At 49.7% G+C, this 143241-nt stretch overlaps 1 protein-coding gene and 1 long non-coding RNA gene across 4 annotated transcripts; one reads left to right on the top strand and one right to left on the bottom strand.

The window, feature by feature from the left end:
* Positions 1 to 45227: 45227 nt before the first annotated feature.
* On the bottom strand, positions 45228 to 56991 carry NPTX2 (neuronal pentraxin 2). Its single transcript, XM_021086095.2, has 5 exons — positions 56381 to 56991; positions 54582 to 54798; positions 49685 to 49929; positions 47807 to 47986; positions 45228 to 46689 (listed from the first exon to the last, which is right to left on the bottom strand). The coding sequence occupies exons 1-5, from the start codon at positions 56804 to 56806 to the stop codon at positions 46462 to 46464; spliced, it is 1296 nt and encodes a 431-aa protein (XP_020941754.1). The 5' UTR covers positions 56807 to 56991; the 3' UTR covers positions 45228 to 46461.
* A 159-nt stretch (positions 56992 to 57150) lies between these two features.
* Positions 57151 to 141676, top strand: LOC146404351 (uncharacterized). 3 transcript variants are annotated; one of them, XR_014840097.1, is made up of 5 exons: positions 58281 to 58419; positions 73761 to 73871; positions 76430 to 76491; positions 133195 to 133249; positions 141601 to 141676. It is a non-coding gene; the product is annotated as an uncharacterized LOC146404351 (long non-coding RNA). The 3 variants fall into 3 exon arrangements; XR_014840095.1 differs by lacking the exons at positions 76430 to 76491; positions 133195 to 133249; positions 141601 to 141676 and adding exons at positions 69608 to 69705; positions 71206 to 71645 and having other exon boundaries at positions 57151 to 58419; XR_014840096.1 differs by lacking the exons at positions 133195 to 133249; positions 141601 to 141676 and adding an exon at positions 99013 to 103624.
* Positions 141677 to 143241: the final 1565 nt, after the last annotated feature.

Below are 143241 nucleotides of genomic sequence, written 5' to 3'. Positions count from 1 at the left end.
ACCTACACCACAGCTGTGGCCATGCCCGGCCGGGGATGGAACCTGTGCCTCTACAGTGACCTGAGCTCTGGCAGTCTTATTCTTCACTCACTGCGCCACAGTAGGAACTCCTCACGGAAACTTTTCTTATGGTGTCTCCTTTTAATAGACGGGCATGTGTCTCAGTCCATTTCCGACTCATCCTGTCTTGAATAAACACGAAGCTACATGCTTCATTGTCTATTGCTACTCAACAAACCACGGCAAGCTTAGGGGCACAAGACACCATCATTTGAGGAAGCCCATGGCTTCCATGGGCCTGGAATTTAGGTAGGGACAGGCTTCGTTCCACGTGTCTGGAAACTTACCTGGCAACACTGGGATGGCAGGAGGTGACTGGGATCGTTGGAGGCTTTTCTAGTCACACATCTGCTGTCTGGGCTGGGACAGTTGCCTAGAACCCCTCCACGTGGGCTCTCTTCCCGGCTTGGGCTTCCTCACAGCCTGATGGCCAATTAAGGCGAGGGCAGGTCCCAAGAGGGACCCTCTGGGGAGGCAGCATCTCAAGAGTCTCAAGGTCAGGCAGCAGCCCTTTCTTCCCCATCCCACTGGTTAAGAGCGAGTCAGAAGATCGGCCGGGTTCAAGGGCAGGAAAGTGGCAAGGTCGCCCTGCAGGAGCGCTCGTGGCACAGGAGACAACGCTGCAGCCATCTTTAGAACATACAGTCCGCCTCCCTGGAAGAGAATTTGGGGCCACGCACACTTTCTCTAAATGTCAGGTCCTCTGTCTCCGTCTCTCTCCCTAAGGCTGAGGCGGAGAGCTGGTCACGTGGTGAGGCTCCCTTCCCTGCTCCTCCTGGTAAGGATGCCAAGCTGACGTCCAGCCACTCTCCAGTCTGCGGTGTCTGGCAGGGTCCTCGCAAGGCTCCAGCCTCCTTGCGCCTTAGGGGCCCGTGCGGCAGAATGTAAGCAGAGTAGAGGGCGAGGGGTTGCCTGAGGCTGTGAGACAACTTCAGGTCCTCTTTCTGCCCTAGCAAAACTTATTCTGCAACAAAGACGAGACCGCGTGGGAGCCTAAGAGAGGAGCTGCAGGACCCCATCTGGATCGAGGGAGCAATTACTGCAGGAGGGCAGGTGGGGGTATCTGGGCTGAGAATGTGCTGGAGTGACCCCGTGGGGCCACCTGTGCAAGGATGAAACTTGTCCTTGCTCCCCACCACAGGGTGTGGAGATCTGGGTCCCCCGGCTTGCCAGGTCTTGAGCTTACCTGGGTGTTTGGGGACAGGCCAAAGTGGAGGAAGCCCAGAGCTCTCGTGACAGTTTAGCCAAAAGGAAGAGACTCACGACACAGGGAAGGAAGAAAGAGCCTCATTTGTCATGGATAGTAAATCTCTTAAGAGATGACAAAAAACACACAGCTGGTCAGAAGACACGGCTAGAGGGGTTGCATTCCCCCCACTCACCCCAGAAGAAGTGAGGAATGGAAAGACCCCGAGCCATTGAAAGGTGACCTTTGGCCCCTCATTGGAATCTAGAAATTGTTGCTGATGTTTGAAGAAAAGCAGTGGTAGCTGGAAAGAGGTGTACTGAGAAGTGAATGAAATTCAAGCTTCAGCACCCTCTTTGCAAGGGTGCATCCCAACACCAGATCCCAATTTATCAGAGTATTTTTTCTTCTCTTTTCAAAGAGAGACCCCTCCCCCCAGACCATATAACGCTTCAGATCTGGCAAAACCTGAACCCACTCTGGGAAGTGGCATTCCACAGGGTACCCAAGGCCAGGTGCCAAGTGCACGGTCTATCACTTCGAAACTTCCAGCAATTCCCAGAGGACCAATCCTGGAGAACCCTGCAGCTGCATTTTCGGTTAGTGAGCCTTTGTGTGCTTGTTCTTATTTTGTCAGGAGCACAAAGGTTAGTGAAAGGAGAGAAGTTAGGAAATAGAAAAGGTATTTGCATGCTATCAGATTATTAAAAATAAATGCTGATGATACTGTACTGATTTCCCCAATCCAAATGCAAATGAGGGCAGAGATCCAGGCCTTGGAATACAGCCCTCTTTAAAAAAGGCAATTATAAGATTTCATTTTCAACAGTGTCTTTTATTGCCGAGCCCTTTGGCAAAGAAGCTGAAAGCAAGCCAAGCCTGCAATGGCCGCAGGGATAGGCGGCATATGCTAATCTATTGGTTCTACTGTGGACTGAGAAAGTCACCATCTTGGGCCTTCCCAGTACACCAGGAATTCTGCAGGTTCAGTTCTCCCCTGGGATTCACTCACAGCCCAACCTACCATGCTTGAGGCTGTGCAGGAATAAAAATGGACTTGGGGAGTTCCCATCATGGCGCAGTGGTTAACGAATCCGACTAGGAACCATGAGGTTGCGGGTTCGATCCCTGCCCTCGCTTAGTGAGTTAAGGATCCGGCGTTGCCGTGAGCTGTGGTGTAGGTTGCAGACATGACTTGGATCCCGTGTTGCTGTGGCTCTGGAGTAGGCTGGTGGCTACAGCTCCAATTAGACCCCTAACCAGAGAACCTCCATATGTTGCGGGAGTGGCCCAAGAAATGGCAAAAAGACAAAAAAAAAAAAAAAAAAAAAAAAAAGAATGGACTTGGAAGATGTGGCTGAGGCAAGAGCCAAAGGAGGTTAGGTGGTTCCAGGATCATAGGTGGGATGGGCAGAGGTTGTTCAGAGTCCCCCAAAGGCCTGGCTTGGTGAGGCCCCTGCTGCTAGACCCTCCAACGATGGGCCTTCACTTCCATGTTTGACGCAGGTCCCTGGCCTCTGGGTGTGGCCACTGGTACTAGGGCAGCTCCTGTTGCCACTGGTGCAAAAATGGACTCTACTGGCCTCACTTGTTCCAACCATCAGCTCCCAATGTTCAGATGGGGCTGGGTAGGTCCTATTGTTCAAGCCTAGACCACATGACTAGGGGTTAGTTGCAGCAGAAGCTGGGAAAGTGAGTACCAGGTTTTTCTGGTTTATGTGAGAGGTAGGTTTCGAAAGCATTATGAGTAGACAAAAGATTTGAACAGACCTTTTACAAAAGCAGATGCCAGGAAGGGCTAATAAGCCCATGAAGCGATGGTGACCATCATTCGCCACCAGGGAACTGCAAAGTGAAACCACCATGAGACGCTACCATAGTCCCTGGAGTGGCTCATGTTTAAGACTGACAATGACGAAGGTAGACAAGGAGCTGGATCAACCAGAATTCTCACATGTGGTTGATTAGGGTATGAAATGGTACAGCCACTTTGGAAAACCGTTGAGCAGTCTGTCCTATAAACATACACGTATCACACAACTCAGTGATTTCACTCCTAGGAGAAGGGAAAATTTATGTCCACACCAAGACCTATGCATGAATGTTCATGAAACCTTTATTAATAATGCCCCAAATGACAGTTCAAATGTCTTCAACAAGCGAACAGACAAAAGAAGACGTGGTAATATATACCACGGAATATTACTCAGCCATGAAAATGAAATAATGCCATTTGCAGCAACATGGTTGGATCTAGAAATTATCATACCTAAGTGAGGTGCGTCAGACGGAAAAAGACAAATATATGAGGTCACAAATATGTGGACTCTAATAAAAACGATACAAAGGGACTTACAAAACAGAAACAGAGTCAAAGATTTTGAAACCAAATTTATCATTACCAAAGGGCAAATGTGGGGTATCAGGAATAAATTAGGGGGTTGGGATTGACATATACACCCTACTATGCATACCAGAGATAGGTAACAAGGACCTACTGTATAGCACATAGTGATCTACCCAATACGGTGCAAAAACCTATATGGGAAAAGAATCTGAAAAGGAAAAGATACACATATAACTGGTTTACTTTGCTGTACACCTGAAACTAACACAACTTTCTAAGTCAACTAAACTCCAATAACATTTATTTTAAAAACAAACCAAGCGCACAGATAAAGAAGTTACAAATTGTGATGTCTCCATGAAAATTGAAGACTATGCTATCTTAAAAAGCCATGCAACCAGAGAGATGGATCTAAAAATATTGAGGTGAGTAAAAGAAGCAAGTCTCTTAGGAGGACCTACTGGATGAGTCTTTTTTTTTTTTAAAGAAACTCTAGGAAAGAGAAATCTCCATTCTGATAGAAAGCAGATCAATGGTTGCCTGCAGCCTGGAGTGAGGAGTGTTTTTAGGCAGGGAAGGTATTCAGCAAGGGAACTTTTGCAGAACCTTTAAGATGTGTTCTGTATCCTGATTGTGGTAGTGGCTATATGTGTATATACGGTCAAAACTCATTAAACAAAAGCATGCGCATTTTACTGTATATAAATTGCATCTCATTAAAACTAACTTTAAAGAAGCATTAGGAGTAGTTCCCGTCGTGGCGCAGTGGTTAATGAATCCGACTAGGAACCATGAGGTTGCGGGTTTGATCCCTGCCCTTGCTCAGTGGGTTAATGGTCCGGCGTTGCCGTGAGCTGTGGTGTAGGTTGCAGACAAGGCTGGGATCCCGCGTTGCTGTGGCTCTGGCGTAGGCCGGAGACTACAGCTCCAATTGGACCCCTAGCCTGGGAACCTCCATATGCCGCGGGAGCAGCCCAAGAAATAGCAAAAAGACAAAAAAAAAAAAAAAAAAAAAAGCATTAGGAGAACACGGGGCCAGCTTTCAGATAACTTACTTTTTTAGGAGAGTCAAGGGGAACATACATTATCGAGCCCCTATGATGCGTCTTATATATACATTACATGTGTGATCTCATATCATTTAATCCTTCATGATAACCCCCAAGAGATATTTTGTCCATTTTCTCAATGAGGAAATTGAGACTAGAAAAAATGTCACCCACAACTAATAAAAGATTAGATTATTCATTCATTCATTCATTTGCCAATAATGATTTAGGTGCTCAACCAACAATTAGGGAGTGCCTACTATATACCAGGCAGTGTACCAAGGCTCCGAGCTCCCACCTCCAGGAACTCCCAAGCTGGTGGGTAGGAGACACAGCGGACAGCAGTAAGCCAGTGAGTGGGGGACATGCGTGTATGGAAATAGGGCCACCCAGATCAGGGAGACTCCTTGAGTCTTGAAGCGTGAGCAAGAGGGATTTATGGACTGGGGAAGTTGGCAATGTGAGGGGGTCCTCTCAGCGGTCCAGAACTGCCCAGATGGGTCTGAGCATAGCTTCCCCAAGGATGAGGGTGGTGTGGACAGATGGAGGAACTCAGTCACACAGGCTTGGAATTGTCATGACAGGACATAGGGAGTCATAGCAGGTGTTTGGGCAACACAGTGCTGTGATCAAGTGCATATAAATATCTTCCTTAGAGTGGCGTGAGCCTGGGAAACTTCTCATCCATCTGGGCCCAGCCCAGATGCCGCCTCTTTGGAGAAACCCTCAAAACCATTCACAGTGCACAGCCACAGGTACCACAGCATCCTCAGGGTTTAGGAACCATGTATCCCACTGTATCACAATGTGAACGTATTACAATGTATCACAGTCAAAAGCAGTAAGTGTATTTACTGATCACTTACTACACAAGGGACATTTTATGTATATTACCCGCCTTGATGCTCCTGGAAATCCTACGGGTTGCATTATCCATCCCTCCTTACGAAGGAAGGAGAAGGGTGTGAAGAGGTTAAGCTCCACTTCACAAGGCTGGTAAATGGCAGGCTCGTGATGGGAAAGCTGATCTGTCCTTATGTGTCAAGGTGCAAATTTTTGATGATGAGAGCAAACTTCTATTGGTCCCGGAGCGCTCACCTATCAGGACCAACAGCCTTGCTGCGGAAGCAAGTCTGATCCCTCGTTCATGGTTTGTCTGGTCCTGCAGGCTCCAGGGAGATGCAGCCAGGAGCCACTGCCACCCCATATCCTGCCAGAGTGTGGGATTCCCTCTCCTGCTCGGCACCTTCTTCCCTGTTCCTCCACGCTGCTCTCTGCCCAGGGCTGCGCTGTGCAACCACAGCTATGGGCTTCTTGCCCTCTGGCTTCTCATTTGGTCCAGGAATAAGGAGCCCGGAAGGTGATGGAGGGAGGGGAGAGAGGTTGTGTATGGCTTCCTCAGCTCTGACAGTCATCACAGCCTGGCTGCTTCCTTGGGCCAGGGCCCTCTTTCCTCATGCCTCTGTGGAATCAGTCTCAGGGACCATGGCTGTCCACTGTCCCTGCAGCTTTGGGGGAACCGTGGAACCCAGGGCACTGCTTCAGCCTCCTGGTTTTCCTAGCCCCTGCTCACACCTTTGACATGTCTCTATTGTTTTGTGTTCCTAAATGTTGTCAGTATCAATACAGCTCTCCTTTCTAATCACACTCAGCATTTCCTTCTCCAGGCACAGTCTCTGGAATTGGTACAGATGTGGGTCAGCTCCCTATGCCCATCAGGCCCCAGCCAGGTCAGTTCAGTCAGAGCACAGCACAGGACCCTTTGACTTTGGCTGTGGGAAGCTGTTGTCTTGCTCACCCTCTGCCGCCATGAAAAGGATGACACCTGCAGCTGCAGGTCTCCTGGCAGCCACTTTGGGACCATGAGGGAAACTGCCATGAGGAATAAGCCAACAAGCAGAGGAAGGAAGATGAGCGAATGGCAGAGAAACTGGGTCGGCGCCTGCTCAGACAGCCTGCTGCAGAATTCTTCTGTTGCATAAGATAACAAAACTTCCTTAGCACAAACTACTTTGTCTTGGATTTTCCACCCTCTGCAAAATATACCCTGAAGAGATTTACGGAGGACAGTCCGGAAACCTCTTTACCTGCCTCATCTTTTTTCCTAATGGGTTCTACTCTGCTTTTCACTCATTTGCATTTCCCTCTTAGATACACAACTGATTATTTCACTTCTAGAATGAAAACCCAGTGCTTATCTTGTTTAAGTAACAACTTTCATTTCAGGCCTTTATCATCAGGTTTATTCTTACCCCAGAGTCTGGCACCATCTTCCATTAACATGTCAGCATCGAGCTCCCAGAAATAAAGTACTGGAGCACAATTGTTGAGCTGGGCTAATTAAAGATGTGTATCATTGGCGGAATTGTCTCTTTGGAACCAAGAAATTAATTATGTTTCTTTGGCCTGGTGACCAGATTTGGAAAACAAACCAACAGATATACATAATTGTTTGCTATCTACAGTTCTCCCACTAAATTATCTCCAGTTCTCATTTGCTTTTTCAGATTCTGTGGGTACCCAAGGATGAATGTCTGATGGGAATCTAAGGAACCTGCCTTCAGACAGGAGCTTCTTGGAAAGGCCCTCTTTCCTCTTGGGACTCGTGACTGGTGAGGGGATGGAGGGAGCTGGGACCAAAGGGTGAGGCTCAGAGGACCAGCTCCAGGGAGGGTCCTTGTGTCTGTGCATCAGAAATGGGTCTGTTTGTGTGCTGGCATCAACCCACAGAGGTGGGAGTTACTGGGATGGGTCCAGAGGGCAGTGACCTGAGCTTCTGGAAAGGAGGAGCTTCTGGAAAGCTTCTGCCCCCCATCAGGACTCCTCCTCATCCTCCCTGAAACGGCCCCAGGGCTCCTCCCCCGTCCTCCTTGGAAAGGAGTCCCAGGGGACTCTTCTCCATGCCTCCCCATGTGCTCCATGGCCAAGTGGTTGATGCGAGCCTTGGGGAGTCCTTCAGGGACCGTTAGGCGAATGGTGTGTAAGACCCCCCTCACTTGAGACACCAATGGTCCCAGGAGCAGCCTCTGGTTCGGTGATTCATTGAAGGACCCAGAGAGCACACCGAGAGCTGTTACATCACGGTCATGGCTTATGACTGCAAAAGATACAGATGAAACTCAGTGAAAGAAAAAGGCTCCCGGGCAGAGTCCTAGAAATTCCAAACATGAGCTTCCAGGGGTCCCCACCCAGCAGAGGTGTGGCCAGTGCTAACCTCTCCCAGTAACGACACGTGACAACGGACCAAAAGGTTCTCGGGTTTCCCACTTGCAAGCCTGTGTCCACATTGCTTTCCTTGTCTCTCTCTCTTTCCTCGCTTCCCTTCCCCTTTCCCTCCTTCTGTCCTTCCTTTCCGGCTGCACCCACAGCATATGGAAGTTCCCAGACCAGGGACTGAATCCAAGCTGCAGCTGCAGCAATGCTATCTGGCACAACCACTGAGACAAACCAGAACATTAACCCACTGCACCGCGGCGGGAACTCCCCCTTATCTCTTTCTATCCTTCCAACCCATCCCACCCAGCTAGTGAGGTTACTGCAGGCTGCCTCCTCCTAGAAGGCCTCAGAGATCTTCCTCAGCCTGGACCCTCCCCAGAGCCTCCTCAGAGGAGAGCTGGCACCGTAGGATCGTGCTTCTGCAAAATCAGCCACAAAGGCACTGGGAAATTTGCAAGGAAGTGTACCCCAAATGCCCCTCCAAAACAGACTCCCCAGTGTTTCAAAGAGTCTACTCGAGTGCCAGGCTGAATCAACCTGACCTGGCAAATGAGTACCAGAGCCTCCCCTGCCCCCCACTCCCTCCCCTCCCCACAAATCATTTGGGTGTGGAGTGGCCAAAATGTCCTGGGGACCTTTCTCAGCCTTTCCACCAAATTCCAGATTCATTCCTACAACGTAGGCCCAAGACAAGCTCCCAAGTCACATCCTAAGGAGTCAACTGGGGTTTTAGAATTTTAGAGGGTCTTACAAAGAGAGACCCTGGACCCAACCCCTTGTTTCCAGATAAAGAAACTGGGCTCAGAGGGGAGAGCGGGCGTCCGGCCAGCCCCTCCCTGTCTGTTTGCCAATAGAACCAGTAGTCCAAGGGTTTTACAATTAATGCAATGAATGTCATTTCGTGGGCCTTCTGCAAAATTGCCAGCTTAGAAAGGCTAAAGGGAGATCTCGTCTGATCACATTTTAAGCTCTGTGATCATCCAACAGCACAGCTTGAAGCCACAAAAAGAACCCAAGAAATGCTTCCAGCCAGCATGGTGCTTTCATGGACCCTGGCAGTTGAGATGTGGGGAGACTGCCAAGAATGGGGTGCTGTCTGACTTTAAGAAGGAAGGGCCAGATTGAGGAGCAACCAAGGAGACCCCAGAAGGTGGCATTCGTGGAAACAGACACCCCATCGTGGCGAGGGTTCATGCACACGTGGGGAGCACCAGACCCCCTTTTCGTGGCTTTGTAATTCTTTTGCGTTTGCTACCAAAACCACTCTTTTGGTATGTATGGATGCCCACGTATAATTACACTGGTATTATATGGCTGCCACAGTGGATTCTCATTAGTTTTCACTTTGGTAAATCACCATCCCAGGTCAACTCACCCAAGAAGCCGTGTCTTCTTTATGTAGCTATAGGTCTGCCCTACGGAGGCTCCCTAATCACGAAACACACTCAAGGGCTCGTTAGGAATGAAATTACATCCTTGTCACCGCGGTAGACGACTTCAGTGGTGTTTGGTTTGGTTTGGTTTGGTTGCCATCACCCCGAAGTGCATGGAGTTCCCAGGCCAGGGATCTGATCTGAGCTGCCGTTTCAGCCTACGCTGCAGCTGCAGCAACACCCAATCCGTGACCCATTGTGCCAGGCTGGGGAGTGAGCCTGCATCCCAGCACTCCAGAGATGCTGCCAATCCTGTTGAGCCACAGCGGGAACTCCTTGTTTTGCAAGGAAGCTCACTGGTTGGCCGAAGGAGATTTGCTATACCCTTTGCTCACTCATTCATCTGCACATCAAATTGGAGACTCCTTCCTCTGCCAGGAAGGTCCTTCCTGGGAATAGCCCACCTCTCCTACTCCTTCCAGACTCAGCTCAGGTATCCACAGGCGCGATGCCTTCCTGATGGAAAGACGACCTCATTCTAAGGTGGAACAGAGCATTTAGGGAAGAGAGACTAACTCACAAGCAACAGTGGCCAGACCGTCTATAAACCACATCTATAAACTTGTCCAAACCACAGCCTGCTTCAATCAGCCCTGGACGGCCGGGACTTTATCCATTGGCAGCTCCCTGGATTTTGTCCCTGCTTCCAATTCAGGACCAGCCAGAGAAAGCCAGATATGCTTCCCACACTCACCACCTAGGATGCCCGCTTCCAGTGAGGGTTCCCCAGTGTCCCCAGGCTGACAGCACCTGGGCACAACTGCACCTTCCCTATGGTCGCCTGTGAAGCTCCTCCTCCCCACCTACCTCTGAGCCTCTGCCAAACACCGATGACAGGGGCCGACTCCCTATAGGAGGCTCTGAATAAGCAGCCTTTACTTGTTCTCCTTCGTCTCCAAGCTGACCAGCTCCCCCCACCCCCGCCGCCACATCCAGCAGCCTTCTCCCCAAGCCTGATGTCTCAGCCCTTCCCCAGCTCATCGCCATCATCTTGGTGGGTCAGAGTTACCCGTTCCGTGTCTGTCTCCCTGGCACGTGGCACAGAGCCTGCCATGGCCGATACTCATCAACAGATGGAATGAACAAACGATGCTAATATTTGCATGCTTGGTGTGACAGTGACACAGTGCCACAAGTCCAAAGTCCTTCCTCTGCACCCACATGGGCATTAGGCCTGTGAAGGTCAAAACTTGTGCTTCCCTGGTGTTCCCGTAGCGGCTCCGCGAGTTAAGAACCCAACATAGGGTCCATGAGGATGTGGGTTCGATCCCTGGCCTCGCTCAGTGGGTTAAGGATCTGGCTTTGGCGTGCACTGCAATGTAGGCTGCAGATGTGGCTCCCATCCAGTTGCTGTGGTATAGGCTGGCAGCTGCAGCTCCTGTTCGACCCCAAGCCTGGGAACTTTCTCATGCCACCATTGTGGCCCTAAAAAGAAAAAAGAAGAAAAAAAAGAAAGAAAGAAAAGAAAAAAGAAAAAAAAACCCACTTGTGCTCTCTTGTGCTTTGGCATGTTGGGCTAGTGCAGGGGCGCTTGAGGGGCTTCTGAATATCCCCCTGGTTCGGGGTGCAGGTGGGGCTCCTCTCCTCCTCTAGGCAGAGCACTTCCGCTTCCGGAGGCAGGGATGTGGCTTTGTTGGTGTTACTTGCCATCTTTATTTGTACCTGGCACGTAGTAGGTGCTTTTAAAAAGTGAGGGAGGGAGAAAGGAATGGAGATGAGCAGGACCTTGGGTCTCCCGGGGGGACCCTTCTCCCCAGCGGCATTTACCATCTTTGTCCCTCCCCCCTGGTTTCTTCAAGCTTCCACAGGCACGCGATAAAGGTCACCCAACACCTCAGGCAGCTTTGAGGGTGCTTGCGTTGTTTCTTTCCTTCTTGACGGCCCTGTGGCATATGGAGTTCCAGGGCCAGGGATCAGATCGGAGCCACAGTTTCGACTTAGCCACATTTGATCCTTTAACCCATTGTGCCAGGCTGGGGATTGAACCTGCGTCCTGAGAGACCGCCACTGATCTCTTTGTGCCGCATCCGAACCTCCGAGGGTTCTGAGCGAAGGCGGGGAGGACCGATGTTTCTGAGCATCTTTAAGTGGGCTTGTCATGCCACCACTGGTCTGAACCCCCAGGGGGCGCCAGCGAATGAGCCCCCGCCCCACTCCTTCCAGGCTGGGTCTGACCCCAGGCCGAGGCCAGCTCGGGGGCCTTCACCCTGCCAAGGCTGGGAGCGTCTGCTGAAAACAAAACCCAATGCCAAGCACTGCCAATTATTCTGTGCATTTCACAGAAACCATAAATATTACATAGCACATCTCTCAGGTCTGCCAGCCCTGGAAGCAGGTGCTACACGCACCCCACACGGTAATTAGGCAGACTGAGCCAGAGACCAGCCTCAGCCATAAAAATAATGCCGCTGGTCCCTCCAGGCCGGTCATTAGGAAAGACCAGCGTGAGAAGGGTCTGGTGTCAGAGAATGGCTGGACTCGAGTTTGGGGTTCTCATAAGAACACTCCAAATTTCATTTTAATTCCTGCGCTATCTGAGGCTAATAACAGCCTCACCAAATCCAAATTAAATACATATTTTAGGGATTTTAATCTAAGCAATCTCAGCAAATGTGCCACTTTGGGGATGAATTATTTATTTGTTTGGGGCTGAGGGGCTGAAGCAGACCAAGGCCTTGGAAGAGAGGCCGTTACGTTAAGAGGGAGCGGCTGGCACAGAGTCTGGTCTGCCACCGGCCTGATGCCCTGCCAACCCGCCTGGCCACCCTCCGGTGTCGCAGAAAGAGAACCAGGAGATGCTTAAAGATGCACTTGTGTCAGGCTTCGCTTTTCCATGTGTTCTTGGAAGAAACTGTCTCTGAAAACCTGGCCTGTTTAGGTTTGGAATCCCTGTCTAGGAAACAAATTCTAGAGGGAAAATCAAACATTTACCTTCTCATTCTGAGCTGGAGAGGGTCAGTGTTTCCTTGCCCAAGCTGCTTGCAGAGTTTTATTTGGGTTTTGTAAAGGAATTAGACATTTCCATGGGGGCGTTTTGAGGCCACGCGCAGTGTGTGCCTTGATCTCGAACTCTTGAAGGGTGAGCTGAGGGTCTGAATCATTGTCCAGAGATCATTCGTCGGTGCCCCAGCCCAAAGCACACGAAGCTCTGGATCAGTTCTGTCCACCAGAACCTCCTGTCCCAGTGGAATCTTCTCTGTCCGCACTGACCAGTACAATAGCCACTGGCCACTTGGGGCTACTGGCCACTTGAAATGTGGATCACGTGAGCAAGGAGCTGAGCTTTCCATTTTTAAGTTTCACTTGTTGTTCGTTCATTTAAATTCTAGCATAGAGGAGTTTCTGCTGTGGCGCAACGGGATCGGTAGCATCTTGGGATCACTGGGACACAGGTTCGATCCCCGGCCCGGCACAGTGGGTTAAGGATCCGGCGTTTCTGCAGAAGTGGCTTAGGTTGCAACTGTGCCTTGGAGCTGATCCCCGGCCTGGGAACTCCATATGCTGCAGGGCAGTCAAAAAAAAAAAAAAAAAAAAAAAAAAAAACTACAATAGATACTTGATGTAGTTGCTGGAAAACTCAAGAATGCTCAGAACAACTTGGGACATTTGAATCTGCTTTTTCAGCTGCAAATTTTATGAAGCTTTTTTTTTAAAAAAATTTTTTTTTGTCTTTTTGTCATTTCTTGAGCCACTCCCATGGCATATGGAGGTTCCCAGGCTAGGGGTCGAATCGGAGCTGTAGCCGCCGGCCTTTGCCACAGCCACAGCAACGTGGGATCCAAGGTTCGTCTGCAACCTACACCACAGCTCACAGCAACGCTGGATCCTTAACCCACTGAGCAAGGCCAGGGATCGAACCCACAACCTCATGGTTCCTAGTTGGATTTGCTCACCACTGCGCCACAAAGGGAACTCCCAAATTTTATGAAGCTTAAATGCAGACCAAGAATTTTCTGATGAGGAGTTCCCATCGTGGCTCAGTGGTTAACGAATCCGACTAAGAACCATGAGGTTTCGGGTTCGATCCCTGGCCTTGCTTAGTGGGTTAAGGATCTGGCATTGCTGTGAGCTGTGGTGTAGGTTGCAGACGCGACTCAGATCCTGAGTTGCTGTGGCTCTGGTGTAGGCCGGTGGCTACAGCTCCGATTCGCCCCCTAGCCTGGGAATATCCATATGCCGCAGGAAGCGGCTCAAGAAATGGCAAAAAAGACCGAAAAAAAAAAAAAAAAAAAAGAATCTTCCGAAGAGAATTTAGGGTTTGAATGAAAATATGTAGTGAGTATAAAATATTTCACTAATAATCCTTACATTAAAAAAATAAATTCCTCTATTGATTATATGCTGGGGCGAGACATGTTTTGGATAGATTGGATTAAAGCAAATGTATTATTAAAATTCATCTGGAGTTCCCCTTGTGGCTCAACAGAAACGAACCTGACTAGTACCCATGAGGACACAGGTTCGATCCCTGGCCTCACTCGGTGGGTTAAGGATCTGGCGTTGCTGTAAGCTATGGCGTAGGTCACAGACACAGCTTGGATCCTGTTGCTGTGGCTGTGGTGTAGGCTGGCAGCTGCAGCTCTGATTCGACCCCTAGCCTGGGAACTTCCATGTGTCACACCTGTGGCCCTAAAAAAAGCAAAAAAAAATTCATCTCCTCTGTTTCATTTTGCTGTTTTCACGTGGCTACTGGAGAATTCCGACCGCCTTGTGGTTCATGCAGTGGTTCTGGTGGCAGTGCTGAGGGCCTGTCCTCAGCTGGGTACAGAGGGGATGAGGTCTCAGCAATCTTGGGGCCCAGGGCTGTCGGGGAGACAGACAATATGCAGGTGAACAAGTGTGAGAACAGCGGGAAGGCAAGAATGTTGTGAAGAAACCCTCCATGTGCAAGGAACCCCCCGTGCCCACGTATCTCCAACCTGAACAACTGTACGTGGCAGACCCACTGGGGGCCCTGAACACTGCTCCCCAAATCAAAGGCAGGGAAGTCACCAGCCAAGGCTCAGGGCAAGTCCTGATACCAAGGGCTCAGGGCCCTCACTTTCAGAGAAAAATCAGGCCCCGAGTCCAAGAGCAAGATTTTCCCATTTGTCGTCTCAGCTCTTCTGGAAACACAGCTCTCCCATGTGAGGGGGCCTGGTGGAGAATACCATCCCCCACCTTCTGACCGGGCCCTGCCCACAGTTGTCACCACAATCGTGGGTTAATGGCCTCTGTTGCAGCAGGAGGTCGCATTCTTTGTAATGGGAGAGCCCCTTGGTAACGTCAGAAAAATCCAGGTTGCCAAGGGTTGGGGTGGTGCTCCAGGCATCTGTGGACTGAGATGCTTGAGGACAAAGGGGATTGTGAATTAATTCAGGTGCATTTTTTAAAATGACTGAAAGATATTTATCATAGCGTCTACATTCATTTGAAAATTAAGCCATGGTGGGGTGACTTTCTCTGTACCGGCTGCAGAGCGGAGTGGCGGATGGGTTTGGGAAGCCTAGTGGTAACTCCTGGCCTCGGGCTGGGAGCAGCCGGGTGGCCTCAGACAAGGGACCAGAGCTGGGAGCAGGAAGGAAGGAGGAAGGGGTTCAGGATGCTCTTGGGGTCCTCAGGTCTTAAGTGCTGACACCTCCGCCTGGATTCTGGAGGTATTTTGTCCGCCCAGGTAAGTTTCCTGGGAGGTATGAGACCTACAGGAGAAAGTGGGCCCAGGGCTCCAAGGGCAGGACAAGCTGTGTCCAGACACGCCCTGTGCAGAGGCCACAGACGGATCAGTGACGCCGAGGCAGAGCCACAGGACGGAGCCTCTGACTTGCTACCTGTGTCTGGGGTTGCGACCTCTAGGAGCCGACTCTGAGACAAGAATTTGAGGACAAGTGGTTTATTGGGAGGGAACGTGATGGGGTGGGCAAGTGAGATGTAAGGATTAATGGGGGGGGCCGCCAGGACCCCATGTGGAACCCCCACCTCATAATGACCCTATCAGAGCCCAGTGCTATCTGGTGGGGTTATTTCTCATTTTTTCTTTTTTCTTTTTCAGGGCCACACGGCAATGCCTGGTCCTTAACCCACAGAATGAGGCCAGGGATTGAACCCGAGTCCTCATGGATACTAGTCAGGTTCATAACCCACTGAGCCACAACAGGAACTCCTGGTGAAGTGCTTATGCATTATATTGGCTACCTACTGCTGCAGGAAAAAAACCATCCCAGCCCTTAATAGCTTAAAACGATAAACATTTACCATCACACTTTCTGTGCTTGGGGAATTCGGGAGCAACACAGCCAGTGTCCTGGCTCAAGGTCTCTTGGAAGGTTGCAGTAAAGATTTCTGCTGGAAGGCTGGGCTGAGACAGGAGGATTTGCTTCTAAGATGCTCCCAGAAGCTGTGAGTTGGTGCCCTGCCACCTGCCCTTTCCGTGCTATGGCTCCAGGGTTATCTCAGCAGGGCCCTGAGGCTCAAAGGAAGTGGCAGACTCTGCCCAGGAATCCAGGGGGTCTTCTCGGAGGAGGCGGCCAGGGAAAGAGGTTTTCCAAGGGTAGAAGGTGTTCCCACCAGGGGGACACAATTCATTGACTGCTTGACTTCGGGAACTGTTGCTTGTGTCGGGCTTGGTTCTGTGGCTCTCTGTGTGCGATCTCATTTAAAGTTTCACACACCCTAAGACAAGCCATATGACTATCACCCCCATTTACAGAAGCGGGAAGTGGGGCACAGGACGGGAAGCGGCTTGCGTTCAAGTTCAAGGGGCTTTTCCTTGGCAGAGGGCAAATCCAGTGCAGAAGCTCTGAGGCGGGAATGACCTTGGGGGTTAATGAGAAGATCAATTGAGTCCAATCTGGTTATGAGTCAGGCTCTGGGGGTGGGTGGGGGCTGGCCGAGGGAGGGATGGGCTGAAGGACAGTTCTTCCAGGAGCCGCGGAGCCCGAGGCCCCCAGAAGGAGGGCCCGCATGTCAGGCAAGCGCCTCTGATTTCCTCCCCGGATCCAGCCCCACGTGGGGAGCCTGACTTCCCAAGAGAAACCAGCGGCTTGATATCTGTTTGGATTCGCCGTTAGGACACTAATGCTTCTAATTTAATTTTTCCTTTGTGTCCCTCTCCAAATGACTAACTCTGAGTCATTTCTAAGAAAAACGTGCCAGAGGGGAGAACGAGCGGATTTTCAATGAAAATTGAGCGCTGCATACAGATGCTTGGGAGTTTCCAGTGCTGAGCTGTCAGGCAGCCTGGCCCCGGGCAGGGCACAGAGTCAGTGCTGAAGGTGTGCTGAGTATGGGTGAATGGCCTCGCCAGTCAGGATGCTCTGCCTGGTGCCTCACAGGCCTTCCTGCTGCAAAGGAGCCCTGGGAGGAGGAAGACCAGGCCTTCGAGGTTGCAGGACAGGGAACACACACCAGAGTGAGTCAGGACAACATCGGGCCGACTCACAGCGGCTGCGTGCACCTCCCACCCCAAGTGAAATTTCTGGAGTACGAGCCGGGTCCCACTCTGAACATGGATTGTGGCTACTGCCTCCGCGTGATCCCAGGACGTGTCCACATTCCTCCCCCAGGACCAGGGCCTGGCCAGGGTCCTAGGAGACGAGTCCCCAGCAGGACGGTCTCGGGTGGCCCAATGGTCGGTCTCACCAGCTCTCCCTCTCTCAGTCCCTTGGGGGCTCTTTGAGGCCATTGGGCCAGATGAGGCAGTGCCAGGGCTCTCCTCTGCAGGGACTCTGTCTGCCAGCTCATTCCATGGTTCCCACACCCACAGGACCACTGGGCACACCCCCTGCCGCAGCCCCCAGCTCCAGAGTGAAGTCACTTCAGCTGCTGCTTCTTGCCCTCTGCATGTGAGCATAAGAGTGCAAATGAGATGCTTTGGTGAGGGGATCAGCAGCCTCCAGCTTTTGTTCGGGTTTCTTTTGTTCAAAAGCAGAACGAACACAAATCCAGTTAGTGGGGGTGGGAGGGTTCCAGCTCCATGTGGGAGCAGGGCGGGCCAGGCATGCATCTGGGTTATTCCAGCTCTGTGATGCTCTCACTCATGTTGGTCCAGCCTCCAGGCCCGCAGGGGCCAGGCAGGCTGCGAACGGTGGCCCTGGGGACTTGCTGGTCACATCCCTCCTCCGCTGAGTCCCTGACAGGCTCCAGAGGAAAACAGGTTAGCAGTTTTTCCCTCCTCAGCCTCAGCCCTCTTCAAGTAAAACCCCAAGATGCCTCTGCAGGGATTTTTGGAATATATTTCTGTGTAATTTGGGATAGTTCAGTAATTTTCCAGAAACACATTAACGAAGCCTGGTGCTTGCCTTTCATGTAAATATTGTTTTCCCCTTTATAATAATTATAATGATATGTATCATATATTAAATACTTAGTGTATTCCAGGCACTGCAGCCCTGGAAGGGAGCTGTGGTTATTGTCCTCATTTTCCAAATGAATAAACAGAAGTTCAAATAAATCCTTTGTGCAAGGTTGTCTTCTAAGCGATGTTGCCCGATCTGCCTGTCTCTGCCTTCTTCTTCTAAAGAAGTGGAAAGCTAAAACACTCATCTCGCCAGACGGACTTTGCAGCTAGAAGTAGCTAAGCGACCAGTTTTGGCCATCAGGATGGAAATGAAGAGGACCAGGCAGACGCTCTTAGAGCAGATTTAGCCATTCAAGTTTCTCCCTTTATTCTGTCTGGAGTGCAGATATGACACCTGGAGGCACAGCAGCCATCTTGTGACAATGAGGTCAAACCCACAGCGCAAGGATGGCAGTGTCGGAAGGTAGAAATAGTTGGGATTTTTGATGGCTTCAGTAGATTGCCTTCCCCAGGATTCTTGTTTCATGAGGCAAATAAACATCTTACTTAATATATCATTTTCTGGGTTTGTGGTTTCTTGCCAGCAACCAAAGTCATACCTGAGACCTGTCCTCCAAAGCCCATGGTGTTACCCAATTTTGAGGCTGCCCATGAAGGGGACTTTGGGCTGGGCCCTGGGACATGGTAATAGAATGAATTGCAATCTGTCAAAAGCCAAGGATTCTGAGCCACAAAATACCACCAGAATGCCCAGACAATTTGAGGGGTGGGCTGAGGATGTCCTTTCTGAGGTCAAAGAATTTGAGGTCTTTGTAGAGGAGCTGTTTCCCACAGGAGAGCTGGGAGGCTCCTGCTCAGAGCACAGTTGGCCCACAGATCCTGTGCTGATCTCAGGTCCTGCCCCCTAGGCTGCTGTCATCACTGTCCCTCTCCCACTCTGGGGAAACTGAAATAGTACCATGCTGTGTCATGCCTGGGCCTTGCAGCAATCAGGCCAATCCTGCCAGCTACTCAGTGTCTCAGGCTGGTAGGGCTGCCATAACAGAACAGCATGGCCTGGGAGGCTTACACAACAAACATTTATTTTTCTTCCAGTCCTGGAGGCTGGAAGTCCAAGATCAAGGAGTTGGCAGGGTTGGTTTCTGGCGAGACCTCTCCTCCCGGCTTTAGACGGCTGCCTTCTCTCTGCGTCCTCACGTGTGTGGCGACCAAGAGAAAGATGTTCTGCTTCTTGGCAGGACACCCATCCTTTTGGATTAAGACTTTGCCCCATGACCTCGATTAACCTCAATCACCTCCTTAAAGTCACCCCGGGAGGTTGGGGCTTCACTGTATAAACCTGGGGAGCAGGGGACCCACAGTTCAGTTCATAACACTCAGTCCAGTCCCAGCTAGCTCTGGGGGGGATCCAAGAAGCTTAGGTCCGCCTCCTTTGTCCCCATCAGGGCGGTTCACCTGGACGGGGGGGCACCACCTGGATGGCTGGGTAGGCCTCGGGAAGTCACTTCAGTTCTCTGAGTCTCATTTTTCCTTGCCTGTAAAATGCAGGTGAAAATGACACTTCCATCGCAAGATTGTGGCGTGAGGATAAAATGAGATAAAGCACGTGAGGAGCTCCGGACAGAAGCTGGATCACAGTAAGCGAGTGTGATGCTGTTTATTATTATTATTATTATTAGTTGTGCAGGGCATTGCTGCTGGTCCTCACTCTCCATCTCTCTTCTCCTTCTGGAGGCGAGGCGCAGATGTGTCATTTGCGTTGGTCAATGAGAAGTGAGCAGATGGTCACATGACCATGTGTGTGATGCTCAAAAGCCAGTGTGTGATGCTCCTGGTCCCTCTTCCCTGGGAAGATTAATGCTCATGGGGAGGTGACAAGAGACCAAAGCAGCTCGCAGTGTTGTGCACGTAGAGAACGGCTGCCTGGAAAGTCACCTGGACCGGCGGTGAAATTTACCTGAACAAGAAATGAACATCAGCGGATGCGGGGGTTGTTCGTTCTTGCCCAGAGCCCAGCCTAGCCTAATACACTCTTCCAGGTCAATGCGTCAATGAACGGGCAATAAGAGCCACCGTCCTGGCGGGGGGTGGCGGGGGGGTGGGGTGGGTGCTACCGTTTCAAATGAAACAGTGTTCTAAGCCTTTGCCACGCAGGCAGAAAAAAATGACCCTTATACCTAAGAGCACTTTGCTCCCCCAGGAGAGAAACAGAGGCAGCTGCCATCCTGGGTTTGTGGCAGCTGCATGAAACCATTGGCAGGTATGAGAGGCCGTGTGGCAAAAAAGCCTGCAAGATTTTTTGAGGGGCTGCGTGACAGGGGTACGCGGCCCAGCTGCCACCTGCTCCTCCCTTGAGATCCCCAAAGAGCACGATGGGACAGAAAGAAGAAGCATCACCCATCAGTCATCGGAAGGTGGGGGACCAGGTGCCGTCCCCACCCGGCTCCCCAGGAAGTGCTCAGCGCCAACAGGTGCCAGCACTGGCTTGGGACCTAATGACACCATGTATCATGTGGCACCACCTCCATTTTACAGATGAGGAGCCACGGGGGCCCAGAGATGCTAGGTCCCAACCAAGTCCCATGACCATTTAGGTGGTCGGAGCAGGGTTTCAAACCCAGGCCCTGTTCTTCCGGCAGACAAGTTAGAGTTGCGCCAGGCTGGCCACCTGGCCAGGAATCCCCCCTCAGCGATCCCGGAGGCGGGCAGCAGTTTGGGGAAAATGATAGTGGCCTCCAATGGGATGTGGGTAAGGGTCTGGACAGTGATTCAGCTGTAAGTCTGAAACCCCAGTGTGGTCCCAGGCCTCCGAGTCTGCCCCAGTCCCGGGAAGCAGAGAGAAACCCGGAATATGGGACGAAGCAGACACCATCTGGGCTTCTGAAACCCTCCCGGCAGGGGACAGATCGGCTGGGGTGTTGGGCTGTCCACCCCCCGGCCCCGCTTCCTGGGCCTGACACTCCTTCCACCGCCGGCCCTCCGAAGGCCTGGCTCTTCCTCTTGGTACCTTTGCATTAACATATTGTCTGCATATGGTAGGAAAATGAATGTCCCTTTTTCTTTTTGGTGTTTTAAAGACTTAATAGGCAACAAAAGGAGAATTCTTCTCCTGGGAGATTCTAACAGATGTTGCTCTTTCAGTCCAGGCTGTGCTTCCCCTTCCAGCTGCCTGTCCTGAATAACACGGATGCAACGCTCTCCGTGTCAGAACACAATGAGGATATGGCCCAGCCCCGCAGTGGGGACTGCTGGATCCAGTTTGGGTTCTTTGGTTAAGGGAAGGGGAATTCAAGTTTCGGTCAGGTGGTGTGGGTTTCTTTCCAAACTGAAATCAACCGGGATGACCGCTCAGAACAGTTGTCTTGGGGTCTCTTTGGCTGGCTGAAGAAAGCCCCAAACAGCCCTCCCGGCTCCCAGCCGGTCCCACCCGCAGCCTTCATCCTGGCTCCTCTCTGTTCACACGGTGGCATTTGCAGTAACATTCCTGAGCTCCCTTCGGGTTGCATTAGCACGTATTCTGCAGCAGAGAGGAAATCTGGTTGCAAAGGGGCTACAAGCAAGGGCTCTGACGTGAGCTGATTTCAAGCTCTGTTCTGAGTGACCTGGGATAAGTTCCCGTAAGCATGTGAGGCAGGCATTCTGACGTCTGGAGCCTTGCTGCCCTTGGGGAGACGGCTCACCCGGGGTTCACCAATGCCTTGAGATGGTAGAGGACTCACCTGCAAGTGCCTCTTCCATAAGTAAACCAGCCAACCCAGAGCTCAAACCCTCCACTCCCTCCTCTCGGGGGCCCTCACCCTCTGGCCCAGGATCTGCCTGCCTTCATCCCCCAGGGGCAGGTGCCAGACCAGGAGGGACAGCCCGCTGAAATCATCCACACGAGCTGATGCTAAGCCTGCCTTCCTATGGAAAGCACAGCAGAGACTTCTGCCTGTGTTCTCCCGCCATCCCCTCTGCTGCCTGGCTGAGCCACTGCTTCCCTGCCTGGCCCTGCATGGCAGGCTGTGCTCCTTCCTCTTGGGGCCTGGGTGACCAACTGTCTCTTCAATGGCAGTCATCTCCCGAGCTGCTGGCCTCATCATATCTGAATAATGTTAAAACCTACATTTTAAAACAATTCCTTAACCAACAGGACCTTAATTTCTTCATCTTTAAGATGGGGATGGGAGTTCCCGCTGTGGCTCAGTGATTAACCAATCCGACTAGGAACCATGAGGTTGCAGATTCAATCCCTGGCCTTGCTTAGTGGGTTAGGGATCTGGCGTTGCCATGAGCTGTGGTGTGGGTCACAGACGCGGCTCGGATCCCGCATTGCGGTGGCTGTGGCATAGGCTGGTGGCTACAGCTTGGATTCGACCCCTAGCCTGGGAACCTCCATATGCCGCGGGAGCGGCCCAAGAAATTGAAAAAAGACAAAATAAATAAATAAAATAAAATAAAATGGGGGTGAAAATTGTATTTGTCTCCTAGAGTTGCAATTCTCTAAATAAAGGCTAAACACCCAGGCCAGCACATAGTAAGTGCTCATTCAATGTTGGTGATGAAGCTTACAACTAATAGTAGGTCTCCTGTAGGACTGCTTTAGAAATGGCTTGATTCTAAGGTCAGGGGTTCAATTTCTGACTCTGAAGCTCCCTAGTGGGGTGACCGCTGTATTCAACCTTTGAGACTTTGGTTTTCTTTTCGGGAAAATGGAGATTAAAACTATCACCTGGAGTTCCCGTCATGGCTCAGCGGACCCAACTGGCATCCATGAGGACTTGGGTTCGATCCCTGGCCTTGCTCAGTGGGTTAAGGATCCGTCGTTGCTGTGAACTGTGGTGTAGGTCGCAGATGCTGCTCAGATCTGGCATTGCTGTGGCTGTGGCGTGGGCTGGCAGCTACAGTTCTGATTGGACCCCTAGCCTGGGAACCTCCATATGCCACAGGTGCAGCCCTAAAAAGACACACACACCCCCAAAAAACAACAAAAAATAAAACCATCAGCTGCACAATATTGGTGAGAGGGTTCAAGCACCTAAAATCTGCTGAATGCTGGCACCGGGACCCACTCATAAAAGCGGTGTGATGGAAACAGAATATGCTTTTGGCAAATACAAAAGAACAGGTTTCAAGTTCGAAATATCGATTGAGAGTTTGTTTTGATCTCAGTCCATCTGGGGAAGTGTTGATCTTTCTTTCATCCCTGGATCTGATTTTTGCCGCTTGGGATTTCAGAAAGCCAGCCTCCTGAGGTATGTGCTAACTCAGATGTCCAGCACCAGGTGGTTAGAGAAAGCTCTCACCTTCCAGAAGAGTGGCTCAGAGCACCTGCTCTACAAGCACAGGCCTGGGTTTCCACCGCCCTGCAGGAGCCACGCGGGGAAAGTGACTTCCTCGCAAGGTGCCTTGGTTTGCTCATCTGTAAAGTGGGCTCTGGGGAGGCTGAGACGGTTTTGCCCCACAAAGGGCTCAGTGCGGCACAGGATCTTGTGAAAAGGGGTCCTACCCGCCTCTGGCCTTCTTGCTGTTCCTCAAGAGCACTGCCTGGGGCCCTCACGATGCTCAGCCTCCCGCACCAGGCCCCAAACTAGGACCTTAATCTCCAAGGGGGCACTTAGCCTAGAAGAGAAAAGGCTCCAACACAAACAAGTGAATGTTTATTCAGCACCTACTATGTGTTTCGTGCTGTTTGGGGCCCTGGGGCTTCAGCAGAGGCACCCCACTCTGCTCTTCTGCTCCCCCAGAGATGCTCTTCTATCAGAGAAGACACACGATAGAGAAACCACAAAAACCCACAAAAACATCCCAGAAGGACAAGAGCTCCGGGGAAAAGAACACTGACTTCGGAGAGAAAGTGACCTGGAGGGGACAATGCGAGGTGGTGAGACCAGGGGGGAGGGTGACCGGTGGCCTGAGCCTGCGACCCCGTCTGACCCACCTGGCAGTCCCAACCTTTATTCTCAGCTTGTCGGTGGGGGTGGGGGGGGAGCACGGCGGGGAGGGGGTGGGGGGTGGGGCTCGGCCGGGCGGGCGGGGGCAGGGAGGCCGGAAGGCCCCAGGAGAGCGGGAGAAGCCCCTCGGAGCTGTTTTAATTGAAAGATGGCTTTTTCCCTGTGTTCTCCGTAGGCAGCGGGGCTTTGCATTAAACATGAGCGGTGATTTATTTATCAAGCCTTTGAAAAAGTCTCTCTCCGACTGTGATGCCGCGGGCTCCTCCAGTTAACCCTTCCCGGCCTCCGACCTGGGGCGGCTGAGCGCACCCACATCAGGTCCCAGCCTAGGGAGCACGGTCCTGGGGGCGGGGAAGGAGGCTGGAGGGGGGCGTCAACCCGCGGCTGCTCCCTTTGATCGCCTCTCGGATCTCCGTCCCTTCCTGGGTTCCAGAGCCCGATTCTGCAGACCCCCACCCTCTGGAGGGCAAATGACTTACCCATTCCCCTGTGGCAGAAATGCACCTCCACACCCTTAGCAGGGCCTGGGGCACCCGCTGCTGACTCTGGGCATGGCCAAGGGGAAGCTCACCCAGGAGGGGCACCAGGTTCCCAACATGCTTGTGCAGCTGGGCCAGTCTTCTCCCACCTGTGCACCTGCCAGGAAGAACACACCTTGGGCAGCTGCCACCCCTCCGCCTGGGCCACGGAAGGAGATATGAGAAATGGGAGCAGAAATGGGAGCAGAGATGCCCAGCTGTGAGAACAAATGATTGTCATTTAAGCCACTGAAGACTGGGATTGTTTGTTACCAGCAGCATCCTGGGAATAGCTGACTAATACACTCAGGTGCCAGTAGAAGGCCCCAGAGGATCAGAGGGCTGGAGGAGATGTCAGGATACCACTGCCCCATCAGCAATGGCCTTGTTCCCTCTCTGCTTTGTTGCAGTTCTGGAAGGTCTCGTTGGGGGAACTCCAAACAATCCCCTGGGCTCTGCTGATACTCTTCCCTGCCCTTGCCCATCGGGCCTGGACTTGGTGATGACTTTGCACTCTTGGGAGTCTCTGGGTGTGTCACCATTCTGGCTTTGGTTGTGTCCTCAGTCCTGCCCCTACCTCTGTAAACAGCCCCTTCATTCAAAAATCCCAGGAAAGAATGCATATGTTCCTTGCAACATTGTGATTTTTTTTCTTTTTTGTCTTTTGTCTTTTTTTGGTTGTTGTTGTTGTTGTTGTTGTTGCTATTTCTTGGGCCGCTCCCGCGGCATCTGGAGGTTCCCAGGCTAGGGGTCGAATCGGAGCTGTAGCCACTGGCCTACACCAGAGCCACAGCAACGCAGGATCCGAGCCGCATCTGCAACCTACACCACAGCTCACGGCAACGCCGGATCGTTAACCCACTGAGCAAGGGCAGGGATCGAACCCGCAACCTCATGGTTCCTAGTCGGATTTGTTAACCACTGCGCCACGACGGGAACTCCCATTGTGATTTTTTTAAAAAAATCTTTTTAGGGCCACACCCATAGCTTATGGAAGTTCCCATGCTAGGGGTCCAATCAGAGCTGCAGCCACCGGCCTACACCACAGCCATGCCAGATCTGAGCCACGTCTGTGACCTACACCACAGCTCACAGCAACGCTGGAACCTTAACCCATGGAGCGAGGCCAGGGATCGAACCTGCGCCCTCATGGATGCTAGTCGGATTCGTTTCCACTAAGCCACGACAGGAACTCCCCTTGCAGCATTGTTCACAATAGCTAAAACATGGAAACAATTCATGTCTGTCCATCGACAGACAAATGGATAAACAAAATGCGGTATATCCAGAAACAACAGATTCTTGTACAACCTGAAAAAGGAAGGAAATTGTGCCATGTGTAGCATGTGAGCGAGTCTTGAAGACATTATGCGAAAAGGAGTAAACCTGTCGTGCACAAAAAACCCAAATACTGTAGGATTCCACTTAGATGAGGTCCCTAGAGCAGTCAAATTCATAAAGACAGAAAGTAGAACAGTGGTTGCCAGGGGCTGGGAGGAGAGAGAATCAGGAATCAGTGTTTAATGGGTATGGAGTTTCCATTCTACACAATGGGTAAAGTTCTGGAGATGGATGGGGGTGATGGCTGTGCGGTGTTACGACTATTTAATACCACTGAACCGTACCCGTGGGAATGGTTAAGATAGTAAATTTTATGGTGTGTGGTATTTTACCACCATTTTAAAAATTGGAAAAAAAAAAAACAGTTGAGGGTATGCCTGTTTCTTGTGAGAGTGTTGAGTGATCTATGGGGCGCACCCTCCCTCATCTCCAATCTCCATCTCCCACCCCACCTGAGGACAGGTGTCAGGGCCAGAAGCTGAAAGGGACCATGAGAGACTCCAGGCTCCAGCAGGGCTCTTTGGGTCTTGGCCACGAGCCGGGGCACCAGCCCCACACATCCTCCCGGGCCATGGTACCCAGCCACCCAGAGAGCTTGGGCTATAGCCAGGGCCCAACCTGGTGGAGCAGCAGGTGACAACTGTCACCTAGTGGTGGATGCCACCCCAAAGAACCCAAGAGCCAGCCCCAGGGCCCCCAGAAGAAAGGTATGAACTTGTCCCTGGGATGTGAGAGGCTCTGGGCATGCCCTTACTGGTGGACGCCTTGGGGTATTCGTGTTCCCATCCCCACAGCTGTCCTCGAGGGCTGCAGGGTCCCATGCTCACCACTGGCCTCGGAGTCACAGACCTGCTGGGTCCCTAGTCAGTGGGACAGTTGAACTGAAGGACTGAATGGGTCAGAGCTCTTTAAGTGGTGATGAACAGAAACCTCGCACTTCCTTAAATAAAAAAGGTCTGTATTAGCTCCCCAAACTGAAGAGTGCTGACGGAGTAGGCTTTTTTTTTTTTTTCTTTTTCTGTCTTTTCTAGGCCTAATCCGTGGCATATGGAGGTTCCCAGGCTAGGAGTCTAATCGGAGCTGTAGCCACCAGCCTATGCCAGAACCACAGCAGCAGGGGATCTGAGCCACATCTGTGACCTACACCACAGCTCACAGCAATGCCGGATCCCCAACCCACTGAGCAAGGCCAGGGATCAAACCTGAAACCTCATGGTTCCTAGTTGGATTCATTAACCACTGAGACACGACAGGAACTCCGAGGGTGGGCTTTGAAGTTGGGCTCAATTCAGCTGTTGGACCACACCAAAGACCCAGATTCTTCTGTCTCTCTGCTCTGCCTTCTTGCCAGGGTTGGCATCACCAAGGCTGCCAACCTTGGTGGCGAGGGGTGGCCAGGGAAACTTGGTGTGCGTTGGAGCAGAATCAGCAGCCTTTGCAGCTCAGAAAAGTGGTTATTCTGCAAGTTCTTGCTTCTGTATTGACCACCTCTCCCTGGCTGGAATCTCAGCCCTGTGAGGACAGGACCCGGTCTGGCTGACTCGCTGCCTGGAGGGGGCGCTGGTGCAGAGCAGGAGCCCAAGAAAGGGAATGGAATAGCAGAAATCTGTGCCTGTGGCTTTAAGGAAATGGAGTGAGAGTTGAGGGGGTGGGGGTTCCTGACTAAAGCGCCCCCCCCAACCCCCGGCTGAATGACAAATTCCCAGGCCCCCGTCCTGTTACCCCGCCCAGCATTGATCAGGAAAGGCCAGATGGCTCCATGGCTGGACAATTTGATTAACTGGCTTAATGAACTCTGAATTCACTCCATTTTTTCCCCATGACAACTGTATTTTCTCCCTAAAATTGTTATTGATTCCTCATATGTGGGGACGCAAATGTAACAGGAAAAAGTGTTGAGCACACGGCTGACATGGAGCCAGGCGGTGGGGGTGGAGGGAGGCAGAAGCAGGTGAGGGGGGCCTTAGCCACACGGCAGGAGGTGGCCTCCTCCTGAGACCTTCGTGGACCCTGTCGCAAAGCCTAGGTGCCAGGAGCAAGTTGAGGGGTGAGCAGGGTTCCTGGATTTAGCAAATAAAAGCACAAAGCACCAGCTTCAGCATGAATTCAGACAAACAACCCAGGTTTTTTTTTAGTGTAAGTACAGCTCATGTGGTCACTCCTGTTCATCAGGTAAGGAAACAAGGCTCTGAGGGGGAAAGCGCCCCCCTGGACCCAGAGGTCCCCTCTAGGGTCGCCCCATGGAAGGTGACCGATGCCCCAGCAGCAGTGGGTTGGGATGGAAGGGGGGCCGAGGGAATGAGGCAGCATGGGTCAGGGTGTCCTCTGGGTGGGGGTGGGGGGACACCCGGGTACCCATCTGTTAGCTTCCTGGGGCTGTAGGATCAAAACTCTGCAACCCCGAGTGGATTAAAACAACAGAAATGTATTCCCTCCCTGTTCTGGAGGCCAGAAGAACCTAAGACGCTTGGCAGGCTGTGCTTCCTATGAAGGCTACGCGGGAGGCTCCTTCCCAGGCCTCTCCTGCTTCCGGTGGCTCCCGTGGCCCTTGGTGGTCCTTGGCTTGTAGATGCATCACTCTCATCTCTGCCTCCATCATCACTTCCCTTCTTCTCTGTGTCTCTCTGTGTCCTTTTTTTTTTTAGGGCTGCACCTGCAGCGTATGGCATATGGAGGTTCCCAGGCTAGGGGTTGACTCAGAGCTGCAGCTGCCGGCCTATGCTTGGACACAGCAACACGAGATCCAAACTGTCTATGTGACCTATACCACAGCTCATGGTAATGCCAGATCCTCAACCCACTGAATGAGGCCAGGGATTGAACCCACATCCTCATGGATGCTAGTCAGGTTCATTTCCGCTTCACCACAGTGGGAACTCCGCCTCTCCTCTTCTTAAAACAATACCAGTCATTGGATGTAGAACCCACTCTGACCCTTCGCGAGCCCATCCTAGCTAATTACACCCACAGAGACCCTATGTCTGAGGGTCCAGGTGGGCGTGAATTTTGGGGAGGGGGGACACTGTCCAACCCCGGACACCGTCTGATCAAGCATTGGTCTCCGTCCTTCCCAAAAGATGCCGAACGTTTTTCTCCAGGACTCTCCCCTCCACGTGTTCTTTCTGTCATCAGCAGGCCCTGCCCCGTTGTTCTGCTCTCCTGATCTTTTTATTTTTGTTGTTTTAGGGCCGCATCCACAGCATATGGAGGTTCCCAGGCTAGGGTTCGAATCGGAGCTGTAGCCGCTGGCCTACGCCACAGCCACAGCAACGCGGGATCCAGGCCACACCTGCCACCTACACCACAGCTCACGGCAACCACGGATCCTTAACCCACTGAGGGAGGCCAGGGGTCGAACCTGCGTCCTCATGGTGACTGGTCAGATTCGTTTCTGCTGCGCCACTATGGGAACCCGTGCTCCCCTGATTTCTAAAGAAGGAGCGTCCAGGACCCAGCCCCCACCTCTGCTCCCTTCAGTGCAAAACCTCCATGCCCGGGCCTCCCGCAGGCCTATCCCCAACTATCGGTCTCCCGAACTCTGGACTCGTGCACACCTCTGCACACACCTGGGCACACCTCCACCTGATGCCTACAGACACCTCCCTCCCCTGTGCCGACACCCGACTACGACACGGCCCCCGAACCCATTCTCCCCAGTGCTCTGCCTCAGCCGATGGCATCAGCGTCCCCCAGCCCTGGACCAATCCTGAGTCAGCCTCACGCCTTCCTCCTCTCGCACCCACAGCCAATCTGCCGGGAAACCCTGTCGGTTCTACTTTCAGACTCAATCCAGAACCCAAGCCCTTCTCACCGCCTCCGCTGCCACCTCCCTGGGCTGAGCCACTGTCATTTCCCTCTGGAGTTGCTAGGACAGCCTCCTCATCCTCCTTGCCTTCTCCCTGGGCCCCTGGGCCCCGTGCCTGCCGCAGCCAGGGCGACCCATTAAAACCTGTCGCATGATACCGTGGTCTCCACCCTCCAGGGTGCTCCATGATACTGACTGGAATCCATAGTCCTTCCTGGGGTGTCAAGGGCCCAGAAGCTTCAGCCCCGCAGACGCAGACATCTCCCAGCTCACGCTTCACTGTTTCCCTTCCTCCTGCCCCCGAGGGGCCGTTGCTACGTTGTGTTACCTTCACTCCTGGTCTCTGCATTTGCGGTTCCCCTGGGTCTCTGCACCTGTGGTTCCCTGGCTTCTATGTATCCTGCTGCTTCTGTTTCTCTAGGGAAGCCTGCCTAGTACAAAGACATTCTATGCGTTTTACTACCTCTATTATGGATAGCTAGATGCATACACACACTCACACACACACACACATAGATGGGTGGGTAGATAGACAGATACATACATACACAGATAAATAGGTAGATAGATAGATACATACATGTATAGATGGATAGATAGATAATTTCTGCGTACATATTACTGTACGTATTTATGAGACTATGAACTCCATGATAGCAGAATTTTCTTTTAATTTTGTTTCTTGTTGCATCCTCAGCATCCGAAATAATGCCTGGTGCACAGCCTCATTCGGAGGCTTCTTGTGCCTTGCAGACAGCTGCCTTCTCGCCATGTCCCCACATGGCAAAGCAAGAGCGCTGTGGTGTCTGCTCTTCTTGTTTTTTATTTTTTAAAATTTTATTGACATGTAGTTGATTTACAATGTTGTATGAATTTCTGTGGTAAAGCGAAGTGAGTCAGGTATACGCAGAGCTGTATCCACTCTTTTTCAGATTCTTTTTCCAAGCAGGCTCTCACGGAATATTGAGTAGAGTCCCCTGTGCTCCATAGCAGGTCCCCATTGACCATCGAGTCTACAGACTTAAAAATTTTTTTTTATTGAAGTATAGCTGATGTACAATGTTTCAGATGCACAGCAAACTGATTCAGGTATAGACAGTTTAGAGAGATGGAGAAGAAAGGGCATTCCCTTGGGACCACAGCCTGAGCAGGACCTGATACCTTGGGCTGTTGATCGGACCTTCCCCCAGGGCGTAGCATACACCAAGGGCTTAATAATCACATAGCTGATCATTGTACCCCCAGTAGCAGGTGGATAGACCAGAAGCCCCTTCATTCTTTCTGCTGAATCCCACTGCTCCCCCAACTTTTATAAGTGATTGCTCACATCCACCTAATAAAACAATCTAGAAACTCAGCTGGGCTCAAAGAAAAGATGTTACAATTTCCATGTTGATGCAGAAAACATGACTTACATTCCAGTTGGGCTGGTGTCTGTCTCCTCTCTCCCTTTGCTTCCTGGCTAATTGGAATTTAATATTTGGTACCCATGGCGTTCATCCGGGGGTGGTGATGAGTCTAGAGTGATCCAGGTTGACGGAGATGGAAATGGGGCAACTTCTCTTGTGAGAAACAGGCAACACGGCCTGGGTCTGAAATCGTAGTTGGAGAAGCTGAGATGGTTCAAGGTGTTCTCAGGGGTCAGGCTGGTCCCACCACCTTGCCCTCATCTCAACAGGTAACAGCCCCTCCACCATGCCTGGCAGGTGCTCTTCCCACCTAGAAAGCATCAACCTCTTCTCTTTTCCACTCCCTTTCTCTACAGATACTTAGGTGAGAACCTACTGGGTGCTGGGCTCAGGGGATGCAGAATGAACGAGACAGACCTGGTCCCTGCTTCTCTGGGAGTTTTCAGCCCTAGTCGGCATAGATAATGAACAATCAATCAATCAATCAAAACCCAGCAACCAATAGGTCATTATATGAAGTAAGGGTGGAGAGCAAGCTGTGCTCTGGAGAAGGCAAAACAAAGTTGAGTTTGGAAAGGAAGGATGGAGCCTTTGAGACGGGGTCCGGGAAAACCTCTCTGGGGCTAGGTCGTTTGAGCAGATTCCTGGGTGACGGGAGGGCGCTGGTGCGTGGAGAGAATCTCATTCGAGGCTCTTTGCATTTTCCAAGTGCTTGGATGATGATCGGATTCATTCCTGGGCCCCAAGGAGGGTGAATGAGGCAGCGGCGGGAACACAGGAGAGTAATGAGGTGCTCAGGGAACCACGGGGAAGGCGACTGCTGCCTGAGCCTTGACATAAACTCAAACCGTGAAGAAACAGAAAGAAACCAGGCAGAGCTGGCTCGGAAGACTTCGCGTGAACATGGGACCAGAGTGAAGGGTAACTTCAGAGAGAATTTTCGAGGGCAAGGGGTCCAGCATGTCCATTCCACCCCAGCTCGCCTTCCTGCTCCACATGGCACCCTCGGGGCTTTGGCTGCCCTCAGGGAAGACGGGGTAAGGGGTCCACCTGGCTTCCTGGCCATAACTGACCCAGGCTGCCCGGTCTGCCTGGAATCTGACTCCTGCGAGTCTGCACCAGCTGGGTCACAGCTCTTGTCCCTTCTCCCCGTGGCACCTGATCTGGTTGCCAGGTCTCTTAGCCTGGCCCAGGGAATGTGCTTCACTTGGGGCCTGGGGGCCCCATGCTGGGCCTGGTCTTTTTCCTGCATTCCTTTCTCCAACCTAAGCCCTTCTACGCTCTGAGTTTGTATCCTGCCTAATGACAGCACCGCCCCCACGTCCTAAGTATTCACTACATGCTGGTACTGGGAGCCCTTTCCTCAGGAGGCAACCTCCAAGACGACCTCTCTGACCTCAGCCTCTATGACCTTGACCTCTGCCTCTGTGACCTCTACTTCCTGTATGCACAGTCTTGAGCAGACCCCTCCCACCTACTGCACCAGGGTTGGTCTGCAGGACCTGCGGAAGGCAGCAGATAAGATGACATGACATTTCCGAGATTAGGTTCCAGAAGATAGACTATGTTCTCCGAATACTCGTGGGAAGCCAGCCACCATGGCCCCAGCAGCCGTTTGGAGAGGCCCATGTGGAGAGGAGCTGAGGCCGCCTGCCCCACAGCCGTGAGAAGGCATCTTCTTGGAAGGGGGTCCTCCTGCCCAGCTGAGCCTTCAGAGACTGCAGCCTGGCCAACATCTCAGTCATGACTTTGCAAAGCATCCTGAGCAAGGACCACCCAGCTAAGCCACTCCTGGATTCCTGACCCATAGAACCCGTGAGATAATAGAGGTTTGTGATCTGCAGGCGCTCAGTTTGGAGTAATTTGTTCGCAGCCAAGGATGAACACGCTCGGCTCAGCTCTTTTAGTCCTCAGAACCACTCTGAGCTGTGTAGGGATTGTTGTCTCCTTATCCAGGCAGGAAACTGCCCCTCGGCTGTGTGAAATCCCGTGCCCCAAGGCACCTAGAGAGGTTGTGTAGACAGGTGTGAACTTGGGCATCTCTATCCATTATAACCGGACCTCTGGATTTCCATCCACTTACAACCCCACGCTCCTACTCAGAAAGCATGTCCTCTGCACAGGGCTTCGCTCCTCAAAATAAGCCCGGGGGGCCCACGCACCCTTATTTTATAGATGAGCGAACTAAGGCTCAAAGAACCATAACTTGCTCAGGATCCACAGCTGGGCTGGCGGGAACCGCATCAGAACTCAGTCCTCTGGGGTCATTGGAAGCTGCCCAGGAGTGGCATCTCTGCAGAGCGGGGATCAACCCTGGGGTAGAAGGGGGTCCGTGTGGCCTCAGGCTCTTCCCCCCAACCCGGGGCTGTGGGGCCCCTCCTCCACCTTCCCCAACCCCTCAGTCAGCAAAAGGCTCGCAGCCTGGAGGGATGGGGACACTGATGTAGGACGGAGGTTTGAAGAAGCAGCTGTTTACTCTAGGTCTTGAATTTTAAAGAGGTTTAAAGTCCAACTTGGACCCTCAGCTCCCAGGATGCCTGTAACCATGGCAGCAGCTCACCAAGCAATAGCAAATATTTGCTGAAGGAGAGAGAGAGAGACAGGTAGGGAGGGACACAAGGACAGGGCTTTGTCCTGAGTGCCTGAAGATGGCCTGGGGGGTGGCCCCAGGGGGCTCTCAGATGCCTCCAGTAATGACTCCTCTATGGGGAGTGGGCACACCTCATCTCCTGTCCATTCCCTGGGTTTCTGCATGAAATGAATTCCCCAGGACAGCATGTCCAGGGCCAGACTCTGGATGGGCCCCCCTCTGTAACTGATAAATCCTTCTCTTTCTTTAGCATCAGTTTCTCCATCTGAGAAATGGGAATAACAGACCTGCCTGCTTTTCAGGGATGTCAGGGAGCTTGAGTAAATTCCAGCTGCCCTGGAGCAACCTCACGAGCAACTGTTTTAAAGACAGCCCCCACTCTCGGGCTGGGCTCTAGGATGAAGGATGTCAAGAGCCCCAGGCCATCTTCCAGATGGCCCAGAGAGGGGAAGGGGCTTGCTCAAGGCCACACAGCAAGAGCAGCTGGGCCCCAAAGCCAGCCACCCAGGCCTGCTGTCATCTCAGGCCAGAAGGCCCTCCCAGACCAGCTGTCACCAGCAGTTGTGAATGGTGACTGCTGTGTGCTTCCTTGTGGACAAGCTTGGGGCTTGGCCACAGCAGAGGGAAGCCTGGGAAGCAGATACTGGGCTGCTGGAAAGGGGTTCGGTGGTCCTCGCAGAAGCCAGAGGAAGGGACCAGGGCTCTCCTCCGAGGCATCTTCATCACCTCTGGTTTCTAGGTTAACTGGCCCACATACACACCTTGAGTTGTAAATAGGCCAAAAGTTGCATGTATTTTCCAATTACCTCTTAGGGAGTAATCAAGATTACACCTCTTATTAAGAGAATGAAGTGTACAGAGCAAGCACACGGAATGCACTCAGGGTCTGGAGTTGAGCCTTGACTTTTTCAGAAGTCTAGGGCCTCAGTTTCCCGACAGGTAACCACGGCCCCCACCTTCTCCCAGCTGGGAGTGAGTCTGAACCTTCTCAGGGGACACTGTTCTGAAAGCCTCCTCCTAGCCCTCCTCACTCTGCATCCTCTCTCTGCTGGAAGCATAAAATATACTTATTTATTCCGTTTTCCTATTTCTTGCCCTGGAAACTCTTAAAATAGAACAGGAGGTGGGACTGTGAGAAAAGGCCCCTGGGGTTTGGAGGCTCCTCTCTGAGGGCCCGCAGGCAACTGGTGCTCTGCTGACCATGGGAGCGGGCAATACCGGAGCTCACCCTCCACACCCAGACCACTCAGACTGGCCCCAGCCTCCAGAAGGATGTGATCCTTCTGGTCACAAATGTTGGCCATGCCACACCTGGATTTTTCTGCTTCGCCAAAGGCCCTGACGTCTAATGGGTGGCTTGGGAACCAGCTAAAGCGCTGCTGTCCTTGGGGAGAAAGAAGGCTGTGTCTGTAGCAACCTAGGGGCCCTGGTCCAGGTAGGACAGGGCCCACAGGGAAGGCGCTGAGTTTTGCCTTGTCTCTAGGGGCGTGGCTGCATCTCCAGGGCTGTGGCCACACCTCCAGGGGCGTGGCCACACCTCCATGGGCGTGGTCAACTCCAGGGGCTCCCCAGACTTAGGCACAAGCTCAAAACATGCTGCAGACTCTGGAGCCTCATGGAGTGTGTGGCCAAAGAAAGGACATTAGCGAGCTCATCCCAGTCACACCTATTGCTCTTTTGGGGACAGATACCTCTCAGTCATTCCACTGTCCCTAGACAGACTGGCATTACTAGTCAGAGATGGTAGAGAGCTCATGCTTCCTCCCCAGACTGAAAGTTACTGAGAGCTTGTGGGACAGGGTTCCTGGCAGCCAGGCTCAGAATTTATTTAGATGTTAAAATAGAGACAAGGACTTTAAAACAATCATTATAACTGTTCAAAAACTGGGTTTTTTTTTTTTTTAAGTTTTTCTTCTTAAATGTACGAAAAGTTAAGGGAGGCACTATGAAATTAAAAAAAATAAAATAAAATAAATGCCACCATATTCTTCTCTGAACCCAGTTGCTGACGCAGACCTCCTAAATCCCTTAGAATGTCCTAGGTGATAGGAGAATCTTTTGTTCTAATAAAGTAGCTCTTTATGGGCTCCTGGATGGGGGCTGGTCACCAGAAAGTCCAAGCCATGATTAGAAGCTTGGAATTTTCAGCCCCAGACTCCCCTCTCAGAGGAGGGAGAGGGGCTGGAAATGGAGTTAATAATTAGTCATGCCTATGTGATGAAGCCTCCGTAAAAATCCCCGAAGTATCAGGTCTGGAGCGCTTCTGAGTTGGTGAACACATTCATGTGTCAGGAGGGTGGTGCACCCCAGCTCCAAGAGGACAGGAACCCCTGAGCTTGGGATTTTTCCAGATGTTTGCTATGTATCTCTTCATTAGGCTGTTCATCTGTATCCCTTTTTATATCGTCTGTAAAAATCCGGTAAATACAAGTGTTTCCATGAGTTCTGTGGCTAGAGCCACTCTAGGAAATTATGGTGCCTAAGGAGGGGTTGTGGGAACCCCAATTTATACAGTTGGTCAGAAGTACAGTTGATAACCTGGGACTGGTGATTAGTGCCTGAAGGGGGGGGGGGGCAGTCTTCTGAGACTGAGCCCTTAACTTGTAGTATATGATCCAGGCAGATAGTGTCAGAACTGAATCGAATTGTAGGACACATCTGGTGTCCCAAGTATTCAGCGTGAGAGCAAAGAAAATCAGTGAGTTTTTCCTAGACAGGAATGCAGATATCAAAACCCCCAAATTAAACTTGCAGAGGTGAAAACCACGTGGGATGACATTAATGACAGATTAAAAACTGTAAAAGAAAATGCTAGTGAACGTGAGGATACAGCAATAGGCAGTATCTTAAATGCAACAGGAAAAAAATCGAAAAGAAAATAAAAAGAGAATCAGTGAGCTGTGGGACATTTTCATGTGATTTAATAAACATGTAATTTTAGAGAGAGAAAGAAAGCAGAAAAAAATTTTTAAGTAATAATGGCTGAAACATTTCCAGATATAAGAAATTAAGAGACTACGCCAGGGTCCACCATTATTGAGTTACCCAAAACCAGTGATATAGAGAAAATATTGGAGTAGCGGAGGAAAAACACATTAGGTATAGAGGAACGAAGCTAAGGATGACATCAGAAACAACACAAGTGAGAGGGCAAGGCAACAACATTCTTTAAATACCACAAGAGAAAGAAAACCATCCATTTAGAATTCTCCACTCCGTAAAAATAACTTCCAAAAATGAAGGTGAAATGAACACACTTTTCCCAGACTTACAAAAGCTGAAAGGATTCCTCACCGGCAGATCTTCATTATAAGAAAGGTTCAAGGAAATCCTTTGGACAGAAGGAAAATGATATGAGCAGTAAATAAAGGAATGCAAATAAAGAAACGAAAAGAACTGGAAATAACTACATTGAGTAAACATACAAGAATTTCCCCCTATTATCTTAACCTCTGTAAAATACAACTGACTATTTTAAGCAAAAAGTAATATGTAGTATAGCATCTATAACACAAGTAAAAGTAAAATATATAACACAACTACCTCAGGGAAAGGTGGGAGGTAGTGTTCTTGAACCATGCGTGAAGTGGTGAAATACTGTTTGAATGGAGACGATGAGTTGAAAATGTATACCATTAACCTAAAGCAACATTTTAATGGTTTGTTTTTTATTTTATTTTATATTTTTATTTTTTATTTTTTGTCTTTTTGCCTTTTCTAGGGCCGCTCCCATGGCATATGGAGGTTCCCAGGCTAGGGGTCTAATTGGAGCTGTAGCCGCCAGCCTACACCACAGCTCACAGCAACGCTGGATCCTTAACCCACTGAGCAAGGCCAGGGATCGAACCCTCAACCTCATGGTTCCTAGTCGGATTTGTTAACCACTGCGCCACGACGGGAACTCCTACTTTTTATTTTATTTTTTGCTTTCCTACTTTACGTATTATTATTATTGTTTAAATTCCTCAATGAATTTTATTACATTTATAGTTGTACAACCATCATCACAACTCCATTGTATAGCATTTCCATCCCAAACCCTCAGGGCATCCCCCCACACCCTGCCCTGGCTCATTTGGAAACCGTAAGTTTTTCAAAGTCTGTGAGTCAGTATCTGTTCCACAAAGAAGTTCACTGCGTCCTTTTTTTAGATTCCACATGTCAGGGAGAGCACTGGATGTTGGTGTCTCCTTGTCTGACTGACTTCACTTAGCATGATAATTAATGGTTTATTTTTAACAAAATAGTTATAACTCAGTCAGCAAAGGAGGTAAAATAGAATCATACAAATTAATCCACAAGAAGGCAGAAAAAGAGAAAAGGGGGAGTGAAAAAGGAGGGGATACATACAAAACAAATAGAGTGCAGATTGAAACCTAAATATAGCGACAGACACAATAAATGGAAATGGCCTAAATTGCCCAAGTTAAAGGCAGAGTTTGTCAGATTGTAGAAAAGAGCAACACTCAGCTGCATTGTCTACAATAAACACACTTTATATATTTAAAAAATCAAACAGGAGTAAAGGGATGGAAAAAGATACCATACAAATACTAATCAAAATAAAGCTGGGAGTTCCCATTGTGGCACAGCGGTAACGAAGCCAACTAGGAACCATGAGGTTGTGGGTTGGATCCCTGGCCTCCCTCAGTGGGTTAAGGATCTCGTGTCGCTGTGAGCTGTGGTGTAGACCACAGATGCGCCTCGAATCTGGCGTGGCTGTGGTGTAGGCCAGAGGTTACAGCTCCAATTAGACCCCCAGCCTGGGATCCTCCATATGCTACATGTGCTGCTCTAAAAAGACAAAAACAAAACAAAACCCAAAAAACACACACACACACACCATAATGCTGGAGTGGTCATATTCGACACATGAGACCAAGTAGATTTCAGAGCAAGCAATATTACCAGAGATGAGAAGCGTATTTCATGATGAGAAAGTGTCGGTTCATCAAGAGGACATAGCAATCCCGAACATATATGCACCTAGTAATGTAGCTTCAAAACACCTGAAACAAAAACTGATAGAACTGCAAGGAGACAAGCTATGGACTGGAGGGAAGTATTTGCAACATATACACCCGCCAAAGGATCCGCTTCTAGAGCCGAAAGGACTCCTGCTAACAAATAAGAAAACGGCAAACAACCTAAGGCAGAAGATATGAACAGCTCTTTCACAGAAGAGGAAACACAAACGTTTCTAAACTCATGAAAAAATACTCAGCTGCATTAGTAAAAAGGGAACAGAATTAAAGGCAAATTCCGTTTTTATTTCCACCAGATGAGCAAAAAATGACAAATCTGAATACATCCAGTGTTGCTGAGGACGTGGAGCAGTAAGAGGGGCTGACAGACGTGCAAATAGGTACGACTTCTTTGGAAAGCAATTTGGAAGGACCCCTTGTATTGGTTATCGAGAGCGGCTGTAACAAAGCACCGCAAACTGGGTGGGTTCAACTACGGAGATCTGTGGGTCTTCAGTTCTGAAGGCCAAAGTCCAAAATCAGGGTGTGGGTAAGATCGGTTCCTTCTGAGGGCTGTGAGGGAGAAGCTGTCCCAGGCCCCTCTCCCAGCTTGTGATAGCCTCAGGTGTTCCTTGGCTCGCAGGTGGTTGAGTATTCTGTCTGTGTCTTCACGTGGATATAAGTCTATCTCTGTATGCAAACGTTCCCTTCGGACACCAGTCACATTCAATTAGAGCGCCTCCTAAGGACCTCATTTCAACCTGATCATCTGCAAAGACCCTATTTCCAGATGAGGCTGCACTCACGGATACTGGGGGTTCGGGCTTCAGAATTTTTTGGAGGGGAAAATAATTCGACCCATAAAGGTTAAAGGTAAAGATGCCCATATCTTTCAGCTCAGCCATTGCACACCTGGGCACTGGCCACAGAGAAAAATCCAAAAGTAAATATATGCCATCAGAAGCACAAAGAGAGAAATGCAGTTATGTGCATTGAAGAAAGACCACATATCAGTGACTATGAATGAACGACAGCCACACACATCTGCCTGGAGACCCTCGTAAGCATAATATTAAGATGAAAAATGCAAGTCAAAGGAGAACCCAACCAGTCTGATTATGCAATACAGATCTATGCGGTCGATTCTGCCACCTCCTTCGAGTCTTTGCTCAAATGTCCTCTTCTCAATGAGGACCCATCCATCACCCTACCTTAGGCTGTAAACCTCAGCCCCTCAAAACCACGCTTCTCTTCCCCTTGTTCTGGTCTCCATTTCCTTTTCCCAGAGCATTTATCCACTTCTGACAAACTAAATAATTGATTTACTTGTTGTGTCTAGTGGTTATTGCCAATCTCTTCCCTCCAGAATGGCAGATCGGCAGCAGTGGAATCTTTACCTTTTTTTCTTTGATGTCAACCAAGCACCTGGAACAGCACCTGTCACAAACTAGTCACTGAACAAACATTTCTTTCTTTCTTTCTTCCTTCTTTTGTCTCTTTAGGGCAGCACACGTGTCATATGGAGGTTCCCAGGCTAGGGGTCAAAGAGGAGCTGTAGCTGCTGGCCTACGCCAGAGCCCCAACAACACCAGATCTGAGCCGCATCTTAGACCTACACCATTGCTCATGGCAATGCTGGATCCTTAACCCACTGAGCGAGGCCAGGGATTGAACCTGCGTCCTCAAGGATGCTAGTCAGATTCATTTCTGCTGCACTACAACGGGAACGCCAACAAACATTTCTTAAATGGAGTGGTTGGTACACAAATTTCATTTATGATTTTTTTTTTTGGTCTTTTTGTTGTTGTTGTTGTTATTGTTGCTATTTCTTGGGCCACTCCCACGGCATATGGAGGTTCCCAGGCTAGGGATCCAGTCGGAGCTGTAGCCACCGGCCTACGCCAGAGCCACAGCAACGCGGGATCTGAGCCGTGTCTGCAACCTACACCATAGCTCACGGCAACGCCGGATCGTTAACCCACTGAGCAAGGGCAGGGACCGAACCCGCAACCTCATGGTTCCTAGTCGGATTCGTTAACCACTGCGCCACGACGGGAACTCCCTCATTTATGATTTTTTTTAAAACAACGTGTATGCATTGCGCTTTATTGTGTGTATGGTATCTTAATGAGAAATCAGCTTCAGAGAAAATAAATGTGTTTTTTCTTGCCAGATTTGAGTCTGGAGCCATGGTACAGATCTATGCTACTCCCGTGAGCACAGAAAACCAGAGTTTTGAGGAATTCCCCTTGTGGCTCAGTGGGGTAAGGACCCGACTAGCGTCCATGAGGATGTGGGTTCAATCCCTGGCCTCGTTCAGTGGGTTAAGGACCCGGCATTGCTCTGGGCTTCGGTGTAGGCCACAGATGCAGCTTGGATCCCATGCTGCTGTGGCTGTGGCATAGGCTGTTAGCTGCAGCTCCAGTTTGACCCTTAGCCTGGGAACTTCCATACGCTGTGGGTGCAGCCCTAAGGAGAAAGCAAGCAAACAAGCCAGGGTTTTGATGGCCTTTCTTTCTCAGGACATGGTCTCTGGTGTATGATGCTGACCGAGAAAGAGATGTCAATCTATCCACAAGGTTCAGTCTTCGGAGTTTATTTCTGCTTGAACAGGGTTTTAAAATGTGCTCATGCATATTTGCACTGACAATGACAGAGAGCAGGACTGCTTTGTAGAGAGAAGTAAAATCCCCCAGTAAATTTGCCTTGCGCTTCCTTGAGAAAACAGTGGGAAGCCAGCAGCCTGTCAAGGCCAAAGTCGCATAACCAAACGCACACGCAGTCCCGGCCTTGACAAGCTGCCTTGTCATATGGAAATGCCCAGGACCAATCAAATCGCTTCTATGTGCCTGCCCAACACCCACCCCAGGCAGAGCCGACTGGCAGCTCTTGGAGCCATCAAAGGTGAGGTCAATGGCTGGGTTTGTTCAGTTTACGGCTGAATGCAGAGCAAGGGATCATTAAAGACGTCCCTGGAAAATACCCATCCCCCAGCCTTGACCACCTCCCATCTTTCTGAGACCATTACTTGCTTGATGAGGTTAACTGTCTCTCCTCACAGACCGCGAGAGGGGTGCACTTCCACTCTCCTGAATGCCTCGCAGGATCTGTACATGCATGTTGAATGAACCGGGCGTATGCGCGGATATGGTTCTACCAGGGGGAAGCCTGTGGTCCGTGTAAGGACAAGCACATCTACGCTGGATGAAGAGGCTGGATAAACACACTGGGAGTACGTAGAGGGCAGGGACCCTGTTTTTCACCCCAATTTTTATCTTCAGCCCTGATTTCTCGAAAAATCCAATTGCCCACCAGACAGTGACCTTCGAACGTGTTCTAGACATTTCAGAGTTACCGATAAAACAAAACCCTTGATTCCACCCACCCCTGCACTTGCTTTTTGCCCTCCTCCACCTCCCCACCTCAGTAAATGGTATCTGTCCTCTGCTCAAGGCCAAAACCTCCCTTTTTCTTTTTTTTTTTTTTTTTTTTTTTAGAATCGAGATGTAATGTTTACGCCATAAAATGCACCCTTAATTTTAAAGCGTAAAACTTGGTGGTTTTTAGAATAGTCACCGACTTTGCCACCATCACCACAATCAATCTGAAGGCATTTTTATCACCCTAGAAAGAAACTCCATGCCCACTAATCATCATTCCTCGTTTCCCTCCAATACAACAGCTACCCCCAGTCCACGGCAACCAACCATCTACTTTCTGTCTTTGTAGATTTGCTTATTCTGGACAGTTCACACAAATGGAACTGTATGCTCTATGGTCCTCTGTGACTGGCTTCTTTCACTAGAAGAATGCTTTCCAGGCTTATCCATGTTATAGCATATATCAGTATTTTATTCCTTTTATTTATTTTTTATTTTATTTTATTTTTTTGTCTTTTTGTCTTTTCTAGGGCTGCACCTGCGGCATATGGAGGTTCCCAGGCTAGGGGTCGAATCGGAGCTGTAGCCACCGGCCTACGCCAGAGCCACAGCAACGCGGGACCCGAGCCGTGTCTGCAACCTACACCACAGCTCATGGCAACGCCGGATCGTTAACCCACTGAGCAAGAGCAGGGACCGAACCCGCAACCTCATGGTTCCTAGTCGGATTCGTTAACCACTGCGCCACGACGGGAACTCCTATTCCTTTTATTGAAATAGTCTATTGTATGGATATACCACAAGCTGTTTATCCATTCATCAGTTGATAGATATTTGGCTGTTATGAATAACACTGCCAAGAAATTCTGTTCACCTTTTCTGTGAATGTATCTATCAGTTCTCATGAGTATATACTTAGGGATGGAATTGTTGGGTCATATGCTGACTCTACGTTAAACTTTTTTTTTTTTGTCCATATCTGCAGGATGCAGAAGTTCCCAGGCCAGGGATCAAACCCTCACCACAGCAGTGACCCAAGATGCTGCAGGGACAACTCAGGATCTTTAACCTGCTGCATCGCAAAGGAATTCCAACAGCTAACAGTTTTTTTATTTGTTTGTTTGTTTGCCTTTCCTAGGGCCATTCTCTCCGCATATGGAGGTTCCCAGGCTAGGGGTCGAATCGGAGCTGTAGCCGCCAGCCTACACCAGAGTCACAGCAACGTGGGATCCGAGCCGCGCCTGTGACCCACACCACAGCCCACGGCAACGCTGGATCCTCAACCCACTGAGCAAGGGCAGGGATCGAACCCGCAACCTCATGGTTCCTAGTCAGATTCGTCAACCACCAAGCCACAAAGGGAACTCCCAACTAACAGTTTTTAAACGTCACCTCCCTCTTCCTCTTGTGCTCCACATCGGGGCAAGTCATACGAAAGCCTAAATTATTTCTCCTTTGGTGCCTGGGGGCAGTCCAAACCACAGCGGGGAGCCACCACACTCGCCCTAGCCCCAACTGCATCTAAAACCGAAGCCAGTCTTCCTGCTCTGCTCTTAAGCCATTTTTAGACCTGATCTCCTTGTAGCAAACCTCCTCTTTTTTTTTGTTTTTTTTTTTGTTTTTTTTGTTTGTTTGTTTTCTTTTTTTAGGCCACACCTGCGTTCCCAGGCTAGGGGTCCAACTGAAGCTACAGCGAGGGGCCTACACCACAGCCATGGCAACTGCGGGATCTGAGCTGTGTCTGCGACCTACCCGACAGCTCACGGCAACCCCGGATCCCTGACCCACAGAGAGAGTCCAGGGATGGAACCTGCGTTCTCATGGATTCTAGTCGGATTTGTTTCCGCGGTGCCATGAAGGGAATGCCCCAGGAAGCCTCATAATAAACCTTTTATACCCTCTAGGCGGTGTGTGTGTAGTGTCATCAGACTCCACATCTGAACCAATTTTTTTTTTCCTGCCGAATCCACGATAGCAACCTTAGCAATATTGGGTCACCTGATCTATGCCCATATTATCTTTCTTTCTTTCTTTCTTTTTTTTTTTTTTTTGAACATAGTTATCTTTCCATTTACCCAGATCTTCTTTCATTTCTTTCAACAGTGTCTTGCAGTTTCCAGGGTACGAATCTTTCATTGCCTTTGTTACGCGTATTTGAACTGTTTGTGGCTGTAGCAAATAGAATTATTTTCTTGCTTTCATTTCAATTGCTCAGTGCTGATGTATCAAGACACAGTTGATTTTCATAAATTGACCTCATATCACGCATCCTCACTGCACTCAGCTATTAGCTGGCAGCGTGTTTCCGTGGCTTCCTGATGGTGTTATGTACAAGAGCAGGTCCCCTGCACATAAAGGTAGTTTTCCTTCTTTGTTACCCATTGCAATTCATTTTATTTCATTTTCTTGCCTAATTTCCTTGGCCAAAACCCAAAGCACCATGGTACATAGACGTGTTAGTGACATTCTCGTATTATTCTTGGTCTTACAGCGAGAGAATTTTTCAACGTGAAGCATGCTGTCAGCTGTGGGTTCAAAGCCCCGGTACAAAGGTTTGCTCTTGGAAGAGGCGGTGCCAGGGACCCAGGTAAGGCAATCTCAGTGCCCTGCATGGGTATGAAATACGGAAACTCTTTGGCACCTTCCAGGGGGAGACCTGGGTGGCTGGTGCTTTTATCATGAAGGAGATTTGAAATAAACTGCTCTCCACCTGATCTCCGTGGATTCCAAAGCCCCCATGCAGGGAATCCGGCCTAATGACAAGCTCTACCCAACACGAGGGATTGAGTTCCTGCCAGTTCATAAGGCACGCCATTGACAGGGGACTGCAGGCATCTCAGTGACCCCCTGATGGTTTTGGTTTTAGAGGTCACGGCTTCCGTCGTAGTCTTCCGCATGGCCTTCCATCGTGTACGTCCATCAAGGACAGCCAGACCACAGCGTTGTCTGGCCCCAAGATTGGACTCTGCTCCCTCGGAACAGAAGCTGAGACATTGCCACTTGGGACAGGGACAGGCTGGGTTACACTCCGCAGCTGCTGAAATGGAGCGAAGGCACAAAAGCAGAAAGTGGTGGTGAGGGAGCCTCTGCACCGTTAGCGGAGGTGGTGGGGCAAATATCGACACACCTGCCAGGGCCAGGTGGACACACAGAGGTGGCACTGGGAGGACACACTGGCACCTGGCCCCCTCAGAGCCCAAGGCCAGACGGCGGGGGTGGATGGAAAGGCCTTCAGAGCCACAGGCTGGCTTGGCTCCCAGCTCTGCCCTTTGTCGGCTGTACGATCCCAAAGTCACGGGTTCATCATTCTACGTTCCCTTGTAAATTGGGATTAACCCTTTCAGGGGGTTGTGAAGAGGATTAAACGAGACGTGTGGCAGAGCACACACACACACAGTGGGTGCTGAACAAGTCATGCCCGGGGCCGGGCAGGGAGCTGAGGGTTCTCTAGCTAAGCTCGATTCCCAGTTGCGATGACAGGGACAGGCTGGGGACAAAGAGGCAGGGCAGAGCCTGTGGGGCAGCCCCGGACCAAGCCTAGCGGTGAGGCGGGAAGGGCACAATCCATCACCACACCCTTTTCCGAGCATCCTCAGCTCTCCGGGAGCTGCCCAGAGGGGCCAGGCCCAGGTGCACCAGAGAGGTCATCCCCCCGCCAGGTGTTGCAAAGCTCCCACCCTTCCTGCCCGCAGCTCCCGACAAGGAGAAAGCAGACACCAAGGCATGTTCCAGTGCACTTTAATCCAAACTCCATCATCAGAAGAGCTCTGGTAGCACACGTGTTACGATGGGCATGTCAGCTTGGTCCTACACATGGGATTCCCACAGATTTGCACTTCCACCATGTATGAAAAATAAAATATATAATATTTATCTTTATAAATTTCCCCACTTGATCGCTTTATCTTTAAAATAAGTTACTACCTCTGTCCCATAAAATAAGCAGCCTGGAGTCACTACGCAGGTATCAGTCACATGACCTCCGTTTCCTGAAAAAGTTCTGGGGGAAATACTGGAGACGGGCAAAGGCTCATAGGAGCCAACATGAACTAAAACTAGCACGTTCCGCACAGTGGACGAGAGACATCCAGAACGGAAGCCTGCTCATGGCTGCTCGTTTCTGTTGGGGAAACCAAACAACAACAAGACCGATTCCCCAAACCGCATCGAATGGTTGTGAAAGCTGCAACTGAACTTTTGGCACCAGTGGAGAAAAGACACCTTTTCAAAGCCATACTCAGCCATGATTCCGCCGAAGCGTGGGTCAGAGGGAGAGGGGACAGAGCGGGAGGGGCAGCTGCCACGGCCCTTCTCCGTTCCGAGTTCCCGTGCACAGCCTCTTCTCTGGGTCGAGGATGCGCCTCCGCCTTGGAGAAGGCAGGGCACCCTGTGGGCCACCTGCCTGCGTTCCTCCGTAGGCTCAAGAGTCCCTAGGACGGGAAGCGTCACAGTATAAAGAACACCAAGAGAAGGGCCCTTGTGGGGTGGGGGTGGGGTTGCCACGTGCTCAGGTGACAGCGGGGCGTACTCAACACACAAGGGACACGGCCACTCCAGCGGGAAGGATGCACAGCCTTTCAAGGGGACGGACGCACACAAGACACCAAGGATCCAAGAGGGCAGGCAGGGCTGCGGTGCGCGAGCATTTACAGGGGTTGCGAACCGGGCCTTAAGGACAGCAGTCCCCCCCTCCCTGCCCCCCGACAGCAGAGGTCCGAAACCTGCCCACCTGCGGCTCAGGGCTTCTCCGCGCCGCAAACCAACCCAATCTTGGTTGGGAACAAATAAGCTGGTGACACATGCTGCCACAGAGCCTCAGTCTCAGAGACGCCCTGGGAAGGGGCTTTGGGGCCCCCCCACCGCCCAGTGTGGCAGGAGGTTTAGACAGTTCCCCTGGGGGCGGGGGGAAGGGGGGGCGGCCCTCCCTTCCGCCTCCTGGACAGAGGTGACGGCAGCTACAAGTCGAGGAGACGCTCCTCGCAGGTCTCCACGGGCCACTTGGAAGCCCCGCCGAACACGTCCACGTTGTTGTCCACCCAGGGAATGATGTTACCGGCCATGTTCGTGGAGCAGTTGGCGATGCCGATGATCTCCTGGGCGCGAAGCACGCGGTCCCAGATGTTGAACTGGCTGAGCTCCCCCACAAAGGCCTGCGTGGCATCGAACCTGCCCCCCACCGTGTCCTGCGGAAGGGAACAGACGGCGTGGGGCAGGCGCAGACGCAGGCGCGTGACCGGCTTCAGGGGAGGACAGGGTACCCGCTCGGGAGGGAGGTGGACCCAGGGGCACGGTCCTGACTCCCCCCCGATCACGGATGCCACACCGGGCCTGGCACACGGCTGTCTCAAACCACCCCCTGCTTTACGGAGGGGACACTGGGCAGAGGATGCTCATCCGAGGCCTGGAAGCCAGGACTGAGCCTCGGGTGCTGACTCCCAGCCCCTCCCCGGGGGGAAGTAATGGGAAAGTGAGGTGGAGAGAAGGCAGAGGGCCCCCACCCAAGGCCCCCCCCAACAGCCTGGGGTCTCTTCCATCCGGCAGCCTCAGACAAAGACTGAAGCAGGAACTCCCATCTGCCCACGAGCAGACAGCTGAGACGTCCTCTCTCCCAGGTGGCTGATCTTGGCTGATCTGTTTTTTGTTTCTTGTTTTTTTTTTTTTTTGCTTTTTTTGCTTTTTAGGGCCGCACCTGGGGCGCATGGAAGTTCCCAGGCTGGGGGTCAAATTGGAGCTACAGCTGCTGGCCTACACCAGAGCCACAGCAATGCGGGGATCTGAGCCGCATCTGCGACCCACACCACAGCTCATGGCAACGCAGGTGGCTGATTCCTGAGGGCAGCCTCTGAGGTCTTGTCCCATCTCGCCCACAGGCCTTGCTCCCCGAGTGCCCTTTGTGGGAATCAGGGGTGCGACCTGAGCTGGCAGCTCCTGGAAGATGCCAACACCAGCCAGTGCCCGGCATCCTGAGTCAATACTGTGGCCAGCAGAGGCCAAACATCCGGAGAGACAGCCCAGGATTTGCTACCTGACCCTGTGACTCCAGGGATATCCCTGCTCACCTGTGAGACAGGCTCCGCTCTAGGATTTTTCCGAACCCACCACACCAACCTGGTCCCTGCCAGGGAGTGCAGGACATGGCCCCAGCCCTGCCCTCATGCGGCAGCAGCCAGGACCAGCAGGCAGGCAACTGGACAGGGCCTGGGGGGACAGCCTGCAGGCCGGACCTCGTGCCTCCTGGATGACCAGCCTCTGCTCCTGACACCCCAGGAGGGCACCCATCTTGCACCTGCCTGCACCCACCTGCTCCTGCCCGAGGATCAGCACGCCCCCCGGCTTGATGGGGTGCCACGGGGCTAGGTTCTCCCCGGTGCCCAGCTTCTCCCCATCCTGGAAGGCCTCCCACATGCCGTCCCGCGTCGTCCAGGTGACACAGATGTGGTGCCACTTGCCATCACTGACAAATAGGGGCAGCTGTGCGACCTGTGGGTGACAGTGGGCAGGTGAAGGCCCCCCTGGGGTTCCCAGAAGTCTGACCTGGGGGGACCAGAGACCTGGGGCCCACTGCCGTTTCCATCATGGGGGGCTCTCTTGACCTTCCCTTCCGCTCTGGGCTCAATCCTACCCAGCCCTCCAGACCCTTGGGCTGGAGAACCCTGTATGTCCCAGCCTCTTAAGAGGCTTTCAACTGGGCACGCTCAGCCCCCGGCGTGGTTGAGGGTCCAGGACACTGTACAGACCGAGCAGGTGTGACGGAGAGCCCCCACACCCCCATGCTCGTCCTCAACGCTCCTGACTAGAGGGCCCGAAAGGAAGTCAGGGCTTCCCGAGGCCAGCTTCTTTGGAAAATAGACCAGGCATCTACACTCCGCTGGCAAGGTCCCAGCTGCCATGGTGGCACGCGGGGATCTGCACGTGTGCATGTCCTCCCGCACAGAGCACCTGCCATTGTGCGTGAGTGGAGGGGGCGCACAGAACTGGGGGAGGCCCTTTCTGACCCCCACCATCTCCCGGCAGCCCTGTGAGTGCTCCATAGACCAGCTCGCCTGCAGAAGCATCGTGTTGTCACTGCTGTGTCCTAGCAACCTGGAGCTTCCTCCCAGGAATTGGCTGTTTACACGACATCTAAACCGAGAGGAAAACAAGGCTCTCAGCCCGGCCTCGTCCAAGGGCGTTATTTGGAACCATTCTTCCCCAGCTCAGGACGTGGTCACTGCTGGAAGGAGCCCAGCAGGTGGATTCCACAGTATTTCCCACTTAAACAAACTCCAGCCAGGGCGGTTCGGTAAAGACAGACAGGAAGGGGGGCCGTGTCCAGTGAGTGCTGCCAGGGCTCGGGCCGCCAGGGGGTGGCTGGTGAGCCATTCAATGCTCAGCTCCACAAGGAGGATGCAAGGACGCATTCTGGGTGACGTGGAGCTGACTTCAGTTTAAGTGAGGCGGCGGGAGGGCCCCACAGATGCCCAGGGGTGATCTTTGAAGGAGGCCACGCTCCTGGAGGTCGAAATAAGCCAGTCTATCCAAAAGGGACATTTCCTCTGGCGAAGACAGAACTGTAGGAACAGGGACTAGGTCGATGGTTGTCACGGGCTGGGGCAGGGGCAGGAGGTGACCCCACGGGGGACTGTAGAAATTTGGGGCGATGATGACACTGCTTTATATTTTAACTGTGGTGGTTACACAACTGTATGCATTTGTCAAAACTGGTCAGACTGCACACCAAAAAGTGTACGTTTTACTGTATGTAAATCTATTTCAATAAGCCCTCCAAAGAGATATGCTTGGGAGAAATATCACACACTCACAGACACAGACACACACACACACACACACACACACACACACCTACCCTCCCCTGATCAGTGCAGCCCCAGGGAACAGCCCTCACTGACTGGCTAAGAGCCAGGGACAATTCAGGCTGGGGGCACACGGAGACCCCAATTCCTTCTGCTCCTTCGGTGGCCTCTGTGCCTGGACCCTCTGCTGCTTCTCAGCTGGACTCACCACTCTGACCTCCACAAATGGCCCTGGCCGGCCCCCTGCCCCCTACCTGCCCAGTCACCTGCCCAGGGTGGGACTGAATCCCCCAAACCATCTCCGGCCGGAGGAGGATGGCCCCGTGGCCAGACAGGGGACTCCCTGCAGCACCCTGACCTTGGTGGCCGTCCTGGCAGGCCTCACCTTGTCGTTGATGAGCAGCTCAATGGGGTTGTTGCCCCACTCTATCAGCACGATCTCGTTGGCCTGCCCGGGCACCGCGTAGGAGAATGGGGTGCCGATGCCCGGCGAGGCGCTGGACCGCAGCCACAGGCAGATGGTGAAGGCGTACAGCTCGGGCAGCGTCTTCTTGATCTTGCCGTACAGGTAGTTCGTGCGGAGGGGGAGGGACACTTTGAACGCATCGGGTGACTTGAAGGCACTGTTGCCTGGGGGGAAAGAGGGACCCATAGCACAGGAGCCCACCTCCCCTCTGCGACCAGTGCCACTCAGGGCAGCAGCTCACCTGGACTCACCCCACCCCCGCCGCCCCAGAAGCTGGTCCCCCAAGCAGCAGAGCACCTGCTCTGACCAGCCGCTGTTCAAACGTGCTGAAACTCCCGTGGGAAACAGAGGTCTGCTTGCTCTGGAAGCCGGGGGAAGAGGGACGGCTAAAACTTAATTTTCTGGTTAAATTCAGCCAGAAAACCCTTCCTCAACCAAGTCCTGTTGTCTCAGCTGTCTCCTTGGACTCTCAGCCCCTTCAGTGACACTGGGCCGGGGGCCTGCTGGACTGGGGCTTAGAGACATGAAGCCTTACGCCTGTCATTTGTCCAGCCAGTAAATGCATGTCACTTCTTCCCCTGAAGAATCACGACAGCCGAGGTGGAGTCAGGAGTCCGTGACTCAACAGAGCCACTTAACTCAGAAGTGGCTTCTGGACTAAATCCCTGATGCGAACTGCTTTTGCTCATGGTGTGCCCTTTCCTTCTCAAGAGAAGATGGAACTTATGGAGAACTTCCTGCAGCTTGGAACCAGTGGGAGACAGCAATGCAGCGGGGTCCCTCCCGACTGGCCAGAGCCTTGACCCCCGGGGTCAGCCCAGGCTGTTGAGAAGCCCCACCAGGCTGTCCCCATGTCAATGGCACTTTCCAAGCCTTTCAAAAACAACTGATACTCTGAAATGGGTCAAAGCAATTTTCAATACAGTTTTGACGTGAGCTCAAAAGTAACAACAGAAACAAACACACAGAAGACAAGCCCCTGTTTGGTTATCACAACTCCCAGGGTTTGCAGGGGACGCTGAGCTGTCATGGCAAAAGCGTCTCTCTCATGTGGGGACCAGACAGTTCTGGGGAAGGAACCCACATGCCCTTTACTCATCCAATAAGCATTTCTTAAGAATCCACGAGGGGCCGATGGTCCCTGTCGCCATCAAAGACAGGCAGGCTCTCCCCACCCAGAACCAAACTGCCGATGTCTCTAGTGGACTAAACCTGCCCCTTCCATGCCCCCTGTAGAAAAGAGGTTAGAATGGATGAAATTTTCTCCATCACGACCCCTGTGCTCATTTTCTGCCCCAGCAAGTAGCACGTGCCATGATTCACAGCGACCCACGGACCTTCCGCAAAGGAAAGCAGCGGGGCCCAGGTCGCCGTCCAGTCTCCCTGCAACGGGCAGCGTAGACGTACCAGCATCTGGGTTTCACAGGTATATTTACTCCTATCTCCCAGCTCTGTGGTCTTGCCCGATCCATCCTGATGTCCCAAGGCTGGGGAGCACCAGGTGAGGCCTGGGAAGACCAAGTCGCCTGGGGAGGCCGAGGGCGGAGCCAGGCCAGGAGTGAGTTAGGCTGAGACAGGCCCCCTCCCTCCCACACACACCATGAGGCTGAAGCAAAGCAGAAAGCGAGAACCAGAAAGCCCCATTCTGCAGGTTGCACAGTGGAGGCACCGAGGCTCAGAGAAGTGCGGCGACTGAGTCCAGGTCACACCGCCAGTGAATGACAGAGCAGGGATAGAAGTCTCTCTTTCCACTACCGGCAGCTGCCAGTGTTTAATCTGCAAATGCCCGTGTTTTCATGCGACATGACTAGCTTAAAAGGAGAAATGGCTTCTCTCCTTGCAGGTGGGCAGGCTTGCTGATTTAATAAGGCTTGGTGTCGGTAACATCGTTAACCCGGTGACAACAGCTAAGTTTCATCAGATCTGGGAGCACAGCGGGGCGGGGGTGACTAAGTGGGGTGGGCGTACCCTGAATGCCAGTATCCTTTGTTTATATAAAACAGCTTGGAGATACAGAGGAAACTTTGTTAAAACCAATTAAGGAATTAAAAGGCTTGACCAATAAATCAAGGACTGCGGGTGGCAGACAAGCTAAGGAGGAGGGCGGCCTGGAGCCAAAGAGACAAGGATTTCAAAGTTTCTTTCAACTTTCTGAGCTTGGCTCTGCCTGGCTGGCAGGCCTGGAGTCTGGAGTCCCCCAACTCCAGATGAGTAGATCTTGCAATAAAGGAAAAAAAGCACCCCCCTGGGACCTGGGTGACGGGTGCATTCACACGCAGGGTTGGAGGCTCACCAGGGGGCTGGAGGAGCTACCTGCCCAGCACGGCTGGACCCCACATGCTGCTCCAGGCTGCAGCCGCCATGACTCTGGTTCTTGGGGGTCACCACTAACCTCAACTCGGGCTCTGCAATCTGCAGCCCACGTGAATGCAGGCATCCCTGACTCTGACTCAGGCCCTAACCTAACTAAATCCTATCTCACTGGGTTGTTGCAGGTGCTAAAGAAGATACAGAGGTAGAACTTACAGCTCAGTGTCTGGAGCAGAACAGGCACTTAAGGGGCAGGGGTTGACACCCCCAGAGGCCAGAGTCCCCTAAGGCCCCCAGTCACATGTGGTTGAGGTCCCTCTTCTCTGGGCTCAGCAGGATGCTTCTACAGAATACAGTGTATTTTCCACTCGGTACATCGCGGGCTGGACGTTTACACAGCCCTTCATGCTTGTCGCATACAGAACAGGCATAAACCCAGAACGGTCCAGAAGACAAGTCAGTCTGTAAATGACCACGTTCCTCGAAGACCCATCCCAGGGCTGGGTGGGGCACCCAGGAGTCTAGCGTTCTCATGGTGGGGGTCAAACGGCAGCAGATGGCAAAAGCTGAGCTGCTGCTCAGTGCCAGAGCCTGTGGGCCCTGCAAGAATGGCCAGCCAGGGGCCTTGACCTTGTGGAGTCCAGCTCTGGGTCAGATACGGACCTGCCCTTCGTGCTGGGCGAGCTCTGAGAAGAGCATGGGGGCAGGAATCAGACTGGCTGGGTGAGGCCTGACTGCTGCTTTCCGGCTGTGAACGGATGGCTAAAGATGGGAGGGAGAGTCACAGAGTGGCAGCTCCGGGAGGCCAAAGCCAGGACAAAGGACCTTAGAGGAAGCCTAGTGAAACTCACAACCGACCTGGAGTCACTGAACAAAATGGGGAGGGGCAGGACTGCGTGACTGCGGCTCACCAGCCAGTGGCCCAGGCCCCACCTCGGTCCCCTCTCCCCAAATGACATGTCTGGCCGAGAACCTCAGGGCACTACTCTGGTCTGTGAAATGGGTATAACACAAGCGCTGTGTCCATGCTCTAAGCTGTGAACCCACCTCCTCATAGCAACTCAGCCGCTGTGCCAAGCGAGGTATAGCAGCCACGGAGGTCTCTGGCAAAGCCCTCCCCTATTCCACAGCCACCTGCCTTCAAGCTACTGCATAAGTGCAGAGTCCCTGCTCCCTCGGCCCGCAGGTGCCAGGTTCCACGGGGGTGAAGGCCACCCTCCCCTGGCCCTTCCTCTCCTCCTGTCCTGTGACAAAGGCTTAAGCTATAGCTGCTCTGCCTTCGGGGAAGGCTCTTGAGACCTGAGGAGCTTCCTGAGGTCACCCGGCTATGGAGGTGAGGCAGAAAGGACTTTTTTTTTTTTTCTTTTTGATACTGAAGAATCCAAGTGTAATAATAAGGGGAAGGAAGGATGGATTTTCTGGAGGAAGAGAACAGGAAAGGGATGAAGAAGACCGTGATGCGGCCATAAAAGCGAATGAATAAAAAGGAACAGAAACACTATCCCCTTGGGTGACTCCACCTGGCCCTGCTGAGCCGCCGTGCCGACAGCACTGGAAGAGAGAGTGGACATTCTGCTATTAGACATTCACTTACCGATTCATAAAACCGAGTCAGAGAAACCGCCTTTGTCAGGTTAGTGCCTCTGAAAAGATTATAATCCTGTACTCACTACCAGCAGGCCTGGAACGCCCTATGCGGTGCCTCTGAACCGTCTAGGGCCCTAGATCCAGAGCAACTTACCCACGAGAACGTGAGCCGAGGAGAGAGACTCTCAGAAACTGCTGCGGTGTCTAGATCAGAGGGACTGGGAGGCCCTCGTGGCAGGAGGTTTCAGAGATTGGGGGCTTTGTCCAAGCTGACCCCGAGGGTGCTGGCTCTGCCATGGACAATGCCCAAGGGGCTGGGGTGGGGCTCTTTCTGGAGATGGCTCTTGTCTGTCACCCTTACTGTTTGCTCAGACAGCAAGGGACTGTCTCCATGTGGTGGCAGCAATCACTGCTGACATCTGGGGCTGAGCACGGGGGCCCCAAACCAGGCAACTCTCAGCAGCCAGCGGCCCCCTCTGTCTCTGAGGTTCTGACAAAGGCCAGGTGGGGAGACAGCTGGGGCGCTGACTCCGTGCACCACAAATGACTCCGGTTGGAAAAGCCACACTTGCTGTGAGAAGTGAGAGGCAGAAGGGAGAGGGGGACCACACTTGGGTGGTGAGGAGGTGGGTGGTTTTTTGCATCTAAGACTGTAGGGCTGGGCGGACAGAAGACCAGCTCAGAGCCAAGCAAACGCGGGAGCAGAGCTGCTGCCAGAGTCAGCAGGCAGGGAGCTGGGACCGACCGCTCCCCCAGGGGCACAAGTGGCCTCATCTGTCAAAGGGAAATTGCTGGCGGCTCTCTGCCAGCGCCCCCTTGCCGGGAGCCCCCGTTTCCCTTCCAGGGCGGCAAGACCCTGGGAGGGGCCGGATGGACGTCAGCCAGGGGGCGACAGAGACACCAGCAGCGAAGCCCTCACCTCGCTCCAGCTCTGTCACTCTCTGCAGCAGGGCGTTCAGGGCGCTCTCGGTCTTCTGCCGGTGAGCCGAGGTCTCGTTGTGGAGCAGGGACTTCTCGTCCTCCAGCTCGGCCACCTTGCTCAGCAGCTGCCTCTCCAGCTCCCCCAGCCGCCGCTGGAGCACCTCCCGAAAGTCGCCGGGCAGCGCCGCCGTGGACACGTTCACTCGGAGCTGGTGCTTTGGGTGGCGGAGGCGGGGACACAAGAGGGAGAAGTATCAAGGCCAGTTAAAAAGACATTGTGAAATGTAGCTCTGATGGTCCCACTGCACCGGGAGTATAAAATTCTGCCAACGGCAGTAAGGGAGCATTTCACTGATGCTTTTTTTTTTTTTTGTATGGAAAGGATTCCAAAGATACAAGAATTACTTTGCTGCAATATTTGAAACTTGGGACTCTCATTTCCCCTCTCAGGAAGCTGTTTTCCTCCTCTTACTAAAAAGTCAAATTTTAACCAATATCTGTCATTCTCAAGTAAAGACCAAAACACATGTAGAATTACCAAAAAAAAAAAAAAAAGAATTAATTAAATGGTCCTCAAAACTGATGAGCTTTCAAGGAAAAATGAAAACAGTCCCCCAGTTCCACTAGGGCACAAAGGGGCATGACTATGGTCACTGGAAAATGAGAACTCTAAAACACAACTATTCTGCATTTTAGGAATCTTCGCTTTTAATGGTGTTTCTAAAGCCTCACTTCCTTTTTTTTTCCTCCTCTACCATTTTGCTGGTTCTGGAGGCAGCCTGCCACTGCCTAGCCACAAATCCTTGGCAAGCTATTTACCCTTCTCTCTAAGTGTTCCAAATTGCAAAATACAGATTATAGGATCTGCCTTGCAAGATTGTTGCGCGAGTTAAAATTAGATAATATGCCTGGCGCATATTTAGTGTTCCAGAAATGTTAGCTGTTATTAATCATAATGAATCGAGGGATATACAGATCCTGGAAATACTGTATTTAGCCATCATGCCACAGGAAACGCTCAAATAATTTGGCAATAATTACCACCTGTAATTGAAACCTAGTTTTGCTCAGAAGTATTTTGGTCACCGTGTCTAATAGAAACATCCACACTTCTTAAACAGGTCGGAAAGTAGAGATGGAAATTAAATGAAGATTTCTCTCTCCAAGTTCCAAACTGCATGTGCGTCCCAAGAGAGAGGGAATAAGGTCCCTTCCCCCAAAGCAATCGAGAAGGGCACCTTAGATCCGCTCAATTCGCGGACAGTGTCTTTGAAGTTAACCGCGTTTCCTCCGGGGCGCGTCTGCGGGGGCCGGGGACCCGCCCGCTCTGGCCTCCCGCAGAGACCCTCTGGCCTCCGCCCGCTCGGGTCCGGCCCAACCTGATTTATAAAAGGAAACATCGGACGCCCTGGGCTGCCGACCTCACGCGGCAGCCTGGCGTCACCCGACACAAGCTCCAGGAGTGCGTCCGGCTAGGGGAGACTCGAGATTTGCAAAGAGATTGAAAGCCATCCCCGCTGCCCGCCCGGACCTCGGGAAACGACTGGCCCCGCCGCTGGCAGTCCCGGCGCCCCGGGGCATTTAACCCTTTCCTTCCCAGCAAGGGGATGGGAAGGAGGGATGACAGCCACTCAAGTAAGTTCCAGTGCAGAACCGAGAACGCCCCTGACCCCAAGCCCAGGTCGCTCTGCGTCTAAGAGCTTCCAGAAGGCAGTGTCCCGAACAGCCTGGCGGGCAAGGCCACGAGCCCCTCCGGGCCTCGGGGGCGTCCCCCCCAGGGCTCCCGCGTCCCGCTACCTCGAGGTTCTCCAGACGGTCCTTGAGGGTCTGCAGAGAGCGGCTGAGCTGCTCCACGACGTGGCCGGGGTCCCGCGGCAGATCGCCCATGGTGTCCTTGCCCGAGGCCGCCCGGCCTGGTGCCTTGCCCCCCGCCAGACCCTCGCAGCGCGCCAGCTTAGCAGTGAGCTCGCTGATGGCCTCGCGCTGGGCGCCCAGCGTCTCCTTCTGCTGTACGACGGTCTCACGCAGCTGTAGCACCGCCGCCCGCAGCTCCTCCTCGGGGCTCAGCGCGCCGCCCTGCATGGGCATCGCTGCCAGCGGGCAGCCGGCTCGCGCCGCCTCTGGGGGCAACGCCGTGCACACGAAGCGGTTGCCCGGCGCCGGGCCGTCCTGGGCCCCGGCGGCCACAGCGAGCGCCACACCGGCAGTCAGCAGCGCCAGCATCCCGCCACTGCCGCGCTCACTCCAGCATCCGCTGGCTGGCGAGCCGGCGCCGTCGGGGCGAACGGCGTGGGCGCCTGCGCGGAGGGCTGCGGCCGAGTGCGCCGCTCGAGGGCAGCGTGAGCGCAGGAGCCCACCGAGCAGTCCGCGGCCCCACAGCCCGCACGCTCTGCCTGGCTCCGCACTCTGGCCCGGCCCGGCCCGCGCGCCCTTTCTTAAGCTCGGGGGGGCGGGGGCTGGCGCGTGGGGCGCGGTGTCGCGAGATCTGATTGGCCCTGCCGGGCGCGCGTCACGCAGGGGGCGGGGCGGGGGCGCCTTCTGGCGTCGCTGCTGCCTGACTGGCGGGCGGGCGCGTGGGCCGGAGCCGGGGGTGAGAGCGCGGGGGCCCGGGTGGAGAGAGGGCTGAGGTAGAAAAAAAGGCCCTGAGTGCCTTCAGGGGGCCCTGTCCGGGCGCCCCGAGGACGGGGACGTCGCAGGCGGAGGAGAAGGCAAGAGCCCCCTGGTGCCCTGCCGCCCCCGGGGCGGCTGCTGGGCTGCAGGCGCGGCGCCAGGCCTTGGTGCTTGGTCGCCGCAGCCCCGGGGCGGGGGCGGCCCCCATTTCACAAAGTGAAGAAAGTGAGGAGGCGCCCCTGGCGGGACTCGAACCGAGCGCTGCCGTCGCCACCCACCCGCAGCCAGCGCGGGCCGCCTCTGCCCGGCCGCGGCCATCTCATCCGGAAGGCGGGAGGGAGATGCACGACGGCCGCCTCCGGGACCCCCTCCGCGGCCGCGTCCCTGTCCCCGTCTCGGAAAGAATTCTCAGATCTGCGGGGACCCGACGCGGGCGCCAGCGCCGACGGACCTCGCGCCCCGTCGCCTCCACCTAGGGGCGTGGACTGGGCCGGGGTCACGAGGCCACTCGCAGAGCTCTCCCGCGCGGGTCCGGCGACAGCCCGCGGGACGGTGACCTGATTCAGCAGGGCCTGGGCTTGGCAGGCCTTGATCCAACCACAGTCACCGCGATGGTGCCACGTAGTGAAACAGTGCCCCACCCTCGTAGACGGCGTGCCCACGGGGTCCAGTTTCCCAATTAGAGACCGCTGTCCTCAGATCCGTGGAGATCCTCAGATACGCACAGAAACCCCCAAAGGCAGAAGCAAATTTGTTTCAGAATCTGGTCTGTGGTTTACAAACAAGTTCAGAGAGCTACAGACGGAGCCGGTTTCCTGCACATTATAAATGGAAATCTTTATTTTTTTTCCCTCTATTTTTAAAAAATCCTGTGGCAAGGTCATTAATCATATTATCCATTATACCAGAAACAAATGGATTTGTCACTTCTGCACAGAAGCTGAGGTTGATTCTGAAAACAAAGTGTATCAAAATAAATGAAATTATTATGATAATATAAAAGAGACCGCAGTGATTAATCTCCAGAAACCAAATTGTGACCTGCTTTGCACTTCAAACAATAGCTTCTGCTATGTAAATAGTTGTGGAGTTTTCAAGGATAAGGTTGCTAAATTACAAGAAAAGTTCCATACGTGAAAAATCTCTTCGTGGATAAACATTAGTGACAGGAAATCTGGTCTACACAACACCCAAGGCACAGGACAGTGGAAGTGATGACGGCTCAGGTAAGAAAATTCATTAGTAGAAAAGCGTGGTAGAAAAAGTATTAGTAGAAAAAAAGTATTAGTTAAAAAAGTGTTAGTAGGAAAGGTATGTTTGGGGTGGGGGCGTGGCGGGGGCAGTTTGTGTATTAAGGGCTCGTAGGAACTTTCAAGAAGCTGAAGAAGGATGAGGAGGAATGAGTCTATCCAAAGTCATACTTAAAATGGTAAAACAGACTTCTCTGAGTGATGCAGATCAACAAATTGCAATTAACAGGGTTGCAAAGCACTTTATAAAATACTACATTTTAGGTTATTCCATGATGCACCAAATTCAGACCTGTTTGGAATTATCCAGATAAGGATTTGGCGTTTCAGTTTTTGCTCAGAGGCCTGGAGTTTTAAAACTCATAGACCTGGGTGGCTCTTAATTGGATGCCACAATCGAGGTGATATGCCTAGATTTTTCCATGCATCCTTTCTTGGCACAGACTGATACACTCGTATTTACAACTCCTTGAAACAGAGCCTCGTTCCTTTAATAATTCAGTAAAATCAAGTGTATTTCCAGAATTCGAATTCCCTCCTGCATTAAAAAAAAAAGAGTGCAAGAAGACGTAACAATAACAAAGCATATATCCCCAAATATTTACTCTTAAATTTCTCAAAAGATTTCCAATATGGGAAGTTGTAATCAGTGGAACTGCCAAAGCCCAGATGGAATGACCCAGGCATTTAAGATATTTTTTTTTTTCCTTTGGAGACCGTATAATTAGAAGGCTTCCTTAACAGGGCATATGCTATTTTAGGGCTTTATTTTGTCTTCCTGGTGCAGTGGAAAGTGCTGGCTTAGGAACAAATCCTCATTCCAACTCCGACACTAGCTAAGTGGTTTGGAGCAAGTCTTTTCTCCTCTCCAACATCAGTTTCCTTATGTATAAGATAAAAGGATTAGACGAGACTCTCCAAAGGCTCTTTTGACTCTGCTTAAGAGCTGGTAGTTTGAGAAAAAGCCCCTATTTGTGGTGATGGATGTTCCAGAGCTTTGTTCTTTGTTTTTGTGTTGTGAACCACCTGTAGCCAAGGGTGAGTCTGGGAAGGCAGGGTATTTGTGGCACAGCAGGTAAACCTCCACACAAGGCGATGCCATAGCTGGGGTTGAAATCTGCCCTCGAGAACATGGTTTACTCACAGCACAGCAGCCTGGTCTACCTGGGGGATCCTGCATATCTGACTCATGCTACCCATGAGGATGGTTACTTGAGTGGCAGGGACCAGGGCCCACAGAATTTCCTTCGCTTGAAAAGTCGTGCAGATCTGCAGCCGTGAATCAGCTCCACCTAATCTCTTAGTGTAACTGATGCTGCAGCATAGTAACCACCCACTCATTCACTATGTCTCCTGGCTCCCAGGTTAGCAGAGAGCCCAGGGTGGACTTGAGCTGAGCGCTGGGAATCCTGATGAGCTCATTCCGCCTCCATCTTATTGCCCCATCTGTTTGGTTCCCTTGTTCTTCTCACATGCATTTTTATCTTGGTCTGTTGGGAGATGTGCTAATTTCCACCATGGTGTCAGAGGATCCCATCTTATACTTTTTTACGTTTCCTCCTCTCTTTCTCAGTGCCACTTGGGAAGTCAAGAATGAGGGTGTGAGCTCGGTGACAGAATCCAAGGACGACTTCCTGCAAACATGACTCAGGAACTGTCCTGGGTTCTGAATTTCCATTGTGGAGGGCGTGTCTGGGTCGGTGGTGGGTTTGTTTGTTTGTTTTCTTTTTCTTTCTGTCTTTTTAAACGTGGGATTCAGTGCAGATACAACAGAATTTGGAGGCTCCAGAGAATCCTAACTAATCCTCTTAATGCTTAAAATGCTAAGACCCTCTCAGGAGTGGATTTTTTCACTAGAGTGAACTGCCTGTTAAGAGTAGGAAGTGCTTGAGCTTTAGAGTCAGACAGCTCTTGTTTCAGTTCTGGTTTTGCAACGTGCTGTTTGACCTTGAGAAGATAACTTAGCCTCTCTGAACCTCAGTTTTCCCATCTCTAACATCAAAGCTAAATCACTACAAAGTATCATCAAACTTGCGTGAGATAATGTATGTGAACATATCTGGCATATAGTAGGGGCACAATAGACCCTAATTGTCCTTTTCTTCCCTCTTTCCCCATTGAATTCAGAGACGGACTGTATGCATTTTTTAAAAATACAAACTTAAGTTTTTTTCTTAATTTTCTATGACATCAAGTTGGAATTAAATAAGGCGAGAAGGGACTCGAGAAAGAGCAGGCTAATCTCTTTGGAGGAGAGGCAGGGGGTGAGCACTTCAGGAAAACTTACCGATATCTCAGCAAGAGAACCTTAGCCTACTTTGGGTGGGCTTTTTAAGATAAAGCATTGTATTTGTGAACTTTAATCAGAGAATTCAGTCGAAACGAACTATTCTATGTCTACACGAACTTAAACAATATCACTTGACTCTGTGCCTGGACCCAGTTAAAAGAAGCATGGTCCTTAACGTTGCAGTGCTTCTGAGTTTGTATTGCTAAGGGGATCCCAGTAGACATAAGACCACTAAAGAAAGCAAATGTTCTTTCTTCAGTGCATCTGGGTTCTTCTCAAATAACATATTTCTGGTTTAATTTTGGGAGTATGTGATATGAGACATTGAGTTTCAGGAAGTGTTCCTATTCAAATGTGGCTGGAAAGACATGGCTTAGGGGATTGACTCTTAATCTTACCCAACTGATATCATCAAACAAAAAAAGGGGGCTTTTCCTGGTATTCTCTGGTTTCAAGCAGTAGAACCAGACACGGGATAAACTGAGGATAATATCTTAGCTCAGTAATTGGAAGCAAAGGATAGGAAACTGGGAATGGGAAGAGCTCATCAATTTGGCTTTCTTGGAGGAAGTGCTCTAAGAATGTAGTCTCAATTTCTCTATATTAGGAAACCCTTAGACAGCACCTCAATTTTACACAAATTACAGGTAGTGAAATTGACGTATATCTAATAAATATCTGCAGCTCAGTCTCTGAGAGTGAGAATTGAAAAAGACTTTCTAGAATTTTGAAGACTAGGACATAGTTTACGAAAGGTGAAAAAGTCGTGCGGCCCCTTAGCAGCCAAGCCAAGCTGGAGTTCAGGTTCTCTAGTTCCTAGTCAAGAGATCTCTTCTCTGCACCACTTCCTAAATTACTCATTAACCCTTCAGAATGCTTGGCTTCTTCAACAGCAGCTTCCTTAAAAATTAGTAATTTGGGAATTGGCCCTTGAAAGGGGTAACGGAAGGCAGAGCAGATAGGAAGGATTGGACATCTGCAGGAACAGGCAAGAGGAGGGAAAGCTGAAACTCGCTGGGAAGAAAACAAGATACACAATTAGTAATCTCTGACTTTTAGTCCTCTGTTCCACATCTGTTCTCTGTTTCCAAGGATACCTTAAGATAAATTTATCTCATTTCCAGGAGACATCACTCACCTAACATCCGTGAGGAAAGACAGGGTCCTTGTTTTGGCCAGGTAACCGGAAGAGCTACATTCAGGAATGAACAAGGTGTGAGTGGTAACAGTGTTTAGTCCTTCACTGAGCAAAGGGAAGTGGCAGCGTGTGTCTGAAATGTCTACACATTCCAGACTTGCTAAAATTCTCCCATCTGGATACCCAGATAGATGGAAACGTCACAGAAAAGGGTGGGGGGAGGATTATCGATTTTTTTCCTCCTGGGGGTTGGTGTGAAACTACAAAAGAATGAAACTCTCTCCCCAGAGGTTCTGAGTCCTCAGGGCAATTGAAGTCAGGAGGTCAGAGACAGCATAAGTTCTCCAATGACGTTTATTCTCAACTCATTAGGTTCGGTGTATCCTTGCACTTTGAGCTAAAATTCTTGTTGGCTCTTTTCATCTCAGCTGAATCAGTTATTCCCCCTAGAAGCCTGATGTTCATAGCTGGGACAGCCTCTCCTTAGCTGAATAAAAGGTGCACAGAGACTGCATATTTTAGGGTGCTAATCAGAGAGGAATTGCACTATTGGCAGCTCCCATCAGGAAAATATGTTCATGAGTGTTCCAGATGTCCCGTTGCCATCTCCACCCAGCCCTGGACCACATGAAGTGAACTAAAGCCTTCATGTACATCCCTGCTTTTGTTGCAGAGATGGCAGCTTATTCCATCCAGACTCTTTCTTCTTTTGCTCTGTGATTCAGTCCAGCTAATGAACAGCCCTTCTAGGTGGAAGGGTATAAAGGACATTTCCCTGAACTTTAAGCAACCTAGATAAATAAATTCTCCAACTGATTTTTTTTTTCCTTGTCAGCAAGAACCAGTTAATCTTTATTTCACTCCCCAACTCAAATGAATCCCAGTTGGGATTTATTAAGAAATGTTTAAAAACCCTTAGGATGGAGGAAAAAATCTTTTGTGGAAAGAGATACTGTGTTGTGATGGGGTTTTAAGTCTAGCTTCCTGAAAACTATATAAGGTAGTAAAAGGGTTCTGAGAACAAAGGTACAATGCTGTATTGCAGCCTTGAGCCTTTGGGTTTGACAGATAAGGTCAATTTAATGCCAGAAAGGAGAAAAAAAAAAAAAAAAACCTTCTTATAGCATATGAAAGCAAAAGAATCTGAGTCAATGTATGGTATTTTAGGTCAAAGCTTAGACTTCATTCTTTTCATTGCATTTCATATTTTTCCTTGCCATTTTGGCACTAAAAAGAATTCTCTCAATTTCCAAACCGCATAGCAAAATAAATATGCATTTAGGATGCTACTTGAAACTGCAGCTAATGTTTTAAGGTTTCATCTTTGTTTTTAAACAAATAAGCAGTATCATGAGTTCTGGTCTGAAAACAGCCTAGGCCTGGAAGTATGAAGAATGGGTGTATGCTGAGGGGTATGGCAGGGGTGGGTGGTGAGGTGGGGAGATTGAAATTTCCTTTGCAATTGAAATCAACATCAATCCTCAAATTATCACTTAAACACAATTCATGAGGCTTCAACTCTTGTTGAAGTTTTTGCCTACAGAGTAAACTGGCAGGGAATAGTCTATCAGTTGATAATGATAAAGGATAAAGACTGTTTTTGCTTCCTTCTGTGTCGCCAGCATGAGTGCCTGGCACATCCTAAGTCCTCAATGAATATTTATGGCACAAGGTGTGTTGTTGTGTAGAAGGGCTGTTGGCCTCACAAAATACCATTTCCATGAATGAGTGGTGTATTAGTTGAACGTAAAAGGCTCCTAACTTCTTGAGACAGAAGGTTACTTAATGGCCCAATTTGCATATGAAAACCACAGGTAAGACTACCATATTGTGCAATTTTAACAGCACAGTGGGAAATTTGGAAGTCCAGGAAAACAGACGCCCTCCTAATTTTGACTGCCTCTTAGGGAATGAGAGAATGGAAGAATGGCCTTGCCCTAGACCATGAAAACCTTGAAAGGGCATCCTTTGGAGAGAAGGATCCAAAACCAGAATGGGCCTGAAAAGGCTTTTCTCCTGGAGTAAGCCTTGGCTGTTCTTGCTACGTCATTGCAGTTAACACTCCTTATGGAACCCCAGCCACCATCTAAGCTACAGAGACACACAGACATCGCAAATGGAATTTAGGAAACACAAAGCAAAAGAATGAGAGCATTCACTGACCTCCAGGAAGTGCTTGTACCCTGGCTGCCATCATTCCAGTGCCATGGTGTTTACTGCGAGCACAACGCTTGGGGAATCTCTGGGGTGACTTTATTTCTGTGACCCTCCTACCCCTGGGAGCCAGTATTGATAGCGAGAAGATGCAAAGGGCTTGTCTGTCCGCTTAGCCCAAATTAAAAGTGACACCCCCCCTCCGTAAAGTTTTGTTGAATCACCAATCATCATTACAAGTACATGACTTTAGAAGGCTGTTTTGATAAATCGAAAACAGAAATGGCTTTGTTAAGAGCTAGCACGTTGACCTGTTCTGTGATCAGTATCTGAGCTGACAGACTGGAAAAGAATGATATTGAAAGTCAATTTCATAACATGCCTTACTGTTGGAAGACATGAAAAGCAGCCAGGAAAGTAAGTGGCAGAATGAGGGGGCGGGCCTGCCCAGCAAAATTCCCCGTCTTTTCTAGGACCTCTAGAAGGACTAGGGAATAGGGTTTAAGCACTTCTGGCTGTGAAATAAAAACTTGGAGGTCATGTCAAGTAGTTTAATGATCTAAGAGCTCAGCTTGAGCCCTCTTACATAATGCCGGGTTTATTCCAGACTGAAATCCTAATCTTTGAACACAACTAATACTAAATAAGGGATTCATTGTGGAAATGGATCCTGTTATGTGGGTCATTATCCCATCAACTGGATAAAGATAAATTATCTCATCAAATTCCCAGTGACTGAACGTTTGTATCTTTAGGGATTTAGGGCAGTAATAAATCAATTCCCTGGGTGGGCAAGTACGGCTTCGGTATTTTCATTTTTCTCTTAGTTTCTGATTTCCCTAGTACTTTCTTACTATCTTATCAGGCTCTTTGATGTTTTGAAGGATTTTTTTAAATTGAAGTATAGTTGGTTTACAGTGTTTTGTTAGATTCTAGTGTACAGCAAAGTGATTCAAATTTATATGTATACATATATATAGTTTTCTAACGCTTTTGAGCTCAAATATATATATATATATATATATATATATATATATTCTTCAGTTTCTTTTCCATTTTGAGTTATTACAAGATATTGAATATAGTTCCCTGTGCTACACAGTAGGTCCTTCTTGTTTATGTTGTAAATAGTAGTATGTAGCTGTTACTCTCAAGCTCCTAATTTATCCCTCCCCCATCCTCAAATGAATTTTTTTCTTTTTTTCCTTTTTTTGGCCATGCCCACGGCATGTGGAAGTTCCTGGGCCGGGGATTGAACTTGCACCACAACAGTGACCCTCGAGCCATAGCAGTGACAGCGAAGGATCCTTAACCCACTACACCACCAGGGAACTCCCTTAAATGGAGCTTTATTTTGTGGGTTTTTTTTTTCAATGTAGGGCCATATCCACCATATATGGAAATTCCCCAGGCGAGGGGTCGAATCAGAGATGCAGCTGTTGGTCTACACCACAGCCACAGCAATGCCAGATCTGAGCCATGTCTGCTACCCACACCACAGCTCATGGTAATGCCAGACCCTTTCACCCACTGAGTGAGGCCAGGAATCAAACCCGTGTCCTCATGGATACTAGTCGGGCTCCCAACCCACTGAGCCACAATGGAAACGCCTAAATGAAGTTCTAAAAACAACTTTTAGTTCTTTTCAGTGAGTGGATTTGTCCAGATAACCTAGTTCTCTCCTCTGAGCTCGAATTGTTGAAACTAGTCGTACTAAGAAGAGAGAAGATGAGTGGCCAGGCACGTGTGAGGATATGAGACTGCAGTCCTTCCTTTGCCTCTCCTCTTACCGGAATTTACTCAGAATCCAAAAAGGTGTAAGTTGGAGTTCCCATTGTGGCTTGGTGAGTTAATAATGTGATGTAGTCTCCATGAAGATGCAGGTTCCAGCCCCAGCCTCACTCAGTGGGTTAAGGATCCAGCATAGGTCACAGGCGTGGCTCGGATCCGGTGTTGGCTGTGGCTGTGATGTAGGCCTGCAGGTGCAGCTCCACTTTGACTCCTAGCCCAGACACTTCCATATGCTGCAGGTATGGCTGTAGAAAGAAAAAAGAAAAAAAAGGTATAAGTTGGAGAGTTGGAAGGTATCTTGGGTGTCATTTAGAACAGCTCCCAGATTTCAGGGTTGATATCCAGAAAGATAAAGGGATTAACCTAAAGCCACAGCGTTAGTTTTGGTGCAGTTTGAGCAGGAATTTCTGACGTTTCCTCCAGCATGTTTCCCATCTTACCTTGATTATTTCTTTCTCCATATCTTCTGCATGGATATATCAAAGACCAGTTGTATTGTATTGCCTCCTCTATGTCTCATCTGTGGGCTTATTTTGGGTAATCTAAAATAAGTCAGTGAGGTCATTGGAGTCCCTGAAGGAGAGGAGAGAGAAAGGGGACCAAAAAAAAAAAAGTTTGAATAAATAATAGCCTAAAAGTTTCCAAACTTGATGAAAACTATCAACTCATAGTTCTAAGAATCCCAGTGACTCCCAGGCACAATAAACACGAATAAAATTATACCAAGACACATCATAATCACATTTCTTAAGACCAGTGAGAAAGAGAAAAACCTTAAAAGCAGCCAGAACATCATTACATTACTGAAAGAAAAATCTGTCAGTTTAGAATTCTATAACCCAATGAAAATATCTTTCAAAAGTTAAAGAAAAATACAGACTTTTTCAGACATTCAGAGCCACAAAATTTATCACCAGCAGATCAACTGTGTAAGAAATACTAAAGAAATCTTGAGGCATAAGAAAAATTATACCAGGTGGATATGTGGGTATAAATGAAGGAATATTGAAAGCCAGAGTGAACATAGATTACATGATTGTCTAGGGAGGAAAATCCTAAGGCATCTACAAAAAAGCTGTTAAAACTAATACGTGAGTTTAGGGCCATTTCAGATTCAAGATCAATATACACACATCTGTGATATTTCTATATAGTAGCAGCAATTAGAAAATTAAAATTTTAAATTTATAAGAGCATCAAAATATGAAATATTTAGAAATATCTATCAAAGGTTGTGCAAGACTAATTCACTAAAAACTACAAAACATTGCTGAGAAAAACCAAGGAATACTTAAGTAAATGGAGAAATACGCCGTGTTTGTGAGTCAGAAGACTCACTGTTGTTAAGATGTCAGTTCTTCCCAGTTTGACGTGTAGATTTAATGCAATCGTAATTAAAATTCTAGAAAGCTATTTTGTAAAAACCAGTAATCTAGTTTGAAAATTCATAATGAAATCCAGAGGGCCTATAACAGCCAAAACACTTTTGAGAAAAAAAAAGAACAAAGTCAGAAGACTTAACACTATCTGATTTCAGCTCCTATTTTAAAGCTTCAAGTAATCAGGATAATGTGGGTTTGGAGTAATGCTTGGTAAATAGAACGATGAAACAGAATAGAGTCTAGAAATAGACCCCCCCCCCCATGTATAGCTAATCCATCTTTGACAAAGGTGCAAAGTCCAATGGAAAAAGGAAAGGTTTTAAATATTTTTACATTTCTTTCTTCTTCTTCTTTTTTTCTTTTTAGGGCCACACCTGTGACATGTGGAAGTTCCCAGGCTAGGGGTTGAGTCAGAGCTTCACCTGCTAGCCACAGCCACAGCCACAGCAACATGGGATCCTAGCCACATCTACAACCTACACCACAGCTCACAGCAATGCCAGATCCTCTACCCACTGAGCAGGGCTAGGGATTGAACCAGCATCCCCATGGATACTAGTTGGGTTCGTTACTGATGAGCCACGATGGGAACTCCTTACTCCTTAAATATTTTTTTCTTGATTCCTATGCAAAAAAAAAAAAAAAAAAAAAAAGAAAGAAAAGAAAAAAGAATTTTGATCCATACCCTACATAATATTAAAAATGAATTATGGATGTAAATATAAAGCCTAGAGCTACAAAAGCTTCTTGAAGAAGCAGCAACTCTTTGTGACCCTGGGTTAAGCAAACATTGCTTAGATACAACACAATCCATGTTTTAAAAGTAATATATTAGATTTCATACAAATTAAGAACTTTTGCTCTTTGAAAGGTGCTGTTAAATGAACTTTTTTAAGGCCGTAGACTTGGAGAAAATATTTTCACATTATAGCTCTGATCAAGCACTTGTATCCAGAATATATAAAGAACTATTAAGACTAAATCATAAGAAACAAACAACTCAATTGACGAGTGGCCCAAGATTTAAACAGGTGCTTCACCAAGGATGTGTAGATAACTAAAATGCATCTGAAAAGATGTACCACATCTGTCAGTCATTGAGGAAATGCTCCCTTAAGCTGTGAGGTACCACCACACACCGACTGGAATGTCTAAGATTAAAAAAAGTCTCACCCCAGCAAGTGTCGGCAAGGAGGTGAACTCTTATACATCGCTGTAGGGGTATAACATGGTACACCCACGATGGAAGAGTTTAACAGTTTCCTAAAGAGATACACACATGCCAAGCATATGATCCAGCCCTTGTGCCTCAAGGTATGTACCAAAGAGAAAGCTATGTTTAAACAGGAACTTGTATGTGAATGCTTACAGCCGCTTAATGTGTAACAGCCAGAAAGTGGAAATGTTCACCAGTCAGTGGCGGATAAATAGGTTGTGGTAAATACTCCGCAGTAGGATGGAATGAGCCGTCAGTGTGTTCAACAATACGGGTGAATCTCAAAATAATTATGCTGACTAAACGGAGCCAGAGAAAGAAGCGTAATACTCATGATTCCGTTTATATGAAATCCTGCAAAGTACAAAATTAAAGCAGATTAGCTGAAGGAACAGGGCACTGGAGAGGGGCTGAGAGGGATGACAGATGGCCAAAAGGAGACTTTTGAGAATGATGGATTATTTCAGTTGTGGCGAATGGGGGTATGCATATGTAAAAACTTAACCAAACTGCACACTTGAAATTCGTGAAGCTTATGCCAGTTATACCTCCATAAAGCATAATAAAAAACAGGGAAAAAAGCATCAGCCAATGATCATGTGTCCGTCTGTTTAACATGAATAAACATGAGATCGTGTGCATGAGATCACACATTTGTGCATACAGGGGTATGCACATCGAAATAATGCAAGCGTATGATAGAACTGTACACATGGGTTAACAGATACACCTGAGAAGCCATTAATGTGGGTTTGAGATAACATATCACAGGATATGACATACCGTAATGGCCTAGCATGAAAATGTAATGTGATTTTAACGGAGGAAGATCCAAGAATAAATTTTCGTCCAATGAGCATTCATTTCCTTCCTCCCTCCTGAACCAGTTGTCCTGGCTCATGACATGAATAACCTGTTTCCTGCTGTGAACTACCTTGTCTTATTACTCACTCCGACCTCAATAAAGAAAACACAATAATCGAGCCTTCCATGGCTCGCAGACCTAAGCTGGCAGCCTGTTCACACAGCACACCATTTGTTCTGGGACACTGCAGGTTAAGCCAAGAGGGTTTCTCTCTGAAACAAAATACGCTCAATAAAGCCACAAAGAAAAAAATACCACCTCTTAGAGAAGCATGTTGAGTAAAGATACAGAGATTTTTTTTAAAAAAATTATTCTTTGCTTTCTGCAGAAGGCCAAGTCCAGATCTTGAGTGAGTACAAATCCACGAGGAAGCAGAGATGAGCAAGGCTCAACAATTCATTTGGACCTTGACTGATTTTTTTCAAGGTTGGTAAAACCGATCCTTAGAGAACCTTCCTGACATACTATAGAAAAAAGGCCATTGCATAAAATTGTGAAAGTAACACAGGTCTTTTATACCATTCACCTTCCCCCCTTCCCTCTCAGCTCACACACACATTCTTTCTGCCTCTCTCTTCCCTCCCTACCCACCCCAAGACAGTAAATCTGCGAAAGAATACCTCTGGGCCACATTCCCTCATCTGTAAAATGAGGAGTTGCTTTATCTCTAAGGCCCAAGATAGAGCATCCAGCTTGGAAGTGCTTTGAGATATACTGTTCACTTGATCCGTAGGGTTCTGGTAGCAAAGGCTGTATTTCAAGGCGCAGACTAAAACCTTTCACGGTAATGTGCTATGTGATGTCAGAGAGTTGAAGAATTTTTAAAATCTAGTAACACAACCTGTTTTGAAGATCTGAGTGACCTCAGAGAGCTGGTGTAACTGTTTTTTCAAATGGATTCAAATCACATCTGCATAAGTGAGTCTCAACCCTGCCTGTACATTGGAATCACCTGGGGATTTAGTTAGTCCAAGAGCAGGGGCAGGGAGGTGTCTTTTCATTGTTTCTGCTGTTCATATTCTTACACACTCCAGGCAAATCTAATGCGTGGTCTGGATTGAGACTCTTGCCTTTATACTCTAACAAACATCAGGATCAAAACGAGCCACAGTGCAAACCTCAGGTACTCAAATATTTGGACCTTGCTTGCTTGGTGTAGGCCCAGCCTACATCTGAGACAACATCTGGGAGTTGGGACTCTTAACTCCCTGAAACCCAGGCCCATCCCTTGGGTGGGTCACACAGGCTACTGTGTGAATAAAAAAGAGTCGGCTAGTGCAAAGCAAATCTATTTTCAATGTTTTTAAAATCTCACACGTAATACTTGCTCTTTGTAGTAATACAAAAACCTCAGGGGTAAATACATCTCAAGACAATAGTGTTCCCCTCCCCCTCCTCTCCAGCACAACTCTCCTGCTGTACCTAATAGCTAATGTCAGGTCAGTGGTGGGGAGTACATCCTTCCCTACCGTGTATTAAAATACACATACGGAGTTCCCGCCGTGGCGCAGCGGAAACGAATCGACTAGGAACCATGAGATTGCGGGTTCTATCCCTGGCCTCATTCAGTGGGTTAAGGATCCGGTGTTGCTGTGAGCTGTGGTGTAGGTTGCAGAGGTGGCTCGGAACTGGCATGGCTGTGGCTGTGCCTGGCGGCTATAGCTCCAATTCGACCCCTAGCCTGGGAAGCTCCGTATGCCATAGGTGTAGCCCTAAACAGCAAAAAAAAAATATATGTATATATATATACACACACACAAGCACATATATACATATGACTTCATAGGTCATGGGTTTTGTTCTCTGTTCTCTTTATTATATACAGAAAATGGACATCTTTGTATTTTTTTTCCTGCCCTGTGCTTTATTCACTTAATCTATATCATGAGTTCAGGAAAACCTGATGGATTAAATACCCTCTTGCAGCTTTCCTTGAAATGGCAGCAGAGGGACTAACAAGAACATGAGCTGCAAGGATAAAGAGAACAGCAAAGGAGAAGAGAACAATAAAATCTCAGACCTGGGGGAGCACAGGGAACAGCTGAACCGACTGAGGAAACCAGGGAGATGAAAACTGGGCGTTGCAGGAAGGTCCCCAAACCCCGAGGTCTTCAGTACAAAATGTGAGGCTGCAGAATTGGGGGCCCAGGTACTTCTACGTGTGGGTGCGCAAGTGACGCTGGAAACTGGAAGGCTGCCTGAGAGTCTGCGCCAGAAGCTCTGGATCCTCAGATTCCCTCCCCTCATACAACCGGAGCAACTGGGCGACTTTGCTCTACAAAGAAGCGGAGCAACGCCTTCCGAATTCTCAGCGAAGGAGTTCCCGTCCCGGTGGAGTGGAAACGAACCCAGCAAGGATCCATGAGGTTGTATGCGCTTGTGTGTGAGATGTAATTTCCTCTCCTGTAAGATGGAACTAATAATATCTCCTCACTGGGTTGTTGCAAAGATTAGGCGAGATCCTCTGTCTCTTAAGTAGAGGGCGTGGTACCTGGTAAAGAGCAGCCCCCACGAGTCAGTGTTATCATTAGTAGTAGTACTAGTAGTGTAACACTAGACTAGTAGTAATAGTACTACTAGTAGTAGTGGTGGTAGCAACAAAAATGAACAGGTCTCATAAAGTGATGTCGCCAACCAGTCTGGTGGCTTATAAACGTCAAGGACTTGCGCGTGTCAGAGTTCCGTTTGCCCGTCGTTATACCAGTCCACTGTCGAAAAAGACCCCTGTTTCTTATTTTTCTTTCATCCATGGTGAGATGGATTTTTCATTCTACACACGTCCTTTTGGGAAAAGGCGTAATAGCTTATATCTCGGTCTGTAACTGTTTCTGAAACGCGGCTTCAAGGTTTGAAAGCCTTCTCTTATCTGCTTCTCATTGTTAACATCGTCCTTAACGGTGTCTGGGAAAGATCCGAGTTCACAGTTTATAGGTGTGATTTGTCTATACCAGGCATCTACAGTAAGAGAGGGTCAGAGAGGGGGCACGGGTTCACGACCCTTCATGGCTTTGGAGTTTAGCACGGCAGCACTGAAACATTGTGGACCAAACAGCTCGTTGATGCTGCGGAAGCAATTCGGAGGCACGCATCTGTTGTCAAGAGATAGCAAAACACCCTACGTAAGAGCGAGCACGTCAAAGCATGTGGCTCCCTATTGTCTCAGCATCTGGCTCCCTGGCATTAGGAGAGAAGGATTCCACAGCTGCCAGACCAGAGGCACATTCTGAGCGGGCCGTGGCACGGCATAGCGGTTGTCCTCCCGGGGGTCAGGGCCTGAGAGGCCGGCAATGGTGACAGATGAGAGAGGTGATATCCTTCTCTTTTAATGGATTTCTACACCCTTGCTCCAAAGAGGGAGGCGGGAAGGCTGCCTCCCGGGGACCGTGCATGGGCTTGTCCATGTCCGTGTGGCATCACCACTCTCTCTCCTCACCCTCTCCTCAGAAAACACCCTCCAGGCATCACTCCCTATCTCAAGAGAGCGTTCGTAAAAGACACAGACACACAACGAAAACTGCTGGAAGGAACACACACACACACACACACACACACACACACACACACACAGCTCTTCTAACTCACAGACAGCTCTTTAAAACATGCCGAATGTCCTTAGATGCTTGCCATTTGACACTCATGATAACTCTGAGTGAGGTATTTTCTCTCCTACAAATAAAGAAGCCAAAGAGGTAAATGGCTGAACAAGAGCACATAATTAGTAAAGCTGTGGAGCCAGCATTTGAAGCCATATTTCTTGACAAGAAATGACCTACCTTTTCCATGATGCCAAGCTGCTGCTTCTAAAAAAGTGAGAATAATAGCACATGTTTATAGAGCATTTACTGTGTGGTTCTAAGTGCTTCACATATGTAAGTTATTTAATCCTTATAACAATCCACCTTTACAGAGAAGAGAACGGGGGCACAGAGCAATAAGATGCTTTTTCTTCAAAACAATAAATGGCTGATCAGAGAGGTTATGTCACATTTAGAAGGGGTTCCGTGCTCTCAAAACCCCACTTTGAGTCTTTGAGTTTCTTTTTCTACTAAAGGCCAAGGTCTTTTGCCAAATTACGGTGTCCTTTTAGTAACAGAAGGACCTCTTCGCAAACTCCAATTAGATGCTTACCTTGGATGCCTCCCAGGCTGTGGGGCTATTCCAAGAGCAGCTCCCTTGAGAAAAGGGTGATCTCCCACCTTCGTGGAAGAGGTGAGGCAGTAATGTGACCGTCCAGGTCTTCTCAAGGTGGTGGGTGTGCCCATTTTTGCTTGAGTCCACAGACCTGCTTCCTGCCCTGTGAAGTGTTTCGCATGCCCTTACGTCTGTGTCACCTAGGCCTTGGGCACACCTCTGATTCCAGTGTTTCGGCCTTCAGCCTCAGTCTGGGCACACGTCCTGCATTTTGGAGACCTCTGCCCTGTGCCCTTTGGCCTAAACCTTCTAAGCCGGGTTCCTGACTTGTTCATTCTCTCTTTCTGCAGGAACCATTTCAACTCCCTATTTGGTTGGCCTTCTTTGAGATTCTCTCCAGATCCATGGCCCTTCCACCCCGAGTCCCTGCATCCAGAGCGGCAGCGAGTGCCTCTCTAAAGGTCAGTGCTGAATCCCATTTCTGCTGGGCGAGCTCGCCTTCCTCGCGCGCGTGTGCGCGCACGGCAAACACCGCCGTCCTTTGTGCTTAGAGAGAATCTGCACAGAGAACTGGTTACACTCTCTCTCTAAGTCTGTTTGACCAAACGTGTAATTGCCCTCGTGAGTTTATATCTGTCTTTTCATAATGTTCAATGCTCCACCGTCCCCCGTATATTCACTCATTCATTTAGGAGACTATGAGCAGGGCACCCTGTGAGGAGCTAGAAATACAGCGACGGATAGGACAGCCACGGTCACGCTCCTCCCAGGGATTCTGAGCAGCAGACAATTAAAACACAGTGTGAACAGTGTGCTTGCAGAGAAATGCAAGAGGGGAAAAGCACAGAAGAGGAACACGGCCTACACGGGGCATCAGGGAAGACTTCTCAGGGAACAGGAGAAAGAGAGAGTGAAGGAGAGGGAGAATTAGCAGGTCAGAGGGGCTCAAGGAAGTGGTTTTGAGGAGAGAGGAGGCAGAAAGGGTATTTTACACACACACACACACACACACACACACACACACACACACACGTGTGCCTGGTGCAGCTATGAAATTAAGAGAGCTTCCTAAGGTCAGAAGCAGTAGGTTCAAGGGAAGGGCTCAAAAGTGAGGCTGCAAAGATAAGTAGAAATCAGGTCATGCAAAGCCTCATGAGCCATGTTACGGCAACTGGACTTTATTCTGAGGGCATTCGGAGGCCATGAAAGGGTTTTAGGCAGAATGGTCATCACGGGTTCAAGGTTTACATTTGGGAAAGGCCACTGGCTGCAGCCAGGAGGGGCCCAGGGTGGAGGGAGGTAATGAGGGGCCCTCTGCATTAACAAAGGAAGGTGGTGCCACAGGTGTGCACCTCTAGGGGGCCCCCAAGGGCCAACTCTTCATTCCACTGCTTGGGGAGGTGGCGGTCCTTGGCCCTCTGCTGAGTCTGTCTGAACACTGTCCTCAGCTGAAGAGAGCTGCCTCACCCAAAGTCACACCGCTCCCCAGGGCAGCCACATCAAATGACAGATGGACAGTATCGGGGCTTAGGCCCCGCTGGCTTGAGTCAGAACAACTCTGAAGGGCCATCCCAGCTCTAGAGGGCCCACAGAATCAGCTGAGGCCTTTGTTGCAGCCGCATCCCAGTTCGGCGCCTTCATCCGTCCTTCTCCCACAGGCGCTGGGCTCTAGGGCTCCCCAGTAAATTTCCTGCCTGCACATTTCAGAGTCTCAGAGTCTGTGTCCCAGGCAACAGCTGGGATCAGGAGTGGTTGAAGGAAGAAGACTCTAAAGCAGGACTTTGGCCCTCAGTCACCCACCAGTTGGCCAGCCCGAGGCTCTATCAGTGGTGATGGAGACGCAGCTGTGAAAGCTCGTGGGTGATGTGAATGGACTTGGCTGGGCTGGGGTGTCCAGTCAATACCTCCAGCTTTTAAGAGGTTGAGGGCATGAGATAATATTGTAATGAAATGAATGATCCCAGTGAAATGAGATGCTTTGCACCGAGTGCCATTGATGCCTTGGAGAAAGACTATAGAAAGCAAAGGATGAAATTCAGAGTGCCTTCAGTGCAGCATGTAAACAACTCTCAAACAACTCTTATCTGCTGCATCCAGAAGGCAGGAAAAGTCAGGCCCAAGACTCCATTGTGGGAGCAGCCCCAAGCCTCCAGAGCAGATTGAATTCTCGGGCCCAGCAAACCTTCTGGGTCAACTTGAGACCCGAGTTGGGAAGGAGTGGGGCCCTGAGGACTGAGATGGGGTCATCTGGGTGGATGAGCTTGAACGCCTTGAAGCTCCAGATCCCTTGGCACCCCGGGCCCTGCTGCTGTGTCCAGCCTTTTACTTAGAGGCTGGCTGGGGGACCATGCAGAAGGCTCAGCCTTCAAGGCAGCACGTACCCCCCTCACCTCCACTCCTGGCACCAGACCAATATCAGGGGTCAAATCCTAACACAACCCCGCTGGGGACGTGCGGGGCCAGCTGAAGGATGAAGGGACTGGGGGAGCTGGACTAGGGGAGGGGGCATAAGGCCAGACAAGGGAGAGGTGGTTGATGTGGAAGCACTTCTGTAGACATACACTGCTCTCGACACCCTGACAAGGAGCCCTGGAGAAGGTGCCAACCTGCCAGTAGGGCAGATCTCAGAAGCTTCGCAGAGAGCAGTGGAGCGCATTCAGTGAGGTGGAAATATCCAAATGGCTATGGCAGACATGGCAGAGAGAACCAAAAGGCATAGAAATTCACACTCCCCAGTAAACTTCCTGCGTGCCGAAACCTAAGACAGAGAACTTCAGATAGCTAAGAAAGTATGTTCGGCTTAATAGCTTACAATGACTTTGCCCCACCTTTCTTTCTTTCTTTCTTTCTTTCTTTCTTTTTTTTTTAAGTTTTTAGTTTACAAGAAACTTTCTCAGTTCACTTGAGGAAAAATGCCTTTTTATGGCTCATGATCATCTTGAATATGAAGTATTTATTAAAGGAAATTTTCTTTCCTAAGACGTCTTAGAATGCAGATTGTTCAATTTTTCTTTTTCAGAGAAAGCTCTCTGCCACATCTTTCTTGAGAACAAATTTGCTCCATTCCTATCTTCTTGGCGGGTGAGTAAGTTTACCCTGGGTAGCATTACTGCTTGTTTTTCATTATTCTGTTTTCCTGGCCGGGCTGTGCAATTCCTCTCCTCGTAATTTTCCTTGGTGTGCTGTGTGGATCACATACTAAGCTTGTTTTGAGTCATTTGCTGTTGGTTAAGCTTCTGGGTAATGTTTTCATTTTACCCATGGTGTTTTAGACCGCATCCAATAATAATATTGATACGACACCACCACGGTGGTAACTAATACTTAATGAGTGCTTACTCGGCATCGGCCGCTGTTCCCACGGCTTTCCCGAATCAGCTCGTTCCGTACACACAACAGTCTCAGCCGCACAACGGCCTCATCCACACATCCCTCTCCCCTTAAGAGCCCCTGAAGAAACCTCTCATGATATAAAGGAGACACACTGGGAAGCTTCATTTCCAGGTTCCAGGTGGAGAAACTGAGCCACAAGGCCATCCGACCTGTACTGGAGCCCTTCCCAGGATGGGTGACTCAGCCTTTCCCGGGCAGCCCCAGTAAGGTAGGACTTGGTGTCCACACATCCAGAGGGCTGAAACTTAGACATCTCACAACACCCCCTGCCTGCCCCCAGCAAGTAGTGAGGTTGGCTTTGTGGGCTTTTGCCAACCATGGATGCAGATTTAGGTAACTCGCCTTCTAGTCCTGCACAGAAACAAGGAACTTTCCCCCAGGATGCAGTCTCTCCATCTACAGCAGGAGAGTGTAGACCAGATCAGGAATTGAATATTGGTGGCCTGAGGGACACGTGATGCCCCTAAATGTGTTTTGTTTAGGCTACAGGTTTCATTTTGGTTTTTGTTTTTTTTTTTTGTTTTTTTTTTTGTTTTTTTGTTTTTTTGCTATTTCTTTGGGCCGCTCCCGCGGCATATGGAGGTTCCCAGGCTAGGGGTCGAATCGGAGCTGTAGCCACCGGCCTACGCCAGAGCCACAGCAACTCGGGATCCGAGCCGTGTCTGCAGTCTACACCATAGCTCACCGCAATGCCGGATCCTTAACCCGCTGAGCAAGGGCAGGGACCGAACCCGCAACCTCATGGTTCCTGGTCGGATTCGCTAACCACTGCGCCACGACGGGAACTCCAGGTTTCATTTTGTTTTGACTTGATTTTTTTTAGGGTGAGGGGGTTCTATGCGATGTGAATTCCCTTAAGAGATGGCCAGTTCAGACACTACCCCCTGCGACTCCTCATTGTCTTAAGTTGGGATCCCACATTCATGTACTTGCCTGGTCCCTATGGCCTTTTGAGATTACAACTTTGGGATAAAATCCTCTCGGAGACCCATGTCAATCGTGTATCTTTCCGCTGGAATCCCTCCGCCAAGGAGATGTGAGACCCCCAGGAGGCGGGGAGGCAGAGCAGGTGAGGGGGCAGGATTGGCCTGCCTGCCCTCCACAGCCTTGGTGTCCTGGGCTCTTAGACGCTTGGCTGGCCTTGCCCAGGCTGCCCACTCCACGGTGCCAAGATGGACAACGCGGCGATGTGTTCTGGCTGGGAAGCTGGAGGCAGGTGCAATGTTCTGCTCCCATCCGTGGTGCGCCAGCGATGGTTGGCACACTTGCTGCAGGAGGGAGATGCCAGCAACGAGCAGAAGCAAGTGGCCACTGTTGCAGGGTTCCCACCACTGGGGCACGTGGGACCCGTTCTGCTGGGTGCAGCCCAGTCTGGGTAGTGTCACCCTTGACAGATCCAGCTCCCCGCTCTCTTTTGCTGTCTGTGGTTGTCATAGTTACGAGGTTTCATTGCCCCTGATTCCCCCTCATCCTGGCAGAGGGGCTGAAACCCACTTCTTGCTGGGGTCCAGAAGCCTGTCACCAGTTGCACAGATTGAGGACACCCTGAGGTTGCAGCGGCAACACCACCCGTTTGGCTCCCTCCCTCCCTGGAGCCTAGCAAGGGCGCAGTTTCTTTAAGGTGCGTGAATGACCTTGACTTTCTCACAGACCCTTTCCCTCGCTTAGTCCACGCCCAGCTCTGTGGCTGACACAGTCAGGGCTGGCATTATCTCTCAAGCAATATGACATTTCAAAGCACCCAGGCATCAGGTGGAGTGAGATAATACCAGGGAAGCTCAGTAGGGTACCTCTCAGGCCCTAATGAGAAATACAAAGGAGCGAATCATGCAGACTTTCTATAGAGCCTTTCGGTGAGTGCGGGGCGGGGGCGGGGGTGGGGGGAGAAGAATCCTGTCGGTAATAAGGGCCTTTCTGGGAGGAGCTCGTGTTATTCGTCCGCTCTCGAATCCAGATTGAGTTCCGTGGGTGAGAGAACGCTCTTCTCTCCTGGATTTCTCCACGTGAGCTTCGGGAAAACATCTCAAGCTGAAGAGAGAATTAGATCAGCAAATGACAGTGTGTGTGTGTGTGTGTGTGTGTGTGTGTGTGTGTGTGTGTGTGTGTACCCCCCCGGCGGAGAAGCCCATAAACGGTTTTCATTCCTTTGTTTTGGCTCTGGGCTGGAACACCATGTTTAAATTAATGTTTTCAATGGCGTTATTTACGCGCTACCCACATTTTACAAGCTATTCTCAAGGTCAGGACTGTTTTTTTAATTGTTCATTTCCACGGAACTCTGAGGTACAAATGTCTGCAGGGGAAAGTGCGTCCTTAAATGTACGATGGATAAGCTGATTTTTTTGAAAACTGTATTTTTTTTTACGTTATTGTGACATGAAATACTTAAGAAGCCAAGGGTCCCTGATAAGCGCTTTTATTCTTTTCTAATAAACCGTGCGGCACTGAGCGTTATGCCTTATACATACATAGTAGACGCTCAGTGGATAGACGTTGAATTGAGCTTATCAAATATTCATTAAGTCTTCTACATTTAATTATGTAGTTTTGCTAGAGTAGGAATCCTGCTCTAATAGCTTTATTCCACTTCAACTTTTGCAGGGTAGACTTAATTTGCTTAGTTTTATCACAAATAGCCAGAAAAATTATGACGTGTTTTGTCATTAACATAAGTCACTGTGAACTAGATCTAGGCCGAACATTTTTCTTACGTAGTTTCATACTCAGTTTAAAGTTAAGCCGGCAGAATCCTTCCACAGATTTTTAAAATAGCCTTCTCCTTGCTTATCCAGTAGCATTAGTCTAATCCTTTGGAGTCCCAGTCCTCTTAGAGCTCAAAATAAGTTTGTGAGCACTGCAAAGCCGAAAGAGAGAGAGAGAGAGAAAAAAAAAAGAAACTCCTCATCTAGCTAGCTGCGTAAAGAGGAAATCCATTCCCACTTGTCCGCGTCTGATTGAACCTTTGTGAACCCCCGGTGCCGCGCGCCCTGGAGGAGCCGGATTAAAGACCTGCAGGAGCCGTCTCATCGATCCTCTTGGGCAGGTGCACTTCACACCTTTGCAGTTTCTCTAAGGCCAGCGTCGCAAGGACCGGGAGGAAGCTCGGCCCTTCCTAAAGCGCACGAAGCACAATAAACCCAGGGCTAAGAAATGAGGTGTTCAGGCTCAAACTCAGAATTGTGGGAATGATGGGCCAAAGGGATTCACCAAGTCCTTTTTGTTAAAATCCCAGGTGTTTGGCATCTGCCGTATTCATCATCCCCTCGCTTCTTTGTCCATTCACTCCGTCCCTTTGGTGGAGCTCTGTGCGTGCTGGGAGTGTCCGTGGTCTCTGACCGAGCCACCGAGACCCCTCCCCAGCCTGCAAGTCTACGGGAGGATCTCGAGGTCTGACCACTGTGTGGGCACCCCCCCCCCACAGATTTACACCTTGTGTCTTTGGAAATATAAGGGCCCTTAACTCAAATTTGCCCAGTTATCCCACAGACTTTAACTGAGGGTGGATGCGTAAGCCACAGTAAAACTCTCACTGGGACCAAAAATATTTGTGATTCAAACTCGCTTTTAAAAGCTTAAAATTCCAGGTGGAAACCAGTAAGGATTTTGGACTGTATCCTCCAAAATTCATATGTCGAAGCCCTGCCCCCAGTGTGACTGTATTTGGAGACGGGGCCTTTACAGAGGTCAGGAGGGTAGAGCCCTAATCTGATAGGACCAGGTCCTTCTAAGAAAAGAAAGACACCAGAGATCTCTCTGCGTCTCCAAGCAGAATGTCCGTGGCACCCTGATCTTGGGATTCTAGCTTCCAGAACTGTGAGAGAACAAACTTTCTGTTGTTTAAGCCCCCCAGTCTGCGGTATTTTACAGCAGTCCTAGCAGACTAATGCAGAAACACTGCAAACATCCACCAAACTGTCTCCACAGGATTAGCGCACTTGGTGCAACGCCAGGCACGGCGTAGACAATAAGCGTTTGCCAAGTAAGGTCACACACTGGACTGGGGGATGGGCCCAGCTACCAAGTGGTGAATCGTTCTGCTTCCTCTGCCCCGTCTGGAAACTGCCGTTGCTCACCTAATTCACACCCTCTCTGCTTTAGAGGAGGATGACTCCGAAGATGTTGGCTGATGATCCTAAAAGAGCTTCAAGTTGAAAATAAAAAAATAACACACTTGATCTTTATCTCCACACCCTCTCCCCTAACTACTTTCTTCCCCTGCTGAAGAGTAAAGGGCAGAACGACAAGGCAGGGTCACCTGCACTTCTTGACCTGTGTGTTCAGGGCAACCCCCTCTTACAGGAAGATGCTGGGTGGGTCCTCTGGTGCTGTGTGAGTTATAAACAACAACCTCTGTGGATAGCAAGGGAAGGCCTGCAGCAGGCAAAAGTGTCAAGAAGGATTTGCCTGTTTTCAGTGTGTCTTCTTCTTCCTACCCTCAAAATGTGCCAACTGCTTCCAGGTTACCTGGATGCTCCCCAGACACTGATCTGACCAAAAAATCCTCCGTGGATTCTTAGACATTAACATTCAGTGACTAATGCTGGCCACACGCTAGGTTGGGTTTGACAAAGTTGAAGCACAGAAGCTATTGCTTTCTTTCTAGGTTTCATGCCTGAAATTTGGGTCACTTGAAGCAGATAAATAATGGCACGTAAGCTAGAGACACAGTCCAAATGGCCAGAATTTCTGAATAAAAAGTTAGCACACACAAAAACAAAACATTAGCATGCCTTTCCACCCAATTAAATTATTTCTATTCAAATATTTAATAGAAAACAAGGTGTTTCTATTTTTTAGGAAAACAAGATTTTTCTATTATTTAATAGAAAACAAGATTTAGGTGTTCCCATCATAGCTCAGAGGAAATGAATCTGACTAGCATCCATGAGGACGCAGGTTCGATCCCTGGCCTCGTTCAGAGGGTTAAGAATCCGGTGTTGCCATGAGCTGTGGTGTAGGTCACAGACGCGGCTCGGATCTGGCATTGCTGGGGCTGCGGCTTTGGTGTAGGCCGGCAGCTACAGCTCCAACTCGGCCCCTAGTCTGAGAACCTCCATGTGCTGCGGGTGTGGCCCTAAAAAAGGCAAAATAAAATAAAAGACAAAACAAGATTTATTAAAATGATCAGTCTACTAGCTACTAGGAATATTACTAATATTAGCACAGTTTACCTTTAGAAGGATGTTATATAATTCAGAGCATCATTTAGGAAAATACAAAAACCTTATTCAGTGACTATGTATCTCTATCATCTGATTTTATTGCAACTTTGGAAAGAACCGCATCATCTGACTCAGCCAGTTGGAATAGGGTAGGGGGAGACCCAGAATTCTCATACTTTATAGGCCTCGGGATCCCGGAAGCCTATCTTTTACTACAAATTTAGCCGCTTTACCCCACCCTCACTCTCTTCTTTGTGTGAAACTCTCTCTCTGTTAATCCCAGGAGGCGTCATTTCCTTCCCCCCCAGCCAGCTGGCCTCTAGTTTTCATAAAAATTCAAATCCTACCTTTAATTATTTTTATTGAGCTAAAATGTCACATTTAAAACATATTTAACAGATACCCACTTAAAGGTGACCGAACACAGACAATTTTCACTCTACCCCTTTACTTAAGACCCACCAAAAGCATGGATAACAAGAAAGAGAGAGACATAGTCTGTAGTGAACCAAGGAGACAGCGACCACGCCACAGAGTGTGGGAGCACCCCTGCCCTGCACTGTGACATTGGACTCCGGTGTGGGACCTGCTTGAGTAAGCAGGTTACAGGTGTCCCCAAGGATACAGGTCATACACCTGTAAGTAAATAAATAGATAGATTTCTTTAATATAAAAAGGTAAAATTATTGTGTTATATACAAGGGTAACTCCAACTTGATCAGCTACCAAATGTATAAAATAAAAGCCTGCAAGAATTAGAATAAAGCATGAGTGATTCCTCCTGTACCTGGATGTAGGGAAAGGCTCTTCTTAAGTATGACCCAAACCTCAGATGCAATAAAAGAAAAAAATTAATAAACTACATGAAAAAAGACTTTTTTTCCATGTATACAAAGTCAAAAGACAACTAACAACCTTGCAAAATTATTTCAACATGTATCACAGATAGTGAGTTAATCTACCTAATACATAAACAACTCTTTAAAAATGTGAGGAAAAAAATTTTTTAAAAAAACCACAAAAGACAAATGGGCAAACAACATGAACAAACAATTCACAAAATATATATATATATATATAAAAATGGTCCTCAGCCATAGAGTAACTTCACTCACAATAAGGGACATGCAAGTTAGAACTGCATTGAGATACCATTTGTCATCTGCTGAATTGGGAAAATTAAGGAGTGTTAGCACCACATTGTGCTGGAGTGACTGCAAAGAAACAGGCTCGCTCACACATTCCTGATGAGAGCACAAATCATTGCAGCCCTTCTGGAAGGAATTTGTTTTGCCAGCAAAACGACGTATGCTTTTGCTTTTGACCCATGAATTCCACTTCCAAGAATGTTCCCTGAAGACACACCTCCAACCATAGAAAATAGTGGAAGCAGCCTAACTGCACACACCCAGCAGAATGATGGAATAAACTGGAACACCCACACAACGGAGTACTCTGCAGTTATGTGAGAAGAAGAGGAAGAAGAAGAAGTAGAGGAAGAGAAGGGGAGGGGGAGAGGTAGAAGGAGGAGAAGTTTGTGGATGGACAGGGAGTGACTTCCAGGATGCGTTATTAAGTGAAAGAAAGGTAACTGCCAAACTGCATCTACGGAGTGCTATCTTTCGTGTAAAGAAAAGGATACATTAGAAAATATGCATCTCTCTGCTCCTTTGACCAAAGACAAATGCAGGAAAGATAAACTAGATGCAAAAGAGATTGGTTACCTGCAGGGTATGATGGGAATGAACAGAGCGAATGACACCTTCCTGTATATACCTTTCTGGACAGTCCTGACTCTGGAAGCGTGTTAATATTTCACAAAGAACGAATAAAGAAAGGAAGGAAGCAAGAAATAAAATTAACAAAGCTGGGGGAGGAATTGAATGCAACCGAAAACAAACTGAACCGTGATTCAAATGAATAACAGAACCACACTGACGTGGAGGAAAAAGAACTAACCCAATTCATTTCTGAACACCGTATTGGGACTAATATACCCTTGGGCTGAAAAAAGAAAAAAACCGCTCTAAGTAAATATTGAATGCTCATTAGTAGACTGTCTCAGAGGCTTGAGCGAGCAATTCTGAAACTACTTCCTGAAAATGCTAGAATGGAGCTGATAAGTGCATTTTTTGTGGATAAAGAGAGTTGAGTTTCTTACCGTCAGAACAAGGAGTTACAGATACGGGAAGAGGGAAGAATAGACTGAGCCCTATAGATAATGTTGAAGTGGGGGTATCAGGGTGAGCGTGTGGGTTTTAGTCTCGCTAGATATAGAAATGATATAGATTGTGAGCCTAAGCGTACCTATACATGCATGAATGTATATGCATAAGATACTCATACGTCTGTCTCCTAGTTCTGTCTGCTGAGAGAGTGCTCACTAGCAATGAGCACACGTGGTACCTAGATCTTGGCTCCTAAATACTATTCTTCACCAAAAGGAACCAGGGCTCTTTGGAGAAATGGAGGCTGGGAAAGGAAAAATACAGGATAAACCTGGACCATCTTGTGCCCAAAAGGAAAGAAAAAACAGTAAAGAAATGCTCAAAGAATTATGAGAGTATGTAGAAAGGACATAGTAGCCAGCTTAAAGGTGTTCCCACTGGCAAAACAGGAGATGATTAGAGCATCAAAATAAATGAATGATAGGAAGTTCCCTTGTGGCACAGTGGGTTAAGGATCTAGCGTTGCCACTGCAGCCATAGCACAGGCTGCAACTGCAGCACGGCTTTGACCCCTGACCTGGAAACTTCTGCATGCCATGGGTGTAGCCAAAAAAAATGATGATAACGTGAGTCCACATTGATACAAATAAATAAGGAAACAGAAGGGAAAGTTCAGATATATATATATATATATATGTATATATATATATATATATATATTATTCAATGAATTTTATTACATTTACAGTTGTACAACAATCATCACAACCCAGTTTTATAGCATTTCCATCCCAAACCCCAGGCGCATCCCCCCCACCCCCCAACCTGTCTCATTTGGGAACCATGAGTTTTTTTCAAAGTCTGTGAGTCAGTATCTGTTCTGCAAAGAGGTTCATTGTGTCCACATGTAAGTGATAGCATATGTTGTTGGTGTCTCACTGTCTGGCTAACTTTACTTAGCATGATAATTTCTAAGTCCATCCACATTCCTGCAAATGCCGTTATTTCTTTCCTTTTAATGGCTGAGTAATATTCCATTGTGTATATGTACCATATCATCTTTATCCACTCCTCAGTCAATAGACATTTAGGTTGTTTCCATGTCTTGGCTATTGTATATAGTGCTGCAGTGAACATTGGAGTGCATATGTCTTTTTTTTTTCATTTTTTTTATTACTCAAATGAATTTATCACATCTGTAGTTGTATAATGATCATAACAATCTGATTTCGCAGGATTTCCATCCCACAGTCCAAGCACATCCCCCCACCCGCCACACTGTCTCCTCCGGAGACCATAAGTTTTTCAATGTCTTTGAGTCAGCATCTGTTCTGCAAAGAAGTTCAGTCTGTCCTTTTTTCAGATTCCACATGTCAGTGAAAGCATTGGATGTTGGTGTCTCAGTGTATGGCTGACTTCACTTAGCATGATAGTTTCTAGGTCCATCCATGTTGCTAAAAATGCTGGTATTTCGTTCTTTTTGATGGCTGAGTAATATTCCATTGTGTATATGTACCACATCTTCTGGATCCACTCCTCTGTCGATGGACATTTAGGTTGTTTCCATGTCTTGGCTATTGTAAATAGTGTTGCAATGAACATTGGAGGACATGTGTCTTTGCGAGTCGTGGTTTTCTCTGGATAGATGCCAAGGAGTGGGATTGCTGGATCAAATGGTAGTTCTATGTTTAGTTTTCTGAGGAATCTCCATACTGCTTTCCACAGTGGTTGCACCAATTTACAATCCCACCCACAGTGTCATAGGGTTCCTTTTTCTCCACACCCTCTCCAGCACTTATTGTTTGTAGACTTTTGGATGATGGCCATTCTGGCTGGTGTGCATATGTCTTTTTGAGTCATGATTTTCTCTGGATAGATGCCCAGGAGAGGGTATATATTGCTTTTTCTTGAGACTCAATTCACATACCATACAATTCACCCATGTAGAATATACAAATAAATGGTTTTTAAATATACTCAGAGTCGTGTGTCTAATATTTAGAAAATTTTTATTATCCCAGAAACATGGTACCCACTATCAGTCAATGACCAATGCTCACCCCACCCCACCCCCCAGGCCCAGGCAACCACAATTCTGCTTTCTGTCTCTGTAGATCTGCCTATTCTGAACATCTCATGTGAGTAGATTCATACAACATGTGGATCTTTGACACTGACTTCTCTCACTTTGTGTTTTCAAAGTTCATCCATGATGTAGCATGCATCATTATTCCATTCTTTTTTATTGCCAAATAATATTTCATTTTATGGACATACCATATTTTGTTTATGCTTTCTTCAGTGGATGGCCTTATGGACTGTTTCTACTTTTTAGCTATGATGAATAATTCTACTATGAGTATCCACGTGCCAATTTTTATATGGATATACTTTTTTTCTCCTGGGTGGATTTCTCTAGGAGTGGATTTTCTGGGTCATATGGTAACTCCATGTTTAACATTTTGAGGAACTGGTAAACTCTTTTCCATGGCAGCTTTGCTATTTTACATTCTGCATTTTACATTCCCACCAGCAATGTGAGTGTTGCAGTTTCTCTTCGTCTGGTTATTGTCTGTCTTTTCGATGATAGCATTAAAATGGATAAGCAATGAGGTCCTACTATATAACAGGGAACTGTATCTAGTGAAATTATATCTCATTATAGGGTTTTTTCCCCAGTGTTTTAGTTAAAGTGTAGTTGATTTACAGTGGTGTGTTAATTTCTGTTGTATATATAGTGACCCAGTCATACATATATATACATTCTTTTTCTCATGCTGTCTTCCATCATGTTCTATCACGAGAGATTCGATATAGTTTCCTGTGTTGTACAGTAGCACTTTATCATTGTTTTTTTAATTTGAATTTCACAATGACTAGTGATGTTGAGCATTTATCCATATAGTTATTGTTCATTTATATGTCTTATTTGGAGAAATGCCAATCCATATAATTTGGATATTTTTAATTGGGTGATTGATCTTTCTATTATTCAGTTGTAGGTGTTCTTTATGTATTCTGGATGCAAGTCACTTATCAGATATATGATCTGCAAATATTTTCCCCCAATCTGTGGGCTGTCTTTTTACTCTCCTTTTTAAAAATTTTATTGTAGTTGATTTACAACGTTCTGTCAGTTTCCACTGTACTTCAAACTGACCCAGTCGTATATTCATATATATATTCCTTTTCTCATGTTGTCTTCTGTCATGTTCAGTCGCAAGAGATTAGATACAGTTCCCTCTGCTATACAGTGGGACCTCACTGCTTATGCACTCTAAATGTAATAGTTTGCAGCTACTAACCCCCAACTCCCAGTCCATCCCACTCTCTCCCCCTCCCCCTTGGCAACTAGAAGTCTGTTCTCCATGCCTATGAGTCTGTTTCTTTTCTGTAGATAAACTCATCTGTGCCATATTTTAGATTCCACATATAAGAGAAAATCTCTTCCCTCCCTTGAAAGAATCATTTGGAGCAAAATGTTTTTAATTTTGACCAACTCCAATTATCTACATCTTCTTTTGTCGCTCGTGTTCTGGGTGTCATATCTGAGAAACCATCAACTAACCCACAGTCATGAAGATTTACTCCTATGTTTCCTTCTAATAGTTTTACAGTTTTAGATCATGTATTTAGGTCTTTGATCCATTTTTTTTTTTAGTGTAGTATGATGTAGGGATCTAACCATTCTTTTGCATATGGCTATCCAGTTGATCCAGCACCATTTTTTGGAAAGATTATTATTTCCCATTGAATTATTTTGGCATCCTTGCCAAAAAAATCAAGTGATCATACATTTAAAAGTATATTTCTAGACTTTCAATTCTGGTCCATTTAATCTATATATTTATCCTTGTGCCAGTACCACACTGTTTTGATTAATTTAGCCTTGAAGTAAGTTTTAAAATTGGAAAGTGTAAGTCTGCCAATTTTTTTTTTCTTTTCCCAGATTGTTTTGGCTTCTCTGGGTCCCTTGCATTTCCCTATCACTTATGGAGTCTGCTTATTAATTTTTCCCTTACCCCAAAAAAGCCAGCTGGGATTCTGATAGGGATTGTGTTGACTCCGTAGATAAATTTGAGTAGTACATCTTAACAATATGAAGTTTTCTGATTCATGAACATGGAATATCTTTTCATTTATTTAGATCTTCTTTAATTTCAGAAAGCTCTTTCCTACTATAGAAAGTCAGCTATAATTGCAGAAGGAATGATGCTATTGAAAGATCATCATTTGAGGAGTTCCCGTTGTGGTTCGGCGGTTAACAAACCTGACTAGTATCCATGAGGATGTGGGTTCACTCCCTAGCCTCGCTCAATGGGTTAAGGGTCCAGTGTTGCAGTGAGCTGTGCTGTAGAGTTCTAATTGGACCCCTAGCCTGGGAACCTCCGCATGATGCTGTTGGTGCAGCCAAAAAAAAAAAAAAAAAAATTCATCATTTGATAGCTGACCTAGTAATAATTGATTTGGGTTGGAACGATCAATGGATGCTAAATCTAGTGGGTAAAATTTGAGAAGTATATCTACATAATTTCGAAGAGTCTCCCCAAAAGGTATTTATTAATTACAGAGGGTAAAATAGTACTTTTACGGAGGAAACATGCTGCCAGTACCTCTTGAACCTCACCTTCTCATTTAATCCTTGTGCCAAAATGCTTTGATAGAAAGACCATCATTAAGCCTGTTTTACATGAGGCAGCTAAGACCTATCGAGACAAAGTAACTTGTACAAGGTTACACGGTTAATAATTGGTGGAGCTTTTCTGACTCCAAAGCCTGTTTTCTTAATTGCGGTGTTATACTGAATATTTTCTTCCTGCCAACAAATCTATTGAGTCAATAATTTATTTAAGTGGAGAAATGTCAGTATTATTCTGAATGAAAGTCTCTTTTGTATCAATAAAAGTCACATATAATGGCTCTTTGTGCAGATGTCCTCCTTGGACTGTTAACCAGGAAAGAGCCTCTCTTTTGAGAAATTTGTCTGCATTGTTTTATCAGACAATGAGAATTGTACAACTCATTTCCCTTTTTTTCTCCTCTGCCAGGGAACTTAAGCTAGAATAAATCCTCAAATGGAGTAACTCATTTGGGTGGCTGGCTGACAAAGTCTATTTCTATTTTAGGGGTTTTTATTCGTTGTCCTGTTTATATTGTGTCTATTTTTGTAAACAACTTCCAATCCTATTTGGAAGTCAGTGGGACATAAAGAACAAATTAGTGCGACTCTGCACTAATGGTATACTTTAAATCAGTTGAATTGCATAGTTTCAACTCAACAAAGCTTTTTAAAAAAATTAGTTAAGGAAATTTGAATGTACCCAGGTGAGTGGATTGTAAAGCTTGTCCGAGAAGACCTTGCACTGGGAGAGGAGGCACATGGCCTCTGAAATTGAGGGAGGGGTGGAATGAGAAGTCAAGAGCCCAGCGTCGCAAACAGAGTAATTCACCCACGGGCTGAGTGCGAAGACTGACCACTGTGCATGTGGACTAGGAAGAGGGTTGTCTGGTTGGTGGCTCAGGTTATGAACTTTGAGGAAAAGGCGGTGGGGCGAGCAGTGCCTCGCACATTAGGCTGAAAAGTGTAGAGACGACCCCCCAAGCCAGAGGTTGCAGCCTGGCATGTCCAGACCACGGACTGTTTACTGCGTGGACCCACAGAGTATTTTTGACAATTTTTTAAATTAGTTGCCAACATTAAAAATTGGGAAATCCATTCAAAAACCCACATTTCCAGCTTATTCAGGAAAACCAGAAAACCTGTCCACACGGTCTTTAGTCTCACTTGACAAGGGGAATCTGGACGTGAGAATCAGCTGATCACTGCAGCCAGGCATGTGTGTGCTCCTGGTCAGTCCCCCCTGCCTCACGTAATCCTGTGTCCTGCCTGGTTCCGATAGGCGTTTGGGTGTGTGGCGGCAGCCTAGGCAAGGGGAGAGCTGTTGGTGTTTGGTAGGGATGGAGGGATATATTGATGGGTTATGTTTTATGATGCCAAGTCATAGGATGGGCTGGAGGGGAGCCAGGACTGTAAGCAGGAAAAGAGGTAGGAATCCAGAATGGGGATGGAAAAAAAAAATATTTAGGGGGGAAGTTCCCGTCGTGGCGCAGTGGTTAACGAATCTGACTAGGAACCATGAGGTTGCGGGTTCGGTCCCTGCCCTTGCTCAGTGGGTTAAGGATCTGGCGTTGCCGTGAGCTGTGGTGTAGGTTGCAGACGCGGCTTGGATCCCACGTTGCTGTGGCTCTGGCGTAGGCCTGTGGCTACAGCTCCGATTGGACCCCTAGCCTGGGAACCTCCATATGCCGCGGGAGCGGCCCAAGAAATAGCAAAAAGACAAAAAAAAAAAAATTTAGGGGAAGAACAGGCAGGAATCCAGAAGCGGCTAAAAATCAGAGATGGGAATTTCCCCATGCACAAAGCACTCTCAGAGCGGCTGGGAGAAGACATTTGGGGTTCTTTAGGTGGGCACTCGGTGCACTATGTGCTGGCTGCCCTTCATCGTGCAACCCTCCCGTCTCGTTCCTCGGGCACGTCAGGGAACCAGGCTCCAGCCGTGTCCCCTCCAATGGGCTGACCTTGCATGGCTGAGATACAGGCTCCCCCCAAGTACATGGTTCTGCCTCTATCTAAATGCACTGCTGCACCTCTTAGCTGCTGATTGAGTCAAGCCTTTCTGCTTCTTGGATTTCGCAACGTCGCCCATTCTTGTCCGGGGATACCGTGTCCTGGGTCTGTCGAAGAATCGGACCTTCAGGCATCCTGCTTCTCCAGGAGTGAAAAGTCCCTCTGTCTGCTTCTACCCTGGTTCCTTCTCTGCTTCTCTTCTTCCTTCCCAGTCAAAATTCAAACCAAAATCTGTTTCTGCTCTGTGATGCAGAAAGCCCCAAAGAATGTCACGCCTACCCTCACAGCAAGAGAATCATAACGTTTGTTGAACCCATCAGCAATCTGAGGCTGCAGGGCAACCAAGCAGACTGAGATCGAAGGGAAGACGGGCCCTTCCAAGGCATGTTGGGACACAAACGCTGAATCAACCGCAGTGGAGCACAGGCGGAAGGGGCCAGGTGCCGCACCAATGGGTAAGAAGGACTGAGGCAAAAACTTCCACAAACCTCTCAAGATCCAGAGAGGGCTCCTCTGAGAGTTTAGAACCGCATGTGGGTGCAAATTCCTGCCTGCAAGCTCTGCTCCATGGCCCTCCACTGAGAGCTCACACAAAAAAGGAGACACAGATTGGGAAATGAGAGCAAGCTTCACAGGATGGAGGGCTGCCTCCGTGGCAGACACACAGCTCAGTGCTCAGCACGCTCGCCTCCTCTGGAGTAAAGAGGTGAAGACAGTTTCTTGTAAAGTTAAACATCACGCTTATCACACGACAGTCAATCCCACTCCTAGGTGGTTGCCTGAGAGCAATGGAAACTTATCATCATGTCAAACTTGAATATGAATTCTTATGGCAGCTTTATTCGTGATCACAAATCAAATTACAGGAAACCGTCCAAATGTCCTTCGACCAGGGGCGGGATAAACAAACCGTGGTACGTCCATACGTGAACGACTACGTGGCAATAAAAAGAAGTGAATTACTGATACAGGCAACCATGGAGTTCAATCTCAAATGCATTATTCACGGAAAGAAGCCAGACCCAGACGGCTGCAAACGGCATGATTCCATTTATACGATATTCTAGAAAGGCAAAATCGCAGGGGCAGAAAACAGATCAGGGATGCCAGAGCCAGGAGATGGGTAGAAGGATTGAGTCTTCGAGGGGTGTAAGGGGACTTTTTGTGATGATGTGGTTACACAACTCTGTGCCTTTGTTGAGACTCTTAGAACCATACTCCAAGAAGGACGATTTTACTCTATGCGATGTATACCTTAACTAGAAAAACAGACAAACCAGGCGCTATTCTGCCTTGGGTTCATACCGTTGAGAAGCTGCTGGGCTGTGGTAAGATGGCCCAAACCCTGCCTGCAGACACTGAGCCCTCCTGGAGGACTGAAAGGGCTGAAAGCAGAGTGATTCAACCAGCAAGTATTGGGCCCCACTAGTGATAAGGCCAGGCAAGACACGGGCTTGTATTTATCCAGCACCTTTCTGCATTTCATCTGCGTTCACTGCAGGTTGTCATCCATGCAAACATCTTAAAGAGCTTATCCTTTATCCAAACCACCCATCTTTGGCCGTCGTGGAAGGGACACAGTCTTGTTGCAGCGCTGCCTGTGTGGCAGGTCCGTCACTGACGGTAAGGTGGAGCCTTCTCGGGGCTGCACAAACCAGGGTGGACCGCTTCCACTTCTATCCCCGGTACACAGCATTGCATTTCTACGTGTGTGGAACTTAGTTAAAATTTGGCTCGAGGCCTTGAAGAGGCTGAGTGGGAAGAAAGAGGCATTGGAGGTTGGATGGGGCACAGACTAAAACTGGACGGGCCTGGGTGGCGGGGAGCGGGTGGTGGCGCATGTCCTTCCCCTCCTGCCCGGGTCAGGCAGAGGCTGTCTCATCTGCAGTGGAATCTAATCAGCACTGTTTGGATGGGGTCCAGGCTCTCGGCCACAGCTAAGGACTGCCAACCACAACCCATCCTGAAAGGGTACCAGATTTCTCTCTTTGCTCCTGGTGCAGACCTGCCTTGCAGGCCCAGATATGCCTCACCAGAGGGTCAGCTTCAGGGGCCTGGTCTCTCTTGTTCATCCTAGTCCAACCCAGGCCTGGTACAGTACCCAGCCATGCTCAAGAAAGGGTTAGTGAGGGCAATGATACGACATGGACCTGGGCTCTGGGCATTAAAGCACTTCTGCAATTAGAGCATTTGCCCACATCAGGTTCTGTGTATCAGTCAGGTTTCTGTAGTGGTGATGCTGCTTAACAAACCTAACGGCTCCGTGACCTAGAACAACCTTCACTTTCCATTCGCATGTTTGCAGGTGGACTCTAGAGGCTCTATTTCAGGCTGTAGGTTGGGTTCAGCCTAAACCTACATGGGTTGGCTCCATGTGTGTCTCATTCTGGGACCCAGACTGAAAGGGTTACTGGGGAAAACGCTCCTCCTGGAAGATGGCAGGAGCACGATGCAGGCAAACCACGTTAGCCTGTTGAAAGCTTGCTCACGTTGTGTCCACTAGCATTCCGCTGGCTGAAGCAAGCCAAGGCCAGAGACAACCGGATGGGGGTAGAATCCCTCTCAGGGAAGCCTCAACAAGGACGGAGAAGGGAGAACTGTGTGCAGGTATGCAAACTGCCACCTACAGGCGGCCCAGGAAGTGCCTCTGTGCCACAAGAATGTCCCTGCCTTGGGGACTGAACCAGACGCCACCAAGTCTCCAGGCAGCGCTGAGACCGTGGGGGAGGGGATCCTCTCCAGTGACTTTGTCTCTGCTCAACACTTATAGAAAGAAGTTATGCATTAAATTCAATTACAGTCCTGCTGACTGAGGACTCTCTTAAGGTGACTCTGCCTCCTCAGCTCTGATGCAGGAGGTCTAGAGTCCATAATTCAGCCCGCCAAGGTGAGTCTTCTTCCCCTTCCTGCCCTCTTCTTTGGTGGTGCTTCACTACAGCCCCGGCAGCTCCTCCATAAGAAGGCCACGCCTCCAGGGCAGGGGCTGTGTGTTATTCAGCTTCGAATTTGCCGTGGTCTGAATGGTTGTGTCCTCCCAATTCATGTGTTGAAACCTAACCCCCAAAGGTGACGGCATTAGGGGGATGACTAGGTCACGAGGACAGAGCCCTCATACACGGGGTTATAAAAGTGCCCTAATCGGAATGAACCTGACCGGGGAGACGAAAGACTGCTATGCTGAGAGCGGTAAAGCATTGATAAAGCAAACTGAAGATGATGTAAACAAGTGGAAAGATGTCTCATGCTCTTGGATTAGAAGAATTCATATGGTTACAGTGGCCACACTCCCCAAAGCAATCTTCAGGCTTAATGTGATTACTATCAAATTACCCATGACATTTTTCACAGAACTCGAACAAATAATTCTAAAATTTATATGAAACCATAGAGTACCCAGAATTGCCACAGCAACCCTAAGGAAAAAGAACAAAGCTGGAGGCATAACTTTCCCAGAGTTCAGACAATGCTACAAAGCTATAGTAATCAAAACAGCATGACACTGGCACAAAAACGGACATATGGATCAATGGAATAGAATAGAGAGCCCAGGAATAAAAACGTGCACACCTACAGCCAGTTAATCTTCGACAAAGGAGGCAAGAATATACAATGGAGAAAAGACAGTCTTTTCAGCAAGTGATGTTGGAGAAATTGGACAGCCTCATGTAAATCAGTAAAATTGGAACACTCCCTCACACCAGACATAAAAATAAACTCAAAAGACCTTAAAGACTTAACCATAAGACCGGACACCATAAAACTCATAGAAGAGAACACAGGCGAAACATTCTATGATGTAAGTTATACCAGTGTTTTCTTAGGTCAGTCTCCCAAAGCAATAGAAATAAAAAAATAAATAAACAAATGGGACCTCATCAAACTTACGAGCTTTTGCACAGCAAAAATCATAAAACTAAAAGACAACTTATAGAATGGGAAAAAATATTTACAAATGACGTGACCAACAAGGACTTAATTTCCAAAATATACACACAGCTCATACTACTCAATAACAGAAAACAAACAGCCCCATCCAAAAAATGGGTAGAAGACCTAAGCAGACATTTCCCCCAAAAATACATACAGAGGTCTTTGTCGAAGGAGCCAGTAGACACATGAAAAGATGCTCACCATCGCTAACTATTAGAGAAATGCAAATCCAGACTTCAGTGAGGTACCACCTCACAATGGTCAGAATGGCCAACATTAAAATGTCTACAAGGAGCTCCCTTATGGCACAGCAGGTTATGTATCTGGCATTGTCACCGCAGCAGCCTCAGTCACGGCCCTGGTGTGGTTTGAGCCCTGGCCTGGGAACTTTGGCATGTGGCTCAGAGGGTTACAAGCCCAACTAGTATCCATGAAGACACTGGTTTGATCTCTGGGCCGTGCTTAGTGGGTTAAGGAATCGGCATTGCCATCAGCTGTGGTGTAGGTCGCAGACACAGCTCAGACCCAGCATTGCTGTGGCCGTGACTGTGGCTGTGGCATAGGCTGGCAGCTGTAGCTCCGATTCGACCCCTAGCCTGGCCTGGGAACTTCCAGATGCCATGTGTGTGGCCCTAAAAAAGAAAAAGAAAGAAAAAAGAAAAGATACATGCACCGCAGTGTGCATAGAAGCACTGTTTACAATAGCCCAGACTTGGAAGCAGCCTAAATATTCATCAGTGGATGAAGGGGTGAAGGGGTGAAGAAGATGTGATATATATATATATATATATATATATATATATATATACACAGGGGAATATTATTGGCCATAGAAAAGAAGGTATTAATGCCACTTGCAGCAACATGGATGAACCTAGAGGTTATCGAGTGAAGCAAGTCAAGGACAAATGCCATGTAATATCATTTACATGTGAAATCTAAAAAAATCATACAAACTTGTTTACAAAACAGAAACAGACAGGCATAGAAAACAAACTTATGGTTACCAAAGGGTATGGTAGGGGGAGGAAGAAAGAGATACATTAGGAGTTTGGGGCTAGTTTTTTATGTATATAAAATAGATAAGAACAAGGTCCTACTGTACAGCCTAGGGAACTATGTTCAATATTCTGTAATAAACCAAAAGGGAAGGAATATGAAAAAGAATATATACTTTTCATATAGACACTACACATGCATCTGTATAACGGAACCCCTTTGCTGTACACCCCAAACAACTAACACAACATTGTAAATCAACCACACGTCAGTAAAACATTCCCTTCATGGCTCAGCTGTTAATGAACCTGACTAATCCATGAGGATGCGGGTTTGATCAGTGGGTTAAGGATCCAGCATTGCTGTGAGCTGTGGTGTAGGTGGTGGAGGCAGCTTGGATCCGGCATTGCTGAGGCTGTGGTGTAGGCTGGCGGCTGTAGCTCCAAGGGTACCACTGGCCTGGGAACTTCCACATGCTGCAGGTATGGCCCTAAAAAGCAAAAATAAAATAAAATGAACTAAAATTAAATTAAATTAAATTAAAAATAAACAAATGAGAAATAAGTGCCCTAATAAAAGAACCCCCACAGAGCACCCCAGCCCCTTCCACCACGTGAGGACATAGGGTGAAAATGCTGTCTGTGAACCAGAAAGCTCTCACGAAACACTCGATCTGTCGGTGCCACGATCCTGGACTTGGCAGCTCCCAGAACTGTGAAGAAGAGATGTTTGTTGTTTACAAGCCATGCCGTCTCCGGTCTCTTGTTATAACAGCCTGAGCGGACTCACAGTTTTCCCACTGCCTCATCACACCCGTGTGGAACTGAGCATTGGCTTCCAGGAGCTACCGCACAACGAACGAGGCAGCGCCCACGTCCATTGCGGGGGTCACCACGAAGCTCCCTGAGAGGGATGGTGTCTGGGTCACCAGGGTGTCTGGTGTCTAGAACAGTGCCTGCCGCAGAGAGAAGTTTCACAAAAAGTGGCGAATGAGTGAATTCCGGCTCCCCACCCCCACCCCACCGTCAGCTGACAGTGACTTTCCCACTCATCTCTGCTTCTCAGCCTGACAGCCTGACAGTGTTCAAGGGCATCGCCTGTGCCATTGTCCCAGCCCTGACGCTGCCAAACAGGCACTTCTCGTGGGAGAACAGAACAGAACGTTCTCTCCCCAGCACATTCTTCCACTGGGTTTCCCATGAGCCTTCCTCAGACTCAGCAATGGCTGATTCAAGGCCGTGGGTGAGTCACGCCAGCTCTGAGCGTCCATTGCCGGGGCCGCTGTGCGCACATGACAAGAATCACACTTGCTGACAAGGTGGCACTCTCACTGTTTGCTTGGAGACCAACAAAGAAATAGCCTTGTGGCTCCTGAGCGGCCAGAATTCCAGCCCCAGCCCCACCTTCCCCAGCTAATTGCCCAGCCCGCTGCAGGCTTCTTCCCCAGGGCACACCCACAAACTCTCTCCCAGCCTCAGCGCGCCACCCTGATCAGGCGCCACCCAAGGAGGCCACTGTGTCCTCTCCGTCTCTGTGCCGACAGCGCTGTTTCCGCGGGCAGGCACTGTGCCTGCTGCCCGAGCACCATTCGGAAGCAAACACTTGAATCTCCACTGACTGTTCTGTTCAGCTTTTACTTTTTTTTTTCTTTTGGCTGCACATTCAATATGGGAGCAAAATGTGCCCTCTTCATCTCCAGATCACTGGCGGGGAGGGCGGAGCGATGCATCCTGCTGCAGGGCATTGCCTTTCCTGCTCCTGTCTCCGAGGTTAATTGGTGTCCGCCGGGTCTGCTGGAGCATTTTTAACAGCATTTTGCTGGTCAGGGGGCATTTTTGGATAAAAGGAAATCAGATAGAAAGGAGAAACCACTTTCATCCCCCCCCCGGGGGGGGGCCCTTGGGGACTCAGCTGCTCCTTCAGCAAAGAGGCCAAGGGGACCACACTGTGACCATGCATCAGCTGAAAGGCCTGGTTCCTGCCATCAAGCTGCTCACGGCCTCAGCTTCAAGAGGGAAAATGACACAAACAAATAACTGCCCCCAGGTGGGAGCCCTTGATGCACCCCAGAGGAAGCAGAGGATCCTGGGGCGTTTCAGTCTCACTTTTGCAAGAGGGTAAAGAATCCAGTTCAGATCAAGAATGGCTGTCAGAGCACCCTTGGGCCCCTGGAGACTGGAACGGAGGGAGAACACGGTGTTGGGGCAGCAGCAGAAGCCTCTGCTTCTCTTGGATTCTCCTCACCCCTTTCTTCTTTCCAGAGGTGCCCTTGACACAGCACGGTGGGCAGCAGCCAAGAACAGGATGGCACGTGTGAGAGCACTTTCCAGCTTCCGATTTCACACCTGATGTCTTATTAATCCTCACTCCTCTTTTATATAGGTGCCATCACTGTGCCCATTTTATAGATGAGAAAACCGAGGCTCATTGAAGGTGAAGGATCTGTCCAAGGCTGTTCAACAGTGAAGTCAAGGCCCACTTTTGTCTTGGGTCAGCCCGTCCCAGGTGGATCATTCCTATTGTCCCCCATGCAGGAGGGAGGGTGATGCCGTGACTGTGGGGCTGTGCTCATCCACGGCCCCATGAGCTGAGGGGCACGCACTGCCGAAGCCGCCGTCACCCGGGAGGAGCAAGCCGTGACCAGGGTTGCTGGGGAACCACGGCCTCAGCTTCTCAGGGCAGGGAGGGGTCCCTGGGCCTCTGGTGAAGCCGTGTTCGGGCTGGTTGTCAAGGGCACGGCTGATGATTCTGCTCGGGCAGCTCATTAATGCCCATTAACTTGGCCACCTGGGAAGTGTGCCCCCGACCCCCTGCCAGAGGAGCCCCTCCACCTCACCCCAAGTTTTTGCTTGTTTCCAAATTATCCACATCCCGCCACTGCTGCAGTAATTGGGGGCAAACACTTCAAAACCTTGCGCTGCGTGAAGATAAAACATTTTTCAAAAACTCTCCTCTGACCAGTCGTGCCCATAATGGAATCAGAAAAATGAGCTCCTCTCACTCATCTTTCAGACGCATCGCCAGGCTCCCGGCTGCTTTGTCGGGAAGTCGTCTTGTTGCCGTTGAGTGTGTCTTGTCTAACACCGAGCCAGGGTTTGGGGGTGGGGGAAGGAGTTGGACAGAAATAAAGAGATCTGGGCTCCTTTTGTCCTGTGCAGACAGATGCCCGAGAACTTTCCAGTGCTGATGAAAGGAGAGTCGATCTGATCACGAGACTAGTCTATTAATTTAGTTAAGCCTACAAAGCAAGTTCCTTCTCCGACTGTTTTTCTTTCTTTCTTTCTTTCTTTCTTTTTTTTTTTTTTTATGATAATTGCTGCAGTGTCTGGCCCTGACAGAGAGAAGCTACCGCTCAGCATCAGAAATAGTTTTGGTGCCAATGTCCTAATGACACAGGGATGGCAGCCTTCACGGAGGAAAAAAAGACGAATGTCAATTAGCACATACTCTTGAACACGCGCCAGCAACGTCTCAAAGCAAAAGCCAGTAGCCATGGATCAAGAGTTCCTCCAGCACACTTTTCTTCCTTTGTTTTGTCTTCTTTTAAATTAGCCAACCTAAATATATATAAATAGGAGCTCAGACACCTCTCACACCCCTCCTCCCTCCCCCCCATCAATGAGTGGTCCCTCTGGAACTCAGGACCTCAGAACTCGGACATTCTCAAAGCCAGGGTGGCCTCCAACGTCGCAGAGTTACTTAATGATCTTTAAATGCTATTGGCCCAGCCGTAATTCCTCATCCCTGGCCTGAACTCTTTCCTCTCCCCTCCCCTGCACAGAAGAGCCATGCCTCAGTGGTTTCTCCTGGGAGTTTGCTGGTCTTCAGTTCTGCGATGGAAGGAATGCCATTTGGACCCCACCCCACCCCCCAGGACCTCCGAGGTCCTGGCCGTGGCTACCAAAGTGGGCATCCTTGCTTGTGCTCCCCAGTGCCCTGTGCGTCTCTCTCCCCCAAGCTTCTCGTAGAGATACTTTCCTGCCTGGGGGAGACGGGGCAAGCCCTGTTGGTTGTCATGGGAACCAAGGTTAACTGGGCACCCTGGATTTCAGTTCTGATGTTGGCAGCATGCCTCAGCAAGGGTCTTCAGCACAGCTCCCCCAGGTGACACAACTTTCTCAAATGTAGAATGCTGATCAGCTGCCCGACTCCACCCGGCACTTCCTTCCCCGTGTGTGGTCTTAGGCTTTTCTCTAGTGTGGTGCAAACCCTGCAGGAGTGGGGTGTAGCCCCCTCTTCTACCTAAGGCAGGATGGAGTAAACCAAGGGGAGCGTCTGATATTATCTGAGACAGAAAGTACGCTTGGGGTTCTCTTCTCTTCGGACACTGCTGTTCTTTCCACCAGCCACACTGAAATCAAACAGAAAAATGCAGTTGCTCACAGGGAACCAGGAAGTCCTCACGCCTCACCTGGTATGGGCAGAGGGACAGACAGATGTTCACACACTGTAATTGCCTTTACCCAGGCATTGACCATGTGGACCAGACAGGACAGGGTCCCTGAAAACGCTGCCAGTTAGTTACAACGGGCAGGGAAACGTGGGGAGTCCTTGAGAACAGGACACATGTCCTGCCCTTCGTTCATTCTTCATCCATCCCTCTGTTCATCCAAACATCCACCCAGGGTGCCTGTTTGGCCCTCACAGCAATTAGCATAACACCGAGTCCACAGTCGGGGGTTAATTATGCTGGTCAATGAAGAACCTGCCAAATAGACTGTGGACACAATGCTTGCCAGAGCCTCATTGCTGCTCCGATGCACGCCTCCCGTTTTGTTAGCTTTATTAAAGGTATAAGCCAAACCCTCTGTTTAGTATTCTCCTGATGAGATACCAGAGAAACTGTGTGGAATACAACTGAGAGGAGCCAACCAGACGCAACTGAATTTTCCCTGGGAAACTTCTTCTCCCCACTGATCCCCAGTCCCTCCCTGGAACTTTGGATCGTCTTTCAGGAACAGCCGTTGAGGTCTGGAGAGGCTAGAGCTAAATAGATCCTGATGCCCTGGACACCCAGAGGCCCTGACGTAGGACCCCGCATTGGTCCCTGCAGCCTGAGTCCCTTCAGCCCCAAGGTGAGGGCCCAGCCTTCGCTGTTTGTCTGCTCACCAATTCCACTGACCCCACGAGTCATCAGAGTAGGGTACTTGGATCAGCCGTCCTCCTGGGCTCCAAGTTCGCTTCTCATCGTCTAAAGCCAGCGCACGGCATATGAGAAACGGAAAACTGCCTGACTGTCTGGGCAGTGCCCGTCATTCGCCTGAAGCCGTGATGGATCCTGGGCTCCTTATACCCATAGACAGGTCTCCGCTGGAGAACAGTCCTCTGTTGTGGCAGTTAATGGCATTATGTAAAGCCACCTGACCCCTGTGTCCACCGGTCCTGCCCCAGAGCTAAAATGAGGGTGCAAGGAGACCAAATCTCATTGTCTACATGCTATCGCAGAGAGAACCCTCTGGAAAAAGGAATTTCCCTGCAGCAGAGCCTCCGTAAGAGGCCATCAGAGGCATCGCTTCCCTTGGTGTCCACGGAGGCCACCTACCGGGGCTGTTCCTGTCCTGGGGGTTGGGGCGTGGCTTAGAAAGTGGCGTCGATAATGCCACAGCCACCTGAAGCACACAGCCGTGTGGTTACAACAGCCGCTGCCGTGTCACGCTCGTGGGGCGTGTGCCAGGCACGAGCTGAGCTCATGGTTTTAGTTCATTCTCGAGACGACCCTGTGGGGTAGACAGCATTATCCCCACGTCGCATCAGGACACGAGGCTCAGCTCAGTAACCTGTGGAACTTCAGCCAAGGCTGTCGGTGCCCGGGGAGCTGTACCCGCCTCTCGTGGGAACGGAGACTGGACGGGAATGTACAAAATAAACATAGCGGTGTGCCAGCTCCTGCATCCCCATCCAGGCCCTGCGTCTGTGCTGTTCCAAGGGCACTTCGGCTCTGAACTGTCACCACCCCCCCCCCGCCAAGACCATCTCCTGCTCCTGTGTCCTCTAACTGAATTTTTAAGCCAGATACAAATACCTTGAAGGTAACCTTGACTCTTGGCCACCCACTCCATCCACTAGGAAATCATTTCTGCCTTGACCCAGCATTGCTCGCCTTCCCCCTCTACCCGCCTCCTCTTTGACTTGTCCCATCTCAGCTCCACAGCCTGCCAGACAGACAGGCCCTGGAAGCCCGGCTGCCTCCAGGCTCGGTGCGGCTCTCCAACTCCTACTCCATTAAGACTCTCCACTGAGGCTTTATTGTCCAGCTTCAGTTTACCCCCATAGTCTCATTTTTCAACCCCCACCCCTCCCTGTAAACACAGCCCACCTGTCCCCATCTCCTCCCACTGTGTCTCCGTTCTTCAATCATGCCAAGCCCTTTCTGAGCTCAGCGCCCTCACCCCTCCCAGGACAGCCATTGCTACTCAAGCTTCTCTCTACCTGGGTACACCTGGAGTCACCTTCCTGAGTGTCTCCCCTCCCCAACTTGACCCTGCACTTCAGGGATTAGAGGCCACCACCCATCTTTGCTCCATCAGCGTCTGGCTCGGGGAATGGCTGCTAGATAAGTAAGTGAATGCAGCAATCAAGAGGAGCCTGTGGGCACTCCCCGAGCCAGGACCTGGGTGAACTTGAACCAGTTCCAGGCAATAAAGGAGAAAATGCACGGAACAGCCTGAGGCTCCGAATTAACCAACAGCCTTCTCTTTGTCTGCACCCGATGAAAGTGGAGGTGATGTGCCCTCTGGGTTGGAGGAGGCTGGGTGCTAATCGAGTGCCTTGTCAAACATTCTGCGTGCCTGAGTCTCTCTGCTTAGGTGAGTCGACTTACAGCCACGACTGCCCAGGGCCTGGTGCCTCCAGCTCCAAGAGCATCCAGGCAGAGGCACCCACCTTCCCTCCTCCCATCTGCCAAGGGCCCCTGTACCTGAATTAATTAGGCCATTAGAGGCCCTGATGCAGGCTCTGTTTCTGACTGCACACTTCCGCTGGAATTGAGAAAAAATGTCCTCCAGAAACTCTCGAAGGCACTAAGTCCTTTGAGAGCCTCTTCATCTTGTTGTTTCGCTCCCCGAAAGGCCAGAAATGCATCCCTGCATCCAATCAGAGGCTTTTCTGCCTCAATGAATATGCAAAGCTGTTTGTTCAGTCCCACGAGTGGAAAATAAGCCACAGGCATCCCTGGGGGCTCTGCTGACTGTCCACCAGCATCCCCCTCCCAAGTGCATCCTAGGGCCAGATTCCCATGAGGCACCGAGCTGTCCTCCTGTGCGTGGGGCAAGCTCTGGCCATCTGGACAGTCAGGGTGATCCCACCCCCCGAGCCTCAGTGACTATTTCAGGTGCCTCAGGTCTCAGCTGGTCCGCCCAAAGCATTCCTGGGGTTACCTTGGGAATGGCCAGGTATTCCAATGCGGAGCAATGACACATAAGGAAAATTTGCTAGGAACTTCCTGGGGAAAAATTTTTCCTTGCTTTTCCAAAACAGCCTTAAGAGGATATACAGTAGCAACTGTGAGGGTTGGAATCCTGGAGGCCTTTTTGCCACCATGAGGGAGGCTGCTTACGGACCAAGCGCCTGCCCTGGAAGGCAGAGACTGAATCAAAACAGGGAGTTTGATAACATTATTGAGCTGCTGAATCAAACCAACCCTGAAATCCACCTTGGCTCTGAATCTTCCTGGCACATGAGCAGTCAGTTCCCTTTGGTGGTAGAGCTAGTGTAAGACAAGTTTTCTTTTTTCCTCCAGTCCTAAAAATTCAATCCAGTGGAAAATGCTGGAAAATGGCTTCCTACAGAGGCGAGAGCTCTGCACTAAGACAACAATCGGTGTCATCCTGAACCTCCAGTCTGCCTGTCAAGAAAAGGGGTAATGCCTCAACCTTGCAGCGTAGTGGGAGGGCAGGTGTGGTCATTAAAACGTTCCCAGCACACAGAAGATGCTCAAGAAATGGTATTTTCTTCCCTTGCCTTAGGCCACTTCGAGAGTCAAATATTCTAGGATTTCATTATAAAATAATAATAATGGTAATTGCCTTCCTTTCCTGAAATGGCTGCATCTAGGGTCAAATAAAAAGGACGTGAAAACACTGAGAAATACAAAAGCCTCCTCTTGATGAAGGCATGATATTGTGGACTCAAAGGCACTCAGTGGCTGTGATCTGTCTAGGTTTTTGCCATCCCCGCCGCCTCCTCTGTGAAGCTGGTCCCTATAGTTCCCGCCCCTGAGCTCCTACAGTCCCTATAGTTCTCCTGAGACCCCCGTCACAGGTACGGTAACCGCACACTACATGCCTGTATCCTGACTAGATGCTAAGGGGACATGACCGCGTCCGTCTCTGCCCAGCATGTATCCATCTGGTATGTAGGACAGAGGCTGGCCCTCGGTGAACAGCTCTCTGAGAGACTCCCAAGGTCACCTCGTATGGCGCCTTTGGCAAACTAGGGAAAAAGCACCCCTTTTGTCAGCTGTTGGGCAGCGGGCAGCAGTCAGGCCAGCAGACAGTTCTCCCAGCTGCCCCATCAAGGCCATGGTGACATCCTAGCTTCCACACCCGCCGGTGGTTTCCTGCTGTCATTCTCTAAGGGCAGCATCTGTTTCTTTCCTCTCTTGGCCTGCCACAACTCGGTTTCTGGCACATGTCTCTCCTGGTTGTCCCCCTACCCCTCCACCCCCACCTCCACCGCAAACGCCAGAGGGATGGGAAGCTGGATCTGGGGCTTCGAACATCCCTAGGCCTCCCCATTCAGTCTCTTGCTTCCGTTTCCCTCCACACATCAGCAGCTTCTTCTCCTCACACCGCTGATGGGCTTTTTCCTTATGAAAGGAAGATGCTCAGCCATGAACTCACATTCTCACAGCTTAGCAGCCCAAGAGAAAGGAATACTCCTCCCCTGGCTCCACATTTTAAAATCCCAGGGAAGCAGTCTGATTGGCCAGCCTGAGTCATGTGACTCCCCTCCCCGACCAATCCCTGAGTGAAGGTGCTGTGATTGGCAGCTCCACTACAATGGCCCTGTAGGCATGAGTTTGCCACTCAGGGCTGGTCCCATGTAGCCCAACAAGCACCTGTCTCCCTTCTTGTTTCCCTGCCCCTCTCCTCACACAGCAGCCCTCAGTTGGTGAATCAATAGGTGGCATGATCCGTTCTTCCTGGCACCCCCTTCTCACAGGACCATCTCCCAGCCCAGCACTTCCTTGCTGCTTACACCCAAATCCTAACACCCAGTCCCCTGAGGCTTAGAAAGGCTGCAGACCCCTCCCTGCCTGCAAGAAAAGAGCCGCTCACCTCCGGAGACACAGGTTGCACACAAAGAGATGAGAAAAGCAAATTGAGGAAGAAAAAAGGCAAATTGAGACACACAGAGGTCTGAAGGCCCAGCAGGGGCTCAGTAAATTACACTGTCTTCCTCTTTCGGTGGCCAGTGTCTTTGACAGCAGAGCCACTGAGAACTGTTATTAAGTTTCTATCCCAAACGTCTCCCCCAACGCCCACTGTGGTGGCCCTGCCTCATCCTCAGTCACAATCCTCTTCTAATATATCTTTCTTAGGAATCCACCTTTTCCAGGCACTGCACCAATTGTCAGTTTTTCAATAACCTGGTGCAAACTCATCTCTCAGGTTAGATGGAAGGGGAGCCAAGCTTTCCTCCCAACAGGTACGTGAGTCCGGATGCCGCTAAGTATAAAGAAAGAGGCTCTCCTGGGACAAGGGGCCCCCAGTGGGGGTTCTGAGAAGCCAGAAAACACCCTGAAAACCTGTGGCCCTGGGAAGAAGGATGTTGGGGAGGAGGCCGGGGACACTTCTGTTTGAGATATTTGTGATGGCCTAAAGAAAAGGGGAATTGTTTTGTTTTGTTTTGTTTTTTAAGTAGGAAGCAGTCTATGCTCATGAGTTCAGGTCAGAGACTGGGTTTGTACGTTTCACGTTTATAGACTAGGACGTAAAGCAACCCTTTGTAATCTTCAACTCATATCTTGTCACCCCCTGAGAGTGCCCATGACAGGGCCTGGGGCAGAATAAATGGGCCCCCCTCCTGATAGCAGAGGTCAGCGAGGGACCCATGGCTCTGAAACCTGCAGCCACTGAGAGTCAGCCCCCACCCCCCGGGCTCTGCATAAAGAAAATGCTCACAGTTCACTTCTGCTGAGATGTGGAGGGAGAAGCCAAGTCAGACGCCAGAGGCAACCGCAGAGTCCGGGTTCAGGAGGACCCACCCCTCTTCTTCCACCCTTCCCTCGACCTTCCTGGTCCTAGCGCCCCCCTGGACCACTGTGTCAAATTAGCCACCGAGAGGTATCTGTGCCATCCTTGTTCATTTAATTAAAAGTCACATTTTGTACCAAATAGATGCAGACGGTTCATAAATAAAGGGCTAATCAGTGCCTTTCGTTAGCGAGCGAGGCTCAGGCAAACCCAGTCACTTGTGCACAGCCTGCGGGTGACCGGTCCCTGGACGCAGGCCTCTAGGAGCAGTGAAACTACTCTCGCCTCCCAAGTTCCTGAGGAAGGAAACGGGCTTTTGGGATTTGACCCCCATCTTATGGAGGTAATTATAGCAGAGCTTTTCAACAGCATGAAATTGATTTAGCCTTCCACCTCCATGTCCCCCCAAAAAGGACAAACCCAAGGAGAGAACGACAGGCGGGTTTCCAAACACTTCCTGTGAGCGGCTGTCCTCTCTTGCCTCCCAGGCCTGCCCCTCGCGCCTCCGCCACGCCTGCAGCATCTTTGCTGGGTGTGGGCATGTCCCTCCCAGCCTCTGCCCGCCTGGCCTCTGGGCACCGCCTCTGATGATGAGCAGTTGGCAGGTTCCTGGCCATTTGCAGTCACTGCTAATATCAAATCTCCTCCACAACCAAAGTTCCAGGAAGCCGCAGAGAGCTCTGTCGCCCTCCTGGAATTTCATTTGGCTCCAGCACCCAGATCATCTCGAAGGGGAACAGCGGCGGGCCAGGCGCGTAAGCCCTTTGTGGTAAAAGGATCCGGATGTGCAAATGGCTGAGCTCCCTGACATGGGATTGCTTTTTCCACTAGATGGAAACAGATTTTTTTTTTTTTTTCCCCAACTGGCTGCAGCTCCATTCAAGGTATTACCAAAAAAACTTCTGGTGGCACATTATATACATGGGACGTCTTTAAAAGAGAAGGCCTGCTTGGTGCGAGGCCCAGCCTGATGGACACGAGGCACCGATGTTCTTATGTGGTAGCACCAAGCCCGTTCCAGGTGCCGCACCTTGAAGGCTGAGCTGAAGAGGAAACCCGTGAGGAAGGAAGACTTCGAGGCAAGGGGAGGGTCCCGGAGACAAAGATCCCTGACAAGGAGGCCGGAAGAGGGACTCATCAAACACAAGCAGGGTGGGGTGTTCCTGGGGGCCAGGCTAGATCTGGGGGCTGGCCGTAAAGTCCTCTCCAGTCACCTGTTAACCTGAGCAGGGACCCAGGTGATGGGCCAAGGAGGCAGGTGGAAGCGGGTAAAGCCAGAGGCAGGGAGGCCAGCGAGGAGGTTTCCTTGTCAAACACTCATGTAGCTCCTACTGTGTGCTGATCACACGCCCAGCCTGGAGATGCCACAGAGAAACAAGCTGGACCAGACTCCTGCCTCTCTAGGGCTTTGGTTCTCAGACAGACGTTTATGGATCATAGAGGATTTGTTTGTTTTTGTTTTTGTTTGTTTTTGTTTTTTTTGTCTTTTCTAGGGCCGCACCCGCGGCATATGGAGGTTCCCAGGCTAGGGGTCTAATTGGAGCTGTAGCCACCGGCCAGAACCACAGCAACGCAGGATCCGAGCTGTGTCTGCAACCTACACCCCACCTCACGGCAATGCCGGATCCTTAACCCACTGAGCAAGGCCAGGGACCGAACCCGCAACCTCATGGTTCCTAGTCGGATTCGTTAACCACTGAGCCCGATGGGAACTCCCATCATAGAGGAAATGAAGAGCAGGGGTAGAAGGCAGGAGCTGGCCACCGGGGGCGTTGGTTTTGCTCCAGCCAACAGGGAACACAGCGCGATGAAGACCTTCGAAGGGGTGTAGATCCGTGACAAAACCATGCCTTTCCCTTTCCCAGGGCGTGCAAGCCGGGGAGGGTTGACCCCTCCAGAAACACACCTCCGGCCCTTCAAGTCCACTTGCACTTCCCTCTCCACTCCCTCTACCCGCCTCCAGTGACGAAAGGAATCGAGAATTTCATCCTTTCTTCTCATGAAGACCTTCTAGAATGAGGTCTGAGCCTTTCCCTGTGCTTTTTTTTTTTTTTTTTTTTTTAATTACCGTTCAAGCTCACCGTCCTAATCATGTGGATGCCCCCCCGTGTGGGCAGAGGTATTTTAAATGCAATGTAGACAGAGCACCACTGAGCCATGTCTGGATGTCACTTTTTTAGCCACACAAAAAGAGCAGGGCCTCGTTGGTACTGCGGGTGATTAAGCCTCAAATCTGTTAGAGCCGAGATCTCAGCAGCTGCCAAAGCAGTCACTCCGTTAAATAACGGGGCCACCAAGATACCCTTGCCAGGAGCTGCACCCAACCGCGGGACTGTGTAAAGACTTCAGATCTATGACCTCCGCCTGCATCCACCCTGTCAAGCCCCGTCGCGGTGGGAATCTCACCAGGCGTATCCCTCAGGGCTCCTCTGCCGCTTGGGGAAAGTGGCTGTGTTCATTTGTGCCTTTGATTTCTGGGCCATTTCGTGGTTTGGGGAACCTCTAGTTGAGGACGCAAGGAGTCATTGGTCTGTTCAGGCCAAGGGTTCACACTGAAGCCTGCTTGTCCCCGCCATGAGGTGTAGTTGTCCAAAACAAAATTCGGGCCACGCCAGCCTCTAGTGGCAGAGGAAGGGTTCAGGAAGTCCTGATTCCTTTTAGAAGTGCATGCGGGAATATTTTCCCTGTTGGATGGAAAGGGGAAACCAACTCGGGGTACCACAGTTCAGTTCTGGCTAACTCAGAATTCTGTGCCACCCGGAGTCTGCACAGACCCCACAAGTGAAGGGCTCCCCCAAAGCCACCATTATTTCAAATACCAGCCATGCTTCCAAGGGTCCCCAGCCACCTGCACTTCTGACCAACTGGCTACAAATTTGGGGATTTTCGTAACCCTCGTGTTTGATAATTCTCTAGAATGACTTACAGTTACTGAGTTATTCACCTGTTCTCATGAGAGGCCTTATCCACCCAGCTGGACTGTTAATTATCCAAGGCCACGAGCAGCTTCAGAGAATTTTCTCATGAGCGCTCCACCAAAACCAAGGTAAGAGGTGCTAGGACTGTCTCCGTCATACAAGGAAGAATTACATTATATACACAAGATAACATGTGTAAAGCTTCTAGCACTGGACCTCACACATTGTAAGCACGAGAAAAATATTGCTTGTAGGAAACCGAAGCCCAGAAAGGTTAAGTAACTTCCCCAAGGTCACACAGCTATGAAGAGGCATAACTAGGGTTTGAATATAAGTAGGTATGACGGCAAAGGCCATACTCTTAACTAAGATTAATTGGCATCTACTATGTGCCGTACAGGATTCTGCTCTTGGGAATCTGAAACTGAGCACTGGAGGCAGAAATTCAGAGGTCGGCATGATTTAAAGCAAATTGCAATTAGAAAGTATTGCAAAGCTGCTGAAGCTAGGGAGGGGAGCAGCGGGGGGCCCTGGAGATGGCATATGAGGTGGGCCTTGAAGAATGGGTATGAATTTGACAGAGATGGCAGAAAGAGGCATCAGAGCAGATGGAATAGCCCAGGCAAAGGTACTGAGACAAATGATGCTGTGTAAGAACCAAGATGGGGCCTCATCTGTTGCAGCAGATGTAAAGGCTGGGCAGGAGGTGCTGCAGGGACAAGGCCCTTGGGCAGGTGCCTCCAGATCACAGATGACATTGGCCGTTGGGCTGAGGCATCTGCACTCTATCTTGGGCCCTGGAGGAGCAGCCCCCTCTCCAAAAGGGCAGATGTTTGATCCAGATGCCGATATGCTCAGAGCTCTTTCCTCAAGACAACCTGGACCCAAAGCATAGTGCTCAGCCCACAGCCACGTCCAACCAGGGTGGGCAACCGGCCCTGCTCAGGGGGGCACCATGCCTACCACCTCTGATGCCACCTGGCCTGTGGTGCTGGGCTTTTTTTTTTTTTTTTTTTTTTTTTGCTTTAGGAAAAGAAGCCGTCCGGTTGCAAATGCGCTGTTGCTTGGGTTCCCTGAATAAAACCACAAGCACGGAAGGGCTGTTTGGGGGTTTTGTTTTGTTTTTTTAAGCCAGGCAAATAGGCAGGCAGGCAGGCAGGCAGGTAGGTAGCATAATTGCCACGGGTACTGGAAGCCAACATTCAACAGCATTGCTTGACAACACATCAGAAAGGAAGAGAAATCAATCTTTCTTAACACTAACGGGTGAGGCACAAACGTGACGAATCTGCTCATCACTAGGAAGCTGAAATCTTCTGCTCTGTAATTGTACTTACTGTTCCCTGGGTCCCGTGGCCACAGGCTAATCGTGCTCTTCCACGTGTCCCGCAAACGGCTCCGTCTCTCTTGCTGAGATCCGAAGGACGCGCGCACGTGTGCCTGGAAATTCCAAGCATCCGCGTTCTGCTCAGAGACCCACAGAGCTTCCTGCGTTGACCCAGAGAGGGCCTCACATTGTGTAGGATCAGGAAAAGGGTTGGTCCCCCCAGCTTGCATTTAATTCTCTTGCCTTGGGTCTCGAGCTATGAAAACTTGATAGAGTTCCTTCAAAGACCTCTCCTGGGACCCTCCCATGCTGGCAGGTGTTCCACCTCAGAATTTGTGCGCCTTCCTTTCTCAAATTGGAGATTTCAGGTCTCTCCTTGCTGCGTCTCGCTTGGGCCAGCGTAGAACAAATTACCTTGGCAAAATACGCCCTTACCAACTGGTAACACTGCAGGAAAGACACTAAATCCACACGTGAAATCAATCTGCTCAGAATAGTTTGAAGATGATCCAGAAATACGGTGCTGCTGGCTAACCTCGTGGGTGTCTGTGCACCTTCTTCCCTCACAGCAAAGCATCTCAGCGTGAGGGCTCGCCCCCACAAGGGCTCGGGGAGAGCTGGAAATGGAGGAGGCAGGGAACAGGGGAGGGGTGGGAATGCTTCAATCCTGCAACCGATCATTTTGCAAAATAACGTTGAACTGATTCAAACCTCTGGTTATTGATTCTAAACTTTTCCTCCCCCGACGCAAACCAAGAAAGAGGCACCTGGCCCGAATTCAGCTGGTTTTTCTTTCAAAGTAGCCTTGGTCGGTAGGCATGACCTCAGACTCTGAAATCAATCCCTCTTATGGGAAGGCAGAGGAGAAGTGCAGGAAGAGGGCCCGGGGAAGGTGCAGCGCGGCAGCGACCAGCTGCCCCCGTGCCGTGACTGGCAGCCAAGGCGCCTTCTCCCCCCAGTCCACCCCCGCCCCCAGACCTCCATCAGGGAGGCAGCCAGGTCAGGGTGCGCCTTGTCAAACGGATAAGGGAGCCAAGGGTCCGAGCTTTGGATTTCCGCTCCTGCTTTATAACAGTACACGGGGTGCACGTGGCTTTAGACTCCGTCCGGTATTTCGTGGGTGCCCCCTTGGGTACTTCCTGTGAGTCTGTTTGTCCTGACCGGCCCTTTCCCATCCACTCCCTGAAGAACGGGTGGGCTAATGAAGGAGCTGATCGGAACGTCGAGGATAGGGCATCGGCTGGCCCGTCGCTCAGGTGTCCTCTGGACGCTTCACCATAACTTTGACATTTGGCACAGAGACATGCTCAGCGGGAAGAGGCAATTTCAGACTCTTCACGACTCACAACCACCTCCTTCCAAAAGCACAGTATAAACTTTTTGGAAAACGCCTAAATAAAAAGAGACATAATCCCTGCCTGGAACTGAATTTTTTTTGGGGGGGGGGAGGGGGAGGTGTAACAGCTCTATCACGAATCATACTAATTCTACTCTAAAATTACGCTTGACCCCTCAAAGCTGTCGATCCAGTTGCATCCCTCCAGACCATGATTCAGCCCTTCTCAATGCTAAAAATGTCATGTTTCTCTCCGACAGCTTAAAACAAATTGATGTATTTATATCCTACCAGTCTGTAAGTTCCCAGGGTGTGAACTGGTTGTTTACTTTAAAGAGCAGATACAAGTAAGAACTCTGATCATGGCGGTTCTGCACTGAGGCTTGAGTACCCAGAGCTTGCAGGGGGAGAAGGCCGCCCTTGCCGGCCACCACTGAGAGGGGCGAGGGCCCCACCCCTCTACGGCGGATCCTTTCAGATGCGGGCATGCCCTCCTCAGATGCCAGTGGACGATCGTGGCTGGCTTCACAGAGCCCCCGCTGCATGTGCCAGCCCTATGCTAAGCCCGTCTCGAAGGAGGCACTTCCTCCTTCCAGCAGCCCTTCAGGTGGCTGCCGGCATCATTCCCAAGGTACCAAGGTGGAGAATGCAGCTCAGAGACACGGAGCTGGGACGTGCAGGGCAGAGTCCCTAGACCCAGCCTCCCCAGCCACCCCAAGCCCAGACCTGTAACCTCTGTACAAAGCTCGCACGAACTCTCTGTGTTCATAAGAAAAGATCTCTGTTCCGCAAGGCTGGGTCCCACCTGGGTGCTGTAGCGCAGAGATGCTCTCAGCGACGAAGGTAAACAGATAAGGCCTCACTCGCCCGTCTTCTTGCCTGAAGGACCACACTCTGAACAGCTTGTCAGAGAACCCGTGTTTCGCTGACTTCTCCACGAGCTGAGTCACATCCAGAGTTTAGTTCACGCCTTCATTTTCACTCATGCAGTTAGGGTCCTGAGTGATGGGCAAAGCGTTGCCTTTTGTTTTTCTCTCTCAGATGTTTGGGTCATTTTCATTTAGTGAAAAAATGCACCCGTAACACTGAAAATTATATTTTTTTAATAAAAGTGCATTCGTGACACGGTGCTTACTTGTTTGCCACTTCTGTTTGCAACAAAACAGGAATTTATATGTCAGACACCAGAGCTTCTGCCCCCAGAGGCTGCAGTGCTGCCTAGAACTGTCACACTCTGCTTACCAAATGCTACACCACCCCCCTCGGGGGGCATCGCTCACCGGACACAGGGCAGCCCAAGGACGGCCCGGGCATGTGCTGCAGAAAAAAACCTGTCTCTCTATGAAAAGACTCAGGTCCAGAACCAGAGGCCCGAGCAGGACTCTCAGCTCAGCCATGGCTGGACACCACCCCACCCCCCGGCAGCCACACCACCCGGACAGAGTCAAGCAAGCCCACTGCCCTCACCTCTTCAGAAGTCGCAGAGGAGGATGGCAGGGCTGGGCGTGCTTGCCAAGGGTGCAGCCAGCGTGGGAACCAGGCGGCCCAGGGCCCAGGCCAGAGCAGCAGGGAGACTCCAACAGCCTGATAGCAGTTTCCAAAGCACCACATGGACACAGCTGTCCGATGGATGGTGGGAGAATGCACAGTAGACCAAAGAATGTTCATTAAAATATGATTCAGCAAAAACACAGGTAGAATCTAAACTCAAATGTGCTGAGTGCAGTAAGGTTGAGCTGGTGGACTCATGCCATCTATTTATTTACCAAACACCTGGTCCCCGACAGGCAGGTGCTGTGCTTGGTGCTAGGAATGTAAACCAGCATGGGGATTCGGGCACCTGAAAGCGCTAGGCCTGTGCAAGGCAGGAGCTCAGTCAACTTCAGCCAGATGGATTTATGAATGAATGAGTCTAATAGAGGAAACCGATTCTAAACATCTAAATGCAGCCAGGGTGGGAAGGGGATCTGAACTACAGAGGAGAGAGCAGTCAGTTCAATCTGTGAGCAATCCAATAAAGCTGCCTGGAGGTGGTGACGCTTGGTCCAAGCCTGAAAAATTGAGGTTTTTTGTTTGTTTGTTTGTTTGTTTTTTGTCTTTTTGCCATTTCTTGGGCTGCTCCCGTGGCATATGGAGGTTCCCAGGCTAGGGGTCTAATCGGAGCTGCAGCCACCGGCCTACGCCAGAGCCACAGCAACACAGGATCCGAGCCGCGTCTGCAACCTACACCACAGCTCATGGAAACGCCAGATCCTGAACCCACTGAGCAAGGGCAGGGATCAAACCCACAACCTCATGGTTCCTAGTTGGAGTCATTAACTATTGAGCCACAACGGGAACTCCGAGGAGAGTTTTCAGTCCTGAAGGAGACTAGACATCAATGTACATATGTATACGCAGAAGTAGGGGTGATATTTCTGAGAAGCCTGTGCAAGACCAAATAGAATCAGACCTTAGAACATGAAGGCATTTTTTTAAGATTAATCTGCATTATTACTTTTTAATTTTATTAATGTAGAGTTGATTTACAATGTCATGTTAACGTCTGCTGTACAGAAAAGTGACTCAGTTACACACACACACACATATGTATATTCTTTTACATGTTATTTTCCCTTATGGTTTAGGACACGATATTGACTGTAGTTCCCTGCGCTATACATGTAGTAGGACCTTGTTGTTGATCCATCATATACGTAGTAGTTTGCATCTGCTAAGCCCAAACTCCCAATCTTCCCCCGACCCCAACTCGCCCCCTTGGCCACCACAAGTTTGTTCTCTCCGTCTGTGAGTCTGTTTCTGTTTCACAGATAAATTCATTTGTGCTGTATTTTAGATTCCACATATAAGTGATATCATATGGTATTTGTCTTTCTCTTTTTGACTTACTTCACTTAGTAGAATAATCTCTACGTCCATCCATGTGCTGCAAATGGCATCGTTTTATTCTTTTTTATGGCTGAGTAGTATTCCACTGTGTATCTATGTACCACATCTTCTTAATCCATTCACTTGTGGATGGACATTTAGGTTGTTTCCATGTCTTGGGTATTGTAAATAGTGCTGGTATGAATATAGGGGTGCAGGTATCTTTTTATAGTTTTGTCTGGGTATATGCCCAGGAGTAGGATTGCTGGGTCATATGGCAACTCTATTTTTAGTTTTTTGAGGAATCTCCATACTGTTTCCATGGTGGCTCCACCAATTTATTATTCCTACCAATAGTGTAATTCCTTTTCTCCACATGCTCTCCAGCAGTTATTACTTGCAGACTTCTTTACTGTGGCCATTCGGACCATTGTGAGGTGACACCTCATTGTAGTTTTCATTTGCGTTTCTCTAATAATTAGCGATATGAAGCACCTTTTCATGTGCTTGTGGGCCATCTCTATGTCTTCTTTAGAGAAACACCTATTTGGGTTTTCTGTCCATTTTCAATTGGGTTGTTTGGTTTTTTGTTCTTAAGTTACATGAGCTGTTTGTATATTTCAGAAATTAAGTCTTTATCGGTCACATCATTTGCAAATATTTTCTCCCAGTCTATAGGTTATCTATTCGCTTTGCTTATAGTTTCCTTCGCTCTAAAAGCTTGTAAGTTCGATTTTGGGCCATCTGTTTAATTTTGTATTTATGTCTATTGCCTTGGGAGACTGACCTAGGAAAACGTTGGTGTGATTTAGGTCAGAGACTGTTTTCGGAGGCCTTTTAATATATGACAGAAGGGTCACAGCAGATATGGGTTCCAGAAGGGAGTCCTGGAGTGAAGGTGGGCTGAGGGCTGAGCTCAGAGCCTTCTTGTCCTGGAGTCGCTTTGGCTCAGGGCCAGACCTGTCTGTGGGAGGCACGCGAGCCCACTGCGGTGGCCCCACCTTGATCAGAGTTGTCGTCACATGAATCAATAAACCTAATTGGGCATTTCTGGGCAGGTGGGGGCTTGGGGTGAAAGATGATGACGTCATGTTTCAGTCTGCAGCCAGAATGCAAACGGAGGCTCCCTCCAGCCCACACTGGCCCAGGGGCTGGCACTCTCAGGAAGCCTGGGCCAGCCCCTCTCGGGGACTCAGCTCATGGGCACCCCTACAGAGTCCCTCCAGGTGGCTTGTGTCTCCCTCCTGTCACTCAGCACTCCCCACATAAGGGTGTCGGGGGCAGGGAGGGGAGGGTTTGGGGGGAACCTCTTTTGCTCCAAGCTCCAATATTGCGGGAAAATTGAACCCATCAGAAGAGAATATGCAAAGCCACCCAGCATCTGTTGATAAAAAAAAATTAACCAGTCGTCAGTCTAAGAAAGAAATGGAAAATTTTATTCCAGCCTACCTGAGGATTATAACTGCGGAGAGTCTTTCAGAAACTCTGAGGGCTGCTCTGCCCGTTAGAGGTCAGAGCACCGTTACCTAAGTTTTTGTGACAAAGGGTTATAGTCAAATGACAGATTATTGACAGTTGACACCTTTCAGGTCTACAGCACAAAGCAAGCAGTGGGTCGTGGTTCTTCGGGGGCCTTTTTCCAAGATCAAGGAGGAAGAAGATCTCCTAAGGACCCGTAGCCTTTGATGAGATTAAGAAGGAAACTCGTTCTCTCCTAAGGAGGTCTGGTTGGTAGAGATGCACAATACGCACGAAAGGGGGAGGAGAAGGCCCAAATCAGCAGAGGAAATTTTGTATTTTCCTTGTCTTGCCACAAAACCTGAATTTTATTTCGTCATGTCTACGGGCATCTTGCAAAAGGATATTTTTTAAAGGTAAAATAATGACTCTCAGACACATATAAAATGAACACCTGCCAGAGATCTTATTTGGCTCTAACTCATTAATTAAAGAGGGAACCAGGAAGATATGAATGATGGTGCAAAGGACAATTGAAAGAATCACAGCGAAGAACTCTGAAATGAACGTGCAAATAGATGCAAAACCAGTCTGTCCACGGGGGGACCGTAACAAATTGCTTTCTGGGAGCCAAACGCCATTTGCATTTTGATGGACAGGAATCATTTGCATCATTATCCATGTTCTACAACTTGTTGAGTTGTAAAAACGCGCAAAGGCAGCGAAAGGCAGAGATGACCAAAGGGTGTGCTGGGCAGGCCGCGCAGTCCTCTCTCTTGCCTGACGAGCTGCACCCTGACACCCTGCCCTTTTGGGGGTGGACCCTCCGGGCCTCTCTGAGCCAGGCCTTCCTCTGGGTACCAGACCCCTCTTTCCACGAACCACGGTCCTCACTCTGGCAAGAGCCCCTTTGGCCCTACATCGTGCTTGCTTTCGTGATGGCTACTGGATCATTCCCAGCAGCATAAAAACAAGCTGTGCTGTCTTGTCTGCAGACTAGAAGGAAAAGAAAAATCCCTTGATCCCACTTCTTCTGAAAGTTACCCCTGGTGTCTTTGCGCTGCTTTGAGGAGTTATCCTCATTCTCCCATCCCTCTGTTCCCAGGCTCTCTTACATCCACCTGGTTGGGGTTTGCCCACCATGCTTCTGAAAGTCCTTGAATTAGTCTGCTCCGATTGCCATAACAACATACAGAAGACTAGTTGGCTTAAACCACAGAAAGATTCTTCTCAACAGTTCTGGAGACTGGAAGTCCAAAATCAAGGTGTTGGCAGGGCCTGTTTCTCCTGAGGCCTGGCTCCTGGGCTTCCTCTTATAGGGACAGCAGTCCTACTGGAGTAGGGCCACCTGCATGACCTCATGTCACCATCACCACCTCTTTAAAGGCCCCATTTCCAAATACAGTCACATGCTGAGGTACCAGGGGGCTTAGGGCTTCAATGCATAAATTGAGGTGGGACAACACAATCCAGCCCATCACAGTGCTCTTGCCAAGGTCAGCAGTGACCACATGTGACTTGCAGTCCCACCCGCGACTTGCAGCTTCTTGGCCCCCGGGGCTGGTTGCTTCTGACTTCCTGACTGCAGAGGGCACAGGCCTCTGTCTTCTTCTTCATGTGCCCTCTCTTCCTCATCCTCACCCAGTTTCATGGCTCTAAATTCCATCTATAGACCTACGACTCCCAGTTGCACATCCTTAGCCTGGACCTCCCTCCCAAGCTCTGGAGTCTTATATTCAGCCACCTCCTGAGCTTCTCCATAGAGTATCTCCATGTCCAATAGATACACAAACTCGGCCTGTCCAAAACCGAACCCCTCATCTTCCATCCCAAACCTGCTCCTCACCAGGCCTTCCCCATCCTAGTGATGCAGCTCCATCTTTCCAGATCCCAGCCTCATGGATATTAGTAGGATTCGTTCCGGTTGGGCCACAGCGGGAACTCCCCCTCTCTTTCTCTCACACTCCACATCCAGTCACCTCTCACCACTGCTGGTGAGCACCCTGGTCCAGGCCACCATCATCTCAAGTATGGATTACTGTGGCCGCTTGCCAGCTGGTTCACCCTCTCTGTTCTCACATCCCCATAGCAGACAGTGTCATTCCTTTTATCAAAAACCGTGCAGTGCTTCCCCATCTCATCCAAACTGAAGAGCAAAATGCTTCAGCGGTTTCACTCAGCTCCCACTACTGGGCTTGGTACCCACCAGGCACGCCCTGCTGGCCTCAGGACCCTTGCACTGTCTGCCCGGATGCTCTTCCCCCAGATCTCCACTTCGCTACTTCTCTTGGGTCCTTCAAGTCTTTGCTCAAATGTCAACCGTCTCACGGAGGCCTCCCTAACAGGCCTCGCCTTATCCTATGTTGCAGCCCCTCCGCTGCAGCGCCCCTGCCCTGCCTGGCCGCACTCTCAGCTCTTACCCTACACAACTTTGCCTTTCTCTGGAGCCCTGGGCACCTCTAGTCTGCTACGGACTCTCCTTATATATTCTGCTTTTTGTTTACAGTCTCTCCCACTGTCACAAAAGCCCTCGAGTGAGGGACATCGGATATTTTGTTCCCTGGTGTCTCCCGAGCACCAGAAGCAGGTCAGGCTCCCGGCTCCCTCTGTTTCTTCTGACACAACCTTCTTCCTGACACAAGAAAACATACTCGATTTCCTATCAGGGCTCGCCCTGGAAGACACTGAAACCAGAGCCCAAGCCCACGCCTTGGCACCAGGAGAGCCTCAGGACAGGGGCTGCGGGACAGGCCGAGGACGGGCTCGCAGGGAAGGAGAGGGAGCCCGGGCCCCACACCGACTCCCCCAGGCTGGCCTAACATTCCCTAGTGGATCGAAGGAAGGGGGAAAGGGTGTCCCCATTAAACCACTAAGCCCAGGTGCCCATCCTGAGGAGCGGGCTGTGCTCGCTTCAACCCTCAGAGTAGGAATCCCGGGCCCTGGGCGGCCACACTGGGAGCAGAGAGACAGAGGCAACTGGCACTAAGCATGTCCTAAGTGTTTTGTCTTGTCTCCACTTATTCCATCTGCATCACAGCCCTACACCATGGCCCCATCTCCCAGGAAGGGCCACTGAGGCTGGGGCAGGCCACGTGACACACCCAAGGTCACCAAACCGGGAGGATGAGAAGCAAGGATTTGAACCCAGGACTCTCTCCCCCCTCCACACACATACCTGCAGTCTTCCCTGGAAAGGCAGGCAGGCCTCGGAGGAGTGTCTGGGTCACGTGCATCAGGTTTGCCTGCTGTCACTTCCTCATCCTTGTCCCAGAGCTGAGCCGCTGAGTTCTGACATTCAGATCGGATTGGAGGGCACCGGTGTTGACAGAAGCTCATATTTTACCAGGAAAGACAGGCCACCATCTCCACGGAAGAACTTAATCTCCGAGAAGCCTGCCCTTGTCCAAAATGACGCTCGCGCCGTTTGCAACCCAATAAGGCTCTGACCCAATTAACCTCGCGGGTCGGCAGCACCTGGCAGGAGATTTGGGACCAGTTGGCAGCAGCGGCCGTAATCCCATCCGGAGAAAGGAAACGATGAGAAAGAAATAAAAACATCCTAATGAAGCCAATAACTGTGGAATGGACTCGCCCAAGAGGGTTGATTCATCCCAGTGCACTTGTCACTCGGGCACAAAAGGCAGGCCTTCCAGGGCCACTCCAGGGAGCGCTGATTAAGCAGCTTCAACCAGGTGGCCGTAGTTGTCCCATGAGAGACGCAGCGTGGTCCTCGGGTGTGGGTGGACCTTGGCCCTGAACGCTCTTATTCCACTGTCTCCGTTCAGGTCCAAGACACGCTGTGTGCTGTGTGCGCACCCCAAGTGAAGGAGTCGGGGGTATTGGAGGAAAGACTCCCTGGGGTTCATCTCCGGTTACTGTGGGGTCAGAGAGCTGTGAGGGGCAAAAGGGAGAGTTCAGTCTCTCCCAGTTCTACGGAGCACCCCCCCACCCCCCAGTTCCTACCCCAGCCTTGAGCCAGGATCCTGCCTGGTGCGTCATGCTGCCCCCTGCTGGCCAAAGGAGGTGAGGCAACCGTGCAGCATCCTCCAACCAGAGCCAGGAGGAGGCTGACATTTCCCAGCCTGTCATAGCCCTGGCTACCCTTGGTTAGATTTAGACAAATATTTGATCTGTGGTTGTCACATTCCCCCAGTGGACAAGGACTATGGCCAGGACTCCTCCAGAGGCCATGGGCTATGCAAGTGTCACATGGTGACGTAGTGGGAGCTGAAGGGCAAGGAAACTCCTGCACCCACGGGGAACTCACAGAGGCAAGAACTCAGGACTCTGTAGGTTTTGTAAGGGCATTCTTGTGGGTCCAAAGTTTCTTAGGTTCAAGGGAGCTGGAAACCTTTCTCTAGTACAAAACCCACCAACTGCATCTGGAAAGCTGAGTCACACAAGCAGCAGGTCAGTGGCACGGCCGACCCCAGAACATGGGTGTCCTGGCTCTTGGCTTCTGGTCCATTAAACATTCCCCAAGGGGAGGACACATCCAGGTGCATTCAGACCTTATCCACGCACTGCCCGGCCCTCTGAAGGAAGGAGGTGGGAAGTCCAGAGGAAGGAAAGAAGAGCTACCTGGGTACCAGGCACTGTGCTAAGTGATTTGCATCCACCCTCCATCTGATCTGCACAAAAAGTGACTATTGCTCATGAGGAAACATGGCAACGACTTGTTCATCTTATGCAGCTGGCAAGCGCCAGAGGCACTTTTCAAGTCCAAATGCCATGCCCTCCCCCTGAATCACGCCTCCTCTCACATGCCCACATGCCTGCTCTGCCCTCCTGCTTACTCCTACTCCAAGCACTGATGGAAGATCCAGAGCTCCACCCACCCCCAGGCCCCACCCATCCCCACCTAGGCTCCACCCACCCTCACCCAGGCCCCACCCATCCCCACCTAGGCTCCACCCACCCTCACCCAGGATCCACCCATCCCTACCTCGGCTCCACCCATCCCCACCAAGGCCCCACTCATCCCATCGGGTCTCCACTCTTCCCCATTCAGGTCCCATTTATCCAGCTAGGCTCCCCCTTCCCCACCCAGGACCCCGCCCCCCACACACACCTCATTCATAGCCCCCCATAGCTCCACCCCCTCAGGTGGATCCACTTTGCTCCCAGTTACTGATTTCCAGGCAGCAATTTCATCCTGGATCCAGTTTGGTTTTGTTCCTCCGAACTGGGTCCTGACTACACTTTGACCGTTAGTTCTATTAACATCTTAATTAAAGCTCTTTGGGAAAAGGTAGAAGTAAACCAGAGCCCGTGACACTTTGCTCTGCAGTTTTGTGTGTGCGTTATCCAGGAATCCAGCTCACAGAGAGGGACCCACCCCTCTGAGAACAGTCCCTCTCCTCCCTCCTGCAGTTCACGTGAGGCCGTTCCAGGCTTCCTGCAGGTTCTCACCCACAGTGGCTGCTCAGCCTGGCAACACGTTGGGTAGTAGATTCGGCGCACAAAGAATGACAGGTGGAGACTGAGTGTGTAAGCAGGTCAGCCATGACATGATGTGGGTGCACAGGTGGCTGGGGGGGAGAGAGGTGCGGGCGGCGGGGGGGCGGGGGCGGCTCGGGGTGGCTCGTGAAGATGGAGCCAGACCTGGCTAGAAAGCCACCTCCAACACCTGGGCTCAGTCCAGAGACCACAGCCCAGGCCAGGCACCCCGCGCCCTGCAGCCTTTAGTCTGATTTGGGAAAAGGGATCGCACAGCCTCTTCAGATTTTCACGAGGCTTCCAGACAGAACGTGTTCACAGAGATTTTTGGAATCACTCAAAACTCTCCCGCGGCTTCACAAGAACTGCCTGCCCCTGACTGACCAGCCAGTCTGGAAGAAAGGTGTCCACCCACAGGCGCAGAGACCGTCTTCGGGGAAGAAGGCGATGCGTAGGTTGCTTTGACCCAACAGCCCGTTCAGCTCTGCCGTTTTAGGGTGACTTGGGCCTCCCCACACTGGCCCGGGCAGAGCCATTGTCGTAAAACCATGAGGAGGCTTGGAATGGACGGACTCGTCTGGAACATCTATAAAGGGAACCCAGAGAGGCCCAGGCAGGCCATCATCGGAAGCGCCTGCCCAGGTCCCCTCGTGGGCTGTCTGCCTGGCCGGCTCTGGCTGCCAACCTGAGGCCTCTGTTTGGCATCTTGAGACCTGTTAAGAGGCTGATGTGGTTTTCCCGTTGAAGAGACAGACTGAGTGAAGGAGAGACATAAAGACGGCGTGTACTCGCAGGGACGGTTTTCTGGGAATCAGAACCTTCCGCGGGTCTCTGGACCACCCGAAAGTGGGTGGGGCCACGTGGAACCATGAACCGGGGCAAGAGGGGAGCCGGGACAAGGAACTCAGAGGAGCGGGGGTGGGGGGAGCAGCAGGCCCCACGGGGCAGGAGCGAGGCAGGGACCGGGAGTGGGGCGGCTATGACACACCTGCCCCCGTCCCCCTCCACCTGCTCCCTCCCCAGCACCCCCACTTGCGCTCCCAGCTCAGGCAGCCTATCTTTCCAGCCCTGCGGACCACTGGGCCATCAGGAGAGAGGGGCTCCACACCTCAGAACCGCCTTCCTCCTGCAAGGGCTTGGGGGACCTCGGGCACGGCCCCCCTCCTGGTGTTGAAAGACCCTGTTCAGGGAACCAACACAAACAAGAAAAAGAGCACAGCTGTCATTCACTGGGAGGGGGGGGAGGGTTGTGCAAATCAGTTAAATCCTAGTGGACCACAGCAGGGCCGGTAGTCACTCCCTAAACCGGACAAAGAAGCAGAAGAAGAGGTGTGTTGTCCAGGCTTCCAGGCGCCTCCAGCCCCAGAGCAACTGCAGGCGGGAACTCTTCAGAGAGGTCGTCCAGGAGCAAGTAGGAGTCAGGGGGACACAAAGAGGGGGGCGTTCAAGAAACTACACTGCCTCCTAAACTCTTCCATTCACTTTGATTTGTAACTGAGCTTCTATGTTGTAAAATCGTTTTTGTAATTTTTTTTTTTTTTTTTTTTTTTTTTTTTTTTTTTTTTGTAAAACCAGAACCTTTTCACAAGACTAAGGGTATCACAAGGGAGACACTTCCTGGTTTCCAGTAGTTTCCCCCTGTCTCCAGCTCGCCCCAGACAGATGTGTTCACGTGCCGATTTGGACAGAAAAGAAGGAGAAAAGCTGAGCAGAGGAGCGGGAAGAAAAACATTTTAGACCTTGGAGGATATTTACATGATCCTGACATTTATTTATATACACCTTATATTTATTTAAAAGCAAACAAACACACAAAAAGGCACTGCTGATACGGCAGCCCTGAAGACTCACACGATGTGCGTCCAGAGGTGACCTCTTAGCGAATGCGGATGGAATCCAGAGGCGCTTCGGCCATGTGTCCTGGAACTTTATATCACGTGGGCTAAAGAAGACATGGATACCACTAAGGGGCAGCCAAAAGGAGGAAGAATTACAGAGGACAAATTCACAGTTCGGGGACCACTGCCGGAAACCACCCACCTTGGCCAAGGCAGGATAATAGCCACTTGCAGGTGCTGTCTCGCAGCAGGAGCCTCTGAGAAGGAGCAGGTGCTGCCCTGAAGACTAACTGGGAGGACTGGGGAAGGGCCAGGAGGAGGGAGGAGAGGACCAGCCTCCGGGAAGCCTTGTACTGGAATCCGTCTCGGCTGAGAGGAGGCCCCCAAGCCAGACCAAGTATGGGCTGAGCAAGACAACCGGCCAGAGACAACCGGGAAACGAACCCCGTTCCCATAACGCCTGAGCCTGCGAGCCACGTGGCAGAGCAGGTCTCCTGGGCTCCCTTACCCTGCTGCTCTCTGGCCCGCGCCCCTTCCCAACAAAGTCTTGGCTTTGTCAGCACGTGTGTCTCCTGAGACAATTCATTTCCTAGTGTTAGACAAGAGTCTGTGCTCGGGCCCCCACAGCAAAAATTCTGTGTTCTATTTGTATTCTAGAGAAACCACCCCCCTCCCTCTTTTTGGGTAAAATTGAGAACCTTTGCTACAAATACCTGTGTGAGTGGAAGCCAAGCAAGTCTCCAGGCCTGTGGAGGCGGCTGCCTTTACTGTAGGCAGAGCATCTTATTTAATTAGATAAGGATTAGATAAGTGAGAATAGAGGTGCAAAAAATGTCTTTGCTAATTGCCTTTCCTGCGCAGGCCGGCATCCTGTTGTTTGGTTTTTAGCTGCATTCACACCAGTCATAAGACGACCTTGACTTGCAGCACGTGAGATCAGAGAGGGGCAACCATCTCTCTTCTTATCCCGCGGGGCCTGCGGGCCTGCGTGGTTGGGGTAGATGCTCCCTGGAGAGGAAGCAGATCCAGCTGAGCCCACCTCTAACACGATGTGTCCCCAGAGGCCAAAGCTGTGGTCTGCACTGGAGGGGGGCCCGGAGCCATGGTTTTCCGCAGAGCCAGCAGCTGGGAAGGTGAGCTGGACACACTGAGAGGGGAGTGAGGGCGGGCTGGCACGCACACTCAGTGTCAGTAGGATAAGGCTGCCTGAGGGCTTCGGAGAAAAAGGTGCTTTAATGCAACCCTGCGGATCTTACACCAGTCTTTTTACATTCCGCTTTAACCTGAAATCACCCAGAGAAGGAGTCTGGGGAACGGGTTATCCAGCCTTAGTCGAGCTGGCAAAGTGCAGTCCAAAACACTGGCCCCCTGTCCTGTGACAGATGGGTCTGGACCCCTGTGTGCTCAGCTGGGCCCCCTCCAGCACAGAGACAGCTGTGCCAGCCCAGCTGCACGTCCTGATTCTGCAGGTGGACGTGGGCAGTACGGGCAGCAGAGGCCCATCCAGAGCACGGTTTCCCTCCAGGATCAGAGTGAATCGCGTGGAAGCAAGTCCCGTGCAGTTCTGGGACTTGGGCTCGTAGACTCCAGGCTGGTGGAAACCCCATAGCCCTCCAGATCCCACTCTCATTTGGCGTTGGCCCCAGGGAGGTGTACTGGTTTAGGGAACAGCTGCCCGCAGGATGGATTCCGCTTCCCCAGCCTGGGCCGGAGTTCCTCTGATGGCCCTCGGCAGACAGCCGGTGCCTGCACGCCCTCTCCCCGCACCCAGGGGCATCCCGGGCTCTCTCCTCCCAAGCTCTGGTCCTCCTGGGCCACCTCACCTCCACCAGTGCCATCCAGGCACAGCCCCAGGGAAAGCTCCTGCTGAGGGACAGCACCCAGGCAAATTCCAGGCCTGGGGTGGGGCGGGGGGTATCAGGCAGCCTCCTGGGCCGTGCTCTTCTTGTGCCCCCGACTCTGTGCCAGTTAGAGTGATGTGGAGACTTCTGTGAAAAGCAGAGACCCGTCGACTTCTCTCTTAGGTGGCCTCGGCGTCTCCCTACAACTGTCATGAATAAGACACTTCTCCAACCACCTTCTAAATCTCCCATTAAAAAATACAATACTTAGGAACTTATTTTTTTTTTTTTTTTGCTTTTTCAGCCGTACCTGTGGCATATGGTAGTTTCTGGGGAAGGATCGAACCTGAGCTGGAGCTGCAACCTACGCCACAGCTGCGGCAACACCGGATCCTTAATCCACTGTGCCACAGCAGGCACTCCAAGTTTTTTTAGTTTTTAAAGAAAATTCAAATTGAGTCATAATCTCTCCACCTAGGTAAGTCTTATCGACATTTTAAAATAATAAAAGTGGAGTTCCCGTCGTGGCGCAGTGGTTAACGAACCCGACTAGGAACCATGAGGTTGTGGGTTTGATCCCAGGCCTTGCTCAGTGGGTTGAGGATCCGGCATTGCTGTGAGCTGTGGTGTGGGTTGCAGACGAGGCTTGGATCTGGCGTTGCTGTGGCTCTGGTGTAGGCCAGGAGCAACAGCTCCGATTAGACCCCCAGCCTGGGAACCTCCATATGTCATGGATGTGGCCCTGAAAAAGACAAAAAAATAAAGTAAATATACATGATTAAAATAATCATATATAGTAAGTAAAACATATAGAGAATGGGAAACGTAAAAATATATGCACGTATATGTAAGATCAGGAAAAGGTCAAAAAGTTTGGGGGTTACTGTATTAGTCACTTCCTATAGTATTAATGCTGCATAGCAAATACTCTCCCAATCTCAGTGGCTTACAGCAACAAAGAGTTTTCTCATATATAGGTTTGCGGGTTGGCTGGGGCAGCCCTGCTTCAGTCTATGGGTCTTAGATCTCTCTCTAACCAGCACCCGTGATCACTCAGAGCGTGTTCTTGTCACACCAGTGGCAGGAGCACAAGATGTCAAAGCAACACACAGAAGCACGTGTAGAGCCTGTTTGTCCCACATTTACTCACATTCTTTCGGCTAAAGCAAATCACATGACCAGACCCAAGCAGAGAGGTCTACTTCACCCAAAGGGATGAGGAAGGGGAGTGAATATTTGCTGAACAACGTTCAGTCTCTTAGGAATAAAACTAAGAAACTCAGTAAAATCTTCCCTCCCTCTCCGGTAGAGAAACATACACACGTGTAGTGCAGATATGCATACGCACATACCTATGCTTATTTTTAAATACGGAAAAGGAGTTCCCGTCGTGGCTCAGGGGTTAACGCATCCGGCTAGGAACCACGAGGTTGCGGGTTCCATCCCTGGCCTCGCTCAGTGGGTTAAGGATCCGGCGTTGCCGTGAGCTGTGGTGTGGGTCGCAGATGTGGCTCGGATCTGGCGTGGCTGTGGCTGCGGTGTAGGCCGGCGGCTACAGCTCTGATTAGACCCCTAGCCTGGGCACCTCCATATGCCGCGGGACCTGGAAAAATACAAAAAATAAAAAAATAAGTAAATGCAAAAAGGAGTCCTTTTGTACACACACTGTTTATTCCTTTTAGAGATCTTTGCATTAGAAGTCCCGTATTGATTTATTTAATCAACACACAGCCTTCGCTATGTGCCTGGCACCATTTTACAAATATAATTCATATATTGGCATAAAAATATCCTGGGGCATGTATCTGGAGAAACCTGAGGGTTATGTTTTTAGGATAACTGCATTGAGTGAGGTTGCTGGGAGTATTTTTAATTTTCGTAATTATTTCCTAATTGTCTCCCGGAAAGAGTGCACTGATTTACACTCCCACCAACTGGGTTAAAAAGTGTCTACTTTTCCGTCATCCACAGCCCTAGGCCATCACAGTTTTCCATTTGTGTTAATCTGATCACCGTACAACACATTTCTCTGTTGTTTGTTTTAGATTTCCTTCATTAAGATGAGGCTGGGCAGCTTTCCCGCATTTATGAGCCATTTGTATTTATTTTTCAGTAAATTGCCCGTTCCCATCCTTTGCCCATTTTTCTACTGGGTTATTTTTTCTTATTGATTTATGTGAACTCTGTGAGGCTGGGAAGTTGGACCTGTCACATTTGTCTGCCGCAGATGTTGCAAATATGTTTTCCCAGATTTTTATCTGTCTCTTGACTCTGTTATGGTCTGCTGTATCAAGCTTTATTTTTATGCTGCTCAATTTATTGATTCCTTTCTGGGTTTTAGGTTTTGTGGGATTTTTTTTTTTCCCCTCATGCTCTCTTCTGTAATTTTTATGGCTTTATTGCTTTTAACTTTTTATCCTGAAACAATCATAGATTCACAGGTTGTTGCAAAGATAATACAAAAACAGCATGGCCACACCTGTGGTGGCTATCACAGCTGTAGCTTGGATCTGATCCTTGGCCCCAAAACTCCAAATGCTGCGGGGCAGCCGAAGGAAAAAAAAAAAAAAAAGGAGGGTACAGAGAGGAACCTGTACCCTCCCATCTGGTTTCCCCAGTGGTGCCAGCTTACCGAGTTAAAAGTCACACAACATGAAAATCAGGAAATTGATCTTCATTGGGTACCACATGTGTTCTATGCCATCTTATCAACTGTGTGCAGATTCATATAACCACCACCGCAATCAAGATACAGAACTGACCTGGAGTTCCCGTCGTGGCTCAGTGGCTAACGCATCCGACTAGGAACCACGAGGTTGCAGGTTCGATCCCTGGCCTCACTCCGTGGGTTAAGGATCCAGTGTTGCTGTGAGCTGTGGTGTAGGTCGCAGACGCAGCTCAGATCCCTTGTGGCTGTGGCTATGGCTGTGGCTACAGCTCGGATTAGACCCCTAGCCTGGGAACCTCCATAAGCCGAGGGAGCGGCTCTAGAAAAAGACAAAAAAAAAAAAAAAAAAGGTACAGCACTGTCCTGTCCCCACTGAGATCATCTTCATGCCGCCCCTTTATTGTCAAACCCATCCTCCTTTCCCCATCACGTCTAACCCTGCACAACTCCGATCTGCTTTCCATCTCTGTAGTTCTGTCCTTTAGATAATTTTATATAAGGGGAATATATAAGTGGAATCATCCTTTGAGACTGGCTTTCTCCATCATGATGCCCTTGAGATCTTGGCGATGCCTGTATCGAGAGTTCGTTCCTTTCCACTGCCGAGTACTCTGCTCCACACTTTTAACTACTCACCCACCCAGTGCAGGGCATTTGGTTTTTCCCAACTTGGGGCTTCTGTGAACAATCAAACTTTTGTGTGGACGTAAGTTTTCATTTCTCTGGGATAAATGCCCAGGAGTACAATTGCTTAGTCATATGCTAAGTGTATGTTTTATTTAAAAAAAAAAAAACTGCCAAATTATTTTCCACTGTTTCCTAATTCACTGTGTCAAACTCTTTTAATTAGTCTATTTAGACCATTTACATTTAATGTAATTATTAACATTCTAGGGCCAAATTCTACCATTTTATTTTTTTGTTTTCTGTGCCTCCTCTCTCCTTTTTTCATTTCTCTGTTTTCTTTTTTAAGCCTTCTTGTGTGTGACTTGAACACTTTTTAGAATTCCATTTTGATGTGTAAATAGTGTTTTCGAATGTGTCTTTTCCTATACTTCAGGTACTTTAAGGATCTTATTAAATGTACACAACAGACCGTAGTTTATTGATGTCAGCATTCAATCAGCTCAAATAAAGTATGGAAAACTGACTTCTCTTTATGTTCCTTTATATTCTCTCCACTTATGATTGAATTAAATATTTCCTCTACATACAGTGAGTACTTCCTCAGGAAGTGTTACAATTTTTGTTTTAGACCACTTAAGAATAAAAAGAAAGTCTATTGTATATACCCATATTTTGACCCTTTAATGTTTTTTCTTCCTTCTTGATGTTCCAAGATTTCTTCTTTTATCATTTTATGTCTGTTTCAAGAATGTTCTTTAGCCATTCTTTTAGGATAGATCACCTAGTGACAGATTCTCTTGGTTTTCCTTCAACTGAGAAGTTCTTAATTTCCCCTTCATTCCTGAAGGATATTTTCATTTAATACAGAATTCTGGATTGGTAGTTACTTTCTGTAAGCTTTTGAAAAATATTGAGCTACTCTCTTCTAATTTTTATTTTCTTTTTAAAATTTGTTTTGGGCATTTTGTTTGTTTCTTCCTTGCTTTCTGGGCCACACCCGTGGCATATGGAGGTTCCCAGGCTAGGGGTCCAATCAGAGCTGCAGCCACCAGCCTACACCACAGCCACAGCAACCCCAGATCAGATCCACATCTGTGACCTACATCACAGCTCACGGCAATGCCAGATCCCTAACCCACCGAGCAAGGCCGGGGATCAAACCTGTGTCCTCATGGATACTAGTCAGATTCATTTCTGCTGAGCTGCGATGGAAACTCCTCTCTCTCTCTCTCTTTTTTTTTTTTAGAGAGCTACTCTCTTCTAAATGTCATAGTTTTTTATAAGAAATCTGCTGTAATTATAGTTATTTTTCTCCTATGGGTAAGGTGTTTTTCCCTTATTGCATTCCAGATACTTCCTTACTTTTAGTTTTTAGCAACTTGATGTGTTTTGGCATGGATCTCTTTCAGTATATCCTGTTTGGGGTTTACTCCATTTCTTGCATCCATATGTGTATGTCTTTTGCCAAATTTGAGGAGTTTTCAGCTATTATTTCTTTGAATAATTTTTAGCCCCATCCTCTGTCTGCTGTCTTTCTAGGACGCCCATGAAGTGAATGTTAGATCATTATTCTCTCACAGGTCCCCAAGGATCTATTCTTTTATTGTGGTTTTTAGTCTGTTTTCTCCCAGTGTTCAGAAATGGTAATTTCTGTTGTTTTCTCATCAAGTTCACTGATTCTTTCCTCCCATCATTCTGCTGTTGAACTGCTCCATTAAGCTTTTACTTTAGTTATTGTATTTTTTAGTTGTACGTCTCCGTTTGGTTCTTCTTTATGTATTCGATCTCCTTGTTGGGACTTAATTTCTTTGATAAGATGTTTTACATTTTCAGTTGTTCCAAAGATGTTTGTTATGGCTTGTTGAAACATTTTATGATGGCTGTTTTAAAATCCTTGCCAGATAATTCTAGCCCCTGTGGCATTTAATTATGGGTGTCTCTTGATTGCCTTATATCATTCAAGTTGAGAAATTCCTGGATTTTGGTAGGATGAGTGATTTTCTTTGAAAACCTGTGTATTTGTGGTATTAGATTTTGAGTCTCTGGGCATTATATACATCTTCTGTCTACTAGGTGTCCTCTGACATTGCTCTGGCAGGGTGAGAGGGGGGTGCCCCTTTGTTGCTTTCAGGTGAGGGTAGAAGTTCAGGTTCCTCTCTAGGACTCCCCTGATAGCATCTCAGCGGGGAGGGACAGAAGTGGCTCATTACTGCTTCCCATATGGTCTCCACTGTCACTGCGGGGGAGAGGGTGGCTTCATGACTGCTGGGTGATGATGAAAGCCATGGTTTTCAACGAGGCCTTCTCTGACACTGCCCCAGTGGGGAGGAGGACAGGCCCCCAGATGAGGCTCACCCCCCAGGCTCCATACAGCGTCCTTAACATGCCCGCAGAGAGAGGGCATCTCATTACCACCAGCAGGGATGAAAGTCCCTACTAGGTCCTTCTCTTCCAGCACCCCAGAGAAGGGGGAAATTTGGGGTACCTCATTACAACCTGGTAGGGATGAAAGTCAAGGCTTCTCACTCAGTCTTTGCTGCCAGGGTAGGGGTGGGATTGCAGTGTTTTCTGCAGTGTTTGGAAGGAGCATAGCAATTATTGTCTTGCTAGGCTTCCCCTTTGCTGGTCCTTTTGTCTAGAGAGATCAAATTTTTCTCAAGGCTTTTCTTATCTGCACCTGCTAGCATTTCTAGGTTGCCAGTCTCTCTGGCACTAAGTCTAGGATATTTGAGGCAAGAAGAAAACAGGGAACTCACCACCATGCCAATCCTTGGATCCTGAGCTTCCTGGCCTGTCTGCCTTTCTCTCTCTATCTTTCAGAGTCTTCTTATGTTTGTTTTATGTTTGTCTTATGTTTGTTCTTATGTTTGTTTTCCATATAATCTTCAAGTGTTTTAGCTGTATTTAGCTGGACCAAAAGGAAAAAGTATGTCTATTCCATTCCAGAAGCCATGGCTTTATTTAAAAAAAAAAACACATTTAAACCTCTGATCCATCTAGAATTCATTTTCACATAAGGAGTCATGTAGGGGACTCCAGCTTCACTTTTCCCAGACTACTCCAAGCTGTCTTAACACCATCTATGGGATAGTCTTGCTTTCTCCTACTGATCTGAAACACCATGTCCATTTCCATTCATATGCAGGGCTGTTTCTGAATTTATTCTGTTCCATTAACCTGCATGCTTCCCCAGCACCAGCTGCTTTATCTATTGTAGCATCAAACCTAGGTCCTGTTTGCTGGAACTCATTACCTCATTCTTCTTCTGCCCAAGGGACCCGAGAGCCCACCTCTGCAGACCCTCTCTTTGCACCCTCTGAAAATCCCTGTATTCATTTTCGATGCCTGCTGTGACAGAGTACCGCAAACTGGGTGACTTAAGACAGCAGGAATGTATTTTCTCACTGGAGGCCAGGGGTCTGAAACCAAGGTGTCGGCAGGGCTGGTTCCCTCCTGGGGCTCTCAGGGAGCATCTGCCCCTTGCCTCTGTGCTAGCTTTGGGTGGTTGCCAGCAATCCTTGGTTTGTGGCTGCCCCCACTCCAATCTCTGCCTCCATTGTCACTGGCTGTCTTCCCTCTGTGCATCTCTGTGCCTCGTCTCCTCTTGTAGTAAAAACCCAGTCATATCAGACGAAGGGCCCCCTAATCCTACTAGTTAAGATATGACCTTATCTTGACTCATTGCATCTTCAATGACTGCATTGGCAAATAAGGTTCCATTCTAAGATTTGGGGAAGGATGTGAGTTTTGTAAAATTTTTCTATCAAAGTAGAGTTGATTTACAATGTTCCTTCTGTTTCTGCTGTACAGGAAAGTAACCCATTTGTACATATCAATACATTCTTTTTGTTTTTCATACTCTCTTCCATCATGTTCTCACCCAAGAGAGTAGAAGAGTTTCCTGTGCAGTATAGTAGGACCCCACTGCTTATTCATTCTAAATATAATAGTTTGCATCTACCAACCCCAAACTCCTCATCTATCCCACTCCCTCCCCTCTCCCACCTAGCCACAGTCTGCTCCCAAGGGCTGTGATCTGTTTCTGTTTCTTCGATAGGACGCTATTCATCTGGAGACAGTCTCCAATGGGTCACATTCGTCAAATGCCCCCAGATCCTCTCTTCTGCGCCCAGGTGGTAGATACTCTACCCTAGAAGCCCACCAAACCATCTCCCCTTCTGCTCACTCCCCACCAGCCCCACACAGGGCCTTCTTAGATGTGCAGGAGGCATGGCCCACTCAGGGGCTGTCACTCATGGCGGGAACTCCTTGGTCTATATAACTGGTCACACTCCCTGGGGGGGTAGGATCCTGGGCAAATGGGAAACAGCAGGGGGTCCAGTCAGGGAGTCCTCTGTCAGGGCAGAGAGTGTCCAGGGCTCTCAGAAGTACTGCACAGTAGGGGCAGACATCCATGGAGATGTTTTTCCACTTGCCGCCTTGTTCAAAATTCACAGAATCCTAATCATTGGAGATACTACTCTGTGTTGAAAGCCAATTCAACATCAGGCACGTCACACAGGCCATTCCTATTCCTCTGGAAAGCTCTGTGTCGGGTATGACGTGTACATTGTATAGGAGAGAAAACTAAGGCCCGGCAGGAGTTAAGTAACTTGCCAAGGTCACATGCGAGGAAGATGCAGGTAGAACCACCTCTGTCTGACTCTTCTGTCTCTGTCTCGATGCCCTTGGGCCTCTGAGAGCTAGTCCGGCTGTTTCGCTGGGTCCACCCTATGTAGAGTATTGCACACGAGGCCACCCGGTTCAACCTTGACTTAGGAAGTTCCTGGCAATGATCTTCACCTTCAGCCACGGAGGACCCAGAAGCAGTTCATGGAATGCATCCAATCAGCATATGTGAGAAAAGGAACATCTCGCCATGGCATTACTTTAATAGAGAACAGAGTTTTAATGGTCTCCCTCCCTAATTTGCGGGGACTTACATTTAAGCTCTTTTGAACCCTTTTTTGGTTTGTTTTGTTTTGCAGAATCATCAGCACTAGATGGAGGCCCTGCTGGGACGTTTCCAACCATCAGTGACTGGTGAGTGTTTCCTGGAACCACATCACCCTCTTCCGTCTCAGATGGTGAGCAAAATGCCCCCTTCACGGCCCCAGTGTGACCAGCCCCCAAGTCTCCTTTACCCCTGGAAAGGACCAAGAGTCTCTGTGGCTCAAAGGGAGGCTTGGGTGTCAGACTCCAGGGTTCAAATCCATGCTCTGTCACCTGCCAGTAGGGTGAACTTAAGTAGGCAAGAAATTTAACTTCTTTGAGTCTCCATTGCATCCCTGGTGAGATGGGCAATGACAGTGTACTCTGAGGGGCTGGCATCAGCTGGATACAGTGTACACACAACATTCTGAGCACAGTATCCAGCCCATGGCATGTTCTGCATAGATGTAAACTCTCAGTGTCGCCACCACTGCTATTACCCTTATTCCTATTATTTCTGTTACTCAAGCAGGACTGCGTTCCTTCACTGGTCTGAGACGCAGAAACCTCTGACTCCAAAGACACACCCAGATGAGAAATGTTTGTCATTATTTAGATTAGTGTGGCTCTGAGGAACTGAGTCTTGATTGCCAGGTTGTGAGTGGGGCCTGTGTCCAGTGACAGCAGCTGGACATCCGTGCCACTTACAGAGCCCCACTCTGCCCACTGGAACGTGAGGGCTTTGCTGTATCCTTGGAAGAGGCTAGGAAGCAGCTGTCAGTCATCCTGCAGGCCAGCCACGGGGAGGACTTCCCTGAGGCCACATGTGTACACAGAGCAAACCTGGGCTCCTGCCAACTCTGTCTGGGCTTTGTCCACCCAAGTTCTTATCTTGGCTTTGTGTCTACTACTCCACCACACCTGCCCCTGAAAAATCTGGGACCCTCTCTGGGGATATCTTTGCCGTGGCTTCTCAGTTCTTGGTTCTCATGATCCAGTGTTTCCTGGGAAGATCTTGAGTAGGTTTTTCGGTACTTTGGACTCAACTCCATGAAAAACCATGTTTAGCGGTCAAGGGAGGGGGTGTGCACTGGCAACAAGGTTGCCAGTGACCTTGACCAGAAGAGGACATTGCCCTCACAGAGAAACAGATGATCAGCTCCACACAAGTAACTGAGAAGATATTAGGTATGTGTGCAGGGTATAAAAACAAGATGGCATCATGGAAAGGGACCCCATTTTAGATGGGAAGGTCAGCATTAAGACAGCATCCGTGATGCAAATGAAATGACTTAGAAGCCAACCAAGCAGACGTTAAGGAGATGAACGCTCCAGGTGGTGAGGACCCACCTGTCCCAAGGCAGGAATGAACCTGCCAAGTTTGGAGGACAGAGGAGGACCATTGCTGTTGGGACACAGAGATGGGTGGGACGAGACCAACTCTAGAAGGCAGGAGGCTGGGGTCTAAGGCCACTTGCCCTCCAAGCCTCATGTGGCCCAGAAAGGGATTTTGGACTCTGCCCCCACGCCCTGTCACTGGCAGTGCCCAGTCCCATGCTGGGCAGACATTTTTGTATGTCATAATCTGCAGGGACCACTACCCATGAGCTCTTCCCCATACTCTACAGAGACCCCATGAGTTAGGGGTTCTGCCTCTCCCCACATGGCCAGCGCATGGCCACCCCAGCCCTCCTCTCCACCTCCCGCCATCGCCGTGAAAAGGGAACCTGCACTCCGTGAACTACCTTTTCTACATTTTATGAGTGCATTTGAGTCGAATCCGCTCTGCAGCAAGGCTTGTGGATGAGACCTTCTGTCTCAATCAGATACCTTGGTTAATGAGGCTGTACTTCACACAAATCTCCATTTCTCAAAGAATTATAAAACAATCAAATGCACTGGGCATTAAAACCTCCGTGGCCATAATTTAATCTGGCTCCAATAAACACAATGTCTCGCCGGGAGTTTCTGTTGCCTGGGGGCCATAATTATGAGTATCAGTTACTATTTGTACCATAAATGTGCAGAGCTGCCGGTTAATAGACAGTCCTGGTGGAGAAAGCGCTGCATCGACCATCTCTAATGAGCTGTCCTCTGAGCTGGCCTTGGGACGTTACCCGTACAGATAGAGACCATTTTCTAGTTCCCGCAAACACCTGTCTTAATGAGGCTGTAGGGCACCTGTTTACCTGCCCTCATTCCCTTCAAAGCTTGCCCTCTCGACGTGTGGCATTTACAGAACTACCAAAATGCCAGGGCTCCTGGCTCAGGCCAGATCGTCAGCCACACGCCGGGACGCTGAGTGATGCTTGAACACCGGCAGTCTCCTCCTGGTCCCTTCCGCCCTTGCCAGCCGACTCCTCCAGGCCCCGGCTATTAGACCCTGTTGCAATGACAGCTTAGCCAAATACAGCAAAGGTTTTCAAAAGCCCAAGTTAGTCACAAAGTGGCATCGTGCAATCCAAAAGAAGATCAATGTCAGGAAGAGGCAGGCAATTTTATTTTTATTAATCCATGTAGATGAATGTTCTCATTACCTATCTCACTCACCTAGGATTAAAAAAAAAAAAAAAGCAAGTGTAAAAGCACCAGTTTTCCATATAGGAGATTTTATCATCTGTATTGAGGACGTGATCATTGTACTTACACATTTTATGGTGCTGTTTTCTTAACAGCCCACAGCACGTTCGTTTAATATTAATAAAGCAGATGTTTGGCTGGAAGTGGCTGGAAGCCACGTGGCTTTTATACATCCACGAATGACGGCGCCTCGCCTCCCAGCGCTCTGTCCTCTAGGTGGTCGACAGCTCCCCGGCCCAGAGTCCCAGCCTCCGGACAGAAACGGAAGCGGCTGCCGCCGTCCTAGCCTCTCTCCTCTGTTCTCATAGCCTGACCTGAGGGGGAGCGGGGGGAGCAGAAATCCTGTTCTCATGAGCCCAGGTCTGAAAGACAAGGACGTATTCTGCCATTTCTGTATTCTCGGCGCTTCCACTGGAACCAGCTATAAATTTTGAATGGGATATAGAGGCGGCCTCACACCAGAGGACATTAGCCCCAAAGAAAATCACAGAGAAAGTTTGTGGGGCGGGGAGAAAGGACAGCGCTTCTCCACGGAGCCATCCCTGCGACGGCGCAGGAGCATCTTGGCAAACTTTGTTCTTGTGGCCACGTGCCAGCACACTCATTGGACCATCAGCCAGGACACTTTTTCGCTTGTCATCATCATCATCCTAAGCCATTTGGATAAATTTCCCCTTGATAACCTCTCGCTCAGGCAGATGCAAGATTTTCGAGGAGTTCCCTTCATGGCTCAGTGGGTAATGAGCCCGACCAATATCCAGGAGGATTCAGGTTTGATCCCTGGCCTCGCTCAGCGGGTTAAGGAACCAGCTTTGCTGTGAGCTGTGGTGTAGGCCAGCAGCAGTAGCTCCGAATCAACCCCTCGCCTGGGAACCTCTACATGCTGTTGGTGCGGCCCTAAAATGCGAAGGAAAAAAGAAAAGATTTTTGAAATGCGTGGGGATGCTTCCTCTGTGATACCCTGGAAGATCCAGCCCTTGGTTCGTCCCAGACAACACAACCTATAAATTAAAATGAAAACCCCACCCCGGTACGACAGAGCGGGCTGGCTTCCTTGCCTGCCGGGCAGACAAACCTCTGATTAGGCATGCCTCCTGGCACAAGCAGGAAAGGAGTGGGAGATGAGAGCCGTGAAGGTTAGGTTGGGGAACCCGGCAGATGTATCTGCTGGCAGGGCAGCGATACTGAAACACAGAGATGCAGCGACGTTAAAGTCCCGGGCGCAGCCTGGCTTGGAGGAGTAAGACGCTTGCGGCGCTGATCAAAAGCAGAGTCCTGAAGCACAAGTCTTTTTCCCTCAGGAGGGGAAGTATTTTGAAGACCTGGCAGCACTCCCCAAAGTGGCTCTGGGGGTGTGCAGAATTGATGAATCATTTGCTGTATTAGTCACAGGAAGCCACGTGTCTTTCAGCCGGGGCTAAACCTATCCAAATGCGTTGCTCTGCGCAAGGACCTCTAATCCGCGGGGACTTTAAACCCTCCAGTCTATTCCCCGGGTAACCTGGCCTTGGGCGGAAACAGTGTTTGAGAATTGATTGTTTTATTTGACACTAAGCAGGGGACCCCACGCGTGGCAGGTGTTCAGTGATGCCTTTCATGAATGACAGGATGAGCCCAATGAACCGACGCAAGGACACCCCTGCTTTCCCAGAGGTGGTGGGGTGGTGCCCCCAGCAAAATGCATGTGGAATAGTCAAAACCGCCTCGGAGAAAGCTTTGCGTGGGCCAGAGAGAACCAGGACAGATGTCACCCTGGCAGGGGTTCGTGGCCACGATCACAGGCCCTGTTGGGAGGTCTGTGTCATCTCTCAGAAGGGCCTGCTTTGCAACCCTGGCAGGACAGCCCCACGTCCCCGCTGCACCCACACGGATGAAGGGGTGGGTTGGCTGGAGCTCGGGTGCCCAGCTGCACAAAGTCATCAGCTTCAGTGCCAGAATCCGCTCTGCTCTGCCAGGGGAATAAGCACACTTGCCACCTCAAGCTGGGGCCTGTGGTCCTGTGCCTTTGCCTCAGGATTTTCCGGTCCTGCCACCCACCCCTCTTATTTTTATGCTGAGTGAATGATTAAATTCCAGAACATTAAATGAGATCGTGAGGCCATGGCAAGACAGAGCTGGCTGTTTGAAACCTCGATAGTGGAAGCTTCCTTCGCCCCAGGAATCAATTGATTCCCAGCCCTGAGCCCTGGGCCCCCGGCCGCATGGTTCGGAGTTCGGAGGCCACGGACCAAGAGTTCCTCCCGCGGCTCCTGGAGAGGAGGCTGCATGGGTGGTGCCAGGAAGCCCCAGGCGCTTCAAGGGACTGGGGGAAATTATGCTTGCTATCAAAAGGTAAGCCTGTCTCACCCGATGAATAATGGAATGGTCTTCAATAATCCATCAGTTTATATTAAAAATTCCAAAACGTTATAAAATGTGAAGACACAGAAAATGGTCACTCCGTGTTTCTGGAAAATCGAAGCAGGAGGGAGGGAGCCTCCCCGAACCCCCGCCTCTCAGCCGTGCGAGGACCAGCCTCCGCATCCACAACACCCACACCTCGTCCCGACTCCACTTCCCTCCGCCCCCCCACCCCGACTCCTCTCTCAAACCAGCCAGGCTCACACTGTGAGCCCCTCCACTGTGTTGCCTTCCCAGCGTGGCTCTACCAAGCACCACAAACTGGGTCACTCAAAACGGCAGAAATTTAATCTCTCACATTTCGAGACCAGAAATCCAGAATCAAGGGGGCAGCAGGGTTGGTTCCTTCGTGAGGCCCCGAGGGAGAATCTGCTTCAGGCCCATCTTCTCTTCTGGTAGCTTCCAACAACGCTCAGTGGTCCTTGGCTTGGGACTCCAGTCTCTGCCTCCAGTGTCACATGGCCTTCCCTGCCTGTCTGCTCATTTGCTGTCTCGTGTAAGGTCACATCGTTGGACTCAGGGTCCCCCCCAGGTCACCTCATCTCAGGGCCTTTACCTTGAAGTCCTGTTGTGGCTCAGCAGGTTACGAACCCGACTAGCATCCATGGAAATGTGGGTTCGATCCCTGGCCTTGCTCAGTGGGTTAAGGATCTGGCACTGAAGTGAGCTGTGGTGTGGGTCGCAGACACGGCTTGGATCCCGAGTTGCTGTGGCTGTGGCGTAAGCCTGCAGCTGTGGCTCCAATTGGACTCCTAGCCTGGGAACCTCCATATGCAGCAAGCGCAGCCCTCAAAAGCAAAACAAAACAAAACAAAAAAACCAAACTTTACCTTAATTCCGTCTGTAGACCCTTTTCCAAATGAGGCCACTGCAGAGGTACCGGGCATGTACGTGGGGGGTGGGAGGGGTTCACCAGAACCAGAGCCGTCAAGCATCACGGTTGCCAGTGGCCCCCAGGTGCTGAATCTGAGGTTGATTCTCCATCCGCATCTCATCTGACCCACTGGACCACCCTCTTTCTTGGGGCCCCTTCTCTCGGCGTCCAGGAGCCCCCCTTCACCCCGTGGTTTCCTCCTGCCTCCCTCCGCCCCTCACACAGGCTTCCTTATCTGGGGGGGATCCCTGCTCCAGCCTCTTCGTTCAGGTCAAAAACCCTGGCAGTGGCGATGACTCCTCTTCCTCTGACACATCTGATCCAACGGGAAGTCCTGTGGGCTCTGTCTTCAGAAAAGACTCAGGAGTTCCCGTCGTGGCTCAGCGGTTAAGGAGCCCCGACTATCATACAGGAGGACGTGTGGGAAGGGCCCTCCCAGAACAAAGGGAAGGCACCGTGACATGACCAGCATTGTGTGCGCATCTGTAACTCTGGCAGCAAGACATAATCTGTATCCATGCGAAACTTTGTAACACAGATCCTTCCACCAGAGTTTACAGAATGTGTTACCGTGTAAGGGGGTCAAAGGGGCCCAAGTGTAACAGGAAAAATAACCGAGGGTACGCATGACAGCGCCCCGCTGGGTTCGGGGCTCGGCCTTTGGCTATGAATCCGCTGAGCCAGTGCCGACGTGAATCAATGCTGCTTCCTGGCAGAAAGCCTCGGCGTCCCATCTCTCTGTACAAGAGTCCTGCAACAGATGCAGGTTCAATCCCTGGCCTCGCTCAGTGGGTTAAGGATCTGGTGTTGCTGTGGCTGCGGTGTAGGCCAGCAGCTACTGCTCCGATTGGACCCCTAGCCTGGGAACCGCCATATGCCGTGGGTGTGGCCCTAAAAAGAAAAGACTCAAAATTCAACCATGTCTCACCACCCCATCTGCATCACCTCGACTCTCCTTGGATACAGTACAAGCCTCCTAAGTGGTCTTCCTCCTTCTTAAAACCCATTCTCAGCAGCAGCCAGAGGGACCCTGGGAGGTCAGGTGAGCTCACACCTGCTCTCTGCTCAAAATCCTCCAATGGTGCCCGTTTCACTGGGAGAAAGATCCGAGTCTGTGTGATGCTGCCCAAGCCCCCCCTGGGCTGGCCTCCGATTACTTCTCCGACTTTGCCCCCCTCGCTCCCCTGCCCCCACGCCGCTGCAGCGTCCCTAGCACACTCCCACCTCGGGGCCCTTGCGCTGGCTGCTCTCGCTTCCTGGCGTGATCTTTCCCTAGAGACCTGAGGGGCGCCCTCCCTCGCCTCCTCCAAGTCTCTGCTCCAGCGTCACCTTCTCGCCGAGCCTCCCCTGACCAGTCCATGAAAATTGCAAACTGCCCCCCGGCCTCCTGATCTCTGTCGTCTCCCTTCTCTGCTCATCGCGTGAGCAGATCCCCGGGGAAGCAATCTTTGTGTATTGATCCCCCGTGGATCCTGAAGCCTGGAATGTAGAAGGTGCTCAGCAAGGGTTTGTCAAATAAACAAGTGGGGGTGCAGTGTCATTAAAAAATGATTTAATTGTAAACCATATCATACCCCCAAAAGTACACCAGACACCCCCAAGTACCCCCCACCCAGCGTAAAATAAGAACATGGCCTGTTCACGCGAGTCCCCTCTGAGCCCCTCCCGTGACTGCCCTCTCACTCCCCCCACCATGCTTATTGCATTAATAATTCCTTTTCTTTAATGTTCTCCACAGATGTCTGTACCCCTAAGTACATATAACACGTATGTTACACATGGAATAACGTATGTAACGAACACCGCTGTGTTTTTAAAACACGTTTGCATAGGCAGGCACGCCAACAGTTGTAGTCTCCAAATTACGGTGACTTTTCATTTTCTCCTCGTCCTTTTCTGGATTTTCCAAGCTTACAGAATGAACACGGGTTGCTTCTGCCATCAGAAAACTATGACATAGATGCCTGCAGACGCCTGAGTGGTCTCACGGTGAAACAGGAAATACGCCCATTTGCGAGGCAAATAAATATCATTTGTGTCCTTATGTCCCTCTATGACCTCCCTCCAAAAAAAGGTTGGGATGTGTTTAACATGGCAGAGAAGCAGATATTGCTGAAGGGACTCTCAAACCAAGGTGCCCAGGTCTGGGTGACCTGCAGTGAAGCAGGGCCTTTAAAATCCTGCTGTCCAAGGAGGGACCCCACCACACATACACCCCAGATACAGCTCTGGGCTCCGTTCCTGAGAGCAGCGCCTGGCGTCCAAAAACTGCTTTTCTTTCTATTTGTCAGCTGCTGCGAGTCCTGGGTGGTCTCCAGTCTGATTTCAGGGACTCGCGTCTTCCATTATTAAGGATGCCAGCCATTCTGTGTTTTTGCTGCTGTCAGGGACCCTCGCTCCCCTGGGGAGAGGGGTTGTGTGGAGCAACGGGCTGAGAGGCTACACTGGGTCCCCCACGCTGTCCACCCTCCCCCCCTGACATGACCTTGGCCGTGCAGGCCCGGAGCCCCAGCTTCCTCTCTTCAGCGCTTAGCTCGGGTCCAGAACATCTACCTGTACAGGCTTCTGTTTCCCATGCTTTCCCTTTTTCTTTCTTCTTCTTTCCTAGAGTGATGACAAACTCAAGGTCACCGAGCCAAACTGCCTGGATGCCTGTCCTGGCTCTGCCTTTTGGCGACCCACGGTAGGCTCCCTGACTTCTTGGTACCTCCACTTTCCCAACTGCGAAATGGACATTTAAAAATAAGCCTAGGAGTTCCCGTCGTGGCTCAGTGGTTAACGAATCTGACTAGGAACCATGAGGTTGTGGGTTTGATCCCTGGCCTCGCTCAGTGGGTTAAGGATCTGGCGTTGCCGTGAGCTGTGGTGTAGGTCGCAGACATGGCTCGGATCCCACATTGCTGTGGCTCTGGTGTAGGCCAGTGGCTACAGCTCTGATTAGACCCCCAGGCTGGGAATCTCCATATGCCGCAGGAGTGGCCCAAGAAATGGCAAAAAAAAAAAAAAAAAAAAAAGACAAAAATTAAAACAATAAAAAATAAATAAAAATAAGCCTAAATGCAGAAGACTGTGGGGAGAACTTACCAGAGCAGCATCAGCCCACAGCAAGCTCGCAGTAAGTGAGGCCAGTATGCAGACACCCCTCTCTCCCCTCTGCTGTTTTGGCAGGTATCATTCTTTCTCTGGCATTTTAGCGCTTGCTCTGACATTTTTCGCATGGATACTTAGCCTAATAAACCTGAAGTTAATTAGCACCCAGAACCATGAAAGTTGCCCTGAGTCATCAAGCTACAGGGTTGTTGAACGCCCCTTACCAATCCTCGGGTGCCTCCCCAACTTTTCATGGTGGTAGTATTGTAGTTTCAACTTGTTTTTTAAAAATCTTTTACATCGGTCCTTTGTTATTACATTAAATATGGATTTGTTAGTGAAGAGCCTTTGGGATTTTTCTCAAGGGGGCTCCCCTACATTGGAGGCTGCCCCGCAGGCCTCAAGACCCACTGGCATCACTGCCCTTTAGCCCTTGCCCATATACACACATGCACATGCACACAAACATGCAGGCGCACAGACACGCACCTGCACTCATAGGCTTGCACACACAGACCCTTATGCATGCACCCAGACACACACACACAGACACACATGCACACCCCTGAAGCCCCACCTCTCCTGGATCAACCCTATCTCCCTTCCCCTCCATCGGGTGGCACCTGCCCACCACCACCCCCCCCCGCCCCCGTCCCAGTTCCTCAGCATCTTGCTGTCTCCTAGGACAGATCCCTGGACCAATGTCTCCCAGGGTGACGTCCCTGAAACACCATTCACAGTCACCTCGGGAGTTCACACTGGAAGAGAATTAAGAGAAATAACAAGGAAAAGCAACGTGCGTGGCATAGGATCTTGGATATTAAATGGGGGGAGGCTCAGAGAGTCTGCCGTCCAGCTGCGGGTCCTGCGGCACGTTCATCCCGGGGCTTCATCGTGGTATCGCAGTTAGGAAAGCCGGTAGCCGTGGGGCCGGCTGGGTGAGGGCTGTGTGGGAGCTCTCTGCACTCTTTTTGGCAGCTACGTTTCAAATGAGCTCAAAAGAAAAAGTGAAAAAAAAAATCATTTTGAGAGTTTTAAAATATATATATTCCTGGGCCCACGGTGGAAGTAGGAGCTCTGGAGGTGGGCTGCAGGCAACTGTATACTACATCCTGTAGACGACACACTGTGTTCTGTATACTGTAGGCTCTATTCTGTG

The sequence above is a fragment of the Sus scrofa genome, chromosome 3 (genome assembly GCF_054392235.1).
Source record: "Sus scrofa isolate SSC_HxYL_T2T_F1_AM1 chromosome 3, Sscrofa_HxYL_maternal_Yorkshire_Landrace_v2.0, whole genome shotgun sequence".
In the NCBI taxonomy this organism is placed as follows: Eukaryota; Metazoa; Chordata; class Mammalia; order Artiodactyla; family Suidae; genus Sus; species Sus scrofa.
Note: the sequence above shows the minus strand (reverse complement) of the source record. Positions and strands in the feature narration are given on the sequence as shown.

Excerpts from the sequence above, each read along its gene's own strand:
- NPTX2 (XM_021086095.2), bottom strand. The coding sequence starts at position 56,806 with ATGCTGGCGCTGCTGACTGCCGGTGTGGCGCTCGCTGTGGCCGCCGGG. Across the intron at positions 54,799-56,380 it reads ACCGTCTGGAGAACCTCGAG|CACCAGCTCCGAGTGAACGT; the intron begins GTAGCGGGACGC and ends CGCCACCCAAAG. Across the intron at positions 46,690-47,806 it reads TGATCCTCGGGCAGGAGCAG|GACACGGTGGGGGGCAGGTT; the intron begins GTGGGTGCAGGC and ends TCCCTTCCGCAG.